The 144,179-nt window shown below is 45.6% G+C and overlaps 1 protein-coding gene across 1 annotated transcript; it reads left to right on the forward strand.

Annotated features, from left to right (window-relative positions):
- Positions 1-76,889: 76,889 nt before the first annotated feature.
- On the forward strand, positions 76,890-78,910 carry LOC309333221 (uncharacterized protein). Its single transcript, XM_081846642.1, has 2 exons — positions 76,890-78,009; positions 78,170-78,910. Exons 1-2 carry the CDS (start codon positions 77,011-77,013, stop codon positions 78,176-78,178), a joined length of 1,008 nt encoding a protein of 335 aa, XP_081702768.1. The 5' UTR covers positions 76,890-77,010; the 3' UTR covers positions 78,179-78,910.
- The last annotated feature ends 65,269 nt before the right edge of the window (positions 78,911-144,179 follow it).

A 144,179-nucleotide genomic window follows, 5' to 3' on the forward strand; every position in this document is an offset into this window, starting at 1 on the left:
CCTGTGTGAGTTCCTGGAGGCGGTTGGAGGATGGATGGCGGCTAATGGATTGAGGTTGAATCCTGACAAGACAGAAGTACTGTTTTTGGGGGACAGGGGGCGGGCTGGTGTGGAGGACTCCCTGGTCCTGAATGGGGTAACTGTGCCCCTGAAGGACCAGGTGCGCAGCCTGGGAGTCATTTTGGACTCACAGCTGTCCATGGAGGCGCAGGTCAATTCTGTATCCAGGGCAGCTGTCTACCAACTCCACCTGGTACGCAGGCTGAGACCCTACCTGCCCACGGACTGTCTCGCCAGAGTGGTGCATGCTCTAGTTATCTCCCGCTTGCACTACTGCAATGCGCTCTACGTGGGGCTACCTTTGAAGGTGACTCAGAAACTACAACTAATCCAGAATGCGGCAGCTAGACTGGTGACTGGGGGCAGCCGCCGAGACCACATAACACCGGTCTTGAAAGACCTACATTGGCTCCCAGTACGTTTCCGAGCACAATTCAAAGTGCTGGTGTTGACCTTTAAAGCCCTAAACGGCCTCGGCCCAGTATACCTGAAGGAGCGTCTCCACCCCCATCGTTCTGCCCGGACGCTGAGGTCCAGCGCCGAGGGCCTTCTGGCGGTTCCCTCATTGCGAGAAGTAAAGCTACAGGGAACCAGGCAGAGGGCCTTCTCGGTAGTGGCACCCGCCCTGTGGAACGCCCTCCCATCAGATGTCAAAGCGATAAATAACTACCTGACATTCAGAAGACATCTTAAGGCAGCCCTGTTCAGGGAAGTTTTTAATCTGTGATATTTTAGTGTATTTCTGGTTTTTATGGAAGCTGCCCAGAGTGGCTGGGGAAACCCAGCCAGATGGGCGGGGTACAAATAATAAATTATTATTATTTTTATATTTAGCAAAACCTCAAGGACCGATATAAAAAGCAATGGAGAAATTGGGCAACCTTGTCGTGTCCCTTTCTCAATCTTAAACTCTTCTGTCACCACATTATTCACAATTAGTTTTGCCTTTTGTTCTGAGTAAATTGCACCTATACCATTTTCAAAATCTTGACCTACCCCCATCCCCTGTAGATTCTTCTTCATGAAACTCCAAGAAATGTTGTCAAAGGCTTTCTCTGCATCCACAAATATCAAAACTGCCTTAGTATTGATATTCACTTGTAATTTTTCTAGAATATTAATTATATTCCTCGTGATGTCAGACAAGTGTCTGCCCGGGAGAAAGCCCGCTTGGTCTTTATGAATTTCTTCTACTAGAACCTTTTTTAATCTTTTAGCCAAAATGTCTGCAAAAATTTTGTAATCCACATTAAGCAGCGATATGGGGCAGTAGTTCTTAAGCTGTGTCTTTTCAGTCTCTGTTTTTGGTATAAGTGTAATATAAGCTTCCTTCCACAACTCTGGTGCCTTTCTCCCTTCCAAAATTTCGTTACAGAGTTCCTTCAATGGTTGTATTAACCATTCTTTCAAAGATCTGTAATATCTTGAAGTCAAACCATCTGGTTCTGGAGATTTACCTAATTGCATATTCTGGATGGCCCCTTCCACCTCCTGATCCGTTATTTTGTAATTCAACATTAGCTGTTTTTCCTGAAAAATTTTGTGTAGTCCATTTATTTTCAGAAATTGATCGATGTCCATTTCTTTCTGCTTCTCCTGTGTATAAAGTTCTTTAAAGTATCTCTGAAAACACTTCCTGATCTCCACTGGGTTCTGTATATTTTTTCCTTCCACTTCCAAATTCGTAATAGTATTTAGCTTTTGTCTTTTTTTCATTTGCCAGGCCAATAATTTTCCACACTTATTTGCCGATTCGAATGTCTTTTGCCTCATCTGTTTAATCTTCCATTCTATTTCCTGATTCATCAGCTTTATATATTGTACTTGGTATAACTTTATCTCTTTCAGAATTTCCTGTGACTTTGGTTTTGTTCTCAGTTTCTTCTCTCCTTCCTCTATTTTTCCCAGGATTTTATCCTTTTTTCCTTCTGAGTTCTCTTCTTAATTGCATTCTGTTGTTGTAATGGTTGTATGGGGGTTGCTTGTGCGTAAGTTGCCACCACTCCTGGCTAGGTAGCCTGGTTAAACCTTTCCTGGCTGCACAGCCCTTCACTTTGTGGCTGTTCAGTCGCTAGCAGAATCCATCAGTGGGCATTTCTTAAACTTCTTCCAGCACAGAAGCTCTTTGACGCCAAGTCTACGCCTACTTTCCCTGCGCGGAAGTCTTCTGCGCAGGGTGGGTGTGGGCAGAGGAGGACCTGTGCTCTCCCCGCTGGTCTCCAGCAAAGAGTCCTGGAGACCCCTCTCCGATTCCCCCATCCGCCCCCCTTTATCCCTGGTGTTACGCTGATTTCCTTCCCCAGCCGATGAGTTCCCTCTCTCCCTGCTTGGCCCTTCTCCGGCATCGTTTGGGAGCCTTGCCTCCACTTCTGGCTCCGATGTCAGTTCCCTGACATCCACCTCCCCCCAGGACCCCCTCCACCCCCGGCCCGCCCTTTTGACCCAACTTCGTCCCTTTCCTCGGCCGAGGATGCTGGGAATCCCCGGAAGGAGCTGTCGTCATCCCCTGAGGACTCAAACTCCGCTTCCCACCTGCTCCGACTTCTTCCCGCGGGGTGGCCCTCCCAGTCCGATTCCTCTTTCTCTGACGCCTCTCCTCCCTCCTCTTCGGAGGCAGGAAAACCCACAAAATCCTCTTCATCATCCGTGGTTCCAAATTGCTCCTCCCAGAATCTCGCTAGTGGTTTAGGTTTATCTGGGAACAGGCTGTGGAACTCCTCCACAAGATACCCATCATTGATGGCCTCCGCTGGAACCCACGTGTTTTCTGACTCGGGTTCTCCCTCCCAGGCTACCAAGTACTCCACCTGGCACCCTCGCCACCTGGAATCGAGTATTTCTGTGGCTTGGTTGTGGTGTTCCCTCTCCTCTACCTGCGGGTGCATGGTGACTTCTCCCCCTTGCCCAGGGAATTCCCGCCCCTCCCTGTACGGTGAGAGTAGGGACCTATGGAACACCGGGTGTATTTTCATGCTGTCAGGCAACTTGAGCTTGAATGCCACGGGGTTCACCTGCTGTGTTACCTCAAAAGGTCCCAGCTGCCTGGGCCGCAACTTCTTGCACCCTCCCTTAAAAGGTAACCCTTGGGTTGACATCCACACCCGGTCTCCCACCCGTATGGTCTCCCCTTCCCGACGGTGCCTGTCCACCTGCCTCTTGTAAATTTCCTTGGCCCTTTCCAAGTTCATCTTAAGTTGCTGGTGCAAGGCCTCCATTTCTTCCACAAACTGCTCTGCCGCAGGTACGCTCCACCCTTCCTCCCCCTTCCCCGGGAAGGCTCTGGGGTGACACCCATAATTGGCCATGAACAGGCTCATTCCCGTGGACACATGTTCAGCATTATTGTACGCAAATTCAGCCAGCGCTAGTTTCTCTACCCAATCGTTCTGTCTCTCGCTGACGTAGCAGCGTAGGTATTGCTGTAAAATACTGTTCACTCTTTCTGCTTGCCCGTTGGTTTCCGGGTGTCTCGCCGTCGAGAAGCCTACCTTGACCTGCAGCAAGCCCATGAGCTTCCTCCAGAACCGGGAAGTAAATTGTTTCCCGCGATCCGAGATGACCCTCAAGGGAGCCCCATGCAGCCTGAAGATGTGAACTACAAAGAACCTGGCTGTTTCCTCCGCCGTTACCGCATGCGAGCAAGCTATGAAATGGCACATTTTTGTTAGCAGATCGACTACTACCATGACTGCTGTCTTCCCCCTTGACTTGGGCAAATCTGTCATAAAATCTATGGATACCACCTCCCAGGGTCTTCCCGGCGTGGGTAAGGGTTCTAGTAACCCTGCGGGTGCAGCCCTCTCCCCCTTTGCCATCTGGCAGCGGTCGCACCCCTGTACATATTCCCGTACATCTTCCCTTACCCTTGGCCACCAGAACTGCCTGGTGACAAGCAACATGGTTTTGTGTTGACCAAAATGCCCCGCTGTTGGGTTGTCGTGGAGTTGTTTGAGCACCCTTCCCCTCAAGGTATCCCCCGGTACGTACAGCGCTCCCTTGTAGTACAGTACCCCTTCCTTTTCCTCAAACCCTCCCTGGTTTTCCCTTCCGTCCCGGAGTTCCCTGTTTTTTGTTTGAGCGAATTCGTCGTTTCTAGTAAGCCCGGCTAGTTCTCATCTCCCAACCAACACTCCCACACACACCCATCGGTCCTCGGGGAACACGTGTCTGACTTCCGGCGGGCCCTCTCCTTCCATGTACTCCGGCTTCCGGGAGAGAGCATTTGCTCTTACGTTCTCCTCTCCCGGCACGTACCGGATCTCGAAGAAAAACGTGGAGAACTCTTGTGCCCATCGAATCTGTCTCTGGTTGAGTACTCGCACAGTCCTCCAGTATTCCAAGTTCTTGTGATCCGTACACACCTGGATCTTGTGCTGCGCCCCTATTAGCAGATGTCTCCATCGTCAAAATGCTGCATAAATTGCAAGCAGTTCGCGGTCATACACCGTGTAGTTTTGCTCCGACTTGCTCAGCTTCCTCGAGAAAAAGGCGCACGGCTGGGGCCCCGGCTGCAACAGTACCGCCCCGATGGCCCGGTCTCATGCGTCGGTCTCCATCCTCATTGGCTTCTGCAGATCCACGTGCAGGAGCTGCTCTTCCGAAGCGAACGCCTTCTTCAGCCTTTCAAAGGATTGCTGGGCACTTTCTGTCCAGACGAACTTCTTTTTGCTACTGAGACAATCTGTGATGGGCGCTGTCAAGTGGGCGAAGTTCCTGATGAACTTCCGGTAGAAGTTACTAAACCCTAGGAACCTCTGCACGTCCTTCCGGGTTTTGGGGGTCTTCCATTCCAGCACCGCTTGCACCTTGCTGGGGTCCATAGCTAGGCCCTTGTCTGACAACTTGTACCCCAGAAACTCGACTTCTCTGGCGTGAAATTGGCATTTTTCCAGCTTGACCCACAACTGGTGCTTCTGCAGTCTCTTTAGCACTTCCCTGACGTCTCTGACATGTTGCTTCTCATTGTCCGAATAGATTAAGACGTCGTCCAAAATGGCTACGCAGTTCTTGTACAGCAGGGACCCCAACACGTGGTGCATGAAAGCTTGAAAACAGGCGGAGCCCGACTGTAATCCAAATGGCATAACTAAGTACTCAAAGGCCCCCAGGGGGGTGAACATGGTGGTTTTCCATTCGTCCCCCTCGCTCATTCTAATCAAATTGTATGCTCCCCTGAGGTCCAACTTGGTAAAAAATTTCCCCTGCCTCACCCGTGCTAAAATGTCATCAATCCTGGGCATTGGGAAGGTCATGGGTTCTGATACAAGGTTCAAGGCCCTGAAATCTACGACCAATCTGGGCTGATTAGTGTCCTTTTTGTCCACAAAGAACACCGGACTGCCCCCTACCGTCTTTGATTCTCTTATGAAACCTCTTTTCAGGTTCTTGTCAATAAATTCCCTCAACTCCTGCATTTCCCGGTCAGACATGGCATACAGTTTACCCACCAGCAGCTGAGCCCCTGGGAGTAAGTTGATTTGGCAGTCAAAGGGCCTATGGGGAGATAGTCTATCCGCCTCCTTCTCACTGAAGACCTCCTGCAGGTCAGCGTATTGTGGTGGCACCTCCCCTTTTGGCTCCACAGCCATCCCAGCCACCCTGGCCACGGTCATCCTTGGGTTCCCCCCCCCAGACAGTGTTCCAAGCAGTGAGCTGACCCAAAGGTGACCGTCCGCTGATGCCATGCCACTACTGGATCATGTAGTGCCAGCCAGCTCATCCCTAATATTATTGGGGGTCCTGCCAGTGAAGCTACGTGAAAGGCAATGGTTTCCGTGTGCCTGGAAACCCTCATTCTCATTGGTGGGGTCTGGTGCGTCACTTCCCCTCCCAGAAGTTCTCTGCCATCGATGGTGGTCACTTGCAAGGGGAAATCTAGGGGCAGCAGGTGGAGTTGGTGCTCCAGAGCGAAGTCCTTGCTGAAGAAATTGCAGGAGCTGCCTGAATCCAGTAGCCCCTTCAGCTTGACTGGGTGCCCATTCGGGAGTTCTAGCACCACTTCTATGGCTATAGCTGCCTTGGGGGGGTCTGGCTGGGGCACTTCTATTGGTTGCTGGCCTGGCTGCTGTGCCTGCTGAATGGCAGCCAAGCGTTGGCGTTTCCCTGCTCCTGCCCCTTCTCCCCCTCCTCCTCACAGCCAGCAGCCCCCACCATCCCTTGCCAGGCCTTTCTTTGAGGCCAGACCCTGGCAAAATGTCCTGGCCGTTGGCAGAGGAAACACTTCTTGGTGGTTTTCCAATCCTTTCCCTCCTTCTTGCGACCTTCACTGGAGTTAGAAACCTCTTTCGCGCGCCATCTATTTCCATTGGCTCAGCCGGCTGGGAAGGCTGCTTCGGCATTTCAGGAATGTCATGGCAACGTTCCCCTCTCCCTTCGCGCTTCTCCTGAGCCCGCGCTTCCTGTCGTACTCCAATCGCAAGCACAGCCTTGATCAGCTGATCCATTGACTGCGGGCGGGGCGCGCAGGAAAGCTCGTCCTTCACCGTTGGGGACAACCCCTCCTCAAACAACATTTGAATGGGCTCAGAGTCCAGATCCCACCCGAGCCGGTGGATCAGCATGGCAAAGCACGACCAGTAGTCTCTAAATGATTGGCTCCCCTGCTTGCACCCCATCAATTGCCGTCGAGTCACATTTTGCTCCACTTCACTGGAATACATTGCGTCCATCGCGCTAAAAAATTTCCTAAGGTCCTTCAAGGCAGCATTTTGCGTCGCCATTAGGGGCCTGACCCATTCCCGGGCCCCATCCTGTAGATGCCCAACAATATAGGCTACCCTTTCCCCATCATCAGCAAAGTCATTATGCTGCAGTTCCAAAGCGTACTCTATTTCCGTTTGGAACGCGTTATAGTCCTGTGGCTTCCCCCCAAACTTGTGTACCAGTCCCGGTACCTTCCTTGCGACGGGGGTTGGTCTGACCTGTGCATCCTGAGTCCGCCTTTCGTCTATCTCTCTGCCACTTCTTGAAACAAACCATCTTGTCCACAATCTGTAAAGTTTGAAACAGAAATAACATTTTTGGCAATACATTCATTTTTATAACTGCAATTCGACCCAACAAGGAAAGCTTCAATTTTGACCATATTTCTAAATCTTTTTTAACTTCTAACCAACTTTTCTCATCGTTGTCCTTAAATAGATTCAAGTTTTTAGCTGTCATGTTAATCCCCAGATATTTCACTTTTTTTTTTTTTTAATAATTTTTATTGGGTTTTTACATTTTATAACAACAAACACACACACAAAGACAAAAACACACAAATACAATTACATACCCTAATTTTCTTTACCCACTTTCATTGACTTCCCCCCACCCCCTCCTCTTACACCCCAGTTCCAATAATTAATTCAGCAAGTTCTTACCTAACCTCTTAAACATAGTCAAAACAAAACAAATTCCTTCCAGTAGCACCTTAAAGACCAACTAAGTCAGTTCTTGGTATGAGCTTTCGTGTGCATGCACACTTCTTCAGATACACTGAAGAAGTGTATCTGAAGAAGTGTGCATGCACACGAAAGCTCATACCAAGAACTGACTTAGTTGGTCTTTAAGGTGCTACTGGAAGGAATTTGTTTTGTTTTGACTATGGCAGACCAACACGGCTACCTATCTGTAACTCTTAAACATATTCATATTGCTTTTAAAAATTTAATTCTTTTTGTTTATCTATATTCAACTTATCCAATTCTCTTATAATCATTAATTTCTTTTTTTTTTAAGGTCGATCTAACTTCCCTTCCACAAATTTTCCCTTTATTATATTAATTATAGGTCACATTGACCAAATAAAACAAATCATAACATTTTATAGTTCTATTCTCTCTCCCCCCCCTGCCCCGGTTTCTGTCCCTTCCCAAACAAATGTCCAAAAAACAAACAAAAAAATAGTTCTTAGCCCGGATTCCTCACGTCCGAGGCGTCTGATTCTCTGTCAGTCCCTCTCTGCCAACTATATTGGTAGTCCTCTTTGTTGGTCCTAAGACCCCGAAGGAGTTCAGTCAGAGTCACATCATATTTTCTTTCATCCAGAATGTTAAAAAGTGTTTGCTGCGAAGGGTCATCTACTTTTCCATACTCAAGAGGAAAGTCCCAATCATGTTGCTTTATTCTTTTTAGTTTTAATGTTCCAAGTACTCCAGGGACTTCCCTCTTCTTCTTTCTCATCTTTCGCAGGTTTGTAATCCAAAGGTCTTCTTGCTCATACTCTAACAATGTAGATTCCTGGTTGATATTTTCCACTTGTAGTGTCTGCACTCCTTCTTTCTTCTCTGTCAATTCCAAAGGCATCTCTTCCTGCTCAGCTGCAGAGTTTTTGTCATACGTCTCCTTTGTGCATTCAGCAGAGTTGTTTGTTTCAGAATTCAAGGTCATAAATACTTTACTCAGAGCCATACTCTGCTCTTGCAGGATTCCCACGAGAAAGAACATTTTTTCTATCTCCGCCAGTAATTTTCCCTCTGCAGCCATTGTAATGTCACTAATTCCCCCTAGGGGGCTTTCAGTTATTTAGTAGTCCTTTTCCAATAATCTGTTACTTTGTTATTATCAGTACTTTGTTTCCAATCGCCTCAGTTCAAATGTATCACCTTTAATTCAGAGAGTTGTTAAATAACAAAATTCTTTACTTTGTCTGCCCGTTTGACAGCTTCTTTGACAGCTGTCAAACTCCTTTCACTTCTTCCTCCGGCACCCAAACAGGACACTCCCGGGTTTTGGGGAGGGTTACACACAAAGTTCCAAAGTTCCTCCCTTTCTCTCCAGCACAAAATCTTCTTCTATCAAATTTGTGAAAAACTTTTAAATCATCAAAACAGTATTCATTCCGCCTTAATTCTCCGTTCCTTGCTTTAAATCGTCTATAAGTAGAGGGGGTGCGGACTTCCCTTTAACACATCCCCCGGTCGTGCCGAATTCAAAGGATAAAAAATTTTTAATGTCCAAATTCCACTACTCACGGGTCCTTTGTTATCCAGTCCAAATTTTGGGAAGAAAGTCAGCGCTCTCCGGCCATGGCTTGCGGCTTCGCTCCACTGAAGTAGCGGTCTACTCTCAGCACCACGCCACTCTCCGTACCCTCTCCGTAGCCTTTAAAAAGGCTCTTCGTGGGTCGGGGAGGGCGCTTAAGGTGCCCACCAAGTCACCAAGTCCGCAGGCTTCCGCGCCTGCGGTTTCTGAGGGTCCCCGTGTCGCCGGCACGGCAAGACCCGTCTTCAGCAGAGCCGATTCCCTCCGGAGCTCGGAGGGAATCCGCCATTAGCCGTTCGCGCTAACCCGGAAGTCGGGTCGATATTTCACTTTCTTAACCAGGGTCAAACCAGTCTCATTCTGAAACCTTTCTTTTTCAATCTGTGTTAAATTTTTCTCTAAAACCTTAGTTTTTGACTTGTTCAATTTAAATCCTGCCACATGACGAAATTCTTGAATCAGTTCTAGTACCCTTTTCGTACTAGATTCTGGCTCCTGTAATGTCAAAACCAAGTCATCTGCAAAAGCCTTCAATTTATATTGTTTGGCTCCGACCTGAATTCCTTTAATCAGACGGTCCCTTCTAATCATACTCAGCAGCACCTCCAGGACCGAAATAAACAGTAATGGAGAGATAGGGCAGCCCTGTCGTGTTCCTTTTTCTATCTTAAATTCTTCAGTCACCACATTATTAACTATCAATTTAGCTTTTTGTTCTGAATAAATTGCACTTATACCATTTTCAAACCCTTGTCCCACCCCCATTCCCTTGAGATTTTTCTTCATAAAATTCCAAGAAATATTATCAAAGGCCTTCTCCGCATCAATGAAAATTAAGACAGCTTTTGTGTTGATATTCACTTGTAGTATCTCCAAAATATCAATTATATTCCTTGTATTGTCAGACAAGTGTCTACCTGGGAGAAAGCCTGCCTGATCCTTATGAATCCCTTCTACTAGTACTTTTTTTAATCTGTTAGCTAGAATGTCAGCAAAAATTTTATAATCCACATTTAAAAGGGATATGGGACGGTAGTTCTTGAGTTGTGTCTTTTCAGACTCTAATTTCGGTATAAGTGTAATAAAAGCTTCTTTCCACGACTCCGACGCCTTCTTCCCCTCCATGATTTCGTTACAAACCTCCTTTAATGGTTGAATTAAGTAGTCTTTCAAAGCTTTATAATACTTGGAGGTTAGCCCGTCCGGCCCTGGAGACTTGCCCAGCTGCATGTTCTGAATGGCACCTTCAATCTCCTGTTCTGTAATTGCATGATTCAACATTATCTTTTTTTCTTGAGATATTTTTTGTAGTCCATTGGATCTTAAAAATTGGTCTATATCAGTCTCTTTCTGTGGCCCTTGTGTATAAAGTTGTTTAAAATATCTCTGGAAACACCTTCTAATCTCCACAGGATTCTGAATGTTTTTCCCTTCTATCTCAAGGTTTGTAATTTTGGTTTCTGCTTTCTTCACTGTGCAGCGAAATGCTAGTCACAAGGCATTGTTTACATTCCACAGTCAGAGTTGCTGTTGGGTTTCCCACGGGAATAGGAGACTGGATGTGACGTACACTGGTTTCCTGTTTTTCACTGTTCTCTCGGTGTTTTCCGAGGAGAGGAGTTGTTGCCTCTCTGCTCTCACAGAGGCACGATGCATGTTTGTATTCTCTCAGCATTGAAGTGTAAATAAAGTAAAGTAAAGTATGTGGCACGTACTGCTCATCATTCCGCTGTGCAGAAGTCTCTGCAAATACAACATTTTTTGGTTCCGGGCCCAGAAAAACGCAGTCAAACTGGTCATGGGCTCCAGAAGTCGAATCGGAGTGCCGGCAAGGGAACAGAGAAACGGACGGACGTTATCTGCTCTGCGTGTCAAGATGATTGGTGAGAGGTATGTGCTCATGCTCCGGGCAGCCTGCTAGCTTCTAGTTAATGGCTTTATGGCTGGACTTTGAACTTTTAAAGCCGTTCACACGCGGCAAGACGCAAAGGCTCTAAGGCACAAGCTTATAGGCTTGGGGGAAGCTGGAAAACCGAAAGTACTTTTAAAATTGCTATTGGAATGAGGTTTGAACCAGCAGAGACGCAGCTTGTATAAAGCAGCTTGATTTAAAGCGGCAGAGATGACGCAGAAGGCTAATGCCAGAGTCATGATGGCTAGCTGCAGAAGGCTGGCTGATGCAAGTGGGGAGTCTGTTGCCACTCAGATTGCTGTTCAGCCAAATGCTCAGCTCACAGTAGCACATGTTACTGCCATGATTCAGAATGAAGCAGACCGCCGGGGTGCTAGCTGCATGGGTAAGGGGGAGTCTTCACAGACGTCATCCCAGAGTGCAGTGGAACCACCAGATGGTGCCAAAGCTTTGAAGGCAGTGAAATGCTACTTGTGTGGACGTCTAGGCCATATGAAGAGGGAATGCAGATATCCCAGAGCCAAGACAGAGCAGCGCAGCGAAAGCTCATCGCCTGGAAGAGGCCAGAGCAAAGGCAAAGGTCCAGTGTCCAGGACAACGCAGCACAAGGCAATGGTCTCACGCTTCACTCCAAAGGTTGCAAAGGTCCAGAAGACGTCTAGATCTTTCTTCGTTGTGGATTCAGCAGCGACCCACCACATGTGCAACGATAAGCGACTGTTCGTGTCTTTTATGCCGCAGGAAGGTGCGATTCACCAGGTGGATGACCACACGATCCCCAGTAAAGGCTACGGAACTGTTGTTCTTCACAGTTTGGACTTATCGATACACAATGTCCTCTACGTACCAGATGCCAAACACAATCTACTCAGTGTTGCGCAGCTGAATGAACGGAACATTGACGTTTCCTTCAAGAACAAGAAATGCACCATCACCAAGAAAAATGATTATGTATTGCATGCTGAATATGTTGATCGTTTGTTTGTTTTATATTTTGATGATGTTGTGCAGGATGACACTTGTTGCATTGCAGGTTCTAACAAAAGTTTGCATGCAGAATGTATTCATGATTTTCACAGGAAATTTGGTCATTTGCATTTTGAGGCAGTATCTAAAATGCCTGCCTTGGTTGAAGGTATGACTATTAAACCCTGCAGGTACCACATGAAGTGCAAGGCATGCGCAGCAAACAAGGTGAAAATGGCTGCGAAAGGTAAGGTGTCTAGTAGGCAAGCTACAGAACCATACCAGGTTGTTCATGCTGATTTGGTTGGACCACTATCGCCCTCTTTGGGTGGAAACAGGTACTTCATGGTTCTCATTGATGCATTTTCCAGGTATATTTATGTGTACAATCTCGAGCAGAAATCAGAGGCTTTTCCAAGGTTCAAGGAATTCTGTGCTTGGTTGGAAAATGTGCATGGTAAGAAGATAAAGACTCTTTTCACTGATCGCGGGGGGGAATTCACTTCTCAGCAGTTTGAAGCTTTTCTGTCTGAGAAAGGAATTCAACACGATTTGTCTAGTCCTCGCTCGCCATGGCAGAATGGACTTTGCGAGAGGGCAAGCCAAACATTGCTTCAAGGGTTAAAAACCTTGTTGCATGATGCAAATCTTCCAGAGAGTTATTGGGCCGAAGCTCTCTCGTGTTTTACTTACAGTTATAATCGCAGGTTATCTTCAGCGATTGGTTGTACCCCCTATGAGAAGATGTTTGGCAAGAAGCCATACATCAAACACATGAAATTTTTTGGTTCTGACATGTGGGTTCACACACCACAAAGCTCCAAGTTAGACAAGCGTGGATTGCATGGTATCTTTCTAGGTTATCAGAAAGGTTCTTACAGAATAATGATGACTGACTCTAAGACAATTAAGCTCACAAGAAGTGTTGAGTACAATGCCAAGTGGGGGGAGAATGTGGGAATTTTCCAATGCTATCCTGATGACAGTGATGAGACTGAGGATAGGCAACAGCAAAAGCAGCCACAACAACCCACACCCACTGATGAAGGTTCTGATTCTGAGTCTGAAACTGAATCGGGTGATTCAGAGGATTTCAAGAGTGCGAAAGCCTCTATGCGACCCTCTGAAAGCTCTGATCAAGAATTGGAAGAACCATTGTTCACAATAGGTCACTTTTCTCCTAAGAAGGAAGAGGAGAGTGTTGAAGACTTAAGGCTAATTCGCAGGTCACAAAAAGCCACAAAAGGCAGACCTCCAAAGAGATTTGCTGATGAGTTTGCTAAGATAGCAATAACAGCTGTTAAAAGCTCCAAGAAGGTATTTGAACCTTCAAGTTTCCAAGAAATCCAGGATTTGAATTCAAAGGATGCTGAACCATGGTTAAATGCCATGAAGGCTGAGCTTGATTCCTTAGAAAGGAACAAAACATGGGAGCTTGTTCCAGTAGTTCCAGGAATGAAACTGCTTGGAAGCAAATGGGTCTTCAAAGCGAAGACTGATAAAAATGGCAAGATAGTCAGACACAAAGCCAGATTGGTAGCCAGAGGTTTTGCACAGGTACCAGGTGAAGACTATCACGAGACCTACTCACCCACAGTGAGGTATGAGAGCATTAGGCTTATGCTCAAGCTAGCTGCAGAGGAGAATCTACACGTTAGTCACCACGATGTGAATACAGCATTTTTGTACGGATCTCTAGGTGAATCACTTTATATGCTTCCACCTGATGGCGTACAGGTAAAACAGGGATTTGTTTGTGCTCTGAAGAAGTCCCTTTATGGTCTCAAACAAAGTGCACGGTGTTGGCACACAAAACTCACTGAAGTATTGTTTTCTCTAGGTTTTAAGCAAGGGAAAGCTCATCCATGTGTATTTGTCAAAGAGGAGGGGCAAAAGAAACTGTATTGCTTGTTTTATGTTGATGATATATTGTTCTTTTGGAAAGATGTCACAATGTACAATAACGCCCTAGCTCAACTGAAAGAGCACTTTGACATGAAAGATCTTGGTGAGGTAAACAACTACCTATCTCTGGAAATAGAGAGAGATCAAGATGGTAACATTCTAGTACACCAGTCACGGAAAATTGCTGATGTGTTAAGCAAACTAAACCTGATGGATGCTAACCCTGTAGACACACCGATGACAACAGGTTATCAGGTAGATGACACTGAAGAAGCATTTTCTGACACTACACTATACAGAAGTGTGCTAGGCAAGCTAAACTTCATTGCCAGATGTTCAAGACCAGACAATGCTGTTAGCTGTAACATGCTAAGCAGACAAGTCAACAATCCTACTGTTAAGGATTGGAAAGCTCTGAAACGCATAGCGCGATATTTGAAAGGCACTATGCATTACAGACTGAGATTTAATAATCAGAAGTCTGGTGGTCTTGAGATATTTGCAGATGCAAGTTTTGGAAGTGACACTACAGACAGGAAAAGTACGTCTGGAGTTTGCTATATGTACAATCAGGGTCTATTTGATTGGTCATGCAAAAAGCAAACAACAGTTAGCTTAAGTACTTGTGAAGCTGAACTGAATGCACTTAAGGATTGTGAATGGTTGTTACAATTGTGCAAAGACTTGAATATTCCTGTCAAATGTCCAATCCAGGTTTACCAGGACAACAAAGCATGTTTGGCTTTGCTGAATTCTGAAGATTGTAAGCAAAGCACGAAGCACTTGCAATTGAAGTTGCAACATGCTAGGGAACGTATTCAGAAGGGACTCGTAACGGTGTCCTATATGCCAGGTAATGAAATTCCTGCTGATGTATTGTCCAAGATTGTATCAAGGGATCAACACTGTACCTATGTGCAGAAGTTGGGTTTGTACTGATTTTGTACGAACACGCTGCCCAGTGATGTTCACAGAAAGGGGGAGGATGTTGGTTTCTGCTTTCTTCACTGTGCAGCGAAATGCTAGTCACAAGGCATTGTTTACATTCCACAGTCAGAGTTGCTGTTGGGTTTCCCACGGGAATAGGAGACTGGATGTGACGTACACTGGTTTCCTGTTTTTCACTGTTCTCTCGGTGTTTTCCGAGGAGAGGAGTTGTTGCCTCTCTGCTCTCACAGAGGCACGATATAAAGGGAAGTTTGTATTCTCTCAGCATTGAAGTGTAAATAAAGTAAAGTATGTGGCACGTACTGCTCATCATTCCGCTGTGCAGAAGTCTCTGCAAATACAACATGTAATAGTATTTAACTTCTGTCTTTTTTTCAACTGCCAAGCTAGCAGTTTGCCACATTTATTAGCCGATTCAAATGTCTTTTGCCTCATCTGTTTTATTTTCCATTCTACTTCTTGATTTATCAATTTCATGTATTGTACTTGGTAAAATTTAATTTCTCTCAGAATCTCCTGTGAATTTGGTTTCGACCTTAATTTCTTCTCTCCTTCTTTTATTTTTTCCAAAAAAATTATCTTTTTTTTCATTTTGAGTCCTCTTTTTTATAGCATTCTGTTGGATTAGAAACCCTCTCATAACCGCTTTACTTGCATCCCAGATTACTCTTTTTTCCACCATAGTTCTCAGGTTTACTTCAAAATAATCTCTCAGTGTCTTTTGGGCCTTCTTGATAATCTCTTGATCCCTTAATAAGGTGTCATTCATCTTCCATCTAAAGGAACCGGTTGGTGTTAGTTTCATTTCCATCTTTACAGCATTATGGTCGGACTTGGTTTTCCTCCCTCCCTTTCCAAGTCTGAAAGCACTTATTATCTTAAAGTCTTTTTCCTCTTCCAGAGACCAAAATTCTTTAAATTCCTTTGTAAGATAGTCACTTAAGTTCTCTTTTTCAAGTTCTGGTACTGCCCTGATCCTCAAGTTATTCTCTTTATTTTTCAAATCTATCATAGACAGAAGTGCCTGATGTTCCCCAATCTGCTTACGCATCGGCTTTATTTCTGCCTCCACAGCCAAAACTTTCTCCTTAGCCTCCTCTGCTGTTTTTCAATTGGACACAGTTTCCTCCAATAATTTTCCAATAGATTGTGCATTAGAATTAACTTGCTGGGTCAAATTATTAATACTAGCAGTGTTTTGGTCAATTTTGCTCGATTGTTCGGTTACTTGCTTGCTTAGACCTTCCAATTTTTCATAAATCTTATTTAAAACCGAAGTAAAGTCCTCTCCTGATGCCATTCCTTTAGACCTAAATTGGTCTAAATCTTCCTCCTGTGTCACAGGGAGACTAGGGACAGATGATCTGCGTTGTTGTTTTAAAGTTATGCTTGGCTGTTGTGTTTTAGTTTTAGATGATCTTGTTGTTCGGCTCATCCCACTTCTGTCTATGAGTCAAGGTCAGTCCCACGGTTAGCTCTTCCCGTGGGAGATTTTCTGAATCAAGAATGGAAAATTCCCCCAGTAGATGCACAATCTCTGTAATCCTCTAGAGGGACACTGTAGCCATCTTTAAAGTTACACTTTAACCAGCCTTTTTCCAAGTTCTTAAAAGTGCCCCTTAAATACTAACAACAGTTGCGAAACAGTTGCGAAACGTAGGAGAAGCCTTCAAAATGCTTCCCTTCTGCAGAGTTACACACAGTTACAATGTCTCTAGATGGTGCGAGTTTCAATGTGACAGTTCCAACAGCCTGACAGTTCTGACAGCCTGACAGCCCGTTCCCAAGAGTTCACTAATTTCCTTTTTTTTACATATAGAGTTCATAAAGGAAAGAGAGACACTCAGAATATCTTCTTCCCCCCTCTCTTAGCTTGGGGGGGATTCTTCTCCTTTGATGTTCAAATTTAGGCTTTTAAAGCACCCTCTCCAGGGCATTAGAATCGAAAGTCTTTGCTTTGATCTCTTAAACAAAGCCAGGAGACGGACTTCCTGGTTGCGCCTTCCCGGTTCAGTGTCAAATTAAAACTTTAGTTTCCTTTTAATCTCAAGTCCAATAAACTTCACCTACTCACGGGTAGTTGTTTAGCAGCCGAATGGTCCCAGGAAAAAGGTCAGCGCTCTCCGGCAACAGCTTTGCGGCTTCACCCCCACGGAAAGAGCGATCGACTCACAGCACCGCGCCAACCCCATTTCGCTCCAGAGCCCCTTACGGGGTCCCTTCACCGATTCGGGGGGCGCTAACGGTGCCCGCTGAGTCCCACGGTTGCAGGCTTCTTCTGTCTGTGATTTTTTCTTGAGGGTCTCCACTTCGCCATAGTGGACGACCTGTTTCCGCGGAGCTTCCCCTTCCAAATCAGAAGGAGACCACCATTGCCGTTGGCGCCACCTCCGGAAGTCCAATTTTCAATTTTCAGTTACTTTTACTCCTTTTTTAAAAGCAACTGGAGACAGTAGAAACAATGTATTTCTCCTGTAGCTGTCAGTAAACGTTCTAAGCGCTGTCAATGTATATTCCAAAAGCCGTCAGTCCTGCTAGCAGCCCGTTTCCAGGGTCAGAGCGGCAGTATTTTAACACTCTTCGCTCTCTCCTGCAGACGTATTTAGTCCCCAACTCCCCCCCCTTCTCCTGCCTTCAAGGGGGGGATTTAATGTTCTTTACAGATGGAGATTCAGTCTTTTACAATAGCCTTTCCAAGACTTCAGCTTGCAGCCTCATTGCTTCAGTCTATTTACAAAAGGGGAAGGCGGACTTCCTGCATTGAACCTCCCCGTTACGATACCAAATTAAACTTTTAAAAATCCAATTCTCCCGCCTCAGCTCTACTCACGGGTAGTTACTTTAAAGTCAAATTGTCCACAGGAAAAAGTCAGCGCTCTCCGGCAACAGCAATGCGGCTTCGCTCTGTGGAAGAAGCAGTCGATTCAAAGCACCGCGCCGCTCACCTCACGTCGCTCCGGACCCCCGAAACTGGGTTTCCCCGCGAGTAAGGGAGGCGCAAAAGGTGCCCGCCGAATCCCACACTCACAGGCTTCTCCCGCCTGTGATTTTTTGCGGGTCTCCGCCTTCGCCGTGGCGGCCAGACCCAATTCCCACGGGGCAAATTCCTCCCGATCAGAGGAATTCTGCCATTACCGGAGGCACCAACCCCGAAGTCCCTCAAAAAAAATAAAATGTTTTTCAAGTTAGCTTTCAAGTCCAAGCACACAGATTTTGCCTTGGTCTTTAAAATTTTGAATGTGTTGAATCCATTTTTTAAATGTCTGCTTTCAGAGTGCAAAATAGAATAAAAAGTCAGCAGAGTCTGTCACTAGTTGACCACGGCATATAATAAAGCAAATTAAAAAGACAATCCACTTGGAGTCAGAATCAGGAAGATTTCAGTCCCCAACTCAAAGCAAGGGGGGGTTAAAGACCCCCCCATAAATCCACTGTATTTAAAATTCTCTTTATTACTGGATCAAATCCAAGATACAGTCCTTCTCCCACATGATTTCTTTAGCATGTAAAAGATCAAGTTATTTTTCCTTAGTTCTTACACTTGCAGAATATTCCCATGCAGAGTCAATCAAACCATGTCAAAGCGGACCTCCTTTTTGTGCCCCGTCATATTGCCAATTATAATTCATAAATTTATGCTGATCAGCTATTTTAATTTTGCTTTTAAAATTTGGAAAGTTTTATCGCTTAATGCGTAGAGCTCGAGGCTTCTCATTGCTGGGTTACAGTTGTTCCTTGTGTAGGAGCTTGATCCCCCACCGCTTTCGAAGCGGTGAGGAGACCCGGAAAGCCTGCAAAAGTGCTCAGCTGGACCTTTTTGGGGCTCAAGACCACCGCTTGAGTTTTTTTGGGGGGTGTCACCTTCGCACTTCCCCCTAATCCACTTTGACAATCGAGTTCTAAGAACTGGGTTCACGCTCTTATGGCCATTTCACGGCAAACCGGAAATCCGCATCACAATTTTTATGTTGGGTTTGCTTAGATTGCTGATGCGACTTCTAGTAGAAACAGAAAGTTGCGTTGGAGGACTCATAAGGCCTTGGATGTGAACTCCAAGGCCCTGCCAGGCCTCCGACACGACTTCCAATAGAAACCAGGAGTTGCGTTGCAAATCTTGTAAGGCCTCCAAGGTCCTGGAAGCGCCGCTGCAGTGTGCGGACATAACGTGACATCATGAAGTAACATTACATTGAGTGCACCACTGGGCACTCATAAGCTTGGGCCCAAGTTGGAGCCCTACTCCTCTCACATTTAATTTTATGTTAGGAGGGGTTTTCTCTCTCTCAAAAAGCATTCAGTCACAGGAGTTCAGTCTGAAGCGGTACAGCTGCAGATACTCTTTTACCACTAGGATTGAATCTTCATGTCTTTAATTTGAATTACTTTTATTTTCATTTTAAGATAACCCAAGGTCAGGTGCTGCTACAAATAACACCTGTGGTGTTGTTTTGTCCACTCAGTACTTGGTTCCAGATACTATACTAAAAGAGCGTCTGGACCCAGAAACTTTAGAATCTTTAGGGCTTATCAAGCAGTCTCAGCAGTTTAATCAGAAATCTGTGAAAATCAAGACAAAAGTTTTGTAAGTACAAAATATGTTCCAGTTGTGTGTTTTTAAGTTCTGTCCAAATGTTTTTTCTATCTTATCAAATTATAAAGCCTGTGTCTGGGATCCAAACAGCCGTTTTTTGTGGTGAGTGGGTGGGGACTTATTATTGATTTTTTAGTGTGTTTTTTTCAAATATAAAGCAGTGAAGTGATACAAAAGAAAAAGAAAAAACAGCCACTTGCACATATCTAAGGCCCTTTAAAATACAGTATTCACTGAGGAGTGGTCAATTTCTTCTTCAAGCTGCATCGTCTTGGACCTATTAAATGCTTATACAGTCGTACCTTGGTTGTCGAACGCCTTGCGACTCAAACGTTTTGGTTGCTGAATGCTGCAAACCCGGAAGTGAGTGTTCCGGTTTGCGAGCATTCTTTGGAACCCGAATGTCCGATGTGGCTTCCGTGGCTTCCAGTTGAGTGCAGGAAGCTCCTGCAGCCAATCAGAAGCCATGCCTTAGTTTTCGAATGTTTTTGGAAGTCGAATGGACTTCCGGAACAGATTCCGTTCAAACACCAAGGTATGGCTGTATAGAGAGATTCACCAGCCTTCAGTAGTGGCTTTGTGTGTGGTGGTTGAGAGAGTGAAAAAGCACTATTGTGTGTACAGAACATACACAAAACTTTGGATCTTAATTTTTGGTCATCTTTGAAATGAAAGTAGCTAATGATTATAACTGTGTTCCTCAAGCTTGGTTCTCCAGCTGTTGTTGGACTACAATTCGCATCATCCCTAGCTAGCAGGACCAGTGGTCAGGGATGATGGGAATTATAGTTCAACAACAGCTGGAGACCCAAGTTTGAGAAACACTGGATTATAGAAATGCCTTGTCGTCTAAATGTATTTTTATATAAAGGAGAAAAATCTAGATTCTGTTAAAAGCTTTGATAAATACATTAGGGTTTTTGGTTTGCTTGTTTAAAAAAATACGCTTACAAATATTTCACTTTTTATTTTGGAATGACAATGTTTGGACATAACACTAATCCAAGAAGTATGGTTTCATTAACCATACTATGCACAAACTATAATAAACCTGTTTCACGCCAGTTATTGTTGTTGTTATTAAAATTCTATCACATCCTTCCTCTCAGAGGAGCCCAAGGAACTTTAGCAGTAAAACAAAACATGGAATGGCTGACTTAGTGTTGTGTCTGAACCAGTGCTTGTTGTTTCTCTCCAAACTACACTCAGGAACAAACCACAGACACTGAGTTGGATAGAATGCTGAGCCAGCCATTCCTTGGTTTGTTTCACTGCTAAAGTAAGGAAGGAGCAATGTAAGAGCACTCAAGCTGTATGCATAAGCATGCAGATTCTGCACAGTACAGTTAAACCAGGAGTGGGAATCTTTGGCCTTCCTGATATTACTGAACTACAACCTACATCAGCCTTAGCAAGCATGGTCAATCACCAGGGATGGTGAGAATTGTAGTTCAGCAACATACGTAGGGCCAAATATTCCCCACACATGGGTTAAGCAGATAAAATAAGCCACTACTTAAATGAATTTAGTTTCACATTTATGGAAGTATAATACGAAAAGTTCAAGTGGAACAGACTCACTTGGAAGGTGGTGCACTCTCCTTCCTTGGAGGTTTTTAAGCAGAGGATGAATGGCCATCTGTCATAGGTGCTTTAGTTGACATTCCTGCATTGCAGGGGGTTGAACTAGATGACCCACAGGGTCCCTTACAATTCTATGATTCTATGACTGCAAAGTTGATCATTTAGTCATTTGAATCTAAAAAGCTAGCTATTACTTTTTATAGATACTTATTATCAACAAATAAATTTTATATGCAGAGTTTAAGAAATGATTGGAATAAAGAATTGGAATGTTTATTAATACCTAGACAGTGGGAAAATGTATTGGCTTCAGTATCAGACATATCAATAGATCTTAAACTAAGACTCATATAACAGAAAATACAATTTAGAATCATTTAGACTCCCCTATGCTTGTATGAGAAAGGACTATCTAATGTAGCTCTTTGTTGAAGATATAATATAGACAATGCTTCTTTAAAATATACAACAAAGCAGTGAAGATGGATTCGACACATCCTAATGGTGGCCAAGAGACTGATAATGATGAATTTGAAGAATAGAGATACAATTTCCCTTAATCAATGGCTTGACAACATTAGCAACATATGAATGGACAGCTTATAGACACAGACTTTCTTTGGATAAATACAATGATATTTGGAATGAGTTTACACTCAGTATATTAGGTTATTGAAAATTATATGTGTATTTGTATAAGAATGTATTTGTATGGTAATTGCTACGGCTATCGGGTGGTTGCTCGAGAGCGATCAGGCAAGATCCCTCACTGGTCTTTTCAAAAGCTTTATTATTGTTGCAAAAACCTTTACAATGCAGAACGCCTCTATTCCATGTCTTGCTCACTCACTAGCAGAATCTGAGAGTGGGCGGTCCTTAAACTTTCCCCAACAGAGTAGTCTCTTGACCCCCAAGCTGACGCCTCCCCTTTCTGCACGAAAGCCTACTGCGCAAGGAAGGCTTGGGTAAAGGGGGACCTCCCTCCTCCCTGCTTTGCTCAGACAAGGTGTCCGAGCCCTGCATCTCCTCCCCACTAGAGGCGTGGCTTCCTTCCTCTGCTGAGGAAGTGCTGCTTCCCACGATTTTTGGAGGCTCTCTGTAATCCATCTGCCCCTCCCCCTCTCACCTCTGAGCCGATGGCAGTTCCCTGACATCCACCCCCTCCTCAAGACCCCCCTCCCCGTTGGTAAGGTCTCTAACCATCTCCTCCTCTTGAGCATTGGCAGGCGATGGAGGAAAACCCCAGAAAGAATAGTCATCATCCTCCGTGGATTCAAAAACTGCTTCCCATCCTCTCGGGTCCCTCCCAGCTGGTTGGACGTCCCAGTCTGATTCCTCTCTCTCAGACAATTCCCTGACCTCGTTCCCGCAGCCTTCCTCCTCCCCTGAGGATGGGAAACCTACGAAGTCCCCCTCGTCGTCCGTGGGTCCGAACACCTCCTTCAAGAACCTCACTTGGGGTTTAGGCTTATGTAGGAACAAAGCATGAAACTCCTCCACCAGATATTCCTCTGTGATGGATTCTGCGGGAACCCATGTGTTTTCTGAGCTGGGTTCTCCCTCCCAGGCCACCAAGTACTCAATCTGGTGCCCTCTCCACCTGGAATGGAGTATTTCCGTTACTTCATTACAGCGTTCCCTCTCCTCTGCATGTGGATTGGTGGACACCCCTCCCTCCCTAGGAAGCCCTACCCCTCCCTGTGATGCGAAAGCAGGGACCTATGAAACACCGGGTGTATCCTCATGCTGTCCGGCAATTTCAGCCTGAAAGTCACTGGGTTGACCTGCTGGATTACCTCAAAGGGCCCCAGCCGTCTAGGCTGCAATTTTTTGCAACCCCCTTTTAAGGGCAATCCCTGGGACAGCAACCACACCCTGTCCCCCACCTGTATGACCTCCCCTGGCCTGCGGTGCCTGTCTGCTTGCCTTTTATAGACTTCTTTCGCCCTCTCCAAATTTAGGTGGAGTTGTTGGCGCAAAGCCTCCATCTCTTCTGCAAATTGCTCTGCAGCTGGCACACTCCATTCCTCCTTTCCGTGCCCTGGGAAGGCCCTGGAGTGGCACCCGTAGTTGGCCATAAAGGGGCTCATCCCCGTGGACACATGTTCAGCGTTGTTATACACAAACTCAGCTAGCGCCAATTTCTCCACCCAATCATTCTGCCTCTCACTGACGTAGCAGAGTAGGTACTGCTGCAATATGCCGTTCACTCTCTCGGCCTGCTGGTTGGTTTCTGGGTGTCTAGCTGTCAAGAAGCTCACCTCTACCTGCAGCAGGCTCATGAGTTTATGCCAGAACCGTGAGGTAAATTGTCTTCCATGATCGGAGACAACTCTCAATGGAGTCCCATGCAGCCTAAAAATGTGATCCACGAACAGCTTGGCTGTCTCCTTGGCTGACACCGCATGGGCACAGGCCACAAAGTGACACATTTTGGTCAATAGATTGACCACCACCATCACCGCTGTCTTTCCCCTTGACTTGGGCAGATCTGTCATAAATTCAATGGACACCACCTCTCAGGGCCTCTCTGGTGTCGGTCAGGGTTCCAGTAACAACACTGGTGCTGCTCTTTCCCTTTTGGCCCTCTGACACCTGTCACACCCTCAGACATATTCTCGCACATCCTCCCTTACCTTGGGCCACCAGAACTGTCTGGTGACTAGTAGCATGGTCTTATGCTGCCCAAAATGCCCCGCTGTGGGGTTGTTATGGAGCTGCCTGAGGATCTTGGCCCTCAATGCCTCTCCCGGCACATACAGTGGCCCTTTGTAGTACAAGAGCCCTCCTTTTCCCTCAAAACCCCCATATTCCCCCTTTCCATCACTAAGTTCCCTGATTTTCGTCTGAGCAAACTGGTGTCTGGTGAACCCAACCAGTTCTTCCTCCCCTGCCAGTGCTCCCCCACATGACCATCTGTCTTCTTGGAACATTTGCCTGGCCACAGGTGGTCCTTCCCCTTCCATGTACTCAGGTTTCCTGGACAGTGCGTCCGCTCTCACATCTCCCACCCCCCAGGAACGTATTGTATCTTAAAGTGATATTGTGAGAATGTCTCCGACCATTGGACTTGTCTCTGGTTGAGCATGCACGCTGTCCGCCAGTATTCCAGGTTCTTGTGGTCCGTTTGGACCTGGATCTGGTGCTGCGCCCCAATCAAAAAGTGTCTCCACTGCCTAAAGGCCGCATAAATGGCCAGCAATTCTTTGTCATAAACAGTATAATTTTGCTCTGACTTGCTCAGTTTCCTGGAGAAAAATGCACAAGGCCTCCAGTCCTCCCCAGGTCCTTGTTGCAACAGCACTGCTCCAATGGCTCGGTCTGAAGTGTCCGTCTCCACCCTCAGAGGCCTCCCAGGATCCACGTGCAGGAGCTGCTCCTCAGATGAGAAGGCCTTTTTTAACCTTTCAAAGGACTGCTGCGCTTCCTTGGTTCACGCAAACGTCTTCTTGCCACTAAGACAATCGGGTTATGGGCGCTGTCAAGTGTGCAAAGTTCTTGATGAGCTTCCTGTAGAAGTTGCTGAAACCCAGGAACCGCTGCACATCCTTCTTTGTCTTGGGGCTCTTCCACTCCAGCACTGCTTTCACCTTCTCCGGGTCCATGGCCAGCCCCTTGTCCGACAGTCGGTACCCCAGGAACTCGACCTCCCAAGCATGGAATTTGCATTTCTCCAGCTTGACCCACAACTGATGCTTCTTCAATCTCTCTAGCACCTGCCTGACGTCTTTCACGTGCTGTGCTTCATTTTCCGAGAAGATTAAAACGTCATCCGAAAAGGCCATGCAATTCTTGTACAGCAGGGGACCCAACACGTGGTGCATAAAGGCTTGAAAGCAGGCGCTGCCCCCTTGTAATCTAAACGGCATGACAAGATATTCAAACGCCCCCAGGGGGTGAACATGGTCGTCTTCCATTCGTCTCCCTCTCTCACTCTAATCAGATTGTACGTCCCCCTGAGATCCAGCTTGGTAAAAAATTTTCCCTGCCTAACATGCGTCAAAACATCGTCAATTCTGGGCATGGGAAAGGCTATGGGTTCCGTCATGGAATTGATGATCCGATAATCCGCGACCAAGAGGGGTTGGTTAGTCCCCTTCTTGTCCACAAAGAATACTGGGCTTCCCCCTATGGCCTTGGATTCACTTATAAAACCCCTCTTTAAGTTATTGTCAATAAACTGCCTCAACTCTTGCATCTCTTGGTCGGACATCGAATACAGCTTACCCACCGGCAGCTTGGCCCCTGGGACCAGGCTGATTTGGCAGTCGTAGGGCCTGTGGGGGGGCAGCTTGTCAGCCTCTCTCTCGCTGAACACCTCCTTCAAATCCGCATATTGTGGTGGAACGCGCCCCTTCTCCTCCAGAGTCACCCCAGCTACCCTGGCCATAGTCATTCTTGGTTCCTTCCCCCCCAGGCAATGTTCCAAGCAGTGAGCCGACCCAAAGGTGAGGGATCATTGATGCCACGACACCACTGGGTCATGGAGTGCCAACCAACTCATTCCCAGTATAATGGGGGGTCCTGCCAGTGTGGCCACGTGAAAGGCAATGGTTTCCACATGCCTGGAAACCTTCATCCTCATCAGGGGTGTCGGGTGTGTCACTCCCCCCCAGTAGCTCTCTACCATCAATGGTGGTCACTTGCAAGGGGAAATCTAGTGGCAACAGGTGATCCAGAGTGAAGTCTCTGCTGAAAAAATTGCAAGAAGCACCCAAATAAATAAGAGTGTGGACTTCTACTGGGTGCCCATTAGGAAGTTCCAGCACCACTTCAACTGCTATGCCTGCCTTGGGAGGCTCTGGCAGGGGCCCTTCTACTGGTCGCCTGCCTGGCTGCTGCCCCTGATGGTCTGCAGCCAGGCTCTTTTGTTTCCCTGCACCTGAGCCTTCTCTCCCTCCTCCTCTTTGCCTGCTGCCCCCATCATGCCTTGCCAGGCTTTTTTTCTGGGGACAAGCCTTTGCAAAATGTCCAGGATGCTGACAGATGAAACGCTTTTTGGCGGTTTTCCAGTCCCTCCCCTCTTTCTTCCTGAGCTCACTGGCGTTTGAAAACTTGTGTGCACGGGCTCCATTGATTTCCATTGGCTCGGCTGGCAGCCGACTGTGGGAAGTCCCTGTTGGCATCAGGAATGCGGCCACCATGGAAACGCTCCCCTCTGGCTTCCCACCTTTCCTGAGCACGGGCCTCCTGCCGTACCCCAATGGCCAACCCCGCTTTAGTTAACTCATCCATGGAACACGGGCGGGGGGCTCTGGCTAATTCATCTTTTACCTCGGGATTCAAATCTGCCTCAAACAGAGCTTGCAGGGGCTCAGAGTCTAGGTCCCAGCCTAGCTTGTGCACTAGCATCGCGAAACACGGCCAGTAGCTCCTGACAGTCAGAGACCCCTGCTTGAAACTCAGCAGCTCCCTTCATGTCACACTCCCCTCCGCCTTGCTGGAGAACATAGCATCCATCGCCTGATAAAATATGTCCAGGTCTTTCAAAGCATTGTTCCCCACTGCTATGAGCGGTCTAATCCATTCGGGAGCACAGCCCTCAAGGTGTCCAATTACGAAAGCAACTTTCTCCCTGTCACTAGCAAACTCCCCTTCTTGCAGTTCCAACGCATATTGTATCTCTGTTCTAAATGCGTTGTAATCTTGGGGCTTCCCTCCAAACTTATTTACTAGCCCTGGGACCTTCCTCCCGATTGGGGTGGCTCTGACCTGACCGTCCTGTGCTTGCCTCTCCTCCAACTGGGCTGACAGCGTTGCCACGTGCGCCTCCAAGTCTCGGTTTCGCTCCATTAACGCTCGCATCACCGTTCCCTGCTCCAGCTCCACGGCTGCTCCGGTCTGGCTCATTGTGCTGCCTTCACACGGCTACCCTCGAGCAACATCAGGGATTCTCAGATTGCTGTTACGGCTATCGGGTGGTTGCTCGAGAGCGATCAGGCAAGATCCCTCACTGGTCTTTTCAAAAGCTTTATTATTGGTGCAAAAACCTTTACAACGCAGAACACCTCTATTCCATGTCTTGCTCACTCACTAGCAGAATCTGAGAGTGGGTGGTCCTTAAACTTTCCCCAACAGAGTAGTCTCTTGACCCCCAGCCGACGCCTCCCCTCTCTGCGCGAAAGCCTACTGCGCAAGGAAGGCTTGGGTAAAGGGGGACCTCCCTCCTCCCTGCTTTGCTCAGACAAGGTGTCCTGGCACTGCCTTGCATCCTCCGAGCCCTGCAGCTCTTCCCCACTAGAGGTGTGGCTTCCTTCCTCTGCTGAGGAAGTGCTGCATCCCATGATTTTTGGAGGCTCTCTGTAATCCATCTGCCCTTCCCCCTCTCACTTCTGAGCCGATGGCAGTTCCCTGACAGTAATGTAACAGTATTGTTTCTTTTTTCATTCTCATTCACTTCATTTTTCTCACTCTCTTATACAGGAAGTTTCCTTAATAAAATATTAATAAAAAGATTATCAGTTTAGTATTCCTGTAAGTAAACATGCTGTCTTTTTTTTTTTTTTTTTTACTGTAGTTATAAACAACAGAAATTCAATTTATTGAGAGAAGAGAATGAAGGTTATGCAAAACTGATTGCTGAACCGGGCCAAGATTTATCTGGTAACATCACTAGCGGACTCATCCTTGAAAATATCAAATCTTTAATAGGTAAGGCATATACACTGACATGTTGGGCATTTTTCCTGGATAGCTAATTCAATGCTAACTTTAAATTATAAAGAATTGTTTAAAAAAATGAACATTGCTCAGTTTTGAACATTTAGCCCAATCAAAATCTTAGACATGTCGCTTGTTTCTAAGAGTTGTATCTGAACTAGGTCACACTAGACTAGGCCCACAACAGTCAGAAGCAATCCTTAAGTCTGATACTTAGTTCTATAAAGACTTACATGTCAAATCACATATTCTTGTAAATGTTCTGATACTGGTGTGTGTAATTATGGAGGACATTTAAAAAATTTCCATTTGGAATTCAGAGTAGAAGATAGCATTTTCTGATATAGTTAAAATAGTTAGGCACTGATAACTTTCCCTTTTTTGACAGGATGTTTTAACCTTGATCGTAACAGAATTTTAGTTGCATTAGGCACTGATAACTTTCCCTTTTTTGACAGGATGTTTTAACCTTGATCCTAACAGAGTGCTGTATACTATCTTAAAAGTCTATGAATGCAGACCAGAATATGATGAATTCTTTATACCTTTAATGGAATCTTACATGTATATGTGTGAACCTCTAACACTGCCATATCCTTGGATTTAGACTCAATTTCTATCAGGTAATATAGATGTTCTGCCAGGCTGCCAGGCAAGGCTTACCTTTCTCTCTCTCCCCCCCCCCCCCCGTAGATAACAGCACGAAGTGAAAGCAGTCTTTTGCAACAACAGAGAGGTTTATTGAACACAGCACAAACATTCAGCGTCCATTTTCAATGTGCAGGTGTTCCCAACTGAGTTCCTCCCACTTCCCTCTAGTTACTCCCATCTCCTCACCACGTGATCCCTCCACCACTGAGCCTTCTGAGAGACTACCCTATCCAGACACCTGGCTCTAAGGCTCATGGGCTGTATACTTTCTAGTGAGGGAGATCCAGCCAGCTCACTCTCTTCCTGTTCCTCTCTCCTTGGTTGCTCTTCTCCCAGCTCAGCCCAACTGTCATTTCCCAAACTGTGTCCTTCCGTGAGCCATTGCTCTAGGTTGATACTATCCTCCTGCTCTAGAGGAGCTTCAGGATCAAGCCCTTGAGCAGAGGGAGAGGGGGGCTCCCACCATACTTCCTTAGAGCAATACCCTTCAGTCTGGTTCCTGACATGTTCGTTAGTAGCTTAAAATTCCTTGGTATTAGTATGGTGTAGTGGTTAGGAGTGGTGGACTCATAATCTGGTGAACTGGGTTCACGTCCCCGCTCTTCCACATGCGGCTGCTGGGTGACCTTGGGCTATGTTGAAGTTTCGCAACTTTCTGACTTGTTGCAGGACCTTAGCCAGACCTTAGCAGAGTATACGCAGAGTTCACGAAGGCAATCAGTTGCAGGAACCAGTAACTTGTTACTTATAGGTGTTTATTATATACAGTGGACTTCAAGTTACTATTTACAGGAACAGAACAGAACACAGATCTTTAACTAGCTCTCTCACCACACGACTCTTTAACAACACACTGACCAACACTAACTCTCTCACATTCAAGTCAGTAGGCCATAAATCATTATGCCTGTGTGGGAGCTTGACCAATGATAGAGCTGTTTCCAGGCCTCTATATCTCCAGGCAGATTTTACTCCTTTACATTGTCTTGGCTGTCGGCCAACTCTTAATTGACTCTGTGTGAAGCTGCACGTATTCAGATTCCCAACAGGCTAGTCACACTTCTTTGAAGTCTCTCAGCCTTACTCACCTCACAGAGTGTTTGTTGTGGGGGGGGGAAGGGAAAGGAGATTGTTAGCTGCTTTGAGACTCCTTAGAGCAGTGATAAAGTGGGATATCAAATCTAAACTCCTCCTCCTCCTCTTGTTGTTGTTGTTGTTGTTGTTGTTTATTATGAAACAGTTGTAATAATTTTCTTTTGGATCCAGACTAAGTTAGTCATGTTTATCCTGATTGATTTTAGTGTGAAAAGGTAACCATGACTAAAATTTCACATTGATTTCAGTTGGATCTAAGGTTTTAATGAGCATCATAGCTTTAAAAATGTTGATACTTTTTAATGGGATGAGCAGATCAGAATGTAACTATTCTTTGGGTTTTGTAGGTCTTCCAATTGTGTGATACAGTTATCGGCTTTAAAAAGTGCAAATATACATTTTGAAATGCTTATTTTAGGATAAAAGTGTTTTGAAAGTTGTACTTCGAGATAAAATATTTATTTTTGCAGTGTTTTTAAGATTGCAGAATAGTCCTAAGCATCAAATCATGTGCAAGTGACACAGAGCAGAAATGGACTGATCCACCTTCGTGGCAGTTTCCAAGGCTGTTACCTCATAATTATCAAAATGATGGTGGGTAATGTTAGGATTTCACCTCTCCCTACATTGCAGATATAGGATTGTTGGATCACGTGTCTGTTTGTAATGCATTTCAGCTGCTGATTGTTAGAGCTATATAAGCAGAAAGGGAGATACGCTGTTTGCTCCCTTCCTCCTACTGCTCTCTCACAGTGATGTTTTGTTTCAGTGTTCTCTCCGAGAGAGAGACACAAAGAGGAGCCATGTTTATTTTGTACTGTTATGTTTGATTTCGTTACAATAAATAAGGATTAGGTGTTACACCTCAAGGCTAATGCTTCTATTTTGGACTGTGCTGGTTGTGTGCTCATGCCCCACGAGGGGTATGCATCGATTCAGCATAATAGGAGACTGGAGTGAAGAATCCTGGGTGACACTACATTGGGGGAAGGCACAAGGCCTCAGCGTTATCTCCCAACAACTGGTTATGGGCCCAGAAGCTTGTGATTTATTGGACTGCTAAATGAGGTATGTAGGAATAACGAGGACAACAGAAGGTTGAATTGAATACAAGTGAGCTGTGCAGGAGCAAGCTGGCAAGCATGCTCCAAGCAGGCTGCCGACTAGCTGTGCAGAGGCTCCTTTTATTAACAGAGGTCACCAATGGAAACAGTAGTGAAACCACTCTGAACATGACGTATTTGCATCTCAGCACATTTCCAGCATTAGCGAATAAACGTGTTAGCAGGTGTTTCCCTAAAATGTTCCCCGATACTTGATTACATCTGCGTCCCTGGTCATGCTCCAGCCAAGCGTTATGTCTAGTAACCAAATCTGTGAGAGGACAAACGGCCAGGGGGAAAACCCTGTCTTCTAGCCAAGGGGCGAGAGTCCAGGGAGTGTGGGCGCAAGGCTCCTTGGCACACTGTTGCATGCCGGGTGCGAGGTGTGCCTCAGCACAAGTGGAGCCTTACCTCCATATCTCCCCTTTTTCCTAAATATTAAAAGACGGGTGTATTCTGAGTCCGAATCGGTAAAGGCCAAAATGTGAGGCCCAGAGCGTGGTTTACAAAGCTGGAGCAGAGAGGGTCATGACGTGGGGGACAAGGCAGACCCTGCAAAGTTGAAAAAATAAGGAAACACATTGTATGAAGCAACATTCTGAGATCAAGCAGATTATGGTCAAAATGGTGTAAGCAAAAACTTGTTTAAACCATGGAAGATCAGGAAGCCAGCTAGTGAGCCAGCTTCACAGTTCGTCAAAGCCTTCATTGGCAAAAGCAGGCATAGCATGAAAAGAAACAGCATGGAGTTGGCAGTAAGTTGGGCAAATATATGGCAGCAAATAATGAGCCTAATGTCTCTGGTTGTTCAGGCTCGAGAGGGCTGATGTTGTCCAGCGGAAACAAGGGCTTTGGTGTCACCCCAAGTGACTAGACATGGTTCTTTCCTGGTCTGCACTTGTCGGCACTATGTCTCCCTTGGGTGGTGCTTTTCTGGCATCTCCTGTAGGGTTAGTTGGAAGTTTGGAGTTGGATTGGTCAGGTCCTGATGCCAGGCCATGCTGGACTGCTGACTGCACACACTGAACTGGAACTCACAATGGACCTGTAGGGGTAAAAAATAATAGCATAGCCCCGCCCCCAGGTGATCAGGGGCCACAAGGCCATGCCACTGCTGATCTGCTGCAGGTCTGGCAGCTGTTGATAAAAAAGTTTTTAGCTCGAGGTCCTTGGATTTGTGGAGATGCCTGTCTGCTGGTGCAAGCTGATCTGAATTAGAAGCAAGATGGTTGCGTGGTGAATCCCCTCCCCCCTTGTGAAATGAAGACACAGGACACATTATTTAAGGTTAATGGGCGTAAAAGGCCACAACTTTATTGATTACAGGAATTGAGAGGTATTGGCCTTAGGCATTGGTTCCTATGGACTACCCGGCATGGAGACCGGGAAGGGTTAACCACCAGCCGGGGGAGTCCTGCTGAAGTACGCCAACTAGGATCCCCCGGATGTCACCACTTGGGGGCGTGCCTTAGGCCCTCACCTCCATAGGCTTCGGACAGGGCAACGCCCCCCGGAGTCCTCTACCGGACTACCCTTCGCTTTGGGGGAAGGTGATGGCGCTTCCTTCCCCCCTCATTTGCATAACAATTACCCCTGCCAATGCCTAACCGCCAATCGAGCGAAGCTCGCCGCCAATACCCTCAAACCTGTAACCAACTCCTAATCCCTGCTAAGATGTCCCCCAACCAAATGTCGTTTCCAGCATCTGAGAGATGCACACCATCAACTCTGTAGAGGGCCTCATTGCTGTACTGGATATCGGGGTGGCCGATGACACCCCCCCCCGAGCCGCCACTCTACGCGCCACAGCCTGCTCTAAGATCTTTCTTGCTCTATTGATTGCAACCAGGCACCGGCAATTTCTCCAAACCCGCCTTTCAAGCAGCGAGGACCAGAAGATGGTAATGTTGGGATATGAAGCCGTCAACTCGGCAAAGTCCTCGAAAATGTTCCATCTTAAGTCTATGGCTTTTCGGTATGCTAGATCATTCTCGCCCAACTGGATAACTATGGCGTCAGGGGGGCCTCTGGCCATCACAGCTGGCTTGAATTCAGCCCAGCACCCCCCCCCCCCGCGCTATCCAAGCTATGTCAACATTTGGCGGTAAATTGAGGTTTTGCCCAAGGCCGGCAAAGATGGCCCGGTTCGTTGCCCAATGCACAATGCTGTGGCCCACCAACCAAATGCGAACCCTCTTGTGTCCTGGAAGGGAAATGAAAGACAAACCGAGGTCAGGTAAGATGTCGCTAGTCATAATTTTTTTCTAACATATGCTTTGTAGGTATCGGACTTCCACCGCCCCATATCCTTTATCCTCTCAGCTGAAAGGCCAAGGTGTACTGCCGCGGTGGCGGCCCCAATTTGGAAGGAGTGAGCCGCAAATTCCGCCGCAGGCAGCCCACAAGCCGCAATCGCCAAGCGCATGACACGCGTAAATTGGTGCCTTGCCAAAAGTGAGCCATCTGCATGTATTATGAAAGGGCTGGGGTTGTTGGGTCTTAAGTAAAGGAAACGCCGAGTATCCCTAACCGGGCAAGGTCCCCTCTTTTGAGTTGCTAGCAAGCGAAGGAGGGCCCCCCTACCCCACTGGTCCGTTTTTGAACTTCGCACCTGCACAATTAAATCAGTGCTAGATAACGTCAAGTCGCTTAAGAGGATACCCCTCTGTCTGGAGCCCGGGCCACCTTCGCATACCACCTCGCCTATGCGCAGCGCGCCGAAGAAGGCAAGGGAATAGGCGGCAGAGAATAGGCGGGCTTTGTACTTGGACCTTAACTGAATCTGTGTCAGTATGTCATAAGTTATGGGTCTCCTTTTGTCATCACTGGGGGGCTGGAGTCTGCGCCAGCCCTCTAAGGCCTTACGCACTACAAAATCAGCGCACGGGTCGGTAGAAAACAGGGCTTTACAAAAGAAAGATATTGCAGAGGACTGAATATTAAGTGTCTTTGTTGTCCTGCCCAGCTCCTTCAGGTGAACTAAGTAGCAGAGGACCTCCCTCTTTGAAGGAGGGGAATCCTGCCTCGAGTTGGGTATACTGTTGCGAAACTTTAAGAAGTCGGCCCAAGCTTTCTTATAGGATCTCAGCGTGGAAGGGGCAACTGAACCCAATACTCCCTTCATCACTTCTCGTTCCCAAGGCTCCAGAGGTGCTCCGGGAAAGGCTGTGGCAACTGCTGAGCATCCGGCACTAACAAGCGGAAGTGATCCATCTGAAAACGAGACAGAGCATCTGTGATGTCATTATTAAGGCCAGGAACAAACTTTGTGGAAAAGTAGATATTCTGTTCAAGGCATAAGAGGACAAAGGATCGTAATAGGTTTCCTACTCTGGTGGATCGTGCAGACTGTTTTGATAAGACCGATACTACTGCCTGATTATCTGTATTGAAACAAACCCTATGATTACGGAAATACCCCATCCACAAATGTACTGCCACTACAATAGGAAAAAAATTCCAAAAATGTAAGGTCCCAAGTAATGGGTTTACCCCGCCATTCAGCAGGCCAGCTCTGAGTGCACCACTGTCCCCTGAAATAAACCCCAAACCCCAGGGAACCTGCCGCATCGAATTGGACTTGGAAATCTGCATTGAGCGCCATGGTGTCCTGCCACAAGGATACACCGTTATACCTGTCCAGAAATTCCAGCCAGACTCCCAGGTCAGATTTTACCTCCTTGGAGAGGCGTACCCTGTGCTGTGGGGCACGAAGGCCCGCTGATAGTCTTGCAAGGCGGCCACAGAAGGGGCGGCCGGGCAAAACCACCTTACATGCAAAATTTAGGTGACCCAACAACGATTGAATTTGCCTAACGGTCACCTTTTCCAGTGGCAGGAGCTGTTGTATCTACTTTACTTTATCAAACCTTTATTAGGCATTATGGAAATAAAACCTTAAAAGAGAAAATAACATATAAAAGCCTTGAAATATATATAAAAAGGCAGCAGTTTGCTAAATGCATATATATATATACATATAGAGTCAGTGGTTTTCCTTGTTAACCTGCTCCTTGGAGGACTGCTACCAAAAACTCGGCTACCCCCGCCGTTACCCTTTGGTCAACGTCGGATAGGTAGAATCCCACACATTCACCTTGCTGCGGTTCCAGACCACCCAAAAGAGGGGACAGCACGCGTTGACGGAGCGTACTGTACAATGGGCAATGAAGGAGAATATGCTCTACAGTGTCCGGGACATTCATAGAGCATCTGCAGAGTCTCTTGTTTCTAGGAATGTTTTGATATCTTCCCCTGACAAATGCTGAGGGAAAAACATTCAAACGGGCCAGCATAAAAGCCCTACGTTGGGCTGGGATTATTAGTTTAGTGACGTAATTGGCTCTGCTATCTAAGATATTTAATTCATAGAATATGGGGGAGCAAATTTTGTTTACGGCTGCCATAATATTTTGTCTCTCGACATCCTTTAGTCTAGTTAGGATATTATGGGAAATATATTGCTCATTAGAATTGTACAGGGGCTCCAGCTCGATGCCTAAAGATTCAATCTTTTTTTTCGAGGTGCTGATACCATCTTGATTTATAGGAGTCTTTGAGCAAATCAGCGAGCAGACTTGATGGAGGGCAGCGAAAGTGGCAGCGTAACCAATACTTTATTGAGGTGGACCATGCCCAATATTCCATTGTGTGTATGCCTATTTCTGCACACATTGTTTCATATTTGATCGTAGCTGGGAGTCCAAGAATACGTCTCAGAAAGCTAGAGTGAATCTTTTTTAAATCATTGTTATATGCTTGGACCCATAGCGGGATTCCATAAAATATCTGGGATTGCACTTTTGTTTGAAATATCTGATTTGCCGCAGGAATAAATTGATTACCTTTCTGATAATGAAAACGGGCAACTGCTGATGAGATGCACTTTGCCTGTTTTATGGCATTTGTGCGATGGGTTGCCCACCCTAAATTGCTCTGGAATAAGATTCCCAGATACCTATAGATTTTCACTTGTTGGATTTCTTGCCCTCTTATTTTCCATTTCTCTAATTTCCAACCATTCGAGAAGACCAAAATTTTTGTCTTCTCATAGTTTATAGAGAGTTTGTTACATTCGCAATAGAGGATCAGTGAAGATATAAGACGTTTCAGACCCAAGCTCGTTAAGGATAGTAGGACAGCATCGTCTGCATATAGTAAGAGAGGAACTGGTTTCTGATTAAGTTTAGGGGCATGTGATTCTATTTTTTGAAGGTAATCTGGCAAGTCTGATAAAAATAAATTAAATAGAAAGGGGGCAAGAATACACCCTTGTTTTACCCCTTTCGAGATTGGGATGTCTGATGAAAGGTGACCTTTGATGTTAAGTTTGACTTGACAGGTATTGGAAGAGTGTAGATTTTGCATTAGAATCAATAGGCGCTGATCAATTTTTAATTCTGCGAGTTTCCTCCACAACTTTGGGCGGTCAATTGAGTCGAATGCACCACGAAAATCTACAAAAGCAGCGTATATCTTAGATTGCCTTTGGGATCTGTATTTTTCAACCAGATGCATAAGTATAAGACAGTGGTCTAGTGTGGAGCAACCTTTGGAGAAACCTATTTGTTCTTTCCCTGGTAAATTTAGATTTTTCATCCAGGTAAGGAGTTTAGATAAGAGGTGCTTAGCGTAGATTTTCCCTATCACTGATAGAAGGCTTATCGGTCTATAATTCCTTGGTTCTTTTGGGTCGCCATTTTTAAAGATTGGAATAATTATTGATCTTAGCCATGTCTCAGGTATGATCCCATATTTATCTATAAGCGTAAACAGTTGGGCTAAGGGTTCTGCCCACCAATCTATATAGGTCTTAAATAATTCTATTGGTAGACCGTCTGGCCCAGGAGATTTCCCCGATTTGAAATTTTTAACTATCTCTCTAATTTCCTCTTCCTCTACCCTTGGCCACTCCTGGAGTTTAATAATTTTATTTTTAGTGGTTTCATTTCCTTTAAGTTCACTGTGTAGATTGTTAAATACAGATGTAAAGTATTGGGACCATTTGGATTCTGCAATTGGTGGTAGAGTTAGTTGATTTTCGGCTTTCAATCCTCCATACACTAGGTTCCAGAACGCTTTGTTGTTTTTACTCTGAATTGAGTCAAATAATTGTAGCCATTTTTGGGTTGCGTATTTCTGTTTCTTTTCAGCCAGAATGTAATGATATTTTCTTTTTTCATCAAGATAAGAGGGCTCTAGTTTGGTGCGATTATTTTTAAATGTTTGGCGCAGTTTTCTTTTTAGCTGGAAACATTCATCATCAAACCAAGGGCTAGCGGTATGTTTAAGTACCCAAACTTTAGGTGGAGTACTAAGCTCTACAAACATTTGGAAGATTTCATTATAAATTTTCGGAATATCACTGTAGAAATTAGTGATCTTTAAGTTGGATAATACTTGTTTTCTCAGGTTGGCTGTAAGTTTTTGCCCCACTGCTACACTCATTTCCTGGGACCATTTTAATTGGGTCATTTGTTTGTATTGAGAAGGTTCTATGGTATTGTACTTAGTTATTTTGGTTTCGTCCTTTAAGTTAATAGACAACGATAATGGCTGATGGTCGCTTTCAGTGCGCGTTCCAATTTTGAAGTCCATGATCGAATTTATAATATTATAAGGGACAAGAATATAGTCGATGACACTACATCCTCGGGGGGAGAAGTATGTAAACTCCCCGCTTCTATCGCCTTTTGTTGAACCATTCACAATCTGCAAATTAAAGTTGTTACATAATTCAAGTAGGCGTAAGCCTTCGTTGTTAACAACCCTGTCTCTGGAGAATCGTCCTATTTTCAGGGCATGTGCGATATCATTATCAGTATTCCAATTTAGTTTGCTACATAGTTGTTCATTGTTGGTTCCTACTCTGGCATTAAAATCACCTGCTATTATCAGTGAGGCATTTGGGTATTTATCGGTCAAATTTTCTATATAAGAGGTTAGTTGTGACCAGTTTTCACTGCTGCTGTTGTTTTTAGTTGGGGGGATATAGACATTTACAAGTAGCAAGGGATCTTTGTTTTGGGTTAAAAGTAGAGCTTGTGCAAGTGGTAAGCATTCTTCTAGTTGCTTGATTTCAAACCCTAAGTTGTCTTTGATCATACAACAGAACTGCTTTCGGCCGGCCTTTCGTGTTTGTTTTCAATGCGGGTTTCGTATAGGAGGTGAATCCATTGATTTTGATATCTCTAGTTGACCATGTTTCTTGTAGAAGTATTAATTCAAAATCTTTAAAGAAGTTCATTAGGTCTGGGTCTCCGCCTTTGTTTCCCCACCCTGCGATATTCCAGGACAGCAAGCGTAGGGTCCGTTTTTGAGTTGGTGGCTGGTTGACAGCATTTAGTCATTCTAGTTCTGTTATTAAGTCTAGCGAGGGATTTTGTCTTGTGCAGATACAGCCATTTGTCGCTGCTTTCGGTGGGGAACATAGTGGTGGATCTTTTAGATTCTTTTTTAAAGTGCGGAAAATTGAAATTTCCTCCCTTTCTTGATTTTCTTCCTTAACTGTTCCTTGTTCCTGAGAAATTTCTGTGGCTGGTGGGCTGTTATGGACAGTTGGACTGTTTTTAGTCTCTACTTCCATTTCTTTGGCCTCATTTGGTGTTGAGCTCAGTGTGTCAGGTCTGTTGGAGGTCATCTTTTGTTCGGCAATGTTAAGGTCCTTTGTAGTACTTAAAGTAGGGGTACCTATTTCGTCTGAAGCTAATATTTGATATCTCAGCCAGGAATTTGTGGTTTCATTACTGGAGTTTTCCCTTGCCATTTCATATTCTAAAGGCGGCTGGATTTGAAGCTCTGCATCTATACATTTGAAAGTTCCATTAGTAGCTCTCTTTTTGACTATGCATTTTGGGGAAAAAGCTGGTAAGTGTAAAGTTTGATTGTGTGTTGTTTCTGCTGCATTTTGTTGACCCTGTTGGTGAATTTCGGTCAATCTGGCCTGTAGTTTCGTCAATTTACTGAGTATGTTTATTTGTTCTTTATCTGGTAGCTTGGTAAAGTTACTCAGCAGATCTTCTTCTTCTGGGACTGTCCAGTCTATTGTGTCAAGGGCGAGGTTGTTATTTGATGCTACAGTCGCATGGTTTGGGAGCTTGGATTTTTCTTGCGTGATTTTCCGGGTAGCTGGCTGCGGTTTCTCCCATCTACTGGGTTCTTCCACGGGAGTAGGGCAGATGTCGGCTTCTGGTGGAATGGCCTTGTTCATCTTGTTCTGTCTTTTAGATGCAATCAATGGTCTGGGTGATATATCTTCAAAGTGTCGGCGCGGGATAATTCCTTTCTGGGCTAAATGAGCCTTTTCCCTTAAGAGTTTGGTTGGAATTCTATGGCTACCAAATCTTAGTAGTACTTTTTTGGAATATCCATCGTTAGTAAGCCTCTTGACTGCTTTTAAGTCAATACTTCCACCCTCAAGGCTAAGGAGCAAATTTAGATGATGTCTGGCCCAGAAAGGTGACTCCCAATAAGGTAGGGGCCCTCTATATGGAAAAATGTGGAGAACAATCTCACATGGCCTCAGTATCAGGTTGATTGAGTGAGGGGGGCTTCCTCTAGTTTTTGGCTGGTTTAGAGACAGAAATTTGTATTTGTTCTGTTTATCTCCAGGGCTTGTTAAGGATGGCAAAAAGGGAGTGAGTTGCCTCCTTTCATCTGGGTTGTCCAGCTTCTTGGAGATGTTTTGTAATTGTTCAAAGATTTTTTGAACTGTTTGAGCAGTCAGTAGGCAGCATTCCTCTAGCAGCTCCACCTTTCTATCAATTAGTGCTTGTGCCTCTGTTATGGGAGTAGTAGCCTTGTCCTCATTTATTCCTAGGGATATCTCTTCAATTGTCTTTTCATGCGAAGAGTTGAGGAAGGTTTTGGGAGGAGATACGTGCTGTTTTTGAGGTAGCAGGTAATTATCTAGATTACTCTGTTTGAAACCAGAGGACTCTGTGTCAGTTTCTGTATCAAGACACCTGAGTCTTTTGGCTCTTCTCATTGCTAGATTCTTCTTAAGTCGATGAGATCAGACTTCTAAATAGAGTGATAAAGTGCTAAGGTTCTCAGGTCGCAATCTCGTTCAATTTTCATTCAGTCCTGGCTGGGCTGCTGCGAGGAGTTTAAAACTGGGGCCAATTTTAGCACTCCTTTGAAGTACCCCCCTCTTCTTCCCAGTTTGTTAAAACAACTGAGATGTTTGGGGGTCCACGAAATTAGAAGTGGTGGGAGAAATTTGTGGTTTTATAAATTTGTAGTTTTTTAGGGTTAAAAGCCGATTAAAAGTCCTTAAGAATCCTTGGAATAAGTTTATCACAAGGAGTCGACGAGAAACTGGGAGGGAGTGCCTTAATGCCCGGAGGGGAATGTCTGAGAGCCTTCGTTAAAGCTTCATTAGCTTCTTTAAGTCCCGGCACCGAGGAGGATAAGATAAGATGTTCAAAAGCACAGCGAAATGGTGAAAGGAAATAAAATCCAAAAGGGGAAGGAGAGCCAGCAACATTTAGCTAAAAGATCTCTTTGAGCTCCGATAAGAGCGTCTTACCTCGGCGCCATCTTGAAGTCCGAGCTGTTGTATCAGTGCCTTAAGGGCGGCCAACTTCTCCTTAGGAAGCCTGGATGTTTGCGCTACTGTGTCTAACTCAATACCCAGATAGACCAGAGATGTGGCAGGGCCCTCCGTTTTGTCAGAAGCCAATGGTACTCCGAGCTCCTCTGCTAGGGATGTGAATGCCTCCAGAAGGGCAGAGCATCGCTGTCCATTATCTGCAACCAGGATAAAGTCATCCAGATAATGTGAACCTCCGGCTGACCCTGTCCTGAAGCGTAGGGCCCACTCCAGAAACGTGGCAAAAGCCTCAAATGCTGAGCATGTGGTGGAGCGGCCCATCGGCATCGCTTTATCAATGAAATACGCCCCTTCAAATCTAAATCCCAACCAACGGAAGTCTTTTGGATGCACGGGCAGGAGGCGGAATGCCGACTCAATGTCGCATTTCGCGAGGAGTGCCCCTTTCCCGAATCTGCAGATCATTTTTACTGCCTGGTCAAAGGAGGCGTATTTCACAGTACAAAGTTCCTGTGGTATCGCATCATTGACAGAGCCACCTCTTGGGTAAGAGAGGTTGTGAATCATGCGAAACTCACCCGGTGCCTTTTTTGGGACAATGCCAAGAGGGGATATGTGCAGCCCCTCGATAGGGGGATCGTGAAAGGGACCTGCAACCCTCCCTGCCTCGATTTCTTTCTTTATCTTTTTTCTGACTATTTCAGGCATCTCCCTAACGGACTTCTGGTTTTGGGGGTCTCCGGTGTTAGGCAGGAATGCTACCGGAATTCTGAAACCAATGGAGAACCCATCCCATAGGTATTTCGCAGCTTTTTTATTGGGGTACAGGTCTAGTAGGGCTTTGAGAGGATGGAGCCGAATAGGGGAGAAGGCCAGCCCAAGAGAGATGTTACTGGCGGTTACTGAGTCCCGCATGAGAGGATCCGGGGGCACCTCTTGGACTGTTATTGAAGTACCCCCTGCCATCCTGAAAGGGCTGCTGCTTACCCTTAAAGCACGCCGAGGCAGGGTGTTTCCCAAGGCACCGTTCACACTCATTGATATACTTACAGGAAGGCTGTGAACATACCCCCCCTGTTGTATTCCCAGCACTGGCGCCACCGTTTTGCTTCTGTGTTACCCGAATTGACTGGTTCCTGATGTTTCTTTTCTATGTAAGGGCCAACGTTAGGAGAGAAGCGTTTCTACGAAAATTCTTGTCATAAGTTAGAGCCGCATTCTCCCCAGCCAGCGCGTAAGCCCTCCTCACATGGGCCATATAAGCAACCAGATGCATAGAGCGTTTTGGATAGGCCGCGCAAACCACGTCCCATAAAAACCTGGAACCTGTCCAACCAGTTGTCAAAGGTACGTTCAGCCCTAGGAGTCCTATACCTACGCTTACCAAATGACCGCTTCTTTTCCCCTTTACCAGTCAATTTATTTGGCAGGAGGAGTGTGAATATATCCACGTAATCGCCATTGAGGATTTTAGTCCTCTTCCTCTGGGATAGATGGTTGCCCAATATAAAATCCATGGATAAGTTGGTGGAAATTTCGACATCTTCCACCAACGCCCCCTCCTTCCATTCTAGAGTTCCATTGAACATCTTACGATGTGAATTGGCTCTTCTTTCGTGCACCCATAAAGGCAGCCCGGAACTGTCCTCACCAAAACCCCAGTACCCCTCCATGGGCGCATCACTATCGGAATCAGAGGAGGACATACCTGAATCTTCCTCTGTATCTGACTGCTTACTCCTTTTGTTCTTCGACGACGTGTGCTTCTTCTTCGCTTTCCTCTTACCCCCCTACACCTTGCTGCTGGCAGGGTTCATGTTGGCAGCAGGGGTGGAGACCTGGGGTTCTTGTTGTTCTGCCTCTGAGCCGGACCCCGAGCCGCCCTCTGTTGAACTGGGCTGAGGCGGCCGCTCCTGAAAAATACTAGGCATATCTACGACCTGTGAAATGGAATTGCTATTGGCACTCTTCACAGGTGCCTTACCCTTACTGGTGCCCGAAGTGGGCTTCCTAGCACTAGATGACTGGGAGCGCGTCTGGGGGAGTCTGGCTGCGGTGTTTCTTGGCTGAGCCCTGCCTGACGTAGAAGCCGAAGTGCCTGGTTGGTCCTGGCTGCAAGGAAGGGTATTGGGGATAACATCCTGCGATGCTTCTGGCTCAGGAAGCACCGGAACCCTCAGCCTACATTGCCTATAAAAGGTTTCAAAAGCAGTGAAAAATTGAGCAAACGCTTAAGGGTCACAAGACATAGCAGGCAGCTGGGCGCCGCCAGTGCTCGAGGAAGAAGACTGCTGATTTCCTCCAGAAGCCATCCTGCTATTGAGAGACGGGTTAAAATAAAATTCAGATTCTGGGCAGAAATTAGTCTTAAAAATGAGAGAAAGTGATTTGCCTAGCACTTCTCAGTCATGGCCAAGCCCACCTCCTTTGCCTCTTCTTCGTAAGGGAGGTTATTACCTTCGGAATAACAAAGGGGCCCCTGCCTAAATGCTTCCCTTGAGGGCAATCCTAGGGCCCCAAGACCCCCGACCAGTGGATGGTGAAGGCCAATCAATAGGACCCTGGCCTGCAAGAACAATTACCATGCAATACGTTCCTTTTACGACAACAGATTTATTAAATTGGAAAACGCACACATTACCCTTTTCTGAGAAACCTCAGGCAATGCAAGATTTAATTGCTTCCATCATGGTAACCCATCTGCCTACATGGCAGGATTGTAGACATCTTTTGATGATGTTTTTTACCTCTGAGGAAAGGAGGAGAATAGATGCCACTGCAGATAACAATCTCAAGGCTCAGGTGCCAAAATCTGAAGCAAACCCCGATGCTTGGGTTCGTGCCAGATACCCACTTTCAGATCCAGGTTGGGATCCTGATAGGGACAAGGACGCTTTGGGCAATTATCGGCAGGAAGTTTTAAAGGCTATAAAGGGTGCTGCCAGAAAGCCTACAAATATTTCTAAGGTCTCTGAGATATTTCAACGCAGTGATGAATCTCCCTCCGATTTTTTGGAACATTTAATGGAGGCATATAGGATTTATACCCCCTTTGACCCAGAAGCCCCTGCAAGTAAGCAAATGGTTAATGCAACATTTGTGGCGCAGAGCACTCAGGATATAAGAAAAAAACTCCAGAAGCTAGAAGCTTTTGACGCATTAAATATGGAACAGCTCCTGGCAATCGCCCAGAAAGTTTTCATAAACCGGGAAAATGAGGTTAAGAAAGACAGAGTTTGGGAATTGAAGCAAAAGGCAGTGTTTTTGGCTGCAGCCATTAGCCAAGGCTCAGCATTTGATGCAGGTGCCCAAGGGAGAGGTTCAAATAGGGCACGTGGACGAGGAAGAGGAAGGGGACAGCCATTAGGAAGAAATTAGTGTGCAATTTGCAGAAAGGAAGGTCATTGGAAACAGGAGTGCCCCAACGCAGGGGAAACAGAGGGACAGCAGGATGGATTCAGGGAACTGAGGGGACAAGGATGGGGATCGCAGCGTGGAAGAATGCAAGCAGGAAGATATGTGAGGAACAGAGGAAGTAGCAGAGATTTTGTTGGATTAGCGCAATTGGAAGTATATGAGAATGAGAATGTATAGGACAGACCGGGCTCAACTCTTTCTTTAGGCTCCCAAGAGCCCATGGTCTCGGTCAAACTGGGGAGCCACTTAGTAAATTTTATGATTGACACAGGAGCGCAATTTTCGGTGCTGACCAAGCTGTTAAAAGCAAAAAGCAACCAAGCAGTAACAATTGTGGGGGCCACGGGCAACAGGGTCCTTAAACTGTTTTTGCAACCTCAAGAATGCCAGATTGGAGGGAAAACCCTTACACATCAATTTCTGTATGTGCCTGAATGCCCCATTCCCTTGCTGGGACGTGACTTTCTGTCAAAAATTCAAGCCCAAATTACGTTCACCCCAAAAGGGGCAGAGATGAAATTACCCCAGGCAGCTACAGGGATTGTTACAGTAGAGGTCCCTAAAGAACAGGCCTGGAGAATGATGATGGCTTTATCAGATAAGGACCCCCAAGGGGAAATATCACAGATTCCTTAAAATCTGAGAGTCCCACCTGGAGTATGGGCAGAGGACAATCCACCAGGCATGGCAAAGAATATAGCACCATTCATAATAAACCTAAAGCCAGGGGCAAAGCCAATAGCAACTCGGCAATACCCTATCCCAAGACAAACAGCAGAGGGAATGCAGATGCACATAGACAAGTTTTTGCAATATGGACTTTTGGTAAAGTGCCAGTCCAGCTGGAATTCTCCACTTTTTCCAGTTCTTAAGCCTAATTCTGATCAGTTTCGCCCAGTCCAAGATCTGAAAAGGATTAATAATTTAATACAGACTCTGCATCCCTGTTTGCCCAATCCTTATAATCTCCTAGGATTGATTCCATCAGAGGCAACCGTGTTTACAGTGTTGGATTTAAAAGATGCATTTTTCTGCTGCCGCGTTACATCTCAGAGCCAGCCAATATTTGCATTTCAATGGGAGGACCCTTACAAGGGGACAAAAACCCAGTTAACGTGGACCAGATTACCTCAGGGATTCAAGAATTCGCCAACACTTTTTGGAACAGCCCTAGCCCAGGATTTGTCTAAATTCCCATCAGTACATGGGAAAACGATTCTTCTTCAATTTCTGGATGATTTATTGCTTGGATGTGATAGCTATGAGACTTGTTAAAAGGCCACAGAGGATTTGCTTTATCTCCTTTGGGAGGCAGGATACAAGGTGTCTCGGAAAAGGCTCAGATTTGCCAAGAGACAGTGAAATACTTGGGCTTTCACATTTCCCACCAGCAGAGGGCGTTGGGATCTGAAAGAAAGGAAGCCATTTGTATTATTAAGGAACCCACAAGCCGCCGGCAATTACGAGGGTTTTGGGGGGCAGCCAGCTTTTGCCGCATTTGGATCCCTGATTTTAGCACCCTAGCAAAGCCTCTTTATGAAAGCACAAAGGGAAGAGAGAATGCTCATTTTGAGTGGCATGCAGAGCAAAGGAAAGCCTTCAATGCATTAAAATCTAAACTGATGAAGGGACCAGCCTTAGCCTTGCCAAATCCAGATAGAGCCTTCTATCTTTTTGTTCATGGAAAAAACGGGGTGGCAGCAGGTGTCTTGACTCAGAGATTGAGAAGCTGGAAGAGACCTGTAGCCTATTTGTCAGAACAGCTGGACGCAGTGGCCAAAGGATGGCCACCTTGTTTGAGAGCAGTAGCAGCCATAGCCTTGTTGGTTAAAAAGGCATTTAAATTCACCTTCAGACAGGAAATTTATGTGAAAGTGCCTCATGCTGTTTTAACATTAATGGAATACAAAGGAAGTTATTGGCTTTCCAACGAGCGCATGGCCAGGTACCAAGGGCTTTTGTGTGGTAACCCACAAGTACATTTGCAAGTTGTAAACACCCTGAACCCCGCCTCATTGCTACCCCTTCCCGAGTCAGTGGACCATGAGCCTCATGATTGCATTCAAGTAATGGACGCGATTTATTCTAGCCGTCCAGATTTGCAGGATGAGCCTTTAAAAGATCCAGATGTAGAATATTTCACAGATGGAAGCAGCTTCATAATGGAAGGGCAAAGGAGGGCTGGATATTCTGTGGTTACCCTCAATGATGTCATCGAAACACGGGCTCTGCCGGTTTCAACCTCAGTGCAGAAAGCAGAACTTGTGGCTCTTACCAGAGCTCTTCAGCTGGCAGCAGGCTGCCGCGTAAATATTTATACAGACTCAAAGTTTGCTTTTTTAACCTTACATGCCCATGGAGCCCTGTGGAATGAAAAGGGGCTCATAGGAGCAAAGGGAAAAGCTCTGAAACATGGCTCAGAATTAGAGGCTCTTTTGGAAGCCGTGTGGGGTCCGACAAAAGTTGCGGTCATACATTGCCGAGGCCACAGCAAAGAAACCACAAAAACCGCAAAGGGAAATCAATTTGCAGATTTAGCTACAAAACGGGCTGCTCTATTACCACTGCCCCCTGCCTCTATAACCGCTTCTCTTTTTCCTACAGCAGTTGATGTAGATCAAATAAAACCCATTTACACAGAGGCAGAAGCAAAATGGGCCCTACAAGAAGGGGGCTACAGAATTCCTCCACAGGATGGATGGTTTATCCTACCAGACCAGCGAGTTTTTGTCCCAGAAGCCTTAGGCAGAGACATAGTAAAACAATATAATGAGTCCACTCACTATGGGGCCACAGCATTGCGGGAAAGCCTGAATAGACAATTTTACATAACTAGGCTATCCCAGCTGGCCGAAGCAGTGTCACGTGCATGCCTTCTGTGTGCAAAAAACAACCCCAAGCAAGGCCCAGTGCCTCCACCAGGAATACAACAAACAGGCTTAATGCCAATGAAGAATTTAATAGTGGACTTTACAGAGATGCCTAAGGCGAAAGGTTATAAAGCTCTTCTAGTCTTCACATGTTCAATCACTGGCTGGCCGAAAATCTTCCCAGCTAGAACAGAGAAGGTCCAGGAAGTTGTAAAACGCCTCCTAACAGAAATCATCACAAGGTTTGGCCTACCAAGATGTATAGGCAGTGACAATGGCCCAGCTTTCGTTGCATCAATAGTGGATGGTGTATGCAAAGCCTTACAAATACAATGGAAACTACACATGGCCTATAGACCTCAAAGTTCGGGAAAAACAGAAAGGATGAACCAGACTCTTAAGGCACAGTTAGCAAAATTGTGCCAGGAAACTCATTGCAAATGGGTAGACTTGTTGCCTATAGCTTTGTTCAGGATCAGATGTTCACCCACAAAAAGATTGAAACTTTCCCCTTTTGAACTTTTGTATGGGACACCCCCTCCAATAGCCACAGGAATTACAGCAGACTTAACTCAAGTAGGGGGGCAGATAACCGCAGAGCAAATCCAGCCTTTTTCTTGTATTTTTCTCTCTTTAAACAGGTGGTGTCTCGAGCGTACACCGATCAGCCTGGCCGAACCAGTCCATCCTTTCCGCCCAGGAGACCAAGTTTGGGTGAAAGAGTGGAAAAGCGACCCCTTGACACCCCTACATGGTCCTGCTGGCCACACCAACAGCGGTCAAGGTAGCAGAGGTAACCCTGTGGATTCATCATTCTCGTCTGAAGTGGTCTGAGGGTCATTGGAACTGTGAGCTGAACCCGTCTGACCCTCTGAAGTTGAAGTTCACCAGGAACCCTTGCACCTAGCCCCACCGGAAGCGGGCAGGAGCACGGGCATCAGGACTACAGGTCTGCTCTCACTGCACCTGGAAGCCAGTGAGTCTACGCACACCGGAAGATTTGGGAGCTGCACCAGTGGATGGGAGGACCCCTACCATTTAAAATATCAGTCAATCCCAGATTTCAGCCAGATTTTGCATATAAACCCCTAGTACAAATAACAGTAGCAAGGGCCGATAGGAGGTTGGCATCCCTGGGTGGGGGCATTCTTGATAAGTGGGTGGATTGGTTGACTACATACGGTTATTACATCCCTTTCTTTTTCTGTGAATTCTACATACCAGATTGGGCACAAGCAGGTCCAAGACAATAGTGACACATACTGGGGGAAGAGTACATGCCAGGGGAACCAAGGAGAGCCATACGCAGCTTCTCCTACCCACCTCCCCAAGGGGCATTTCCCCGCGCCATACTGGTCACTGTAGCCTTTTTCCCTCCACCACCCACAGGTCCCTTCCAGGTAGCAGTTGCAGAGTGTATACAGTGTGAGTTGACCTCTCCAGCCCGACCAGAACCCGGGGACCACTGATAAGTCCACTGGGTGCAGCCGAGCGGGAGGCTATATCTCACCTAAGGTATGTTCTGGTACCTGCTACCTTATATAATTCTTGGAACCTCACTCCTTCTGGTCCTGATCATTCTCTTCTGCATATACAAGAAGGATTACAGTAGTGACACCAACCCAGAGCCAGAACTGATACAGTTCAACCCCGAAGGCCCACAAAGGGAAAATGAGAATGAAGCTCCTATTAATCTTGATTTGCTTGTGGGTCCAGAGAGGCCCAATGGTAGTGGGTAATGCCTTTATAAAGCATGCTGAACATATGTTCCAAATATATGGAGAAAATGCTACCTTATATTATGAACACCCAAGGAAGGTAGCTGACATGTCCCTTATACCAGGATTGATCAAGGATCCTGACATTGTTTTGGCAGGCCTACTGTACAATCAAAGTGGCCTCTTTGCAGCCCCACCTTCTGAAATGAATGACACCCCCTACCGATACATCCGATACACCAGAACCACAAAAGGCCTATGTTTTGTTGTCATTCCACTGGAGTATGGAATTCCAAATGGAAGTATTGGCCCCAAGTTAAGTACCACATTGACAAAGGATGGCTGGGAAACTATACCCAATGCACTGATAAATTTTGGCTTTGGGGTTCCTACAATGACTCCTACCAGGGCAATACTACCTCTTCAGATTTGTACCCATACTTCCCTCAGTATTCGGTTAATTTCACTGGACAAGGATCCATATGTTCTGGCTGGATGATTAAGGATCCTAACCTTTGGTTTTTATATGATGGATTGGCAACAAATTTCCACCCAGGAAATTACCAGTGTGTAGGCATAGGTGCTTTCACCTTTCCGGTTACGGTGGAGGACAATCACCAGGTGCCCCACCTCAGAAGCAGATGGAAAAGGGCAGCCCTAGGCGAGCACTGTGAAGATGAAATTTTTCTGTCAAATTCTGTGGGGAGTGTTGGGAGAGGATTTATAGGATTCCTCTCAATGGGCATATACCCAGGAGTAGTTTCTGAGCAAAATCGAGCGGTGCTGTTTGCTCTTACATGCAGGCTGGAGAAAACTATCAATGCCACCACTCGTGTCTTGCGCTCCCTACAGGCAGAGGTGGAGGATTTGAACCAATTGACGAAGACTCATAGATTAGTTCTTGACTAGCTCCTTGCACGCTCGGGCGGTTTTTGAAAAATTGTCCCAAAAGGTCAATGCCAGGTTAAATTCCATGACCTTAACAAGACAATCGAGGATGAATTGCAAAAATTACAGGCCCTTGTAGGTGACAACACTACCACTCAGAATCCCTGGGAGAAGATGTGGTCGTGGATCCCAGGAGAAGGGTGGGTGCATAGCCTACTGACTGCCTTAGCCATAGGAGGATTTATTTTTCTGTTGCTTCTTTCTGTAATCCCTTGCTGTCTGTCCTTGCTTAGAGGAATGATAAGCCACAATATTAAGCATCTTACTGACCCCCAGATTCTGGCAATATATCGAGCTCTGCCCCCGGTGCCAGAGGAGCCAGAGGAGGACCAGGAAGACAATGGTTACAAGCGAATGCGTCGGGAACCAGTTCCCCTGCAGGAACAGGTCCCCTTGCAGGAAACAGTGGTTTATTCTGACATCCAGAGTGGTATTCAAGCTCAGGAGTCAGATGAATCTTCTCTCTGAGCTTGAAAAGGGGGGAATAAAGCAAGAAAAGGGGGGCCACTCTTATGCTACCCTTATGCTATTCATATAATCAGTTATCAGTAATCAATATATTCATATATGTTCACACATAACAGGGCTTACAGTGATTTTTATAATCCATTTTAAATCAAGGGAAGCTTTGCCTTAGCTAACTGCAAACTGCTTGGAACAGCAAGTCCAGAACCGACCTTTCACCTAGAAAACATCCTTGTACCCTGAACAAAGGGGAAGACATGAATCAGAGACACTGGTACAAAATCCCCCTCAAATGCAGGCTAAAATAATCCACAGAACAGGAAGGGCCAAACCACAAAAACCCCACAAAACTCCCTGTTCTGTCAGAACTAGGGAAAAGGTCAGACTGCACATCATTGCAGACAACGGAAAGCAGAAGTTGGGAGTAAAACCCTGCGCTCGGCCAGGAGCCGTGAGCATGGCAAGAAGAAGCGCTAATTGGTCATTTTTCGCTGGCGTGAGTTACTGTCTCATGATTGTCTCATGATCTGTGATTTGCTCAGGTATATAACCTCAGGATTTGTATGCTTCTGGGTCCCAGTCTTTTGGAAAAGATTCCAACTGGGTCCATTATTGCTCAGCAATAAACCCTCACCTTCTTTTTCTCCAAAAAGCTGTGTCTGTCTGATCCTTGTTTCACTCTAAGTGGGTACTACTTTACTTTCACGTGCTACAGTACAAGGAGTTAGGAACAGGAGAAGAAGAAGCAAGAGGTGCGGAGGCAGGAGCAGCAGCAGGAGTTGGAGATCAAGTGGAACCTGAAGAGGAGGAAGGAGATGATCAGGGAAAGAGTGAAGAAGAAGAAGAAAAAGAGGAAGAGGAAGAAAGGTTATAGAATTTTAATATATTAAAATTAAAAAAGGAGGACAAAATGGCGCTGAAATTATGGACATGGAATATTAATAGGATGAACCAGAGGAAAAAACGCAATAAAGTTGAACAATTTTTAAAGAAGAAAAATTTGGACATTATATGTTTACAAGAGACACATGTGGCAAGAAGACATAGAAAAGTTCTAATTAATAAAAGATTAGGAAACAAATTTATCTCAGAAGATATGTAATGGATCTAGGGGGTTGCTCGTGCGTAAGTTGGCGCCACACCTGGCTGAGTTACCTGGGTGAACCCTTTCTGTCCGGACAGCCACCCATCCGTGGCTGTCTCAATTGCTGGCAGAATCCGTCAGTGGGCGTTTCTTGAACTTCTTCCAGCAAAGAAGTTCTTTGACGCCCAGTCTCCTCCTACTCTCCCTGCGCGGAAGTCTTCTGTGCAGGGAGGGTGTGGGCAGCGGAGGACCCGTGCTCTCCCCGCTGGTCTCCGGCGAGGAGTCCTGGAGCCTTCTCTCCGATTCCCCCATCTGCCCCCCTCCTCCACTGGTGCTACGCTGATTTCCTTCCCCAGCGGATGGGCTGCCTCTCTCCCTACTGGGACCCTCTCCGGCATCCCTCTGGAGCCTTCCCTCCGCCTCTGGCTCCGATGGCAGTTCCCTGACAAGATAGAAACAAGAAGAGAGGGGTAGTACTGTATATAAAGAATAAGATTGAAGCTCAGCAAATATTTAAAGATGAAGAAGGGAGAATCATAGCAGTCCAGATCAACTGGCAAGGAGAGAAATTAATAATAGTCGGGATTTATGCACCAAATGGAAACAAGACTGATTTTTACAAAAACTTGGAAGAAAAACTATTTGATTTTATGGATCAAAAGATGATAATAAAGGGAGATGTGAATGGAGTGGTTTCAATGGAGATGGACAGATTGAGGGCAACGGGGAAGACTAGAGATGGGAAACTTCCTAAGACTTTTTTTTTCTATGATTCAGAACTGTAACCTAATAGACATTTGGAGACTAAGACACCCATTAGAAAAACAGTTCACATTTCATTCTGAACCAAATCAGTCACTGTCAAGAATCGATCAAGTATGGGTCTCTAATGAATTAACACCAAGAATTCTAGAAATTGAAATTCAACCAAAGGTAATCTCGGATCATAATGCAATAAAATTGGAAATAAAGGGATTTGAGGAAAAAACGTTTAGATGGAGAATAAATGAGAACCTTCTCGATGATCAAGAAATTTTCATGAAAGCACAAAAAAATTTGACGGACTATTTGGTAAACAATTCTAATAAAGAAACGAAAATGAATATAGTATGGGATGCCAGCAAAGCCGTGATGAGAGGTTTCTTTATTCAGCAGAATTTGATTAAAAATAAATTTAGAGAGAAAGGGAAAAAAGAGATTTTGAAACAAATAATGGAAAATGAGGAAAAATTAATTAAAAAACCAAACAATTTGAAAATAAAACAAAATATAAAGATTCTACAAACACAATTCGCAATGATAATAAATAAAGAAGTGGAATGGAATATCAAAAGAATGAAACAAAGAAATTTCGAATTTGCTAATAAATCAGGAAAATGGTTGGCTTGGCAGATTAAGAAAAGAAAGGAACAGAATACAATTAACAAAATCATCGTTGAGGGAGCTGAAATAGATAATCTGAAAGGGATTAGAAAAGAATTCTTGTATAGAGGAAAGAAGGTCAGAATAAAGACCCCGAGTGATAAAGATAAATTCTTGAGAGACTACGGAGAAGACCTAGTGAAGGAAGCAGAACTTGGAGAAGAGCCAGTAACACCAGGAAAAGGACTACTGGACGTGGCAAACTTATCGTTTGGACTACAGCCACCAACAGATGAAGAGCAAAAATTGGGAGCAGTAGGAGGAGTAAGTAAATAATCTCATCATGGCTTTGCGATTATTGAGTTGGAACTGTAATGGCCTGAACATTCCTCGGAATAGGAAGAACGTTTTTCATATTTTACAGAAACAACAATTGGACTTGATTTGCTTGCAAGAGACACATGTGACAAGAGTACATAGAAAACTACTCATCAATAAAAAACTAGGACATGAATTTATCTCATCAGACAGAGTGAAAAAAAGAGGAGTGGTTATATATGCAAAGGATAGATTGATGCCGAAACAAATATTTAAAGATGAACAAGGAAGATATCTGGCAATCGAAATTCAGTTACAAGGTCAGAAATTTCTGATTGTAGGAATTTATGCACCAAATGAAGGCAAATCTGAATTTTTCAAAAAGCTACATGAGATTTTGTTGGATTACATGGACTTAAATATAATTTTGATGGGAGATATGAATGGAGTTGTATCCACAAACATGGACAAAGCGCAAAGACAGGTAATTTCTAAAGACGGAAGGCTACCAAAAACATTCTTTGAAATGACTGACAATATGGACTTAGTTGATATTTGGAGATTAAAAAATCCCCTTGAAAGAGAAGGAACCTTTTTCTCTGAAGCTAAAATGACCTGGACTAGAATTGACCAAATATGGGTTACTAGAGGACTGGCATCGAAGATAAAAAAAGTAGAAATCTGCCCAAAGACTTGCTCCGACCACAATGCCGTGAAGATGGAAATGAATCAAACAACAGCTGGCACATTTAGATGGAGAATGAATGACTCTTTATTTAGAGATAAAGAATTTTGCAAAAAGGCCCAAAAAACACTAAGAGACTACTTTGAAATCAATATGAGGACAAATGTGGAAAAAAGAATAATCTGGGACGCAAGCAAAGCGGTTATGAGAGGTTTCTTGATACAACAAAATGCAATAAAGAAGAAAAGCCAAAATGAGAAAAAGGACAAGATTTTAGAAAAGATCAAAGAAGGAGAAAAGAAATTGAGATCAAAACCAAAGTCTCAGGAGATCTTGCGAGAAATTAAATTATATCAAATTCAATATATGGAATTGATGAATCAAGAAATAGAATGGAAAATTAAACAAATGAGACAGAAAACGTTTGAATCTGCTGATAAATGTGGGAAATTCTTGGCTTGGCAATTGAAGAAGAGACAAAAATTAAATACGGTGACAAATTTAGAAGTGGACGGAAAGAACATTAACAATCCAAGTGAAATTAGAAGCTGCTTCCAGAGATATTTTAAACAACTATATGCACAAGGGCCAGAAAAAGAGACTGATATAGAACAATTCTTGAAGAAAAATGGGATGAAGGAAATCTCATGTCAAGACAAAATACTTCTGAATCAGAAAATAGCTGAACAAGAGATAGAATAATAATAATAATAATAATTTATTATTTGTACCCCGCCATTCAAAATATGAAACTAGGCAAATCTCCGGGACCTGATGGACTGACTTCCAAATATTATAAGACTTTAAAAGAATGGTTAATACAACCATTGAAGGAAGTCTGCAATGAAATTCTTGAGGGGAAAGAAGCACCTGATACGTGGAAAGAGGCTTATATCACGCTTATACCGAAGATAGAGACTGAAAAGACCCAACTGAAGAACTACCGCCCAATATCTTTATTAAATGTGGATTACAAAATTTTTGCTGACATTCTAGCTAAAAGATTGAAAAAAGTTTTGATGGGGGAGATTCATAGGGATCAATCGGGCTTTCTCCCGAAAAGGCATTTATCAGATAATGTAAGGAACATAATAGACATTTTGGAAATGCTAGAAGTGAATATAAATACAAAAGCTGTTCTGATATTTGTGGACGCGGAGAAAGCCTTTGACAATATTTCTTGGGCATTTATGAAGAAGAATCTCCATGGGATGGGGGTAGGCCAAGGTTTTGAAAACGGTATAGGCGCTATTTATTCTGAACAAAGAGCAAAGCTAATTGTAAATAATGTTATTACAGAAGAACTTAAGATAGAAAAAGGGACACGTCAGGGGTGCCCAATTTCCCCACTGTTGTTTATTTCGGTCCTGGAGGTTTTGCTGAATATGATAAGAAAAGACCAGCTGGTTAAAGGGGTTCAGGTCGGAGCGAGACAATATAAACTGAGAGCTTTTGCAGATGATTTGGTACTTACATTGCAAGAGCCGGAATCTAGTACGAAAAGGGTTCTAGAATTAATTCAAGAGTTTGGTCAAGTGGCAGGATTTAAATTAAATAAATTAAAAACTAAGGTATTAGAGAAAAATCTAACAGTAAGAGAGAAGGAAAAGTTTCAGGAGGAAACAGGTCTAACTGTGGTTAAGAGCGTAAAGTATCTGGGGATTAATATGACAGCTAAAAATGTGAACTTGTTTAAAGATAACTATGAGAAATGTTGGAACCAAGTGAAAAAAGATTTAGAAATTTGGGCTAACTTGAAACTTTCTTTGTCTGGCCGAATAGCAGCAATTAAGATGAATGTACTGCCTAGAATGTTATTTTTGTTTCAAACATTGCAAATTGTTGATAAGATGGAGTGTTTTAAGGGATGGCAGCGAGACATTTCAAAATTTATCTGGCAGGGCAAAAAGCCCAGAATAAAATTTAAGATTTTAACTGACGCAAAGGAAAGGGGGGGATTTGCCCTGCCAGATTTGAAACTTTATTATGAATCAGCAGCTTTCTGCTGGTTGAAGGATTGGCTGCTTCTTAAAAACACAGACATTCTAGATTTGGAAGGTTTTAACAATTTCTTTGGGTGGCATGCATATTTGTGGTATGACAAAGTGAAGATTCATAAAGGTTTTAAAAGTCATATTGTCAGGAAAGCATTGTATAATGTGTGGATTAGATATAAAGACCTACTGGAGAACAAAACTCCAAGGTGGCTTTCACCAATGGAGGCAAAAGCTGTGAAAAGACTTAATATGGAGTCTATATGGCCGAGGTATTGGGAAATTTTAGAACAGGAGGGTAGTAATTTTAAATTGAAGAGTTTTGAGAAACTAAAGGATAAAGTCAGAGATTGGCTTCACTATTATCAAATAATGGAGGTTTACAAGATGGACAAGAAAATTGGTTTCCAGGTGGAGAAATCTAAACTGGAAACAGAATTGTTAGAATCCAATACTAAGAACTTATCAAAAATGTATAACTTGCTGCTGAAATGGAATACGGAGGATGAAACTGTTAAATCAGCTATGATCAAGTGGGCATAAGATATTGGTCATAATATTATGTTCGCTGACTGGGAAAGGTTGTGGACCACCGGCATGAAATTCACGGCATGTAATGCCTTGAGAGAAAATATTATGAAAATGATATATAGGTGGTACATGACCCCAGTCAAGCTTGCAAAAATTAACCACTTGTCAGATAACAAATGTTGGAAATGTAAAGAGAATGAAGGTACATTTTTTCACCTTTGGTGGACATGCCCAAGGATTAAGGCTTTCTGGGAAATGATATATAATGAAATGAAAAAGATGTTTAAATACACTTTCCTGAAGAAACCAGAGGCCTTTCTCCTGGGTATGGTAAGCCATGTGGTGTTAAAAAAGGATAGAACTTTGTTTTTGTATGCCACAACAGCAGCAAGGATCCTTATTGCAAAGTATTGGAAGACATCAGATCTACCCACTCTGGAAGAATGGCAGATGAAGATGACAGACTACATGGGACTCGCAGAGATGACGGGCAGAATCCGAGACCAGGAGAAAGAGACAGTGGAAGAAGATTGGAAGAAATTTAAGGACTATTTTAATAAATATTACAAGATTAAAGAATGTTAGATTGACATGGATCTAAAAATATTGGTTTTCAGAGATATTAAAGTAAGAAAAGAAATGGAATTAGTAAAAATTTTTGGGAAATAAGGGAAGGGATTTGCTGATGGAATAATGAAATTAGAATACAAAATGGTGAGGTATGAGGAAGTCGGGGAAATAAGGTTGAGAAAATAAGTTTTGAAATTATACTTGTTATTTTTTGTTTGTGTTTGTTTTCATTGTAGTTGTTTTGTATTTGTATGTTTTTATTGGAAAATTTAATAAATATTATATTCAAAAAAAATAGAAAGGAATTCTTGGATTTTTATAGACATTTATATAAAAGAAGAGAGAAGAGCAATATGAAAAAAATAGAAAATTTTTTAAAGGAAAAGGAGGTGCAAAAAATCCCGACTGATAAAAGAGACAGACTGAATGACCCAATAGAAACTGAAGAGATAAAAGAGGCTATAAAGGAATTAAAAAAAGGAAAGACACCAGGACCAGATGGATTTACGGCAAGGTATTTATTATAAAGAGATGAAAAACATCCTACTAGTACCATTGAAAGAAGATATGAATAATATCTTGAAGAAAAAAGAAATTTCTGAAACTTGGAAAGAAGCTTTTATCACGTTTATTCCAAAACAAGACTCTGATCTAACACAAGTAAAAAACTATAGGCCTATTTCGTTGCTAAACAATGATTACAAATTATGTGCAAGTATTTTAGCTAAGAGGATGAAAAAGTTATTACACGAAGTGATTCATAAAGATCAAGCTGGTTTTCTACCTGGCAGACAGATGAAAGATAATAATAAGAAATATAATTAATATTTTGGAATATCTGACAGCCAGAAATGAAAAACAAGCTATGTTGATATTTGTGGATGCAGAAAAGGCCTTTGATAATATATATTGGGATTTTATTTTAAAAAATTTAGAAGCTATGAATGTAGGTCAAGAGTTTTTTAATGGTATAAAAGCTATATATACAGAACAAAGAGCAAAATTGATTGTAAATAATGTGACGACAGAAGATATAAAAATAACTAAAGGTACAAGACAGGGATGTCCTCTTTTGCCACTATTATTCATCTTCCTTTCTATAAGGAAAAATAAATCAATAAGAGGGGTCGGTCATAATGAGTACAAGGTTAAAGCCTTTGCCGATGATCTGGTATTGACTGTGGAAGAACCGTTAAGAAGTGTTAAAGAGGTATTAGAGGTATTAGAGGAGATAGAACAGTTTGGTCAAGTAGCAGGATTCATACTAAATAAAAAAAGAAAAAAACTAGACTTCCGGGTTAGCACCATCGGCAATGGCGGCGTTCCTCTGACTGAGAGGAACCCGCTCCATGGAATTCAGGTCGTGCCGCCGCGGCGAAGGCGGAGACCCCTTAGAAATCCCAGGCGGAGGAAGCCTGGGAATGTGGGATTCGGCTGACACCAGGAGCCCACAGGGAAACCCCTTTTTGGGGGTTCCGAAGTGATGTGGGGTGAGAGGCGCGGTGTTTTGAATCGACCACTATTTTTACGGAGTGAAGCCGTGTAGCCGTTGCCGGAGAGCGCTGACTTTTTCTTGTGGACAATTGGATTTCAAACAACAACCCGTGAGTAGAACGGAAGTTGGACTTTTAAAGTATTTCTAAATTGGCACCGATCAGGGAAGGTCTAAACAGGAAGTCCACCTCCCCTTTCTGTAAATATACTGAAGCAAAGAATTTGTTAACTAAGGTCGTGGAGAGTCTTATGTAAAGGATTTAAATTCCACTGATTGAAACTACTATCAATATTTTTTTTGGAAGCAGGGGAGCCTGCAGGAGAAGGTTAAAATCCGGGAATTGAAGCGCCACTTCCCTAAACCCGGGAGTGGTCTGCGAGAGCCCATTGATGGTGAATAGATAAATCTGACAGCTGTCAAGCTAGCTGTCAAGATACAAAAGAAGGACTTTGTTTCTACTGTCCGTTTTTGTGTTTAAAAAGAAGGAAGGAACTGTTACAATTTTACGTATGGGACCTTTGGGACTGTGCTGGAAGGAGTGATAAAAGGAACTTGTGTCCCTCTAGAGGGAGCTTTGGGATATTGTCGTAAGGATGCAGCTGGGAAATTGCTTTTAAAGATAAAAGCTCTGAGAAACTAGTTTTTGACCTTGGACTGTTTAAGGATGGCGGTCGGGAAGGAAGTCGAGTGTGAACTGAACAGGACATTTTATCTGTTGGGAAAGCTGCAAGACCAGATAAATGTTATGGCTACCAATGTTGTAATCTTGGGAACAAAAGTGGGCATTAGTAAAGAAGCTGACAAGAACTCGGCACAGGAACCTCTTCCAACTGAACAAATTGAAGAATTTGAGAAGAAGAAACTTGTTGTGATTAAAGTGATGAAAGGGGGAGCCGTAACCCTACAGAGGCAAATGGTGGATTATAATTCGAGGCCTTACATGATGGCAACCAGGAGGAGCCAGTTTTTGGAGATGGAAGCCTGGCCTGGTTTGGAAAATGAAAGATGGAGAGATCACCTTATGTGGAGATCAAATGACTTTTGGGATATAAATCTGAGCCAGGTGGAGGCTGGAGCTTTTGGGGCCTTTGGATTTGAAAGGAGTGTGAAACAAGATTTGGAATATCTTACAGGCCCTACTTTTAACTACGGAAGTCTGGCATACCTGCTAAGAAGGAATATGACTACCGATGGGTTGGAGCTTCCCCGAGATCTGTTCTTTAACACCAAAGACTACCAAAAAGACCGGCAGAGGGGACATGAAAGAGATTTAAGAGCCTCGGACTTAAGATCTCCGGGTTGATGGTTTTCCGAGATTGATGGAACTATTGCTAGGGGCCGAAACCGGGGAGGGGAGTTGGTGAAAGAAAATTGGGAATTTAAAATGTATATATTATAATTGGTTTTTTTTCTTTTTCTTTTAATGAGAGATGGGAAAATCGTGGAATGGAATTTTTTTTTTACCCTAGGGGAAACGTTTCAAGAATAAGTTCAGATATATAAGTTTTAATGAGAAATAAGATTAAATAAAGTAAAAGTGGATGGTTAATTGGTGAAAGAAAGAATGGAAAATTACAGTATAATAAGAGAAGATATAAGGATAAAAATAAGGTGAAGGATTTGCTGAAATATCTATATGAATTAGAATACAAAGAGGGGAGATGTGAGGAGGTCAAGGAGATAAGTTAAGAAAGGGAGTTATATTAAGGTTTAACTTGTTCTTTTGCTTTTTTTGTTTTTTTGGATTGTATCTTTTTTTCCTTTTTAGCTGTTTTTGCTTTTTTATTTTCCTATTTTTATTTTTCTCTTGGATATGTTTTGTTTTTATATATTGTGTTCTTCTTTGTAACTTTTTAAAACTTGAATAAATATTATTGAAAAATAAATAAATAAATAAGAAAAAAACTAAAATAATTGCTAAAAACATGGAACAAGGTCTGATAGAAACAATGCAACAACAAACAGGAATAGAAGTGGTTAAGAAGGTTAAATATTTGGGAATTTGGTTAACCCCCAAAAATATTGATCTGTTTCAAAACAACTATACACCAATGTGGAATGGAATTAAAAGGGACCTGGAGGTGTGGGGGAGGATGAAGTTATCATTTTGTTTTGTTTTGTTTTGTTTGTTTTTATAATATTTTATTTGGATTTTTCAAACATAAATGCAAAAATAAAAAAAACAGTATAACATATATCATAACATCTTTTCATAACATCTTTGGACTCCCTCACGCCTCCCGCTCCCATTTACATCATTGCCAGTTCTTGCCAGCAATTTATCATCTTGTTTACACTCTTATGTCAAATTCATTTAAATATAATCTATAAGTTCTCCAAAAGGTTTATAGTTTTTTCTCAAATTTACTTATCATCTTAATTCTCACTAATTTAGTGGTGCACAATTATTTATGATCTAGCATCCTTTCTTAGCATTCAACCAAATTACAGTATTTTTTTAGATAAATCTTGAATTTCTTCCAATCTTCTTCAACCCTCTCCTCTCCCAGGTCTCGGATTCTGCCAGTCATCTCGGCTAGTTCCATATAGTCCATCAGTTGCATCTGCCACTCTTCCAGCGTGGGTAGTTCTTGAGTCTTCCAGTTCTTAGCGATGAGTATCCTTGCTGCCGTTGTTGCATACATGAAAAATGTTCGGTCCTTCTTTAACACCTTCTGGCCGACAATGCCCAGAAGGAAGGCCTCTGGTTTCTTAGGGAAGGTATACTTAAATACCTTTTTCAGCTCATTATATATCATTTCCCAGAAAGCCTTCACTCTAGGGCAGGTCCACCAGAGGTGAAAGAATGTTCCTTCATTTTCTTTACATTTCCAACATTTATCAGACAAATGGTATATCTTTGCAAGTTTAACTGGGGTCATGTACCATCTATATATCATTTTCATTACATTTTCCTTCAAAGCATTACATGCAGTGAAGTTCAACCCAGTGGTCCACAACCTTTCCCAGTCCTCGAACATAATATTATACCCAATGTCCTGTGCCCATTTTATCATAGCTGATTTAACCATTTCGTCTTGTGTATTCCATTTTAACAGCAGGTTATACATTCTTGAAAGTACCTTAGTCTTTGGTTCTAACAATTCTGTTTCTAGCTTCGATTTCTCCACCTGGAACCCTAGCTATTTATCATTTTTTAAAACTTCATTAATCTGAGCATAATGTAACCAGTCTCGCACTTTATCCTTGATTTTCTCCAAACTCTGCAATTTCCAGTTGTCTCCATCTTTTTCTAGTATTTCCCAATATTTTGGCCATTTGGCCTCCATACTGGGTCTTTTTCGGGCCTTAGCTTCCAGGGGTGAAAGCCACATTGGATTTTTATTCTCCAATAAGTCTTTGTATTTTGTCCGGACATTAAATACTGCTTTCCTGACAATATGGTTCTTAAAGGCCTTATTGATCTTAACCTTATCATACCATAAGTATGCATGCCAACCAAAAGCATTGTTAAAACCTTCCAGATCCAGTACGTCAGTGTCCTCGAGAAGTAGCCAATCTTTTAGCCAGCAGAAAGCTGCGGCTTCATAGTACAGCTTTAAGTCTGGCAGGGCAAAGCCCCCTCTTTCTTTCGCATCAGTTAATATCTTAAACTTGATTCTGGGCTTTTTGCCCTGCCAGACAAATTTAGAGATATCCCTCTGCCACTTCCGGAAGCACTCCGTCTTGTCCACAATCTGTAATGTTTGAAACAAAAACAACATTTTTGGCAATACATTCATCTTAATAGCAGCAATTCGGCCTAACAAAGAAAGCTTCAATTTTGTCCAACTGTCCAAGTCTCTCTTAATTTCAGACCAACATTTTTCATAGTTATCCTTAAATAGACTCAGATTTTTTGCTGTTATATTTACCCCTAGGTACTTTACTTTTTTAACCACAGTTAGTTCTGTTTCTCTCTGAAACCGTTCTGACTCTGTATCTGTCAAATTTTTTCCCAACACCTTAGTTTTCTGTTTATTTAGTTTAAATCCCGCCACCCGACCAAAGTCTTGTATCAGTTGCAATACTCTTTTTGTACTAGATTCTGGCTTCTGCAAAGTCACAACTAGGTCATCTGCAAAGGCTTTAAGTTTATATTGTTTCACTCCGACCTGAATCCCTTCCACCAACCGGTCCCCTCTGATCATATTCAAGAGCACCTCCAGAACCGAAATAAATAACAGAGGGGAAATCGGGCAGCCTTGTCGTGTTCCTTTTTCAATTTTGAACTCTTCTGTAACCACATTGTTAACTATCAATTTGGCCTTTTGTTCTGAGTATATTGCGTCAATCCCATTCTCAAACCCCCGTCCCACTCCCATTTCTTTTACATTTCCCTTCATAAATTTCCAAGAGATATTATCAAAGGCCTTCTCCGCATCTATAAAGATTAGCACTGCTTTTGTATTTATGTCTGTTTGCAAAAGTTCCAAAATGTCAATGATGTTCCTTGTGTTAGCAAACATATGTCTACCTGGGAGAAAGCCTGCCTGATCTTTATGAATTACTTCATTTAAAACTCTTTTAAGTCTACTTGCCAAAATGTCTGCAAATATTTTGTAATCCACATTTAGAAGGGAGATGGGACGATAGTTCTTGAGTTGTGTCTTTTCAGTTTCAGATTTTGGTATCAATGTGATAAAAGCTTCCTTCCACGATTCTGGCGCCCTCTTTCCCTCCATAATTTCGTTGCTGACCTCCATCAATGGTTGAATCAAATAGTCTTTTAATGTCTTATAATACTTGGAGGTCAGGCCGTCTGGCCCTGGAGATTTGCCCAATTGCATGTTCTGAATGGCTTGTTCAATCTCTTGTCGTGTTATTTTATTGTTCAGGATTAATCTGTTTTCTTGTGACAGTTTTGTTAGTCCATTTTTTTCCAAAAATTGTTTAATCTCAACCTCCTCTTGCGGCCCTTGAGTATATAATTTTTTGAAATATCTCTGGAAACACTTTCTAATCTCCACGGGGTTCTGAATGTTTCTTCCTTCAATTTCTAGGTTTGTGACTGTATTTAATTTTTGTCTCTTCTTCAACTGCCACGCTAGCAGTTTCCCACATTTGTTTGCCGATTCAAAAGTTTTTTGTTTCATTAACAAAATGAAACATGAAGTTATCATTTTGGGGAAGAATTTCAACGATAAAGATGAGCGTGTTACCAAAGATGCTATTTTTATTTCAGACAATCCCGATAATTAAAGGGGCAATAATATATAAAGAATGGCAAATAACAATTTCAAGGTATATCTGGCAGGGTAAGAAGCCAAGAATACAGTTTAAGTTGTTAACAGATGCGAAAGAAAGAGGAGGCTTCGCCCTACCAGACCTGAAATTGTATTATGAAGCATCATGCCTCTGTTGGTTGAAGGAGTGGATGAGATTAGAAAATGGAGAATTGTTAGACTTGGAAGGATTTGATAACAGATTTGGTTGGCACGCATATTTATGGTGTGATAAGAAAAAAATTCACAAAGGCTTTGAAAACCACATCTTCAGAAGATCTCTTATAGAAGTTTGGGATAGGTATAAAAACCTATTAGAACCAAAGATACCACACTGGTTGTCTCCATTAGAGGTGATGAGTGTAAAGAAGATCAATATGAGGGGGAATTGGGTAACATATGGGAACTTGATTGTTAAAGAAGGAGGTAAATGGAAATTGAAACCCTACGAGGAAGTTAAAGAATATGTTAACGATTGGATGCACTATTATCAGGTTAATGAAATGTTTAAAAAAGAACTAAAATAAAAAGGTTATGTTGAAAAAGAATCGAAATTTCAAATAGAGATATTGAATAATGATTTTAAAATTTTATCGAAGATGTATAAATTGCTGCTAGAATGGTATACTAAAGATGAAGAAATTAAATCGGTTATGATTCATTGGGCTAGAGATTTTGGATATAATATACAGTTATGTGAATGGATAAAACTATGGAACGAAAGGTTAAAATTTATGGCCTGTACTGCGTTAAAAGAAAATGTTATGAAAATGGTATATAGATGGTATATAACACCAGTGAAGTTAGCAAGAATGTATAAAGTGTGTAATAAATGTTGGAAATGTAAAGAAAAGGAAGGGACTTTTTATCGTATGTGGTGGGAATGTAAGAAGGTGAAAGGCTTCTGGGAAATGATATATAACGAATTGAAAAAAATGTTGAAATATACATTTGTTAAGAAACCAGAGGCATTTTTGTTAGGAATGGTAGGAAATGAAATAAACAGAAAAAATTATAAGCTTTTTCTATACGCAGTAACAGCGGCAAGAATACTGCTAGCCCAAAAATGGAAACAAGAAGAATTACAGTCGATGGAAGAATGGAGAATGAAGTTAATGGAATACGCAGAACTTGATAAACTAACAGGAAGGATCCGAGGCCTACGAGACCACAGATTCACTGAAGACTGGAGTAAATTTGTAGACTATTTGAAAAGTATTTGCGATGAACAATTAACATTTGTAGGTTTGCAAAAGGCTCTGAGAAAATAATATCAGAAATATTGTAAAAAATGGAATAAGAGGGAGGAGGTTTTTAATAAAAGGCAATATCAGATTAAGAAATGCGGAAGAAGGACTAAAATGGAGGATTTGCAGAAGAGCTGAGGGAACTCAAAAAAAATGTATTTGTGAAAAATTGTGTTATGTGTTTTTATATTTTTGTATTGTAAAATGAATAAAAAATAATTCAAAAAAATAAAAAGAAATGTAAGGCATGCGCAGCATACAAGGTGAAAATGGCTGTGAAAGGTAAGGTGTCTAGTAGACAAGCTACAGAACCATACCAGGTTATGCATGTTGATCTAGTTGGTCCTCTATTGCCCTCTTTGGGTGGAAACAGGTACTTCATGGTTCTCATTGATGCATTTTCCAGGTATATTTATGTGTTCAATCTCAAGCAGAAATCAGAGGCATTTCCTAGGTTCAAGGAATTCTGTGCTTGGTTGGAAAATGTGCATGGTAAGATTGAGGGGGAGAATTCACTTCTCAGCAGTTTGAAGCTTTTCTGAATGAGAAAGGAATTCAACACGATTTGTCAAGTCCTCGTTCACCATGGATGAATGGACTTTGTGAGAGAGCAAGCCAAACATTGCTTCAAGGGTTGAAAACCTTGCTGCATGATGCCAATCTTCCAGAGAGTTATTGGGCAGAATCTTTGAGCTGTTTTGTTTACAGTTACAATCGAAGATTATCATCATTGATTGGTTGTACCCCCTATGAAAAGATGTTTGGCAAGAAACCATACATCAAACACATGAGAATTTTTTGTTCTGACATGTGGGTTCACACACCACAGAGCTCCAAGTTAGGCAAGCGTGGTTTGCATGGTATCTTTCTAGGGTACCAGAAAGGTTCTTACAGAGTAATGATGAGTGACTCTAAGACAATTAGGCTCACTAGAAGTGTTGAGTACAATGCCAAGTGGGGGGAGAATTGTTTGTTGATATGCAGTGTCCCGTGCACAGCGGAAGGATGAGGAGTACGTGCCACATACTCTATATTGTTTTATTTACACTTCAAAGCTGGTATGTTACAGAAAAACATCTTGCCTCTGCCGGAGCAGAGAAAAGCATCCTCTCTCCTCTAAAGCACGGAGAGAAACACTCACACTGAACTGCAAAGAACAGTGAAAAACAGGAAACCAGTGTACGTCACATCCAGTCTCCCTTTCCCGTGGGAAAAACTCCAACAGCAATTGACTGTGGAATGTAAACATTGTCTTGTGACAAGCATTCCGCTGCACAGTGAAGAGAGCAGAAACCAACATCCTCCCCCTTTCTGTGAACATCACTGGGCAGCGTGTTCGTACAATATCAGTACAAACCCAACTTCTGCACATAGGTACAGTGTTGATCCCTTGATACAATCTTGGACAATACATCAGCAGGAATTTCATCACCTGGCATATAGGACACCGTTACGAGTCCCTTCTGAATACGTTCCCTGGCATGTTGCAACTTCATTTGCAAGTGCTTCGTGCTTTGCTTACAACCTTCAGAATTCAGCAAAGCCAAACATGCTTTGTTGTCCTGGTAAACCTGGATTGGACATTTGACAGGAATTTTCATGTCTTTGCACAATTGTAACAACCATTCACAATCTTTAAGTGAATAAGACAGTGCATTCAGTTCAGCTTCACAAGTACTTAAGCTAACTGTTGTTTGCTTCTTGCATGACCAATCAAATAGACCCTGATTGTACATATAGCAAACTCCAGACGTGCTTTTCCTGTCTGTAGTGTCACTTCCAAAACTTGCATCTGCAAATATCTCAAGACCACCAGACTTCTGATTGTTAAATCTCAGTCTGTAATGCATAGTGCCTTTCAAATACCGCGCTATGCGTTTCAGAGCTTTCCAATCCTTAACAGTAGGATTGTTGACTTGTCTGCTTAGCAAATTACAGCTAACAGCAATGTCTGGTCTTGAACATCTGGCAATGAAGTTTAGCTTGCCTAGCACACTTCTGTACAGTGTAGTGTCAGAAAATGCTTCTTCAGTGTCATCTACCTGATAACCTGTTATCATCGGTGTGTCTACAGGGTTAGCATCCATCAGGTTTAGTTTGCTTAACACATCAGTAATTTTCCGTGACTGGTGTACTAGAATGTTACCATCTTGATCTCTCTCTATTTCCAGAGATAGGTAGTTGTTTACCTCACCAAGATCTTTCATGTCAAAGTGCTCTTTCAGTTGAGCTAGGGCGTTATTGTACATTGTGACATCCTTCCAAAAGAATAAAAGATCATCAACATAAAACAAACAATACAGTTTCTTTTGCCCCTCCTCTTTGACAAATACACATGGATCAGCTTTCCCTTGCTTAAAACCTATAGAAAACAATACTTCAGTGAGTTTTGTGTGCCAACACCGTGCACTTTGTTTGAGACCATAAAGGGATTTCTTCAGAGCACAAACAAATCCCTGTTTTACCTGTACGCCATCAGGTGGAAGCATATAAAGTGATTCATCTAGAGATCCGTACAGAAAAGCTGTATTTACATCATGGTGACTAATGTGTAGATTCTCCTCTGCAGCTAGCTTGAGCATAAGCCTAATGCTCTCATACCTCACTGTGGGTGAGTAGGTCTCGTGATAGTCTTCACCTGGTACCTGTGCAAAACCTCTGGCTACCAATCTGGCTTTGTGTCTGACTATCTTGCCATTTTGATCAGTCTTCGCTTTGAAGACCCATTTGCTTCCAAGCAATTTCATTCCTGGAACTACTGGAACAAGGTCCCATGTTTTGTTCCTTTCCAAGGAAACAAGCTCAGCCTTCATGGCATTTAACCATGGCTCAGCTTCCTTTGAATCCAAATCCTGGATTTCTTGGAAACTTGAAGGTTCAAATACCTTCTTGGAGCTTTTAACAGCTGTTACTGCTATCTTAGCAAACTCATCAGCAAATCTCTTTGGAGGTCTGCCTTTTGTGGCTCTTTGTGACCTGCGAATTAGCCATAGGTCTTCAACACTCTCCTCTTCCTTCTTGGAAGAAAAGTGACCTATTGTGAACAATGGTTCCTCCAATTGATCAGAGCTTTCAGAGGGTCGCATAGAGGCTTTCGCACTCTTGAAATCCTCTGAATCACCCGATTCAGTTTCAGACTCAGAATCAGAACCTTCATCAGTGGGTGTGGGTTGTTGCGGTTGCTTTTGACTATCCTCAGTCTCATCACTGTCATCTGGATAACATTGGAAAATTCCCACATTCTCCCCCCACTTGGCATTGTACTCAACACTTCTTGTGAGCTTAATTGCCTTTGAGTCAGTCATCATTATTCTGTAAGACCCTTTCTGATAACCTAGAAAGATACCATGCAATCCACGCTTGTCTAACTTGGAGTTTTTGCCAAACATCTTCTCATACGGGGTACAACCAATCGCTGAAGATAACCTGCGATTATAACTGTAAGTGAAACATGAGAGAGCTTCGGCCCAATAACTCTCTGGAAGATTTGCATCATGCAGCAAGGTTTTTAACCCTTGAAGCAAAGTCTGGTTTGCTCGTTCTGCAAGTCCATTCTGCCATGGCGAGCGAGGACTAGACAAATCGTGTTGAATTCCTTTCTCAGTCAGAAAAGCTTCAAACTGCTGAGAAGTGAATTCTCCCCCGCGATCAGTGAAAAGAGTCTTTACCTTCTTACCATGCACATTTTCCAACCAAGCACAGAATTCCTTGAACCTAGGAAAAGCCTCTGATTTCTGCTTGAGATTGTACACATAAATATACCTGGAAAATGCATCAATGAGAACCATGAAGTACCTGTTTCCTCCCAAAGAGGGCGCTAGTGGTCCAACCAAATCAGCATGAACAATTTGGTATGGTTCTGTAGCTTGCCTACTAGACACCTTACCTTTCGCAGCCATTTTTACCTTGTTTGCTGCGCATGCCTTGCACTTCATGTGGTACCTGCAGGGTTTAATAGTCATACCTTCAACCAAGGCAGGCATTTTAGATACTGCCTCAAAATGCAAATGACCAAATTTTCGATGAAAATCATGAATACATTCTGCATGCAAACTTTTGTTAGAACCTGCAATGCAACAAGTGTCATCCTGCACAACATCATCATAATACAAAACATATAAACGATCAACATATTCAGCATACAATACATAATCATTTTTCTTTGTGATGATGCACCTTTTGTTCTTAAAGGAAACGTCAATATTCCGCTCATTCAGCTGTCCAACGCTGAGCAGATTATGTTTGGCATCTGGCACATAAAGCACATTCTGTATCGATAAGTCCAAACTGTGAAGAACAACAGTTCCGTAGCCTTTACTGGGGATTGTGTGGTCATCCGCCTGGTGAATCGCACCTTCCTGCGGTGTAAAAGACACGAACAGTCGCTTATCGTTGCACATGTGATGGGTCGCCGCTGAATCAACAACGAAGAAAGATCTAGACGTCTTCTGGACCTCTGCAACTTTTGGAGTGAAGCGTGAGACCATTGCCTTGGGCTGCGTTGTCCTGGACACTGGACCTTTGCCTTTGCTCTGGCCTCTTCCATGCGATGAGCTTCCACTGCGCTGCTCTGTCTTGGCCTTGGGATATTTGCATTCCCTCTTCATATGGCCTAGACGTCCACACGAGTAGCATTTCACTGCCTTCAAAGCTTTGGCGCCATCTGGTGGTTCCACTGCACTATGGGATGACGACTGTGAAGTCTCCCCCTTGCCCATGCAGCTAGCACCCCGGCGATCTGCTTGATTCTGAATCATGGCAGTATCACAGGCTACTCTGAGCTGAGCATGTGGCTGATTGGCATCAGATTCCCCACTTGCCTCAGCCAGCCTTCTGCAGCTAGCCATCATGACTCTGGCATTAGCCTTCTGCGTCATTTCTGCTGCTTTATATCAAGCTGCTTTATACAAGCAAACCTCATTCCAAAGGCAAGTTCAAAAGTGCTCTGTCTCTGTTGCCTTAAATCATGCTGCGTCATTATTTTCTGCAGCTGCTTTAGTCCAAAAGCACTTTTTAAAGTTACTTTCGATTTCCCCAGCATAGAAGCTTGTTCCTTTGAGCCCGGCAAAACGGCCTTAAAAGTTCAAAGTCCAGCCATAAAGCCATTAATTAGAAGCTGGCAGGCTGCCCGGAGCAGTAGCACATACCTCATCAATCATCTTGACGCGCAGAGATATCGTCCGATCCGTCCCTCTGCATTCCGATCCTTTGCCGGCACTCCGATTCGACTTCTGGAGCCCATTCTTAAGATGACTGCGTTTTTCTGGGCCCGGAACCAAATGTTTGTTGATATGCAGTGTCCCGTGCACAGCGGAAGGATGAGGAGTACGTGCCACATACTCTATATTGCTTTATTTACACTTCAAAGCTGGTATGTTACAGAAAAACATCTTGCCTCTGCCGGAGCAGAGAAAAGCATCCTCTCTCCTCTAAAGCACGGAGAGAAACACTCACACTGAACTGCAAAGAACAGTGAAAAACAGGAAACCAGTGTACGTCACATCCAGTCTCCCTTTCCCGTGGGAAAAACTCCAACAGCAATTGACTGTGGAATGTAAACATTGTCTTGTGACAAGCATTTCGCTGCACAGTGAAGAGAGCAGAAACCAACAAGAATGTGGGAATTTTCCAATGTTAGCCTGATGACACAGCAACAGCCACACCCTACACCCACTGATGAAAGTTCTGATTCGGAATCTGAGACTGAATCAGATGATTCAGAGGATTTCAAGAGTGCGAAAGCCTCTATGCGACCCTCTGAAGGCTCTGATCGAGAATTGGAGGAACCATTGTTCACTATAGGCCACTTTTCTCCTAAGAAGGAAGAGGAGAGTGTTGGAGACTTACGGCTAATTCGCAGGTCACAAAGAGCCACTAAAGGTAAACCTCCAAAGAGATTTGCTGATGAATTTGCTAAAACAGCAGTTGCAGCTGTTAAAAGCTCCAAGAAGGTATTTGAACCTTCAAGCTTCCAAGAAATCCAGGATTTGGATTCAAAGGATGCTGAGCCATGGTTAAATGCCATGAAGGCTGAGCTTGATTCCTTAGAGAGGAACAAAACATGGGAATTAGCTCCAGTAGTTCCAGGAATGAAACTGCTAGGAAGCAAATGGGTCCTCAAAGCGAAGACTGAACAAAATGGCAAGATAGTCAGACACAAAGCCAGATTGGTAGCCAGAGGTTTTTCACAGGTACCAGGAGAAGACTATCACGAGACCTACTCACCCACCGTGAGGTATGAAAGCATCAGGCTTATGCTCAAGCTTGCTGCAGAAGAGAATCTTCACGTTTCTCACCACAACATGAATACAGCATTTTTGTACGGATCTCTAGGTGAATCACTTTATATGCTTCCACCTGATGGCGTACAGGTAAAACAGGGATTTGTTTGTTCTCTGAAGAAGTCCCTTTATGGTCTCAAACAGAGTGCACGATGCTGGCATTCTAAACTCACTGAAGTATTGTTTTCTCTAGGTTTTCAGCAAGGTAACGCTGATCCATGTGTATTTGTCAAAGAGGAAGGGCAAAAGAAGCTGTATTGTTTATTTTATGTTGATGATATACTTTTCTTTTGGAAGGATGTTAAAATGTACAATAACGCCCTAGCTCAACAGAAAGAGCACTTTGACATGAAAGAGCTTGGTGAGGTAAACAACTACCTATCTCTGGAAATAGAGAGAGATCAAGATGGTAACATTCTAGTACACCAGTCACGGAAAATTGCTGATGTGTTAAGCAAACTAAACCTGATGGATGCTAACCCTGTAGACACACCGATGACAACAGGTTATCAGGTAGATGACACTGAAGGAGCATTTTCTGACACTACACTGTATAGAAGTGTGCTAGGCAAACCAAACTTCATTGCCAGATGTTCAAGACCTGACATTGCTGTTAGCTGTAATTTGCTAAGCAGACAAGTCAACAATCCTACTGTTAAGGATTGGAAAGCTCTGAAAGGCATAGCTCGCTATTTGAAAGGCACTATGCATTACAGACTGAGATTAAACAATCAGAAGTCTGGTGGTCTTGAAATATTTGCTGATGCAAGTTTTGGAAGTGACACTACAGACAGGAAAAGTACGTCTGGAGTTTGCTATATGTACAATCAGGGTCTATTTGATTGGTCATGCAAGAAGCAAACAACAGTTAGCTTAAGTACTTGTGAAGCTGAACTGAACGCACTGTCTTATTCACTTAAGGATTGTGAATGGTTGTTACAATTGTGCAAAGACATGAAAATTCCTGTCAAATGTCCAATCCAGGTTTATCAGGACAACAAAGCATGTTTGGCTTTGCTGAATTCTGAAGGTTGTAAGCAAAGCACGAAGCACTTACAATTGAAGTTGCAACATGCTAGGGAATGTATTCAGAAGGGACTCGTAATGGTGTCCTATATGCCAGGTAAGGAAATTCCTGCTGATGTATTGTCCAAGGTTGTATCAAGGGATCAACACTGTACCTATGTACGGAAGTTGGGTTTGTACTGATATTGTACGAACACGCTGCCCAGTGATGTACACAGAAAGGGGGAGGATGTTGGTTTCTATTTCCCTCACTGAGCAGCAACTGCATGTCACAAGACAATGTTTACATTCCACAGTCCGAGTTACTGTTGGATTCCCACGGGAATGGGAGACTGGATGTGACGTACACTGGTTTCCTGTTTCTTTGTTCTGTCGTTTCTTTGTTGGAGAGAGAGTTGCTCTGTGCTCTCACAGAGGCAAGATGTACGTTCGTGTGTTCTCGGTATAGATGAGAAATAAAATTAGCATGTAGCACGATACCTACTTATCCTTTCGTCTGCGGAACTACACTCTGCTGTATCAGCTCCAGATGGGCCGGAGCTGATCAAACTAACAGGATGGTGGCTAACAGATTGAGGTTGAATCCTGACAAGACAGAAGTACTGTTTTGGGGGCATAGGAGGTGGGCAGGTGTGGAGGACTCCTTGGTCCTGAATGGGGTAACTGAGCTTCTGAAGGACCAGGTGCACAGCCTGGGAGTCATTTTGGACTCACAGCTGTCCATGGAGGCGCAGGTTAATTCTGTGTCCAGGGCAGCTGTTTACCAGCTCCATCTGGTATACAGGCTGAGACCCTATCTGCCTGCAGACTGTCTTGCCAGAGTGGTGCATGCTCTAGTTATCTCCCGCTTGGACTACTGCAATGCGCTCTATGTGGGGCTACCTTTGAAGATGACCTGGAAACTACAACTAATCCAGAATGCGGCAGCTACACTGGTGACTGGGAGCGGCCGCCGGGACCACATAACACCGGTCTTGAAATACCTACATTGGCTCCCAGTACGTTTCTGGGCACAATTCAAAGTGTTGGTGTTGACCTTTAAAGCCCTAAACGGCCTCAGCCCAGTATATCTGAAGGAGTATCTCCATCCCCACCATTCTGCCTGGACCCTGAGGTCCAGCACCGAGGGCCTTCTGGCAGATCCCTCGCTCCGAGAAGCCAAGTTACAGGGAACCAGGCAGAAGGCCTTCTCGGTAGTGGCACCTGCCCTGTGGAACGCCCTCCCACCAGATGTCCAAGAGAACAACAACTACCAGTCTTTTAGAAGACATTTGAAGGCAGCCCTGTTTAGGGAAGCTTTTAATGTTTGACGCACTATTGTATTTTAATATTTTGTTGGAAGCCACCCAGAGTGGCTGGGGTATAAATAATAATAATAATAATTAGTAGTAGTAGTAGTAGTAGTAGTATTTCTCTTATAGCAAACTACCTAGAATTGGAAATAATATTTAGTACACTAACCTTTGTTTAACTCTTGAAAAATGTCAGCTTGCTGAGTTATTTTGTATTATTGTGATTCAATGTTATATTTGTGCTCAGTACTTTGTAGGATTTGATAATCTTTATAGGTCTTTTAAATTTCTAATCTATATCTATCTATCTATCTATCTATCTATCCATCCATCTATCTATCTATCATCTCTCTCTCTCTCTCTCTCTCTCTCTCTCTCTCTCTCTCTCTCTTCCCCCTTTTCCCTTTCTGTACTTCCCTATCCTTATAAAATTGAATAATTTTATTAATTTTTTAAAATTACGGCTCCACAGTTTTCTGGGTCACCCCATATTCATTACACATCTTTTTTTAAAAAAAAGAAAAAAGAAAAAAGAAAAAAACAATACAATAAACAATACAAAACACAACCTTAACACTAAATTAAACAAAACAAAACAACAACAATTTAAAAAACATATAGCATACCATTTCATTAGTCTATCTTTCATTCCCTTATTTCATTGACTTCCTCTCACCTCCCTTTTTGTATTCCACTTCTGTTACTTGTTTCAGCAACCACAACTTTCTCCTTCTTCTCCCCAGTTTGTCCTGTCAAAGTAGTTTCCTGTATCAAATCCTGAGCAATTTCTGTATTAATGGTCACTTTTTGTCCCAAATTTATCACTTTTTGTTCCAAGTTCTCAAGTTTGGAATTCATAACATCCGTCTTTTTATGAAGCTGTTCCAGCGAGTAGCTTATCTTACATAAAACAGTCACTAAAGCTCCTTCTGTCAACATTCTTAAAGTCCAAGGTCAATCTCTGATTCTCACAGCTCTTATCTTGCAGCTGGAAAAAACCCCACTCTTGTAACAGTTTCAAAAGCTCCCTCTAGAGGGAAACAGTCTCCACTTGTATCGATCCTTTCATGCGCATTTTAAAATATAAAGTTAGTTTCAATTTTCAATTACTTTTCCTCCTTTTTGAACGCAGAAGAGGACAATGGAAACAATATATTTCTCTTATTTAGCCATCTGTCAACATGCTATCCGTTCACAGTCAATGAACTCTCCCAAAACGTTAATTCTGCTGGCAGCCCTTTTCCAGGTTCAGAGCAGTGGTAATTTAATTTTTCACTCTCTCCTGCAGGCTCACTAAGTCCAAAATTTTCCCCCTCTTCTCCTGCTTCCAAGGTTTTTTTTTTAACAGTTTTAACCGATGGAGATTTAATCCTTTACAAAATACTTTCCAAGGCTTTAAGTTGCAACGGCTTTGCTTCAATCTATTTACAAAAGAGGAAGGCGGACTTCCTGTTTAAAACCTTCCCGCTTCGATGCCAAATTAATGAATTTAAAGATCCAATTTTCCGTTCTACTCACGGGTAGTTGTTTAAAGTCAAATTGTCCACAGGAAAAAGTCAGCGCTCTCTGGCAACAGCGATGCGGCTTCACTCCGTGAAAGAAGCAGTCGATTCAAAGCACCGCGCCGCTCACCCCACGTCGCTCCAGATCCCCGAAACCGGGTTTTCCCACGAGTAGGGGAGGCGCAAAAGGTGCCAGCCGAATCCCACGTCCACAGGCTTCTCCTGCCTGTGGTTTTTAGTGGGTCTCCGCCTTCGCCGTGGCGGTCAGACCCTAGAATCCACGGAGCAAGTTCCTCCCTATCAGAGGAATTCATCCATTGTGGGTGTGGCGCGCTGCCTGGGGGTGTGGCACCCAGTGCGGGGGGCAGCTGCGATGGAACCCACCGGGATCGTGGTGCCAGGGGCGATGCGCTCCCCCCACCCCTCTCTTCCTCTGCCGGTGGATCTCCTCTTATGACTATGGAAAGTGAAACTAATGGAAAGTGAAACTAAGAAATAGTGAACTGTTTCTTTAAGGGGGTTGAGATTTGGGTGGAGCTCAGTTCAGGTTGCCTGACTTGGAAAATCTAAACTGGAGGTGCAGAATTGGTGAGAGAGATATTCCCTGTATATTTTATGCAACAAGCTTTCACAATTCTGTAGAGGGGAGGAATCTTCACAATGGTCTTATACTGTAGGAGAACCACTCCTTTTACAGTGGAAGAAGCCCTTCATATTCTAAATCATCCTGATTATCAGAAGATTGTAAATGATCCGCCATGCAAGCCTCTTGGTGGTGATGCCTTCCTGTATTCATTCAAAGGTTCTCCTCAGGAAAAAGCCATTTCCGACCTGGGAGGAGAGGGGGTTGCGGGGAGGCGGGGCCTAGCCCATTTAAGGCCAGGCACGCCCGGGGACCGCCCTCTTTTCCCTTTCCCAGCTGAGCGGTTTTGACCCGCTCCTCGCACCGCCGGTTCTTACATTGTCGGTGCCAGCAGTCTTTTCCAGGAAAATCACAGAGAGGCTGCCCAGGAGGACTCCCCTGAGTGAGTGCTTGAGGGTCCTGCTCTTGCCACTTACCATCTGGCCTGGGGCGGGGCCTGACAGGCCTCACTAGGACTGCTTGATGCTTGCTGCCTGCTGCCCAGGAGGACTCCCCTGAGTGAGTGCTTGAGGGCCCTGCTCTTGCCACTTACCATCTGGCCTGGGGCGGGGCCTGAAGCCTCACAAGGACTGCGTGCTGCTTGCTGCCTGCTGCCCAGGAGGACTCCCCTGAGTGAGTGCTTGAGGGCCCTGCTCTTGCCACTTACCATCTGGCCTGGGGCGGGGCCTGAAGCCTCACAAGGACTGCGTGCTGCTTGCTGCCTGCTGCCCAGGAGGACTCCCCTGAGTGAGTGCTTGAGGGCCCTGCTCTTGCCACTTACCATCTGGCCTGGGGCGGGGCCTGACAGGCCTCATAAGGACTGCGTGCTGCTTGCTGCCTGCTGCCCAGGAGGACTCCCCTGAGTGAGTGCTTGAGGGCCCTGCTCTTGCCACTTACCATCTGGCCTGGGGCGGGGCCTGACAGGCCTCACTAGGACTGCTTGATGCTTGCTGCCTGCTGCCCAGGAGGACTCCCCTGAGTGAGTGCTTGAGGGCCCTGCTCTTGCCACTTACCATCTGGCCTGGGGCGGGGCCTGAAGCCTCACAAGGACTGCGTGCTGCTTGCTGCCTGCTGCCCAGGACGACTCCCCTGAGTGAGTGCTTGAGGGCCCTGCTCTTGCCACTTACCATCTGGCCTGGGGCGGGGCCTGAAGCCTCACAAGGACTGCGTGCTGCTTGCTGCCTGCTGCCCAGGAGGACTCCCCTGAGTGAGTGCTTGAGGGCCCTGCTCTTGCCACTTACCATCTGGCCTGGGGCGGGGCCTGACAGGCCTCATAAGGACTGCGTGCTGCTTGCTGCCTGCTGCCCAGGAGGACTCCCCTGAGTGAGTGCTTGAGGGCCCTGCTCTTGCCACTTACCATCTGGCCTGGGGCGGGGCCTGACAGGCCTCACTAGGACTGCTTGATGCTTGCTGCCTGCTGCCCAGGAGGACTCCCCTGAGTGAGTGCTTGAGGGCCCTGCTCTTGCCACTTACCATCTGGCCTGGGGCGGGGCCTGAAGCCTCACAAGGACTGCGTGCTGCTTGCTGCCTGCTGCCCAGGACGACTCCCCTGAGTGAGTGCCTGAGGGCCCTGCTCCTTCCTGCCACTTACCATCTGGCCCAGGGCGGGGCCTGACAGGCCTCACTAGGACAGTGTTACTGCAGGAGGGGCACAGAGTGTTTTTAAAATGTTTTTAAAAAATTTCTTTTGGATTTTTTGTATGTGGGGGGTGGGGGTGGGATGGAAGTTTGGTTGGGTTTGGGGAATTATTTTTTTATTTTGATGTTCTTGTAATTTTTACATTTTTTTGTTTGTATTGTTTTATTGGTTTTGTTTGTTTGTATAAGTTGTTATTTTGTTCTTAGGGGGAGGGGTCAGGGCTGCCGGGGAGTGGGCCCCAGCCCACAAAATGGCTGGGGCATGTTCCACAGGGGGGAATGCACTGGGACAACCGATCTCAGTGATCACGGGTAGGAGGAGGAGTTACGCTAAGACCAGACCATGTCATTACAGAGGAGGCAGGTTTAGTCGTTGTCTGAGGACTATTCCTGCCTCCGGGTCTGGTCCTGACCGGATGGATACTAGAATCAGCAAGGGATACCCACATGACCTGAAAGTGTTGCTGTGCAATGCCAGGTCAATGATTCATAAGACCACTGCCATCCATGACTTGATCATGGATGGAGGATTTGATCTGGCATGTGTAACAGAGACTTGGTTGGATGAAGCAGATGGGCCTGTCCTTGCCGCTGCTTGCCCACCAGGTTTCTCTTACGCACAGCAACCCAGGTCATGTGGGCGGGGAGGGGGGGTTGCAGTGATTTTTAGGAAGTCATTAGTCTGCACCAGGTGTCCTATTGGGAAGACCCAGTTTTCTGAGTGCATGTTCTGGAAGTTGGGCAATAGGGGCAGTACAGGATTCCTATTGGTGTACCGACCTCCCCGCTGCACCAAGGATTCCCTGCCCGAGCTGCTTCAGGTCGTGGCGGATATGCTCCTGGAGACACCTAGCTTGGTTGTCCTGGGGGATTTTAACATCCATGCCGACACGACCTTACAAGGGGCCGCTCGGGACTTCGTGAAAAGCATGGCCTCCATGGGGCTGTCCCTGAATAAGTCTGGCCCAACTCATAGCCACGGACATGCCTTAGACTTGGTGTTTACCTCTACGGATGCTGGTGATCTGACATTAACTAAAAGCGAAACAAAAGAAGTGCCATGGTCAGATCACTTCCTGGTGCAACTGGACTTCTCCGCAACCCTTCCCCTCCGCAGGGAGGTGGGACCGATTCGGATGGTCCGCCCCCGCCACTTAATGGATCCAATTGGCTTCCAGAGAGTGGTAGGGGATGCTTTATCCCAAGTTGATGGCCTTTCAGCTGATTCCCTGGTGGCCCGCTGGAATGCGGAGTTAACCAGGGCTATTGACTGTCTGGCTCCGAAGCGCCCTCTCCGATTGCATGGAGCCCGGACAGCCCCGTGGTTTTCCCCGGAGCTGAGGGTGATGAAACAATCGTTGAGACGGCTAGAGCGCCGGTGGCGGAAAACTCATTCTGAATCAGACCGGACACGGGTTAGAGCTCAACGTCGAGCCTACCAAGTGGCAATGGCGACGGCGAAGAGGGCCTTCTTCACCGCCTCCATTGCATCTGCAGAAAACAGCAGCAGGAGACTTTTTCAGGTGGTTCGCAATCTATCAGAACCACCTGTACCACCGGGGCCTGGTAGGGACCCCAAGATCTCCTGCAATGCTTTTGCAAAGTTTTTTGCAGATAAAATCGCTCAGATTCAGAAGGAGGTAGACTCCACCGTGGGAGCAGGGCCAGGGCGGGAGAGTACTAGAGTTCTGTCTGGTCCTGTTACATGGGATCAATTCCAATCTGTTACCTCCGAGGATGTGGACAGGCTGCTTGGACGAGTGAAACCGACCACCTGTCTCTTTGATCCTTGCCCATCCTGGCTGATAAAAGCGAGCCGGGAAGGGCTGGGCGATGGGATCTGCGGGGTGGTGAATGCTTCCCTCTGTGAGGGAGCCTTCCCAGACCCGCTGAAAGAGGCGGTCATTAAACCGCTTCTTAAAAAAACATCTTTAGACCCGGCCAATTTGGCCAACTATCGCCCAGTCTCAAATCTGCCATTCTTGGGCAAGGTGATTGAGCGGGTGGTTGCTGAACAACTCCAAGCACGCCTGGAGGAAACGGACCATTTGGATCCCTTCCAATCAGGCCTCACCATGGGACTGAAACTGCCTTGGTCGCGCTGGTTGATGATCTCCGGCGGGCTAGGGACAAAGGTGAGAGCTGTTTCCTAGTTCTGCTGGATCTCTCAGCGGCCTTTGACACCATCAACCATAACATCCTTCTGGACCGTCTAGAGGGGCTGGGAGCTGGGGGCACTGTTATACAGTGGTTCCGCTCCTTCCTCCTGGGCCGTGTCCAGAAGGTGGTGGTGGGGGGTGAGTGTTCAGACCCCTGGGCTCTCACTTGTGGGGTGCCTCAGGGTTCTGTCCTCTCCCCCATGCTTTTTAATATCTATATGAAGCCACTGGGAGAGATCATCAGGGGGTTTGGACTGGGTGTTCATCAGTATGCAGATGACACCCAGCTCTACCTCTCCTTTAAATCAGAACCAGTGAAGGTGGTGAAGGTCCTGTGTGAGTGCCTGGAGGCGGTTGGAGGTTGGATGGCGGCTAACAGATTGAGGTTGAATCCTGACAAGACAGAAGTACTGTTTTTGGGGGACAGGAGGCGGGCAGGTGTGGAGGATTCCCTGGTCCTGAATGGGGTAACTGTGCCCCTGAAGGACCAGGTGCGCAGCCTGGGAGTCATTTTGGACTCACAGCTGTCCATGGAGGCGCAGATTAACTCTGTGTCCAGGGCAGCTGTCTACCAGCTCCACCTGGTACGCAGGCTAAGACCCTACCTCCCCGTGGACTGTCTCGCCAGAGTGGTGCATGCTCTAGTTATCTCACGCTTGGACTACTGCAATGCGCTCTACGTGGGGCTACCTTTGAAGGTGACCCGGAAACTGCAATTAATCCAGAATGCGGCAGCTAGACTGGTGACTGGGAGTGGCCGCCGGGACCACATAACACCGGTTCTGAGAGATCTGCATTGGCTCCCAGTACGTTTCCGAGCACGATTCAAAGTGTTGGTGCTGACCTTTAAAGCCCTAAACGGCCTCGGTCCTGTATACCTGAAGGAGCGTCTCCACCCCCATCGTTCAGCCTGGACACTGAGATCCAGCGCCGAGGGCCTTCTGGCGGTTCCCTCATTGCGAGAAGTGAGGCTACAGGGAACCAGACAGAGGGCCTTCTCGGTAGTGGCACCCGCCCTGTGGAATGCCCTCCCATCAGATGTCAAAGAGATAAAGAATTACCTGACGTTCAGAAGACATCTTAAGGCAGCCCTGTTCAGGGATGTTTTTAATATGTAATGCTGTATTGTTTTTAATACTGATTGGGAGCCGCCCAGAGTGGCTGGGGAAACTCAGCCAGATGGGCGGGGTATAAATAATAAATTATTATTATTATTATTATTATTATTATTCGTACCATTGCCAGGATTTGTCACAGTTTCTGCAGCTTCCTCGTGCCATCGCCAGGATTGCACCATCGGGATCGGCAGGGGTAACGTAGCCGCTGCGGGACACTCCTGAACGCAAAAGTTTCCTCCTCCCTGCCGCCAGCGGCCAGGGCTTCTTGCCGATTGGAGGGACTTTGCTTCCCCCCTTTTCCCCTGCGCCCCATCCTCCTTCCTTGCAAGCGGCACCGCGCCGCATTGTAACTGCTTCAAGCCCCAGGGCTTCCTTTAAGAGCCGGGAGGCGGGCACGGGTGCTTACCGCTTACTCCACTTTGGGTGATCTGGGGGTCTTCTATCCTCTTTACACTCTTGACTCCCGTCCCTCCCTGCTGCCTATTCCGTGTTGCCGTCTCCTTCTTTCCCAAGGCAGGCGTGCTCTGAGCCTTCTGTTCCGAATTCCTGGCTGCCCCAGCGTGCCCCCTTTGTCCTCCTTCCCTGCTCAGTAGCCCTTATCTCCTTGCTTGCTGAACCGTTGCGTCGGGTTGCCAAGGATTCTGCTCCGCCCGGCATCTTGGGGCATGCATTTTGAAATCTTTGCGGCCATTCTTTGTAAGGGCCGCTGTGAGGACAGGTTGCCGGCGCCATATTAGTGGTGCACGTGGGTGAAGCGGGGCGGCCATTTTGGAAGAGGCGGGGTGTGTGGGCGGTTCGACGGCGCCATTTTGTTTGTGGTCACGTGCTGAAGCTGGGGTGACCATTTTTGTGTGAGGCACAGGTCAATCGCAGGATATTTTCGAAATATTTAGCCTTGTAAGCTCTAGCCACGTGGCAACATTTTACACAGTTTTATCAATTTATCGTGCTTTTAACAACAGGAACTAATTGCTGAGTTCTGCAGCGCGGGCTGCCAGCTTTAGAAAGGGCAGAGTCTGGGTAGTTTGCCAGCACCATCTTGGCTGCGTGCCGAAGCCAGGGCGGCCATTTTGAGTGAGGCTCGCGTCTCCGGCAGGATACTTCAAGGCATATTTAGCCCCACAAGCATAATCTGCACTGCCGTTTTTCCCCAAGGAAATTTAACAGTACGTCAGGTTAGCCCCCACCCTGGCTGCTTAGGCAAGCGGCATTTGTGTTGTACTTGGCAGAACTTAGAGGGTTGCTGAGCTATTTGCATTCAGCCCTCGTAGCTTAGTGATCCGTGAATAAATTGCTAGCGGCTAAAGCATTAGCAGACAGCTGCTTGATTTATTGCTTTTAATTTACATGGTTTTATTCTGTTGGGACTAAAGTGCTAAGTTCTTAAAATCTTTCCACCTGAGTGATTGGTTTGATTTAATTGCTTTTATTTTACACAAAAGTTTAAAAGTGCTGAGTCCTAAAAAAATCTGTCTGCATTGCTTCTCTAAGTGCTGAGTGCCTGCAATCCTCTGCAGGGCTCTGCAATCCTCTCAGTCTGTTTTAAGATAATATATATAAATAATAAAATAATATGAATAATAAATAATATAATCTAATATATAATAATTGACAAAAAATAAATAAATAATTACAATAATAAATAAATAAATAAAAGTATACGAAGTATAAGAAGTAGTATACGAAGTCAGCTTTAGCACTACAAATTGGTCACACTTCGTTGTAGGCTTTGTCCTTGGAGGCGCGGGATAGTGCGCAGTTCCGCACAGGTTGGTCAGCACTGAACTAGTAGGCAAATAATTTCTGCGCTTACCTTGGGCGTTCTGAATAGAAATGGCTTCCTGTGGGGACCAGCAGGCATCCACTTCCGGCAATCAGCTGCCACCTCCCACAGGTAATGGGGGAACACAAGTACCGGCCATGCCCTGCGACCCTCAAGCCTTTCCCCAATTTTTCATGGGTTTTGAAACATTTTACAGGCAGTGTAGGCCTAGGGGAGCACTGGCGCTTCCTGCTCTGGAGCCATCACAGGAGGTGATACCCGATACCCCCCCTAGCTATCAGGGGCAGGGGCAGCAAGACATTCCAGCCATTGCGGGGAGCAGCACCCAGTCAGAATCAGCAAACGTAGGTCGCCCCAATACCCGTGCCCAGGCAGCAATCGCTAAGAAAGCTAACCAAAGTATTGGTAAAGGTAAAGCACCTGCTAAAGGTCCCGCCAGGGGGAAGACTACAGCAAAAGGTGCCAACAGCAACGCCTTGTCACAGGTTGTAGATATTTCTAGTGCCTTTCAGGAACAGCAACCCCAACACAGCTCTACCAAGGACAGCGCGGGTTCCGGCGAGGAGGAAGAGCAGGTGGACCCCCGGAGTGCTCAGCCAGTGGCCGGGGCGAACCCAGGCAACGTTGAGCCGCAAGGGGGGGAAAGAAAATCTAAGAAGAAGCACATGTCAGCAAAGAAGAAAAGAAGTAGGCAGTCCGAGACAGAGGACGAATCAGGTACGTCATCCTCGGATTCTGATGGTGAGGCTCCCATGGATGGTTACTGGGGTTTTGGTGAAGGGAATCATGGGATTCCACTTTGGGCGCACGAAAGGAGGGCCAATTCCCATCGTAAGACCTTCAATGGAGTGCTAGATTGGAAAGATGGGGCGTTGGTTGAAGATGTAAAGGTTGCCACCAATCAGTCCACTGATTTTATACTGGGTAACCATTTGTCCCAGAAGAAGAGGAATAAGATCCTCAATGGGGACTACGTTGACATGTTTACTCTTCTCCCCCCTACTAAGCTAACGGGGAAAGGCGAAAAGAAGCGCTCCTTTGGTAAGCGGAGGTACAGGGCGCCTAGGGCGGAGCGCACCTTTGAGAATTGGTTGGATGGGTACCAGGTTTTTATGGGAGTTGTTTGTGCTGCTTATCCGCATCGCTCCATGGATTTGGTTGCATATTTGGCTCATGTAAGGAGGGCACACACGCTCGCAGGAGAAAATGCAGCTTTAAAATATGATGAGAATTTCTGTAGAAATGCTTCCCTCCTTCCTTCCACACGATGGGACTTGAGGGATCCTAACTACTGGGGCGAGGACATCAATCCCTACATTGAAAAGAAAAACCTGGAACCAGCGAAAGCGGGTAAAACTGAGACAAAGCGGCACCGCCTGTGCTGGGAGTTCAATAGGGGTGTATGCTCTCATCCCTCTTGTAAGTATCTGCATGAATGCGAGCGGTGCTGGGGGAACCATCCCGCCTCGGCATGCTTCAAGAATAAGCAGCAGCCCTTTCGGGGGGCAGGGGGTTCTTCCACAACAACACCAGGGGTGCCCCCGGATCTGCCCACCAGGGACCCGGTAACCGTCAGTAACTTGCATCTTGGGATGGCCTCCTCTCCCATCCGCCTTCAGCCGTTCAAGGTTTTGCTTGATCAATACCCCGATCGTGCAGCAGCTCAATACCTTTGGGAGGGGTTCTCTATGGGTTTCAGGATTCCCGTGGCTTTCCCGCCTAACACCGGGGATCCGCGAAATCAAAAATTGGTTAGGGAAAGGCCAGAGATAGAAAAAAGATAGAAAAAGAGATCAGGGCGGGTAGAGTAGCAGGCCCCTTTCCCAACCCTCCCTTTGAAGGACTTCATCTATCCCCCCTGGGCATCGTTCCAAAGACGACCCCGGGTGAATTCCGCATGATCCACAACCTCTCTTATCCTAGAGGTGGCTCAGTCAATGACGCGATTCCCCATGAGCTTTGTACGGTGAAATACGCCTCCTTCGACCAGGCGGTTAAGATGATCCGCAGGTTTGGGCAAGGGGCACTTCTTGCCAAATGCGATATTGAGTCGGCGTTCTGCCTTCTACCCGTCCATCCAGATGACTTTCGCTGGTTGGGCTTTAGATTTGAGGGGGCGTATTTCATCGACAAAGCAATGCCTATGGGCTGCTCCGTAGCTTGCTCAGCCTTTGAGTCGTTTAGTACGTTTCTAGATTGGGCCTTACGTTTCAGGACAGGGTCTTCGGGCGTGTCGTATTACCTGGACGATTTTATTTTGGTGGCTGACAACAGACAACGATGTTCCGCCCTCTTGGAGGCTTTCATAGCCCTGGCCGGGGAACTGGGGGTCCCCCTGGCCGATGAGAAAACGGAGGGTCCTGCCACGTCCATTGTCTATCTGGGCATTCAGTTAGACACTGTGGCCCAAACGTCTAGGTTACCCAGGGAAAAACTGGTCGCCCTTAAGGCATTGATCCAACAGCTACTGCTGCTAAGGAAGGTTACCCTAAGGCAAATCCAATCCCTGCTAGGCCACCTAAATTTCGCTTGTAGGGTAGTGGCGCCGGGTCGCCCCTTTTGCGGCCGCCTGGCCAGATTGTCGGCAGGTCTCAGGGCACCTCAGCATAGGGTGCGACTCTCCAAAGAAGTTAAAGCAGATCTGGGAGTTTGGCTACAATTCCTCGACAAGTACAACGGTATATCCTTATGGCAAGATTCCATGGCTCTCAACGCGGACTTCCAAGTCCAGTCTGATGCGGCAGGTTCCTTGGGTTTTGGAGTTTATTTCAGGGGACAGTGGTGCGCCCAAAGGTGGCCCGCGGACTGGCGGGGCCAGCCCATTACTCACGACCTTACATTCTTGGAATTTTTCCCTATTGTAGTGGCAGTACATCTTTGGGCAGAGCAGTTCCGCAGTCATAGGGTTTGTTTCAACACAGATAATCAGGCGGTAGTAGCGGTCCTCTCCAGACAGTCCGCGCGTTCCACCAGGGTGGGAGACTTGTTACGGTCCTTTGTCCTCCTGTGTCTTGAGCAGAATATATATTTTTCAGCCAAATTCGTACCTGGCATTAATAATGACATCGCGGATGCTCTGTCTCACTTTCAGATGGAGCGCTTCCGCTCATTAGCGCCGGATGCAGAACAATCATCGATGCCTTTCCTGGAGCATCTCTGGAGTCTTGGGAGGAAGAAGTGATGAAGGGAGTATTCGGTGCAGTCGCCCCTTCCACAATGAGATCTTACAAGAAAGCGTGAGCTGACTTCCTAAAGTTCCGCAATAGAACACACAGCTCGAGGCAGAACTCTATTCCCTCAATGAGGGAGGTCCTTCACTACTTGGCCCATCTGAAGGAGCTAGGCAGGGCACCAAAGACTCTCAATATTCAGTCCGCTGGGATCTCATATTTTTGTAAAACCTTTTTCGCCACCGACGTGTGCGCCGAATTTATAGTGCGTAAGACATTAGAGGGTTGGCGCCGGATCCAGCCCCCCAGCTCGGACAAGAGGAGGCCCATAACTTATGATATTTTGAGCCAGATACACAAAAAGTTACGTGCAATATGCTGGTCAAAATATGAAGCGCGCCTATTCTCCGCCGCTTATTCCATAGCCTTCTTTGGTGCCCTGCGCATAGGGGAGCTAGTTTGTGAGGGAGGGGTTGCCACTGCCAGAGGGGCATCCTCTTAAGTGATCTGACCCTATCAGGGAACGACCTAATCGTTCAAGTACGGAGCTCCAAGACGGACCAACAGGGAAAGGGGGCCCTCATACGGTTACCAGCCGCGTAAGGTAGTGGTCCCTGCCCAGTGAGGGATACAAGGCGTTTCCTATACTTAAGACCCAGTAGCCCTGGCCCCCTTTTTATTCACGCGGATGGATCGCTGTTGGCTAGACACCAGTTTACACGGGTGATGCGCATGGCTTTGGCAGCATGCGGTCTGCCCGTGGCCGAATTTGCGGCTCACTCCTTTAGGATTGGGACTGCCACCACGGCTGTCCACCTCGGGCTCTCCGCGGAGAGGATAAAGGACCTGGGGCGGTGGAAATCTAATGCTTACAGGGCTTACGTAAGAAAGAATCTATGACTAGCTGTTGTATCCCTGACCTCGTTTTTTTCTGTCTATTTGCTTTTCAGAGTGCAGGAAGGTGCGCATTTGGTTGGTGGGCCACAGCATTGTGCACTGGGCCAAGAATCGCGCCATGACTACCGGGTTGGGGCAAAACTTGAACTTACCGGCTAATGTCGAGCTGGCGTGGATAGCGCGAAGAGGGATGTGCTGGAGTGAATTCAAGCCAGCCGTGTTGGCGAGAGCCACCTTTGAGGGCCCCCCAGATGCCTTGGTTATCCAGTTGGGGGAAAACGACCTTGCATACCGCAAAGCTATTGACTTGAGATGGAACATCTTTGACGATCTGGCTGATCTGATGGCAGTTTACCCAAACATTACTATACTGTGGTCCTCGTTGCTGGAGAGGAGGACATGGAGGGATTGTTTGAGCCCGGTTGGAATCAACAAAGCAAGAAAGGTTTTGCAGCGGGCTGTGGAGCGTAGAGTGGCGGCTCTGGGCGGGTGCATCATTGGCCACCCAGCATCCAGTACAGCAACAAGGCCCTCTACAGATGGGATGGCGTGCATCTGTCAGATGCTGGAAACGATATTTGGCTGGGGGACATCATAGCAGGGATTAGGAATTGGTTACAGGTTTGAAGGTATTGGCGGCGAGCCTTGCTCGAGTGGCAGTTAGGCATTGGCAGGGGTTAATTGTTATGCAAATGAATGGGGGGAAGGAAGCGCCATCACCTTCCCCAATGGAAAGGGTAGTCCGGTAGAGGACTCCGGGGGGCATTGCCTTGTCCAAAACCTAGGGAGGTAAGGGCCCCCGGCACGCCCCCGAGCGGTGACACCCGTGGGGATCCTAGTTGGCGTACTTCAACAGGACTCCCACGGCTTGTGGACAACCCTTCCCGGTCTCCATGCCGGGTAGTCGATAGGAGCCAATGCCTAAGGCCAATACCTTTGAATTCTGTAATCAATAAAGTTGTGGCCTTTTTATGCCCATTAACCTTAAATAATGTGTCCAGTGTCTTCATTTCTCATGGGGGAGGGGACTTGCCACGCAAAAACTATTGGTGCTGTGATCAATATTCTTGGATCAACTGTGGTGTTCGACTATGGCGAAAAAAGGATCCGAAGTTGAGAAAATGTTACCATAAAATCAAAACTGGTTCAAGTACAGGCAACTTCATAAGGTACAGTTATACACTGCTAGAGCCTTCTTGTGAAATGGTTCTGTTACACTATATTGGAGATGAGAAGGAATTCCATGCACTTCCTCATGGTAACAGAAAGAGAAATTTGCTAAGAACACATGTATGGACAATGCCTTCAGTAATAGGAAAGACTTCTGATACAAGCGCTTAGCCTTCAAAAATCTATCAAGACCGGGGGGCCGCTAGGGGCGCATTGGAAGATGGCTGACAATACCATCTCTCCGGCTCACACGAGGTAATTAAGAGGCTAATATGGGAGTAATTAGCCTCCCGGGTTTTCCCAGGGGGAATGGGAAAACACTGCCTTGTCTGCGGTTGCCTATAAATCATCCCCAAGTTCGAAAGAAGGAGGGGGTGAGGGCACTAGACGGAAAGCCCTTGTATGAGTTTTTTTCGCTCTCCCGGACGCTACTTCTGATCCTGACCTGGTTGCAGGAGCTCAAGATAAACAATTAGAGAAGAGCAAATGCACATGTTTTGAGTGAAGAAAGGGGGTATTGATTGCTAACTGAATCGACCTCTGTAAAGCTGAGCAACGGGTTGGACTGAACAGGAAAATATATCAAAGAAGACTACATTAAAGATGTCGGTATGTCGGAACGGGGCGGAAAGGAGGGGGGAAAACTTTTCTTTTTCTCTCTATGTGATTACCTAACAACCCCCCCCCCCGAAGAACCGTTGCAATAACTGATAACAAGTGAGATGGAATAATGAGCTGTGTGGAAATGAATCATTAACTAAAGGCTTTGCTTTGTGGAAGATCTGGAAAGGAAATGGAAGGCTTTTGGGATGACGCAGTTCTAAAAGAGAACCGCCATGACAAGACAGGCTCTGTTGCAGGATTGACGTTCAAGAGGGGGTGGAAGCCACGGTTTTGTTATCATATTTGACTTGCGTTTGATCTGGCAGAACCCCCTCAAAAGATTGATGTCAGAGCAACAGGTCTGGGAAAGCTAATGAGCAGACGCTGAGACTGTATTTTATGGAAATGTTGAAATGGCGTCTGCTGTCTGAATACGACTTTTGGATTAATGTGAAAATCCACACAGGACTATAACAACGTTCGTTTCAACTTGCTTGTGAAGAATTTCAGAGGTTATAAAGAAAGGGGGAAAATACGATAACAACAAGAAAATTGAAAGATGATTTGTAAAGGAAAACAACAAAGAGATGAATGGACAGAACTGTGACCATCAAAGCAGCAGAAATAAGAGATGATTGGACCTTTTCTGAGCTCGAAACATGGGTACCCCCAACAAAAATTTAAAATTCGGTTTTGTAATTTGGAACTAATGACCGCTCCCCGCTTAAAACGGGGGGCGCCCTTTACGTGGACGCGTGCAGCCCTGGATCTGGAGTGGCCCCATCAGCATAGGCTTTGCCTTCCCTCAGGTGGGATACCTGGAGGTCCCCGCCTACCCCAGGGAGTTGTCCAATCCCACCTGGGGGAAGCGTTGCCAGGGAAACCAGGCCAGGTAGGGGGAGGGATTACCTGCCCACACAATAGAGGGTGGATCTTACCTGGTAATCCTCACTTGGCTCCAGAGCTTCTCCAGGAAGGACGTCGCTGGACTTCCTCGCTCCAAAAGGTAAGCCTGGGGCCTTTGGCCTTCCCCCCCCCCCCGCGATAGGGTTCCCAAGGCTAGCGGGGGGGGGGGGGGAATGGATTTCAGGATACCCTTTTTAAAAGGGGATCCTTTTCCCTAGGCGGGCCCTGATGCCCCGGGGTGCTGGGTGGTGGCACAGGGACCCCTCTGGCTGCCCCCCCATGCCTGCGGGGGCGTGTGGGCCGCGGGGGGGAGGCAACGCCACACGGCCCCTTCCCCTTTCCTCGCCAGACCTGGCGCCCCTGGGGTGCGGTGGGTGGTGGCGGAGAGGGTCCCCGGTCACCCCCCAGGGCCTTGGTGGCCTCCAGGCGGCCTTTTTTAGGCCACAGGGAGGCCCGCCGCGTTTTGGGAGGCCTTACTAGGCCTCGGGGGGGGGCTCCGCCGGCCTAATCGGGCCTCCTGCGGCCCTGGAGCCTCCCCTGGGCGGTGGGGGCCTCCCTGCCGCCCCTGCGATCGCCAGGGGGGCCGCGTGCCGCGCCGTGCGGCCTCCCCCGGCTCCGGAGGCCTAGCTAGGCCTCAGGGAGGCCTGGCTGGGCCTTGGGAGGCTCCGCGGCCTAATTGGGCCTTGGGCGGTCCCGGAGCCTCCCCTGGGCGGCGGGGGCCTTCCTGCCGTCGCCGCGACCGCCGGGGGGCCGCAGGCCGAGCCGTGTGGCCTCCCCCCGGGTCCAGAGGCTTAGCTAGGCCTCAGCGAGGCCTGGCTGGGCCTCGGGAGGCTCCGCGGCCTAATCGGGCCTTGGGCGGCCCCGGAGCCTCCCCTGGGCGGCGGGGGCCTTCCTGCCACCACCGCGATCACCAGGGGGGCTGCGGTCCACCGCGGGCGGCCTCCCCCGGCTCCGGAGGCCTAGCTAGGCCTCAGGGAGGCTTGGCTGGGCCTCGTGAGGCTCCACGGCCTAATCAGGCCTTGGGCGGCCCCGGAGTCTCCCCTGGGCAGCGGGGGGGACCTCTGCAGCCGGCGGGCATACCCCCCCTGAGTCACCCACAGGGGACAGTGTGGGCCCCTGCTTACACCCTTTAAACTGTGTAGCGGGGGGGTGGCGCCGCATCACAGGGCCCTGCCAAGCCACTGTAGGACTGGTCCCTGTTGGGGGTGTGCAGGGCCTGCTTGGGGGTGGCCCCATGTCTGCAGCCATTTCAATGGCGACCGCATGGCGGCAGCCATTGCGCTGGTGGCCACATGGCGGCGGCCATCCTGGATCTGGCTGCATGGCGGCGGTCATTCCTCGGTGGTCCTCAGGCACACCTATGGCCTCATTAGGTACGTACTGGTTTTACATCTCACCACCATGGCTTGCCAGCAGGTGCAGCGGACAGCAGGCATCGCGCTCATTATCGACGAGGGGAGACAATGGACCTCAACTGAAATCTGTGCAGTGATTTTCTAAACTATTGCTTGTTTTATTTTGCAGCCTTCAGTAGCGATTCCTGCTGCGACTCAGTTCTTGCCTTATCTCCTCCCCTCCCATTATTTGTACCTTTTACCTTTATCACTAGTGTGTGTTTGCAAATTGATAGCAGGCATTTCCTACCAATCATTGCCCCCCCCTTGTTTTACGGATTCCCTAGCATACCCCATTTTATTAGCCCCACACCATGCCGCCAAAGCGTCAGGCTGCTTCTCCACCCCGCACCAGAAGGGGCACTGTAAGGGGCACGCCCACCAAGCCTGCCCAGAGACAGGCGACTGGACAGCGGAAGGCGCGTGCGACCAGGGAGGAGCAGGCCAAGCCCAAGAAGACCGCGCCCAAGAGGGCTGCAGCACCTAGAGGGTCTTCTGGGTCCATAAGCCCACTAGCCTCGGCAAGCCGCGCTGGCAAGGGGTCGGCTGCCAAGCCGAGGCGTACAGAGAGCTCCTCCTCTACCCGCTCCTCCCTTAGTAGCAGTCTCTCGCACTCGGTGCGTGGTGACAGTAGGGATAGGACCATTGCCCGGCTGAGGCGCCATCTTGAGCGGCGGGATTCGCGCAGAGGACGCTCTGGGTCACCTCACAGCCGCAGGCGAGGGTGCAGTAGCAGCTCCGCGGACCGCCGTGCTCAGGAAGGTGATCACGCTCATCATCCGCATCCACCAGGCGCAGAGGTAGGTCCCCCCGCTCTAGCTCCTCTGACAGGTACAAGAGTGACAAGAGCCCTGAGTCGCACAGATCGCGGCATCGCGGGAGGAAGCACCGCAAATCCAGGAGGAGGGGCCACAAGTCCAAGAGGGACTCTTCTGGATCATCTAGTTCCTCAGGTAGGTCCAGCTCCACTGATAGTGAACGGGGGGGAGTATCAAAGGCTATTGGGTTACAGGCCCTCACGCCCCGGGGCTGCCACACTGGGTCTGGCGGCGCCGCAACCGGAGGCACAGGCGTGAACATGGTGCTATCGCGCCGTGCGGGGAGGAGGGCATTGACTCCAGAGGTAGAATTAGGAAATCCAACCACAAAAGAACCGACCAGCCCCCAGGCATTCGTCTGCGTGAGAAGTTGCGAGAACGCATCCTTAATGGGGAGTTCGTGGACTTGTTTGATCTGCTATCCCCTGCCGCTTCGACAGCCCTAAAATCTAAATCCGCCGAGCAGAGAAAAAAAGATAAAAAAGTGAGTGTTGAGCGTACCTTTCGTAATTGGCTCACTGCATACACCACTTACATGGGTATTATAGTCGCTAGTTACCCTGACAGGGGTTGGCACCTGACCAACTACCTACTCATCATCCTAAAGGCTGAAGCCATGTCTGGGGGGGAGGCGGCTCTCGCCTATGACCAGGCATTCAGGGAACGGGCGGCAGAGGACGACACAGTTAGATGGGATATCAAAGATGATGACGTGTGGTCTGAGCTGGTTTCCCCGCTCTTCAAGAAAGGGCCCAACAATGTGAAGCAGTCCAAATATCAATCCAAGGCCCCCAAGAGATCTTGCTGGGAGTATAACAACGGCTCCTGCTTCAGAGAAAAATGTCGATTTGCTCATGAATGCGAGCGCTGTAGTGGATCTCACCCCACCATCAAATGTTTTCGGGGGAAGAAGCTTTTTCAAGGCTCCCGCGGATCAGGTGCAGGCACATCTCAAGACAAAAGAGAGGCCGGAGCCTCTACAGGCTCCTCTGGCGCTCAGCAAAGCAAAAACAATGCCCGCAAATAGTGCTCTCCTTTCCCTAGCCCCCTCACCCATATCTCTATCAGCAATGCTGCCTTTGTTACACCAGTACCCCAATAAAGAGGCAGCAAAATACATTGAGGAGGGCTTTAAGGAAGGCTTCCGCATCCCAGTGGTAGGCACTGTTGGTTTCTGCTCTCTTCACTGTGCAGCGAAGTGCTTGTCACAAGACAGGTGTTTACATTCCACAGTCAGCGTACTGTTGGGCTTTCCCACGGGAAAGGAGACTGGATGTGACGTACACTGGTTTCCTGTTTTTCACAGTTCTCTCGGTGCTTCCGAGGAGAGAGGTTGGTTCTCTGCTCTCAGAGAGGCAGGATGCATTTCTGTAATCTATCAGCTTTGAAGTATAAATAAAGTAATGTAAAGTATGTGGCATGTACTGCTCATCCTTCCGCTATGCCTAGAAGACTCTGCAAACACAACATTTTGGTTATCGGGCCCAGAAAACGGATGGACTTCAGAATGCCGGCAAAGGAATGCAGAGGGACGGATCGGACGATATCTCTGCGCGTCAAGATGATTGATGAGAGGTATGTTGCTCATGCTCCGGGCAGCCTGCCAGCTTCTAATTAATGGCTTTATGGCTGGACTTTGAACTTTTAGAGCCGTTTGCTGCGACCAGGCAAAGGCTCAAGGCACAAGCTCCTAGGCTTGGGGGAGGCTTGGAAAACTGAAAGTACTTTTGAACTTGCCTTTGGAATGAGGTTTTGAAGCAGCTGCAGCTGTACACAGACGCAGCTTGTATAAAGCAGCTTGATTTAAAGCAGCAGAGATGACGCAGAAGGCTAATGCCAGAGTCATGATGGCTAGCTGCAGAAGGCTGGCTGATGCTTGTGGCACTCAGATTGCTGTTCATGACACTGCTCAGCTCACAGTAGCCCATGATACTGCCATGATTCAGAATGAAGCAGACCGCCAGGGTGATAGCTGCATGGGTAAGGGGGAGTCTTCACAGACGTCATCCCAGAGTGCAGTGGAACCACCAGATGGCGCCAAAGCTTTGAAGGCAGTGAAATGCTACTCGTGTGGACGTCTAGGCCATATGAAGAGGGAATGCAAATATCCCAGGGCCAAGACAGAGCAGCGCAGCGAAAGCTCATCGCGTGGAAAAGGCCAGAGCAAAGGTAAAGGTCCGGTGTCCAGGACAACGCAGCACAAGGCAATGGTCTCACGCTTTGCTCCAAAGGTTGCAAAGGTCCAGAAGACGTCTAGATCTTTCTTCGTTGTTGATTCAGCAGCGACCCACCACATGTGCAACGATAAGCGACTGTTCGTGTCTTTTACACCGCAGGAAGGTGCGATTCACCAGGCGGATGACCACACAATCCCCAGTAAAGGCTACGGAACTGTTGTTCTTCACAGTTTGGACTTATCGATAAAAGATGTTCTTTACGTACCAGATGCCAAGCATAATCTACTCAGCATTGCGCAGCTGAATGAATGGAACATTGACGTCTCCTTCAAGAACAAGAAATGCATCATCACAAAGAAAAATGATTATGTATTGCATGCTGAATATGTTGATCGTTTGTTTGTTTTGTATTTTGATGATGTTGTGCAGGATGAAACTTGTTGCATTGCAGGTTCTAACAAAAGTTTGCATGCAGAATGTATTCATGATTTTCACAGGAAATTTGTTCATTTGCATTTTGAGGCAGTATCTAAAATGCCTGCCTTGGTTGAAGGTATGACTATTAAACCCTGCAGGTACCACATGAAGTGCAAGGCATGCGCAGCAAACAAGGTAAAAATGGCTGCAAAAGGTAAGGTGTCTAGTAGGCAAGCTACAGAACCATACCAGGTTGTTCATGCTGATTTGGTTGGTCCACTAGCGCCCTCTTTGGGTGGAAACAGGTACTTCATGGTTCTCATTGATGCATTTTCCAGGTATATTTATGTGTACAATCTCAAGCAGAAATCAGAGGCTTTTCCAAGGTTCAAGGAATTCTGTGCTTGGTTGGAAAATGTGCATGGTAAGAAGATAAAGACTTTTTTCAGTGATCGCGGGGGAGAATTCACTTCTCCGCAGTTTGAAGCTTTTCTGTCTGAGAAAGGAATTCAACACGATTTGTCTAGTCCTCGCTCGCCATGGCAGAATGGACTTTGCGAGAGGGCAAGCCAAACATTGCTTCAAGGGTTAAAAACCTTGCTACATGATGCCAATCTTCCAGAGAGTTATTGGGCTGAATCTCTCTCGTGTTTTGTTTACAGTTATAATCACAGGTTATCTTCAGTGATTGGTTGTACCCCGTATGAGAAGATGTTTGGCAAAAAGCCATACATCAAACACATGAAAATTTTTGGTTCTGACATGTGGGTTCACACACCACAAAGCTCCAAGTTAGACAAGCGTGGATTGCATGGTATCTTTCTAGGTTATCAGAAAGGTTCTTACAGAATAATGATGACTGACTCAAAGGCAATTAAGCTCACAAGAAGTGTAGAGTACAATGCCAAGTGGGGGGAGAATGTGGGAATTTTCCAAGGTTATCCTGATGGCAGTGATGAGACTGAGGATAGTCAAAAGCAGCCGCAACAACCCACACCCACTGATGAAGGTTCTGATTCTGAGTCTGAAGCTGAATCGGGTGATTCAGAGGATTTCAAGAGTGCGAAAGCCTCTATGCGACCCTCTGAAAGCTCTGATCAAGAATTGGAGGAACCATTGTTCACAATAGGTCATTTTTCTCCTAAGAAGGAAGAGGAGAGTGTTGAAGACTTAAGGCTAATTCGGAGGTCACAAAGAGCCACAAAAGGCAGACCTCCAAAGAGATTTGCTGATGAGTTTGCTAAGATAGCAGTAGTAGATGTTAAAAGCTCCAAGAAGGTATTTGAACCTTCAACTTTCCAAGAAATCCAGGATTTGGATTCAAAGGAAGCTGAGCCATGGTTAAATGCCATGAAGGCTGAGCTTGATTCCTTAGAAAGGAACAAAACATGGGAGCTTGTTCCAGTAGTTCCAGGAATGAAACTGCTTGGAAGCAAATGGGTCTTCAAAGCGAAGACTGATCAAAATGGCAAGATAGTCAGACACAAAGCCAGATTGGTAGCCAGAGGTTTTGCACAGGTACCAGGTGAAGACTATCACGAGACCTACTCACCCACAGTGAGGTATGAGAGCATTAGGCTTATGCTCAAGCTAGCTGCAGAGGAGAATCTACACATTAGTCACCACGATGTGAATACAGCTTTTCTGTACGGATCTCTAGGTGAATCACTTTATATGCTTCCACCTGATGGCGTACAGGTAAAACAGGGATTTGTTTGTTCTCTGAAGAAGTCCCTTTATGGTCTCAAACAAAGTGCACGGTGTTGGCACACAAAACTCACTGAAGTATTGTTTTCTCTAGGTTTTAAGCAAGGGAAAGCTGATCCATGTGTATTTGTCAAAGAGGAGGGGCAAAAGAAACTGTATTGTTTGTTTTATGTTGATGATATTTTATTCTTTTGGGAAGATGTCACAATGTACCATAACGCCCTAGCTCAACTGAAAGAGCACTTTGACATGAAAGATCTTGGTGAGGTAAACAACTACCTATCTCTGGAAATAGAGAGAGATCAAGATGGTAACATTCTAGTACACCAGTCACGGAAAATTGCTGATGTGTTAAGCAAACTAAACCTGATGGATGCTAACCCTGTAGACACACCGATGACAACAGGTTATCAGGTAGATGACACTGAAGAAGCATTTTCTGACACTACACTGTACAGAAGTGTGCTAGGCAAGCTAAACTTCATTGCCAGATGTTCAAGACCTGACAACGCTGTTAGCTGTAATCTGCTAAGCAGACAAGTAAACAATCCTACTGTTAAGGATTGGAAAGCTCTGAAACGCATAGCGCGGTATTTGAAAGGCACTATGCATTACAGACTGAGATTTAACAATCAGAAGTCTGGTGGTCTTGAAATGTTTGCAGATGCAAGTTTTGGAAGTGACACTACAGACAGGAAAAGTACGTCTGGAGTTTGCTATATGTACAATCAGGGTCTATTTGATTGGTCATGCAAGAAGCAAACAACAGTTAGCTTAAGTACTTGTGAAGCTGAACTGAATGCACTGTCTTATTCACTTAAAGATTGTGAATGGTTGTTGCAATTGTGCAAAGACATGAAAATTCCTGTCAAATGTCCAATCCAGGTTTACCAGGACAACAAAGCATGTTTGGCTTTGCTGAATTCTGAAGGTTGTAAGCAAAGCACGAAGCACTTGCAATTGAAGTTGCAACATGCTAGGGAACGTATTCAGAAGGGACTCGTAACGGTGTCCTATATGCCAGGTAATGAAATTCCCGCTGATGTATTGTCCAAGATTGTATCAAGGGATCAACACTGTACCTATGTGCAGAAGTTGGGTTTGTACTGATATTGTACGAACACGCTGCCCAGTGATGTTCACAGAAAGGGGGAGGATGTTGGTTTCTGCTCTCTTCACTGTGCAGCGAAGTGCTTGTCACAAGACAGGTGTTTACATTCCACAGTCAGCGTACTGTTGGGCTTTCCCACGGGAAAGGAGACTGGATGTGACGTACACTGGTTTCCTGTTTTTCACATTTCTCTCGGTGCTTCCGAGGAGAGAGGTTGCTTCTCTGCTCTCAGAGAGGCAGGATGCATTTCTGTAATCTATCAGCTTTGAAGTATAAATAAAGTAATGTAAAGTATGTGGCACGTACTGCTCATCCTTCCGCTATGCCTAGAAGACTCTGGAAACACAACAGGCACCCCCTCATGCACCAATCCCCCCAACCAAAAGTCTGTCCGAGATATGCCACACATTGCCGAGAAGATGATTACCAAAGAACGCTTGCTGGGGCGAGTGGCAGGTCCCTTCACAGAACCTCCATTTCCTAACTTCATAGTGTCTCCACTAGGTATTGTACCTAAGAAGGCCCCAGGCGAGTTTCGATTAATACATAACCTTTCTTACCCAAAGGGTGGGTCAGTAAATGATGCCATTCCCCAAGAACAATGCTCAGTCAAATATGCATCTCTTGATCAGGCAATCAGGCTGGTTAGGGAGTGTGGCCAGGGCGCGCTCATGGCAAAATGTGACATCGAATCAGTCTTCCGTCTGTTACCAGTCCACCCCAGGGACTTCTGGTTGCTAGGTTTCAAATTCCAGGACCAATGGTACTTTGACAAAGCTATGCCCATGGGCTGTTCCATCGCATGCGCTGCATTTGAAACCTTCAGCACATTCGTGGAATGGGCTATGAAATGCAGGTCAGGGTCCCACCGCATTTCCCATTACCTAGATGACTACTTTTTGGTTCAGCGGGCTCAGACGCGTGCGCTAGGGCGCTGGCATGCTTCATTCAGCTGGCAGCTGAATTGGGCATCCCGTTGGCAGCGGACAAGACCGAAGGTCCAACCACTGTCATCTCATATCTGGGTATTGAACTGGATTCTGTCAGCCAAACCTCTCACCTGCCCCTGGCCAAACTCGCCACGTTGAGGGAATTGATAACTAACATGATGGCCCAGAAAAAGACCACGTTGCGTCAGGTCCAGACACTCTTAGGACACCTCAACTTTGCATGCAGGGTTATCTCGCCCGGTCGCGCCTTTTGCGCACGCCTAGCCCGTCTCACGGCTGGCGGTGTTGCCCCCCATCACCACATCAGGGTCACCCACACCATAAGGGAAGACCTCAAAATATGGCTAACCTTCTTGGAAAGTTACAATGGGGTGTCCTTCTGGCAAGATTGGCTGCTGCCTAAGGAACAGCTACAGGTGCACTCTGACGCCTCTGGTCACTTTGGCTTCAGCGTCTACTTCAGGGGTCATTGGTGCGCGCAGCCTTGGCCGACATCTTGGCACGAGGAGGGCATTACACGTGATTTAACTTTCCTTGAGTTCTTCCCAATCCTAGTGGCTCTCCGTGTTTGGGGGCACCTCCTCAAGGACACCAGGGTGTGCTTCTGGTCGGACAACCAGGCGGTGGTAAGAATCATTGTGAAGCAATCCGCAAAATCCAACAGGGTAATTCGCGTGCTCCGTCTCTTCGTGCTGGAATGTCTGAAAGGTAACATCTCCTTTTCTGCACAGTTCATCCCGGGCCTCAATAACGACATTGCAGATGCCCTGTCTCGCTTTCAGATGGAGCGCTTTCGCGACCTAGCACCCGAGGCCGATCAACTCCCAGAAGCCTTTCCGGAGGACCTCTGGGAAATTGGACGGGAGAAGTGACAGCAGGAGTTCTGAGCGCCCTTGCACCATCAACGCTGCGGTCCTACACCAGAGCATGGTCCCAATTTGAGGGGTTCAGAGATAAGTTTGGCTTACGATGCAGGCGTACAGCTAAGGAGTCTGATGTTCTAAAATATTTGGTTCACCTAAAGCGTAGGGGCATGGCCCTTAAAACCATCAGCCTGCACAAGGCCGCTATCTCCTACTTAAGCAACTGTTTTTGGCTCCCAGACCCCTGTAACACTTTCCACGTAAGGAAGCTTATTGCAGGGTGGCGTCGCTCCCACCCGCCCATTCCAGATAAGAGGAGGCCAGTAACCATAGAGATCCTCCGGCTGATCTGGGATGCGCTCCCCAGTATTTGCTGGTCCAACTATGAGGTCAGGCTCTTCAGGGCAGCCTTCTCCCTGGCCTTCTTTGGTGCGCTCCGTATCGGGGAGTGCATAGGGGGCACATTGTCACCTCATCACAGGGGCTTGTCTGTGGCTGATATCAACCTTGACAGGCGCATGATACAAGTCAAAATCCAAGCCTCCAAAACTGATCAACTAGGTAGGGGTTCCACGCTAAGTCTAGCCTCCTCCCCACACACTGGACCATGCCCTGTTGCGGACACACGCAAATTCCTGAAGGTACGTCCTCCGGGACCAGGCCCCCTCCTCATTCATGCATCAGGCCGCACCATGACCCGTTGCCAATTTGTCTCAATATTGCGTAAGGCCATCCATGCTTGTGGAGGCGACCCGGCACAATTTTCCGGGCATTCCTTTCGTATCGGTGCAGCAACCTCGGCAGCTGCGAGCGGCCTCCCGGCAGAACACATAAAAACAATGGGGCGGTGGCGTTCAGCTGCCTTCAAAGGCTATATTCGAAACAACCAGCAGACACTGACAGATACCATATAATCCTTTCTTTCAGGCTCAACCCCCAAACATGTGTGGATCTTCGGCCACAGCATAGTGCATTGGGCGGCCATCCATGCCACTACTGGTCCAGGCGGAGAGCATCTGGGTCTGCAGCCAAAGATCTCCATTTCCTGGTTCGGCCAGCGTGGAATGCGATGGGATGCCCTGCTCCCTCGGTTGCGTCACGAACTTGCGTTCCGCCACCCGCCAAACGCGGTTGTGCTCCACCTTGGCGAAAATGACTTGGTCGTGCAAAAAAGCATAATTCTGATCAAAACAGCGATCGCGGACCTGGAAAGCGTACATGCCGCTCACCCCAACATCACGATTTTCTGGTCCGAACTTCTGCCACGCTTGCATTGGCGTGGCAACATCAAACCCACTAGACTTAATTACACCGTTGAAAAAATCAATAGGGCAGTGCGCTCTGCAATCACTCGCATGGGAGGTCGGGTCGCAAAACACCCCAACATTAAAGTCTACATGAAGGAGCTATTTCGGCCCGATGGTGTGCACCTATCGGACCGTGGTAATGAGCGTTGGCTGAGCGACATCAGGCATGGCCTGATTGACTGGTTGGAGGATGGCAAAGGGGATTTTTAGATGTAGGTAGTCTTGGCGGCGAGACCGCAATCTGTGCGGTCTCGGGTGGCGGTATCAGGCCTTGGGCGGAATCCTTTAGTCCATCTTCCTCTTTGCGGCGGCGATACCAGGGTTCCCCGTTAGAGGGGTTTCCGAAGGGAGGCTTTGACCGTACGCCGAAAGGTCGTCATTGCTCTCCCCTGCGGCGGCGGCGTAACGGGGGCGGCTATCTCTGCTTGAACATATGTTCTCCAGAGCCAGCCCTTCCCCACACACACACACTGGATAACCCTGTAGCTCCCTAGGTCCCTGGCTGGGGACTGGGGAGGGAGAACGCCCAATGCCTGAGCCAAGGTCTACCCACATTTGAAATTTAATAAAGTTGTGGCCAATTTAATCCCATAGCACGTTGTCTAGAGTCGTTATTCCACATGACGGGGAGGGACCACTCGGGATCTGGGGACTCCGCCTGTCCACGCAATGTGATTTGATTGGTTTGTTAATAAAAATTATTTAAAAAACAAAAATCTATCAAGACCTTTGTAATGACCCTGTAACTGACTCAGCTCATATACCTGTAGCTCAGCCACAAAACCTGGAGCAGGTAAGAAACACACTTAAGCTGAAAGACAACGTACACGAATCAGCCATGATGATTTGTACAGTATTTTGGAATTGACAGAACTCCTTGAAGGCTTCAACCATGATATCTCTCTGTGTCCTACAGTGATTGTTGTTATGGGCCTACAGGACAACTCATCTGAAATTGGGAAAGTAATGTCACTGATGACAGGTTTACCTATGCATTTTTCATATGACAAAACATTTCAACTTGGAGACTTCTGCCTATCTACTTTATTATTTCAAAATGTGCTTTTCACTGAGTCACCACTGATTCCTGTAATGTTCATGATACATGACAGCAGGCAAGAGGACAATCACAGGAGATTTTTGGAAACCCTTTCAAAGCAGTGTCCTTTGCTCAATTCAGATAAAGTTGTCATAGTGTCTGATAGAGAAAAAGGAATTGAAAAGGCTTTGGATCATGTTTTGCTCAAGAGTCACAGAGTGGTATGCTGGAATCACATCCACAGAGACATCATGTTTTGGTTGAAAATGTTAGGATATTTCCGTTCCTCCTTAAAAAGGGAGCAGGCTGTTGTGTGTCACAAGCCTGCGTACTTCCTGCTCACAGGGAGTTTCCGTTTTGTATATAGCTTTTGTTTCTTGCTGTTTTCCTCGACACGAAGGCAAGCAGTCATGTTTTTCCTTTGTTCTGACCAACATTGAATAAAGTTGTAAATATGCTCTTCTGGGTGCATCTTCTGTTGCAGAGTCTGCTGAAAAGGGCGTGCACGAGTCCTGGAATGTGTCTGAGGCTCGTGTCGCTAATTGACTGATGCTGTTCTACGAGAGATCGATGGATCGTCTGGAATTGACGATGGAGGCCTGCCCAGTGGCCTTTTGTCTCCCTGGCAGTATCCCAACAACAGGTTTTGGGCCCAGATTCACGGCACTTACAGGAGAGTAAGACTGCTGAAGACTGCAAGAGGTATGTGGGGAAAAGCAAGACTTTTCTGTGCCGCGGCAGAGTCTTTGATGTCCAGCAGGCTAATTAGGCTGGTGGAGAAGAGCCAGCAGGCCTCATGATTAATGACCTGCCAAGATAAGGAGCTTTTGAAGGAAAAAAGGCTCACGGCTGAAGTAAAGAGCTGGAATGGAGCTTTTACAAGTCTCAAATGGTGCTCCGGTTCCAAAGCTTACTGCCCACAATTATGAGACCTGGGCAAGGTACTGTGAGGGCCTGTTAAGGCAGTTTGGAGTGTGGCACACTGTGTATGAGGCCCCTCCAGTTCCTCTGACAGATAGATGGAGGGCCGAGGATTCAAGGGCCATAGACGTGATCGTCTTGTCCGTCTCTCTGGAGGAAATTGTAACACTGGCTGGCAACACGACAGAGGCTCCTTTTATTAGCAGAAGTCAACAATTGGAAACAGTAGTGAAACCACCCTGAACATGATGTATTTCCATCTAAGCACATTTCCAGCATTAGCAAATACACGTGTCAGCAGGTATTTCCCTAAAATGTTTTCCCCGATACTTGATTACGTCATGCTCCAACCAAGCGTTATGTCTAGTAAACAAATCTGTGAAAGGACAAATGGTCAGGGGGAAAACCCTGTTTTCTAGCCAAGAAGGCAAAAGGTCAGGGAGAGCAGGCGTAATGCTCCTTGACACACTGTTGCATGTCTGGTGTGAGGTTTGCCTTCGCAAAGCGGAGCGTTACCTCCACAGAGTTTTCAAGCAGCTCTAAGAAGACTTTCACAATGGAAAGAAAAGACGATGGAAGCAATGGTGTTATCCTTACATACAATGCAAAAATTTTACTGGAGAGAAACTTTGCGTGCACTATGTAACACTGGAAACCTTCATTTGCGGCCTCAGTTTATCAGACATTCAGGGTCACCAGAACATACAGTCTTTCCTCATATAACTTGTGATCCATCACAAATCATGGATCTTGTACAAAGGGGAGAACTTCCGCGTCCTAAGAAAGATGAAAGCTATGGGAAGGCACCATCAGTTTGTCAAATGGTACTAGAGGACTTTATGGTACTGAACAATTTAATAGCTGTTTGTCCACAACTTGGTGTATTTGTCGTAAGGGGTAGTAAGGAACAGCATTATGTTGTCCGCCTTTTCCCCAAAGAGAGCTGCTCTTGCCCATCATCCAGGAATTGTTACCATATTATAGCTGCCCAAAAATCTATTGGCATGCCACCAGAACCAGGGAAGCCTCGCCGGTTGTAGCTCACACAGTTGAAGTGAAATAAAAGACAGAAGAGTAGATCGGGAAGAAAGTTCCCCAGACTGCAGGAAAAGAGAACTGTAGCTCCAACATCTGATTCAGTGCAGGCTGCGGAGGAGTTGGACTCCTTAAAAACAGATCACCAACTTCAGATTGGCCAAAATATTGTGAAATTATAGAGTATGATGGTGAAAAGTTGAAACTACAGAGTTTTGAGAAATTAAAGCCTAAAGTCTGTGACTGGTTACATTATTACCAGATCAACGAAACTTTCAAGCAGGACAAGAAACTAGGTTTCCAGAAGGAGAGGTCAAAATTAGAAACAGAATTGCTAGAGCCCAATACTAAGAACTTGTCTAGAATGTATAATTTGCTGCTAAAATGGAATACACAGGATGAAACGGTTAAATCAGCAATGATTAAGTGGGCACAAGACATTGGACATGATATTATGTTTGCTGATTGGGAGCAGTTATGGACCACAGGCATTAAGTTTACGGCATGTACTGCCCTAAAAGAGAATATAAAGAAAATGATCTATAGGTGGTACATGACCCCAGTCAAGCTTGCAAAGATATATCATTTGCCCAACAACAAGTGCTGGAAATGTAATGAATGTGAAGGAACTTTTTATCATCTTTGGTGGACCTGCCCTAAGATTAAGGCTTACTGGGAAATGATCTATAATGAAATTAAGAAAATCCTTAAATGGACTTTTGTAAAGAAACCGGAGGCCTTTCTCTTGGGCATGGTTGGCCAAACAATTCCAAAGAAAGATAGAACTTTTTTTATGTATGCAACTACAGCAGCAAGAATCCTCTTGGCAAAGTATTGGAAGACGCAAGAACTACCTACTCTGGAAGAATGGCAGACCAAGGTGACTGAATTTATGGGGTTGGCGGAGATGACCGGCAGAATTCGAGACCAGAGGAGAAAGTCGGTGGAAGAGGACTGGGAAAAATTTAAAATTTATCTTAAGGACGTTTGTAATATTATGGAATGCTAAGATGTCAAGGGATTAGACACAAGGAATTACAGTTGTAAAATTTGAGTTTGATAAACTTTAATAAGAATTATATTTAAGAATTGGATGAAAGAATGCTAAAAAAAATGATAAAATAAGGATGCAGCGAAGGGGAGGTTTGGGGAAGTCAGGTTATATTTTTTGTTTGTATTTTTGTTTGTTGAAAATTAATAAAAATTATTTTTTTTAAAAAAAAAACAGATCACCAACTGACTATGAGAAACCTGGAAAGCACTCAACCTCAGACGACCTCCACTCCAAAAAGTGGGAAAGAGCATTTGACAGTGACCAATATTGAGTCTTTTGATAGCAGCCCCATATTCTCAACACAAAGTGAGAAGTGTTTGGGCAAATCACTGATTTGTACATCAGTTCCCCCATGGCACAACTGTACCTTCCCCACAGTCAGTCTACAAACCATGGGACTTGTGGGTTCAGTTGCCAACATCTGTGTGTATGACTATGACATAGACACACTGAAAGGATCAAACTGGATAAATGACTGCATAATAGATGCATTTCTTGCCTCCAAGGTGATCATGGCCAAAAAGCTAGGTCACGAGGGAAAAATTTTCCCACTTCATGCAGATGTGTCAAAGATTGTCAGTGCAAACCCGGAAGTACTGTTTGAGATTTGGAGTGCTAAAGAAAGATGTTTTGATTATTCCAGTAAATGACAGGGAAGTCCACTTGATACTGATAGTAATCATTTTTAAAAAGAAGACCATACTCTACCTAGATTCCAAACATGGATTGAACCACTCTGTGATTGATGCAATAACATCCTTCTTAGCATGTCTGCATGAGATGGATTCAAAATGTCCTTATAGTTTTGCAGACTGGTCATTTTTTGCACCAACTGATATACCCAGGCAAGGTAATTCCAGTGACTATAGTCCTTTCACATGTACCATTGCACATCTGATTGCTTCTGCTGGCCAATTACAGTTCACACAAAAGGATATGGCTGCCATTAGACCCTGGATTGCAAAAGAAATAATACAATACAGTGGGGAAACCTATCTTGAAGGACAAGACAAATATTTTCAAGTGGAAATTGATGCTGTTCCTCCCAAGAAGAGACAAATCTTGAAAGAGAGTCACATTACTGTATCTAGATCATGCCCAGAGGGATGGAAGGATACACTAGCCTGTTGCTCAGATATTTTACCTTCCTTGTTTGAAGGCTGCTGGTCACTATGTTTTTTGAAGGAAAGATGCATGAGGCCCAGTGGTGACCTATCTATGGTTTACTGTGAAGGAAACTGCAAGGACTGGTACCACTGCTTTTGCATAGGCATTGATTCAAAAGATCTTCCACAGGTTTTCGTGTGTCCAGATTGTCAATCCACTGCGGCCAAATAGATTTTGAAACTGCGAACTGTCATATTCCACAGGTTGGTATAATACAGCAAAATCCAAACACATAGTTTTCATCATCATGGCAGGGATGGTCCTTTTCCATAGAATTATTATTCATGGAGTTAGTTTTTATATCCTGCTTTTCTCTACCATACACTCCCCTTTTTTTGTTGTTGTTTAGTCGTGTCCGACTCTTCGTGACCCCTGGACCAAAGCACACCAGGCATTTCTGTCTTCCACTGCCTCCTGCAATTTGGTCAAACTCATGCTGGTAGCTTCGAGAACACTATCCAACCATCTCGTCCTCTGTCGTCCCCTTCTCCTTGTGCCCTCCATCTTTCCCAACATCAGGGTCTTTTCCAGGGAGTCTTCTCTTCTCATGAGGTGGCCAAAGTATTGGAATCATTCAGCTTCACGATCTGTCCTTCCAGTGAGCACTCAGGGCTGATTTCCTTAAGAATGGAGAGGTTTGATCTTCTTGCACTCCATGGGACTCTCAAGAGTCTCCTCCAGCACCATAATTCTAAAGCATCAATTCTTCGGCGATCAGCCTTCTTTATGATCCAGCTTTCACTTCCACACATCACTACTGGGAAAACCATAGCTTTTACTATACAGACCTTTGTTGGCAAGGTGATGTCTCTACTTTTTAAGATGCTGTCTAGGTTTGTCATTGCTTTTCTCCCAAGCAGCAGGCGTCTTTTAATTTCGTGACTGCTGTCACCATCTGCAGTGATCATGGAGCCCAAGAAAGTAAAATCTCTCACTGCCTCAATTTCTTCCCCCTCTATTTGCCAGGAGGTGATGGGACCAGTGGCCATCATCTTCGTTATTTTTATGTTGAGTTTCAGACCATATTTTGCGCTCTCCTCTTTCACCCTCAATAAAAGGTTCTTTAATTCCTCCTTACTTTCTGCCATCAAGGTTGTGTCATCTGCATATCTGAGGTTGTTGATATTTCTTCCGGCGATCTTAATTCTGGCTAGGGATTCATCCAACCCAGCCTTTCGCATGATGAATTCTGCATATAAGTTAAATAAGCAGGGAGACAATATACAGCCTTGTCGTACTCCTTTCCCAATTTTGAACCAATCAGTTGTTCCATATCCAGTTCTAACTGTAGCTTCTTGTCCCACATAGAGATTTCTCAGGAGACAGATGAGGTGATCAGGCACTCCCATTTCTTTAAGAACTTGCCATAGTTCCAGAAGGTGCTAAAGAAGGACCGAACATTTTTTATGTATGCAACAACGGCAGCAAGGATACTCATCGCTAAGAACTGGAAAACTCAAGATCTACCCACACTGGAAGAGTGGCAGATGCAGCTGATGGACTATATGCAACTGGCCGAGATGACTGGCAGAATCCGAGACCTGGGAGAAGAGAGGATTAAGGTAGACTGGAAGAAATTTAAGACGTTGTCAGGTCTGCCTCTAGGTCCCAGCTCACAGAGGACCAACGCCCGGTGGATATAATATACAAAGTCTTTATTGAAGTTTAGTTTCCATTTCAAAGCTCTGGGCGCGCAGACCCACGTCTCGACGCTAGACCGGCTAAGTCCCCTCTGACTCACTGCTCCTCCCACACCAGTTTAAGATCCTAGCCCGGCTCCACCTCCTACGCTGTTCTTTCCTTCGCTGGGTCCTTCTGCCCTCTGGGGTTTCCTCCTTCCTGGACTCCTCTGACGCTGACCCCCCTTGGTCTTCCCCTTCCTTCCGGCGGGCTTTAGGACCTGGCTCCCTACCCGGGCTCCCTGCTGTGCCGCTCGCCTGTACATTTGAACTTGGCGCGCGCGCCCAGCCTGACCGTTTCCCCGCTTCCTGATGTGGGCGTGACCAAACCTGACTCCTCTCCTCCCGCTGGTGGTGAGAGCACTGGTCCCGATTCCTGGGACTCCCCCTCCCCACTGCGCTCTGGTGGGGAAGCTGGTCCTGATTTCCAACTGCTGCTCAGGGACTCCCCGCTGGCCCCTTCCTCCTGGGGCTTCCCCCCTGGAACCCCCCTCGCTCTGGCCATCGGCGCTCCCTTCTGTGAGTCCTCCGATTCGCTGGAGAGGCTTGTGGAATAACTCTTTCCACTGTCACTGCCTGCGCCCCCCTCGGACTCCTCCTCCTCACTCTCCATTTGCTCCCCCTCCTGTGTCTCTCCTTCTGAACCCCTGACATCCATCCCCCCCTCGAAGCCCCCCCTTCCCCTCTTCAGGTGCGGGTTCCGGGTGCTCCAGTGTTGTGGGGGTAATTTCAGGATACAGTTCGTCCCCCGAGGCGTGCAGCCAGCGGGATAAGTCCGGGAAGTCCTCCATGGGCTCGTCGACGGCGATTTCCTCCACTTCCATCTCCTGGGCGGTGTGTTCGAAATCTGAAGCCGCCCCCAAATCACCCAAGACCCCCTCTCCCTCTGTCGCCTGAGGTGACTCCACTTCCCAGGGTCCCTTCGGCATGTCTCTGCGCCAGCCCACTTCGGGTTGGTCCTCCCACCAATAAGATCCCCCCGTGCCAAACCCTGAGAGTGATCCCTCTGGGGAACTGCCTCCCGGAGTCGATTCCTCAGCTGAAGAGAAACCCCGGAAAGTGCTGGCTGAGAGTGTGGGTGTGAACAGACAGTCGTCAAAAAAGCCCGCCGGCATGGGCTTGTGCGGGAAAAGTGTATGGAATTCTTCCTTGAGCCACTGCTCCTCCAATGCGTAATCCTGCACCCACCTGTTGGTGCTGGCCGGGGTGTCCTCTGTGGCGAGAAGATATTCGATCCCGTCCTCCCCCCACCTTGAGTCTAAAATCTCTGTGGCTTCATTGAGTGGCTCCCCTCTCGGCGACCCCCCCTTTTTGGGCGCTTCCCTGAGCGGGTCTGGCGCCGTCCCTGGTGCCTGAAACCTGTGGGGCTCTCTGTAGGGTGTGAGCACTGATCTATGAAAGACTGGGTGCATTCTGGACCCCTCCGGGAGTGTCAACCGGAAGGCCACTGGGTTGATCTGCGCCTCTACTTGGTACGGCCCTAGCTGCTTGTGCCCTAGCTTCTTCTTGGCCAGCGATCTGGCTGGAACTGCCTGGGCTGCTAACCACACCCAGTCTCCTACCCGGATGTCTTCCCCCACTCTCCTGTGTCGGTCTGCCTGCACTTTGTAAGCCTGTTTCGCCACCTCTAACTGCCTCCTGAGCTGCTCGTGGATCTCCTGCAACTGCGCTGCCACGGCCTCTGCTCCCTGCGGCTCCCCTGCCTTCCCTTTCTCCAAACCCGGGAAGGTTCTGGGATGCCGCCCATTGTTGGCGAAAAACGGCGTCACCCCCGTGGACGCGTGCTTCGTGTTGTTGTAGGCAAACTCGGCCAACGGTAGATAGTCCACCCAGGTCGAGGGCTGCTGGTTCGCGTAGCATCTCAGGTACTGCTGCATAATGGCGTTGACTCTCTCCGCCTGCCCGTTGGTCTGCGGGTGTCGCGCCGACGCCAGGCTGACCTTGACGTTCAGGAAACCCATCAGCTTTTGCCAGAAGTTGGATATGAACTGGCGCCCCCTGTCGGACAGGATGGACCGTGGCAGGCCGTGCACCTTGAACACGTGGTCTATAAACAGCTTGGTGGTCTGCTCGGCTGTAGCCACCTTCGCGCAAGGAATGAAGTGGGCCATCTTGGTGAACAAGTCTACTACCACGAGTACCGCCGTCTTGCCCCTCGAGCTGGGCAGATCTGTGACAAAGTCCAGGGCCACCCTCTCCCACGGTTCGAACGGTGTCTGTAGCGGTTCCAACAGGCCTGCCGGCGGCTGGTGTACTGGCTTGGCCCTTTGGCAGGTGTCGCACCTATTGACGTATTCCGCGACATCCCCTCTCATCTTGGGCCACCAAAAGTCTCTGGCTACTAAGTCCACCGTCTTCTCCTTGCCGAAGTGTCCCGCGCTGGGCGCGTCGTGCATCTGTTGTAGGACTTTCGCTCGGAGGTTGTCTCCCGGTACATAGAGGGCTCCTTTGCGGATGAGCAGGCCGTCGCGTATTTGGAAGTCGTCGTCCCTCGCCGTGCCGCTACGGACCTCCTCCATCTTGGCTCGCGCGAAGGAGTCCGTCTGCAGCGCACGCCGCACTGCGTCCAGGTCCACCGTGGCTGCCGCGCATGCCCACGCCTTCGGTGCGAACATGTGCTTGGCCGCCGCCGGTGCCTCTTCCTCGAGATACTGCGGTTTCCTGGACAGCGCGTCCGCCATGATGTTGTTGTTTCCAGGGATGTATTCTATTCTGAAGTCGAAATCTGCAAAGAACTCCACCCAGCGGATGTGTCTCTGGTTCAGGAACCTCGCCGTGCGCCAGTACTCCAAGTTTTTATGGTCTGTACGGACCTGCACCGTGTGTTTGGCTCCGACGAGGAAGTGCCGCCACGCCTTGAAGGCTGCATGTATGGCCAGTAACTCCCTGTCCCAGATGGTGTAGTTCTGCTCCGACTTGCTGAGTTTTCTGGAGTAGAAAGCGCACGGCCTCCAGTCCCCCTGGTGGTCTTGCTGCAACAGGACGGCCCCTACGGCCCTGTCTGAGGCGTCCGTCTCCACTCTCATGGGCCTGCTGGGGTTCACGTGTAGCAGGTGTTCCTCGGACGCGAAGAGATTCTTGAGCTTTTGAAAGGACTGCTCTGCCTGCTCCGTCCAGATGAATTTCTTCTTCTTGGCACTGAGGGTGTCAGTGATGGCCGCTGTCTGCATGGCGAAACCTTTGATGAATTTGCGATAAAAGTTGGCAAAGCCGACAAACCTCTGGACTTCCTTCCGATTGCGTGGGCTCTTCCAGTCCAGCACTGCACGTACCTTGGTACTGTCCATGGCGAGTCCCTTGTCGGACAGTTTGTAGCCCAGGAAGTCCACCTCCGTCTTGTCGAACTGGCACTTCTCCAGCTTGGCATAAAGCCTGTGCTCCCGCAGCCGTTGCAGGACCTCCCTGACATCTCTCTCGTGAGCCTCCGGCGACTCCGAGAAGATGAGGATGTCGTCCAGGAAGCAGACGCACTTCTTGTAGAGAAGACCCGCCAAGACATGATGCATGAATGCTTGAAAGCAGTGGGAGCCATTTTGTAATCCAAAAGGCATAACTCTATACTCATAGGTGCCCAGCGGCGTAAACATGGCCGTTTTCCACTCGTCACCTTCGCGCACGCGAATGAGATTGTACGCTCCCCGCAGATCCAACTTGGTAAAGATGCGACCCTTCCTCACCGTCGCCAGCAGGTCATCGATCTTGGGCATAGGGAAGGCTGAGGGCTTGGTCTTCTGGTTTAAGACGCGAAAGTCCACGACCAGCCTCTTCTGGGGCGTGTCCCGTTTCTTTACAAAAAATACAGGACTGCCCCCCACCGCCTTGGACTCTCGGATGAATCCCCGCTTCAAGTTGTGATCTATGAACTCCCTGAGCTCCTGCAATTCATCCTCCGACATGGAATACAGTTTCCCCGTCGGGAGCGTCGCCCCTGGCAGGAGGTCAATCTTGCAGTCGTAGGGTCTGTGGGGAGGCAGCTTGTCCGCTTCTTTCTCGCAGAAGACCTCCAAAAACTCTTTGTACTTGTTAGGTACTGCTTGCAGGATGCCCAAGTTCAGCTGTGGTCCATCCTCCTGCCCCTCATCTTCCAGGTCAGCCAGGATGCAGTGTTCTGCGCAGTAGGAGGAGCCGAAGGTTAGTTGACGCTGGTACCAAGCTAATGCCGGGCTGTGCCTATCCAGCCAACTCATGCCCAACACTATGGGCGTGTCTGACAGGCGGGTGACGTTGAAGCTGATGACTTCGCGGTGATTACCAATGCGCATCACCATTGGCGGCGTCTGCTGTAGCACTTGCCCTCCCAGTAGCTCCCTGCCGTCCACCGTGACGACGTTCAGAGGTACCGTCGCTGGCAGAAGGGCTATGCCATGTTGCTGGATGAACTCCATGCCTATAAAATCTGCATTGCTCCCAGAATCAATGGAAATGGGGACTTCCACGGTGAGCCCATTTGGAAGCTGGAGGGATGCGGTGAGCTGCACCACTGGTTTGGGCGGGAGGGGGTCTGTGGGCTGTAAGATGCCTGGGGACTGCTTCACTGATACGTCTGGCTGGGCCCCAGTGGCTCCACTTCCAGCCAGACAGTGCCGTTTCCCTGCTGTGGTGCAGTCTGCTGAACTGATTCTGTTACTGTTGCTGAGGCTGCAGTGTGCTTGTGGATCCTCCGGGGACACTCTTTTGCCATGTGTTGAGCACTGTCGCAGATGTAGCACTTCCTGGTTCCTCTAGGAGGCTTCATTTTGACTGCTCCCGGCGTTAGGGCTCCGGCTGGGGACTGAGCCTTAGCACCACCTATCTCCATCGGCTCCTCTCCCTCTCCCAGCGGAGGCATGGATCGAGCGCGCGCCGCTTCCTTGGGAAAGGGGGGCGGTCCTCTCGCTGGCGTGCGTCCCCAATGCCCTTCCTCCTTGTCCCAAGGGCGTCCTTCCAGCCTAACCCCAATCGTGAGTGCCCTCTCCACAACGTCTTTGGTGGTATGGGGTCTCTCTCCCCTTGCAATTTCGTCTTTTACAGCTCCATTCAGCCCTTCCCAGAAAAGGTCTCTGACTGCAGCTGAATCTTTTTCCCATCCCAGCGCATTCACCAATGCAAAAAAGCGGGACTGATACTCCCTCACAGTGGCTCTCCCTTGTTTCAGCCCATGTATCTGTTTTCTGGCGATATCAATGTCTATTGTTGATAAAAAACACGAATCCATGGCTTTAATGAAGGCATCCGCACTTCGGAGCGCCGGATCCTTATCTCTCCACAGATTGCGCAGCCACGCTTTAGCTTCTCCATGCAAATGAGATAATATAAATCCCACCCTCTCCTGCTCATCTCTAAAGTCTTTATCCAGCAATTGCAGCGCAAACAGCACGTCTGCTCGGAAGTTAGGGTACTGCTGCAAATTCCCATCGAAATGAGACACAAGGCTGCCCCCTCTCTTCCCCAGCCCAATCCCCTCTGGCTTTGGGGGGGGGTGCCCCTGCCTTGTAAGCGCTTCCAACCTGGCTTGTAGATCCTTGCAGGCAGCAGCTGCTTCGTCTCCCCTCTTCCTAGATGCGAGTATCTCCTCGTTGAGTCGCGTCACTGCATTTTGCAGGGCTGCCATTTGCTGTTCGGTAGTCATCTTGCCTTGCTTTTGTGAGCTCGTTAAGCACCAATCTTCGCCCCTCGCTGCGAGGTTCTTGGTGAAAGGGGGGGTGAGAGGGGACTTACTGTCAGGTCTGCCTCTAGGTCCCAGCTCACAGAGGACCAACGCCCGGTGGATATAATATACAAAGTCTTTATTGAAGTTTAGTTTCCATTTCAAAGCTCTGGGCGCGCAGACCCACGTCTCGACGCTAGACCGGCTAAGTCCCCTCTGACTCACTGCTCCTCCCACACCAGTTTAAGATCCTAGCCCGGCTCCACCTCCTACGCTGTTCTTTCCTTCGCTGGGTCCTTCTGCCCTCTGGGGTTTCCTCCTTCCTGGACTCCTCTGACGCTGACCCCCCTTGGTCTTCCCCTTCCTTCCGGCGGGCTTTAGGACCTGGCTCCCTACCCGGGCTCCCTGCTGTGCCGCTCGCCTGTACATTTGAACTTGGCGCGCGCGCCCAGCCGGTAACCTTCCTCCTGACCGTTTCCCCGCTTCCTGATGTGGGCGTGACCAAACCTGACTCCTCTCCTCCCGCTGGTGGTGAGAGCACTGGTCCCGATTCCTGGGACTCCCCCTCCCCACTGCGCTCTGGTGGGGAAGCTGGTCCTGATTTCCAACTGCTGCTCAGGGACTCCCCGCTGGCCCCTTCCTCCTGGGGCTTCCACCCTGGAACCCCCCTCGCTCTGGCCATCGGCGCTCCCTTCTGTGAGTCCTCCGATTCGCTGGAGAGGCTTGTGGAATAACTCTTTCCACTGTCACTGCCTGCGCCCCCCTCGGACTCCTCCTCCTCCTCACTCTCCATTTGCTCCCCCTCCTGTGTCTCTCCTTCTGAACCCCTGACAGACGTATTTACAAAAATATTGTAATTTGGTTGCATGTTAAGAAGGATGCTAGATTATAAAAAATTGGCCACCACTAAATTAGATTTGAATTTGATGATAAGTGAGATTAAAGAAAACATAAACCTTTTGGAGAATTGCTAGATTATATTTAAATGAGTGGATATAAGTGTGAGATTTCAGGCTCGGTCAGAGGTGTGTGCCTATCTCTAGGCACCGGCTGAATTCCTTTGACCTCCCTCCGGGGACTCCCGGCAGGAAAAACACACGAGGTCCGTTCCGGCGATTTTCCTCAGGCTGTGAGAAAAACACACCAACTGCTTCTCCTCCTCCCTGCTCTCCAGCATATCCCCAGGGAGGGGAATCAGACTCAGACAGAAATGTATCTACATTGCTTTTATTCCTGTCTTTAGCAGTCATACAGTAAAAGATTTCTGCTCTCTTCAACAAACAGAGAGAGACTCCTAACTCCACCCATGTACATCCTGTACAGGTCATATGACACACACTGAGCTCACATCCTGTGCTCAATAAGGAGAATGGACTGCCCCTTTGTTTCCATGGCAACAGTCACATACATCCTGTCTGGCTTTGCAGCCACAAGCAGCTGACTGAGCTGTTAGAGCCTTTGCTTGCTGCAGCATTGCTGCTTTAGAATAACATACTCCCCCTAAAGTATCAATGCATGCTGCGAGCAAAGCGTCATCCAGAGAAGAAAACAAACAGTTGTTATATGTATAACATTCCCCTGTTGTTTCAGTTCCACCCTTGGAACTACCCGCCATTGGTTTCACCAATGTACCTCTCTGGTTGTGTGACTTCCAAGGAATGAGTGCTTCTGCATTACCTTGGTTAACAACTCGCTGTTGTGCCTTTGTCTCTGACTCAGACACAGCTTCAATTTGACCTTGATCATTTACAACAGCAACACATGCAATAGCTTGGTTGGCAAACTCTTTTGAATACCTCTTGGGTGGTACACCCTTCGTTGCTCTCTCAGACCTACGTAAGAGGTGCTGCTCTTCTCTGCTTTCTGGTTCAGCCTTTGGACTCTCTGGAGAACCAGTACCAATCGTAAACAGTGGTTCATCCTCCTCTTCTGAGGGCCTAGTCATTGTGTGAGATTTCCTCTCAATGACTGTGACAACGGAGCTGTCTGAGCTATCGCTGTCATCATCAGTACTACTGAACTCAATAAAATCAACATCATCATCATCATCATCAGAATCATCATCATCTCCTGTGGGAAATGTGTGAACAATCACTCGCTCCTGTTCAGGAGCACTCTCTAGAAATTTTGTGAGAATCACCTTACCAGATTCAGACAAAATTACTCTGTAGAGACCCTTTTCATAACCCACAAAAATGCCTCTGGCATTCTTTACTCCACCCGGAGCTTCTGTCCTCACATGAGACCCAAAAACCTTGAAATGGGCAACAGAAGGTTTTCTGTGGAACAGTTTCTCAAAAGGAGAACTTCCCAACTCTTTTGAAAACTTTCTCAACCACGTATAACAAAACGACGTTAGCGACTCAGCCCAGTACTCATGTGGCAGATGTGAACTAAGCAATTGCGCTTCCATTCCCTTTTGCAATTCTTTGTTCACCCTAACACAGACACATCTGTTCCAAGCTTCTTCGGAAGCTGCAATTTTGTGTCTTATCCCTTTCTTCTTCAGGAACCTCTGGAAATCCTGTAAAAGAAAAATTGGCTTCTCATCTGTGCAAAGACAATCTATGTCAGCATCATGCATATTTTTAACCTTGTCACAAAACTCTTTAAACCTTTCTAAGGCTTCTTTTGGTCTCTCCAAAAGATAAATCCAGACAAAACCTGTGAAAGAATCAACACATATTAGGTAATACTTTGCATTGCCTCTAGAAGGTGCTAGAGTACCAATCACATCAGCATACACCCGCTGAAATGCCCTGTCGACCCTCGAGGTGACCTGGTTGGCGTTCTTCTTGGCTACACCTGCAAAAGAGATCATGTTAGAATCACAAGAATTACATTCCATGTAATCACTTTGATCAAAAGTCAACAAATACAGTCCATCTTTCTCTTTGGCAGAAAGATACAACTCTCCATCTTTGTAGATCTCGCAGTGTTGATCATCATAGGACAGTTTCAGTCCCTTCCTGGCAATCTGCGAAACGCTGAGCAGATTGTACTTCAACTCTGGAACCAAATAAACATTGTTTATAGTCAAGTTCAGACTTTTAAGATACACAGTCCCAATTCCGGTCACTTCCAGCTCTTGACCGTTGGCTTGTTGTACAACGAAGCTTTGCTTCTTAAACGACGAAAACAAATCCCTACGATGGGTCATGTGAAATGTGCACCCAGTGTCTATGACAAAAGCGTTCTCCACTTCTGGCTTGGTTCCTTTCGACATCAAAGCCTTTGCAGGCTTCGTCTGTGACTTGGTATGACTTCTGCCTGACGCCTCAGACTTCGTGGAGCTTCCCTTGGCTCCTTTGTTCTGACGTGGCTTCTTGCAGTTCCGCTGAAGATGCCCAGTCTGTCCACAATTGTAGCATCGGACAACGTTCAAAGCTACGGCATTTTCTCCAGTAGCTGTAGCAGTGGGGGTGTCAGAACTCTGTTCTTGTCTCCCCCTGTCCTTCACCTCCAGGGCAGCAAGTCTGTCGTGTTCACAAAGAACCACGGCAAAGACCCTCTCCGACGTTAGATCTTGCGCTGGGAGGGACCCCAGCTGACTGGCAACTGTTTTGTAAGTCCGATTCAGACTGTTGATCACCATGAAGCAAAACACTTCCTCCTGCAGACGGAAATTGCGTTCCACCATCTGTTGACGCAGAAATTTCATTTCCGTCAGGTGCGCTTGAACATCTCCATCAGGCGCAAGCCTCAGGTTGGTCAGCTTCTCAAAATACAGCAACGCTGAAGAACCTGCATCTCTTTGATGTGTCCTTCTCAGCGTGTCCCAAACATCTTTCGCGTGCTGTAAATCTTGTATATGGATAAGCTGAGAGTCTGACACGCACAGAATTATAGCAGTTCTGGCCTTCACATCCTGTGACTCCCAAGCACGCGTTGGTGCTGCAGGGATGGGGTTCTCAATCACCCCAAACAGTCTCTGATTCTGCAGCAAGGCCTTCATCTTAATAGACCAAGATGCATAATTGTCACTGGTCAAGAGGGGTGTAGAAGGCAGGCCTCCCCCCTTCTTAGCATCCATTTTGAGTCCTTGCAATAACTCTCAAACACAAGCCTCTAAAATCCAATAGCTGGCTTGTTTACACTCTTGTGCACCTGGCAGCTATAACACTGGCCGCTTGCAAAGTCCCTTCCAACAGTTCCTTTGGGCCTAAGTCATAACACGAGCTGTTTTTGCCTCTCTGAGGCTCAGCCTGACTTCCAGCCCTTATCTTGAAACTGGCCTGCGTTGCTAAGCAACAGCATTCCTTTCCTTGGACAGGAAAAACCACAGGAATGTCTGGAATGCAGAGCTCTTCTCTCTCGGAGCTGTTTTTCCCAAACGTGGCTCCCTTGAAGCAGAGAATGAATCAATCTGCATTCACACTTTTAAGCCCGAAAATCTCATACCTGGGCTCCGTAGCTTGGCTTTCAGCTTCCTCTGGTCAGCTTCTGGCTGCAGGGAATCAGCCTCCATTTCAGGCTTCCATGGAGAGGGATGAAAATAGCAGCTCTGCTACTATTTCTACAGAGGTCGATGGATCGTAGAAACCATCAGCTCTGGTACCACTGTTAGATTTCAGGCTCGGTCAGAGGTGTGTGCCTATCTCTAGGCACCGGCTGAATTCCTTTGACCTCCCTCCGGGGACTCCCGGCAGGAAAAACACACGAGGTCCGTTCCGGCGATTTTCCTCAGGCTGTGAGAAAAACACACCAACTGCTTCTCCTCCTCCCTGCTCTCCAGCATATCCCCAGGGAGGGGAATCAGACTCAGACAGAAATGTATCTACATTGCTTTTATTCCTGTCTTTAGCAGTCATACAGTAAAAGATTTCTGCTCTCTTCAACAAACAGAGAGAGACTCCTAACTCCACCCATGTACATCCTGTACAGGTCATATGACACACACTGAGCTCACATCCTGTGCTCAATAAGGAGAATGGACTGCCCCTTTGTTTCCATGGCAACAGTCACATACATCCTGTCTGGCTTTGCAGCCACAAGCAGCTGACTGAGCTGTTAGAGCCTTTGCTTGCTGCAGCATTGCTGCTTTAGAATAACATACTCCCCCTAAAGTATCAATGCATGCTGCGAGCAAAGCGTCATCCAGAGAAGAAAACAAACAGTTGTTATATGTATAACATTCCCCTGTTGTTTCAGTTCCACCCTTGGAACTACCCGCCATTGGTTTCACCAATGTACCTCTCTGGTTGTGTGACTTCCAAGGAATGAGTGCTTCTGCATTACCTTGGTTAACAACTCGCTGTTGTGCCTTTGTCTCTGACTCAGACACAGCTTCAATTTGACCTTGATCATTTACAACAGCAACACATGCAATAGCTTGGTTGGCAAACTCTTTTGAATACCTCTTGGGTGGTACACCCTTCGTTGCTCTCTCAGACCTACGTAAGAGGTGCTGCTCTTCTCTGCTTTCTGGTTCAGCCTTTGGACTCTCTGGAGAACCAGTACCAATCGTAAACAGTGGTTCATCCTCCTCTTCTGAGGGCCTAGTCATTGTGTGAGATTTCCTCTCAATGACTGTGACAACGGAGCTGTCTGAGCTATCGCTGTCATCATCAGTACTACTGAACTCAATAAAATCAACATCATCATCATCATCATCAGAATCATCATCATCTCCTGTGGGAAATGTGTGAACAATCACTCGCTCCTGTTCAGGAGCACTCTCTAGAAATTTTGTGAGAATCACCTTACCAGATTCAGACAAAATTACTCTGTAGAGACCCTTTTCATAACCCACAAAAATGCCTCTGGCATTCTTTACTCCACCCGGAGCTTCTGTCCTCACATGAGACCCAAAAACCTTGAAATGGGCAACAGAAGGTTTTCTGTGGAACAGTTTCTCAAAAGGAGAACTTCCCAACTCTTTTGAAAACTTTCTCAACCACGTATAACAAAACGACGTTAGCGACTCAGCCCAGTACTCATGTGGCAGATGTGAACTAAGCAATTGCGCTTCCATTCCCTTTTGCAATTCTTTGTTCACCCTAACACAGACACATCTGTTCCAAGCTTCTTCGGAAGCTGCAATTTTGTGTCTTATCCCTTTCTTCTTCAGGAACCTCTGGAAATCCTGTAAAAGAAAAATTGGCTTCTCATCTGTGCAAAGACAATCTATGTCAGCATCATGCATATTTTTAACCTTGTCACAAAACTCTTTAAACCTTTCTAAGGCTTCTTTTGGTCTCTCCAAAAGATAAATCCAGACAAAACCTGTGAAAGAATCAACACATATTAGGTAATACTTTGCATTGCCTCTAGAAGGTGCTAGAGTACCAATCACATCAGCATACACCCGCTGAAATGCCCTGTCGACCCTCGAGGTGACCTGGTTGGCGTTCTTCTTGGCTACACCTGCAAAAGAGATCATGTTAGAATCACAAGAATTACATTCCATGTAATCACTTTGATCAAAAGTCAACAAATACAGTCCATCTTTCTCTTTGGCAGAAAGATACAACTCTCCATCTTTGTAGATCTCGCAGTGTTGATCATCATAGGACAGTTTCAGTCCCTTCCTGGCAATCTGCGAAACGCTGAGCAGATTGTACTTCAACTCTGGAACCAAATAAACATTGTTTATAGTCAAGTTCAGACTTTTAAGATACACAGTCCCAATTCCGGTCACTTCCAGCTCTTGACCGTTGGCTTGTTGTACAACGAAGCTTTGCTTCTTAAACGACGAAAACAAATCCCTACGATGGGTCATGTGAAATGTGCACCCAGTGTCTATGACAAAAGCGTTCTCCACTTCTGGCTTGGTTCCTTTCGACATCAAAGCCTTTGCAGGCTTCGTCTGTGACTTGGTATGACTTCTGCCTGACGCCTCAGACTTCGTGGAGCTTCCCTTGGCTCCTTTGTTCTGACGTGGCTTCTTGCAGTTCCGCTGAAGATGCCCAGTCTGTCCACAATTGTAGCATCGGACAACGTTCAAAGCTACGGCATTTTCTCCAGTAGCTGTAGCAGTGGGGGTGTCAGAACTCTGTTCTTGTCTCCCCCTGTCCTTCACCTCCAGGGCAGCAAGTCTGTCGTGTTCACAAAGAACCACGGCAAAGACCCTCTCCGACGTTAGATCTTGCGCTGGGAGGGACCCCAGCTGACTGGCAACTGTTTTGTAAGTCCGATTCAGACTGTTGATCACCATGAAGCAAAACACTTCCTCCTGCAGACGGAAATTGCGTTCCACCATCTGTTGACGCAGAAATTTCATTTCCGTCAGGTGCGCTTGAACATCTCCATCAGGCGCAAGCCTCAGGTTGGTCAGCTTCTCAAAATACAGCAACGCTGAAGAACCTGCATCTCTTTGATGTGTCCTTCTCAGCGTGTCCCAAACATCTTTCGCGTGCTGTAAATCTTGTATATGGATAAGCTGAGAGTCTGACACGCACAGAATTATAGCAGTTCTGGCCTTCACATCCTGTGACTCCCAAGCACGCGTTGGTGCTGCAGGGATGGGGTTCTCAATCACCCCAAACAGTCTCTGATTCTGCAGCAAGGCCTTCATCTTAATAGACCAAGATGCATAATTGTCACTGGTCAAGAGGGGTGTAGAAGGCAGGCCTCCCCCCTTCTTAGCATCCATTTTGAGTCCTTGCAATAACTCTCAAACACAAGCCTCTAAAATCCAATAGCTGGCTTGTTTACACTCTTGTGCACCTGGCAGCTATAACACTGGCCGCTTGCAAAGTCCCTTCCAACAGTTCCTTTGGGCCTAAGTCATAACACGAGCTGTTTTTGCCTCTCTGAGGCTCAGCCTGACTTCCAGCCCTTATCTTGAAACTGGCCTGCGTTGCTAAGCAACAGCATTCCTTTCCTTGGACAGGAAAAACCACAGGAATGTCTGGAATGCAGAGCTCTTCTCTCTCGGAGCTGTTTTTCCCAAACGTGGCTCCCTTGAAGCAGAGAATGAATCAATCTGCATTCACACTTTTAAGCCCGAAAATCTCATACCTGGGCTCCGTAGCTTGGCTTTCAGCTTCCTCTGGTCAGCTTCTGGCTGCAGGGAATCAGCCTCCATTTCAGGCTTCCATGGAGAGGGATGAAAATAGCAGCTCTGCTACTATTTCTACAGAGGTCGATGGATCGTAGAAACCATCAGCTCTGGTACCACTGTTAGATTTCAGGCTCGGTCAGAGGTGTGTGCCTATCTCTAGGCACCGGCTGAATTCCTTTGACCTCCCTCCGGGGACTCCCGGCAGGAAAAACACACGAGGTCCGTTCCGGCGATTTTCCTCAGGCTGTGAGAAAAACACACCAACTGCTTCTCCTCCTCCCTGCTCTCCAGCATATCCCCAGGGAGGGGAATCAGACTCAGACAGAAATGTATCTACATTGCTTTTATTCCTGTCTTTAGCAGTCATACAGTAAAAGATTTCTGCTCTCTTCAACAAACAGAGAGAGACTCCTAACTCCACCCATGTACATCCTGTACAGGTCATATGACACACACTGAGCTCACATCCTGTGCTCAATAAGGAGAATGGACTGCCCCTTTGTTTCCATGGCAACAGTCACATACATCCTGTCTGGCTTTGCAGCCACAAGCAGCTGACTGAGCTGTTAGAGCCTTTGCTTGCTGCAGCATTGCTGCTTTAGAATAACATACTCCCCCTAAAGTATCAATGCATGCTGCGAGCAAAGCGTCATCCAGAGAAGAAAACAAACAGTTGTTATATGTATAACATTCCCCTGTTGTTTCAGTTCCACCCTTGGAACTACCCGCCATTGGTTTCACCAATGTACCTCTCTGGTTGTGTGACTTCCAAGGAATGAGTGCTTCTGCATTACCTTGGTTAACAACTCGCTGTTGTGCCTTTGTCTCTGACTCAGACACAGCTTCAATTTGACCTTGATCATTTACAACAGCAACACATGCAATAGCTTGGTTGGCAAACTCTTTTGAATACCTCTTGGGTGGTACACCCTTCGTTGCTCTCTCAGACCTACGTAAGAGGTGCTGCTCTTCTCTGCTTTCTGGTTCAGCCTTTGGACTCTCTGGAGAACCAGTACCAATCGTAAACAGTGGTTCATCCTCCTCTTCTGAGGGCCTAGTCATTGTGTGAGATTTCCTCTCAATGACTGTGACAACGGAGCTGTCTGAGCTATCGCTGTCATCATCAGTACTACTGAACTCAATAAAATCAACATCATCATCATCATCATCAGAATCATCATCATCTCCTGTGGGAAATGTGTGAACAATCACTCGCTCCTGTTCAGGAGCACTCTCTAGAAATTTTGTGAGAATCACCTTACCAGATTCAGACAAAATTACTCTGTAGAGACCCTTTTCATAACCCACAAAAATGCCTCTGGCATTCTTTACTCCACCCGGAGCTTCTGTCCTCACATGAGACCCAAAAACCTTGAAATGGGCAACAGAAGGTTTTCTGTGGAACAGTTTCTCAAAAGGAGAACTTCCCAACTCTTTTGAAAACTTTCTCAACCACGTATAACAAAACGACGTTAGCGACTCAGCCCAGTACTCATGTGGCAGATGTGAACTAAGCAATTGCGCTTCCATTCCCTTTTGCAATTCTTTGTTCACCCTAACACAGACACATCTGTTCCAAGCTTCTTCGGAAGCTGCAATTTTGTGTCTTATCCCTTTCTTCTTCAGGAACCTCTGGAAATCCTGTAAAAGAAAAATTGGCTTCTCATCTGTGCAAAGACAATCTATGTCAGCATCATGCATATTTTTAACCTTGTCACAAAACTCTTTAAACCTTTCTAAGGCTTCTTTTGGTCTCTCCAAAAGATAAATCCAGACAAAACCTGTGAAAGAATCAACACATATTAGGTAATACTTTGCATTGCCTCTAGAAGGTGCTAGAGTACCAATCACATCAGCATACACCCGCTGAAATGCCCTGTCGACCCTCGAGGTGACCTGGTTGGCGTTCTTCTTGGCTACACCTGCAAAAGAGATCATGTTAGAATCACAAGAATTACATTCCATGTAATCACTTTGATCAAAAGTCAACAAATACAGTCCATCTTTCTCTTTGGCAGAAAGATACAACTCTCCATCTTTGTAGATCTCGCAGTGTTGATCATCATAGGACAGTTTCAGTCCCTTCCTGGCAATCTGCGAAACGCTGAGCAGATTGTACTTCAACTCTGGAACCAAATAAACATTGTTTATAGTCAAGTTCAGACTTTTAAGATACACAGTCCCAATTCCGGTCACTTCCAGCTCTTGACCGTTGGCTTGTTGTACAACGAAGCTTTGCTTCTTAAACGACGAAAACAAATCCCTACGATGGGTCATGTGAAATGTGCACCCAGTGTCTATGACAAAAGCGTTCTCCACTTCTGGCTTGGTTCCTTTCGACATCAAAGCCTTTGCAGGCTTCGTCTGTGACTTGGTATGACTTCTGCCTGACGCCTCAGACTTCGTGGAGCTTCCCTTGGCTCCTTTGTTCTGACGTGGCTTCTTGCAGTTCCGCTGAAGATGCCCAGTCTGTCCACAATTGTAGCATCGGACAACGTTCAAAGCTACGGCATTTTCTCCAGTAGCTGTAGCAGTGGGGGTGTCAGAACTCTGTTCTTGTCTCCCCCTGTCCTTCACCTCCAGGGCAGCAAGTCTGTCATGTTCACAAAGAACCACGGCAAAGACCCTCTCCGACGTTAGATCTTGCGCTGGGAGGGACCCCAGCTGACTGGCAACTGTTTTGTAAGTCCGATTCAGACTGTTGATCACCATGAAGCAAAACACTTCCTCCTGCAGACGGAAATTGCGTTCCACCATCTGTTGACGCAGAAATTTCATTTCCGTCAGGTGCGCTTGAACATCTCCATCAGGCGCAAGCCTCAGGTTGGTCAGCTTCTCAAAATACAGCAACGCTGAAGAACCTGCATCTCTCTGATGTGTCCTTCTCAGCGTGTCCCAAACATCTTTCGCGTGCTGTAAATCTTGTATATGGATAAGCTGAGAGTCTGACACGCACAGAATTATAGCAGTTCTGGCCTTCACATCCTGTGACTCCCAAGCACGCGTTGGTGCTGCAGGGATGGGGTTCTCAATCACCCCAAACAGTCTCTGATTCTGCAGCAAGGCCTTCATCTTAATAGACCAAGATGCATAATTGTCACTGGTCAAGAGGGGTGTAGAAGGCAGGCCTCCCCCCTTCTTAGCATCCATTTTGAGTCCTTGCAATAACTCTCAAACACAAGCCTCTAAAATCCAATAGCTGGCTTGTTTACACTCTTGTGCACCTGGCAGCTATAACACTGGCCGCTTGCAAAGTCCCTTCCAACAGTTCCTTTGGGCCTAAGTCATAACACGAGCTGTTTTTGCCTCTCTGAGGCTCAGCCTGACTTCCAGCCCTTATCTTGAAACTGGCCTGCGTTGCTAAGCAACAGCATTCCTTTCCTTGGACAGGAAAAACCACAGGAATGTCTGGAATGCAGAGCTCTTCTCTCTCGGAGCTGTTTTTCCCAAACGTGGCTCCCTTGAAGCAGAGAATGAATCAATCTGCATTCACACTTTTAAGCCCGAAAATCTCATACCTGGGCTCCGTAGCTTGGCTTTCAGCTTCCTCTGGTCAGCTTCTGGCTGCAGGGAATCAGCCTCCATTTCAGGCTTCCATGGAGAGGGATGAAAATAGCAGCTCTGCTACTATTTCTACAGAGGTCGATGGATCGTAGAAACCATCAGCTCTGGTACCACTGTTAGATTTCAGGCTCGGTCAGAGGTGTGTGCCTATCTCTAGGCACCGGCTGAATTCCTTTGACCTCCCTCCGGGGACTCCTGGCAGGAAAAACACACGAGGTCTGTTCCGGCGATTTTCCTCAGGCTGTGAGAAAAACACACCAACTGCTTCTCCTCCTCCCTGCTCTCCAGCATATCCCCAGGGAGGGGAATCAGACTCAGACAGAAATGGATCTACATTGCTTTTATTCCTGTCTTTAGCAGTCATACAGTAAAAGATGTCTGCTCTCTTCAACAAACAGAGAGAGACTCCTAACTCCACCCATGTACATCCTGTACAGGTCATATGACACACACTGAGCTCACATCCTGTGCTCAATAAGGAGAATGGACTGCCCCTTTGTTTCCATGGCAACAGTCACATACATCCTTTCTGGCTTTGCAGCCACAAGCAGCTGACTGAGCTGTTAGAGCCTTTGCTTGCTGCAGCATTGCTGCTTTAGAATAACAATAAGATCGTAAACAAGTTGATAATTTGCTTGGAAAAACCTTTTAACGATGTAAATGGGAGCGGGAGACGTGAGGGAGTCCAAAGAAGTGATGAAACCACGTTATGATATAAGTAAGGTTGTTTATTATTTGTGCATCTGTATCCAAAAATTTTTTTAATAAATATTTTTATATATAAAAAAAAGAACTTGCCATAGTTTGCTGTGGTCGACACAGTCAAAGGCTTTTGCATAGTCAATGAAGCAGAAGTAGATGTCTTTCTGGAACTCTCTAGCTTTCTCCATAATCCAGCGCATGTTTGCAATTTGGTCTCTGGTTCTTCTGCCTCTTCTAAATCCAGCTTGCACTTCTGGGAGTTCTCGGTCCACATACTGCTTAAGCCTGCCTTGTAGAATTTTAAGCATAACCTTGCTAGCGTGTGAAATGAGTGCAATTGTGTGGTAGTTAGAACATTCTTTGGCACTGCCCTTCTTTGGTATTGGGATGTAGACTGATCTTCTCCAATCCTCTGGCCATTGCTGAGTTTTCCAAACTTGCTGGCATATTGAGTGTAGCACCTTAACAGCATCATCTTTTAAAATTTTAAATAGTTCAGCTGGGATACCATCACTTCCACTGGCCTTGTTATTTGCAGTGCTTTCTAAGGCCCATTTGACTTCACTCTCCAGGATGTCTGGCTCCAAGTCAACAACCACACCACCTGGGGTGTACGGGCCATCCATATCTTTCTGGTATAATTCCTCTGTGTATTCTTGCCACCTCTTCTTGATGTCTTCTGCTTCTGTTAGGTCCTTACCACTTTTGTCCTTTATTATGGTAATCTTTGTACGAAATGTTCCTTTCATATCTCCAATTTTCTTGAACAGATCTCTGGTTGTTCCCATTCTGTCGTTTTCCTCTATTTCTTTGCATTGCTCATTTAAGAAGGCCTTCTTGTCTCTCCTTGCTATTTTTTTGGAAATCTGCTTTCAATTTCCTGTATCTTTCACTATCTCCCTCGCATTTTGCTTGCCTTCTCTCCCCCGCTATTTGTAAAGCCTCGTTGGACAGCCACTTTGCTTTCTTGCATTTCCTTTTCATTGGGATGGTTTTCGTTGCTGCCTCCTGTATAATGTTGCGAGCCTCCATCCATAGTTCTTCAGGCACTCTGTCCAGCAAATCTAAATCCTTAAACCTGTTCCTCACTTCCACTGTGTATTCATAAGGGATTTGATTTAGATTGTATCTTACTGGCCCAGTGGTTTTTCCTACTTTCTTCAGTTTAAGCTTGAATTTTGCTATAAGAAGCTGATGATCTCAGCCACAGTCAGCTCCAGGTCTTGTTTTTGCTGACTGTATAGAGCTTCTCCATCTTTGGCTACAGAGTATATAATCAATCTGATTTCGATGCTGCCCATCTGGTGATGTCCATGTGTAGAGTCGTCTCTTGTGTTGTTGGAAAAGCGTGTTTGTGATGACCAGCTTGTTCTCTTAACAGAACTCTATTAGCCTTTGCCCTGATTTGTTTTGATCTCCAAGGCCAAACTTGCCAGTTGTTTCTTTTATCTCTTGATTCCCTACTTTAGCATTCCCATCCCCTATAATGAGAAGAACATCCTTCTTTGGTGTCACTTCTATAAGGTGTTGTAAGTCTTCATAGAATTGTTCAATTTCAGTTTCTTCAGCACCAGTAGTTGGTGCATAAACTTGGATCACTGTGATGTTAAAAGGTCTGCCTTGGATTCGTATCAAGATCATTCTATCATTTTTGAGATTGCATCCCAGTACAGCTTTCGCCACTCTTTTGTTTACTATGAGGGCCACTCCATTTCTTTTACGGGATTCTTGCCCACAGTAGTAGATATGATGGTCATCTGAACTGAATTCGCCCATTCCCGTCCATTTTAGTTCACTGATGCCCAGGATGTCTGTGAAAATGTGGCGTAGCTAATTGGATTGGACCCCAATTAGCCGTAGCTAATTGAACTGCAGCCCGGCACACTTCCTCCTAGCTGCCTCCCTGCTGCTTCGATCCTCCGTCCTCCGTCAGCCACAAATGCAGAGTACTAACACAGCGTGCTGTTGCTCCCCGGTGTTTAGCAGATCAAACACACTTAGACATCAGTGTGTATATATTCCAGTCTTTATTCATGCAGTAAAACAATAAAATAGCTTTCCTGGGCTCAAAGCGCTCATGTTGCTTCTGTCTCCTTCGGAAGCAGAGACAAACAGGCAGTGAGATAAAACCACTCCCTCCTTCTAGTCACGCCTCAGGAATGGAGAGACGTCACTCAGAACTCCTTAACCCTGTGAGTTCTGAAACTAGCCACACTGTCAATATTTATTCTTGCCATCTCATCTCATTTTTGACCACATCCAACTTACCAAGGTTCATGGTTCTTACAGGTTCCTATGCAATATTTTTCTTTACAGCATTGGACTTTCCTTTCCCTTCCAGGCATATCTGCAACTGAGCGTCCTTTCGGCTTTGGCCCAGCCGCTTCATCAGCTCTGGATCTACTTGTACTTGTCCTCCGCTCTTCCTCAGTAGCATGTTGGACGCCTTCCGACCTGAGGGGCTCATCTTCCAGCATCATAACTTTTATATGCCTGTTGTCTTTGTCCATGGAGTTTTCTTGGCAGGGATACTGGAGTGGCTTGCCAGTTCCTGCTCCAGGTGGATCACGTTTGGTCAAAACTCTCCATTATGGCCTGTCCATCTTTGGTGGCCCCGCATGGCATAGCTCATAGCTTCTCTGAGTTATTCAAGCCCCTTCACCACGGCAAGGCAGTGATCCATGAAGGGATGACAGTCAATAGCCCTGGTTAACTCCGCATTCCAGCGGACCACCAGAGAATCAGCTGAAAGGCCATCAACATGGGATAAAACATCCCCTACCACTCTCTGGAAACCATTTGGCTCCATTAAGTGGCGGGGGTGGACCATCCGAATCAGTCCCACCTCCCTGCAGAGGGTAAGGGTCGCAGAGAAGTCCAGTTGCACCAGGAAGTGATCTGACCATGGCACTTCTTTTCTTTCGCTTTTACTTAGTGTCAGATCACCAACATCCGTAGCGGTAAACACGAGGTCTAAGGCATGTCCGCGGCTATGAGTTGGGCCAAACTTATTCAGGGACAGCCCCATGGAGGCCATGCTTTTCATGAAGTCCCGAGCAGCCCCTTGTAAGGTCGTGTCGGCATGGATGTTAAAATCCCCCAGGACAACCAAATTAGGTGTCTCCAGGAGCACATCCGCCACGACCTGAAGCAGCTCGGGCAGGGAATCCTTGGTGCAGCAGGGAGGTCAGTACACCAAAAGGAATCCTGTACTGCCTCTATTGCCCAACTTCCAGAACATGCACTCAGAAAACTGGGTCTTCCCAATAGGACGCCTGGTGCAAACTAATGACTTCCTAAAATCACTGCAACACCCCCCCCCCCCGCCCACATGACCTGGGTTGCTGTGCGTAAGAGAAACCTGGTGGACAAGCAGCGGCAAGGACAGGCCCATCTGCTTCATCCAACCAAGTATCTGTCAAACATGCCAGGTCAAGTCCTCCATTGACTTTCATGGTCAGGAAGAATGGCGGCAATCAAGATGAATATACTCCCGAAAATGTTGTTCTTATTCCAAAATATTCCAGTGATTAGGGGAACTTCGATATTCAAGGATTGGCAAAAAACTCTCTCAAAATTTATTTGGCAAGGGAAAAGGCCGAGAATCAAATTTAAATTACTTACGGACCGGAAAGACAGAGGAGGATTCGCTGTACCAAATTTGAGACTATATTTTGAAGCCTCTTGTCTTTGTTGGATTAAGGAGTGGATTAATTTAAAGAATACGGACTTGCTGGACCTAGAAGGTTTTAACATTAGATTTGGATGGCACGCATACCTGTGGCTTAACAAAGAGAAGGTGCATAAAGGCTTTTCCAATCACATTATTAGAGGACCATTATATGAGGTCTGGGGAAAAAACAAAAAACTCCTCGAAAGAAATACCCCCCGGTGGCTGGTGGCTGGTGGCTATCACCGATTGACATCTTAACAATCAAAAAAATAAATATGGAAGGCGAAAGAATGACTTATGAAGATCTATTGGTAAGAACAGAAAAAGGATGGAAAATTAGAGCATATGAAGAACTAAAAGATAAACTAACAGGTTGGTTGCAATTTCACCAAATAAACGCACTATGGAATGAAGATAAAAAGATAGGGATGAATGAAAAAAAATCTAGATATCAGGTAGAAATATTAGAAGGTAAATCTAAACTTTTATCTAAAATGTATAATTTTTTGTTAGAACGGGACACCAAAGACAAAGAGATAAAAGAGGTGATGGTAAAATGGGCAATAGATTTCGGATATAATTTAAAATATGATAATTGGGTGAAGCTTTGGAATAAGGGAATGAAATTTACAGCCTGCGTTACACTTAGGGAAAATATGGAAAAAATGATGTACCGATGGTACATCACACCGGTGAAACTGGGAAAAATGTATAAAACTGGAAATAAAGTATGCTGGAAATGTAAGACTAAGAAAGGAAGCTTTTACCACATGTGGTGGACTTGTGAAGAAATTAAAAGGTTCTGGGAACTTATATATAACGAATTAAAAAAAATATTTAAATACACTTTTTCTTAAAAACCGGAAGCCTTCCTATTGGGAATGATTGGAGATGAAATTAAGAAAGAAGATCAGACACTGTTCCAATATGCGACAGTGGCTGCCAGGATACTGATAGCTCAAAATTGGAAGACTCCAGACATTCCAACTGTTAAAGATTGGCAAACAAAACTATTTGAATACGTGGAATTAGCAAAAATGACGCAAAAAATTAGACACCAAAAAGGTACAGTTTATTCATGATTGGAGTAAATTTATAACATACAGTGAAGGAAATTCTAGAAGTTTAAAAATCACAGCAGGCTTAATATAAATCTTGCGATGTGCAGATCGTTAACAATGAAACTGCAAAAAAAAAAAAAAGATTTTTTTTTTTAAGTAGTCCGAAACCGGGATGGAGGGAGGTCAACATGTGTATATAGGGGTAATAATAATAAGATGATATAACTAAAGAAAGATGGTAATGGATATTTATATTATGCTATGTTGTTAATTTTTGTCTGTTTTGCTGTTGTTTTGTTTAAAGGAAATCAATAAAAAGAATTTTTTTTAAAAAAAGATTAGAGTCCACCGCTCTTAACCACTACACCACAGAAACATATCTCTTAAAACTCTGGAGCAAGCTGTTCAGTTTAGCCTCATAGTGATACTGATTTGCGGAGGGAGGGTTGGTGATGAGCAAGATCTGTTCCCATTTCCCAATACAGAGACCATAGAGCAGTTTCTTTGGGGGGCTGAACCTGCAGAGTTTCTATGTTCAGCATTTCTGTGGCAGAAATTGGCCAAGTGCCTTTATAAACATTCAGCTTCTCAAATCGAACCCCATGATGAAACTTTCAGGTGTAGCTGTTGGAGGTGGAGGGCAGAGAAGGTGCTAGTCCTTACCTCCCTCCTCCCAGACCCATTATCAATTGCCCAATGGGCTGAATTTCAGGGCTTTTGTATGTAAAGGGAAAGCTTGTTCTTTACTTGTTTAGACTCTTTAAACTTGGGAACAGATGGTATGGGAAAGGGAAAGTCCACAAAGGATTTTACAATCATATAATCAGGAGATCACTAATGAGGGTGTGGGAGAGATATAAAGACTTAATAGAACAAAAAACACCCTGGTGGTTATCACCAATTGAAGCTTTGTTACTCAAACCGCTTGGTAAAAAAGGGAAGTGGCCTACATATATAGATTTGTTGAAGGATCAAGAAGGGAAATGGAAATTAAAAGACTATGAGGGAATTAAAGATCATTTTCAGAGTTGGTTACACTACAGGCAATTACATGAGATGTACAAGGAAGATAATAAGAAAGATCTCAAAGTAGCTGTTTTACTACAAAGGAATTTCAGAAATAGACTGGAAAGAGAAGCTGCTGAATTACAACTTATCACCAAACTTAAAACCATGGAGAAACCTGGTCTGAACAAAGACCTTGGATTCTTATCTCATTATACATGACAAAGCCATTTTTCACCTTTTCACCCCTTGCTTTTTCCTGTAAGACCTATTGCAGTCGTTAAGAGTCGTCAACAGGCTCATCACAGCTATCTGCCAATCACCCATTCCCACCACCCTTCTGAGTAATACCCCTCCCCACCTTCTCACTATATAGAAGGGTCTGGAAACTTCTGTTTCAGTGTATCTGAAGAAGTGTGCATGCACACGAAAGCTCATACCAAGAACTGACTTAGTTGGTCTTTAAGGTGCTACTGGAAGGAATTTGTTTTGTTTTGACTATGGCAGACCAACACGGCTACCTATCTGTAATAAGAAAGGGTTTAGCTATACAACTTCTAGATTTCAAAAGGAAGTTATAGAAGAAGAAGTGAAGCTGCTGAAGAAAGCATATAGTATTTTGCTAGAATGGGAAACAAAAGATGAGGAGGTCAAATCAGTCATGATCAAATGGGCACAAGATATAGGACATAATATACAATTTGAAGACTGGGAAAAATTGTGGAAAGTAAATTTGACGTTTACAGACTGTTCTCTTTTGAATGAAAATTATATGAAAATGATGTATATTACACCAGTACAGATAGCAAAAATGTATAAAACTGGGTCAAATATATGTTGGAAATGTAAAGAAAAAGAAGGAACTTTTTATCATATGTGGTGGGAACGTAGAGAAGTTAAAATTTTGTGGGAAATGATATATAATGAACTGGAAAAAAATGTTTAAAATGATATTTGTAAAGAAACCAGAAGCATTTTTGTTAGGGACTGTAGGACAAGACTGTAGGACAAGGCCCTCTAGGTGCCGCTGCCCTCTTGGGCGCGGTCTTTCTGGGCTTGGCCTGCTCCTCCCTGGTCGCACGCGCCTTCCGCTGTCCAGTCACCTGTCTCTGGGCAGGCTTGGTGGGCGCGCCCCTTACAGTGCCCCTTCTGGTGCGGGGAGGAGAAGCAGCCTGACGCTTTGGCGGCATGGTGTGGGGCTGATAGAGTGGGGTATGCTAGGGAATCCGGAAAACAAGGGGGGGCAATGATTGGTAGGAAATGCCCGCTATCAATTTGCAAAAACACACTAGTGATAAAGGTAATGGTACAGATAATGGGAGGGGAGGAGATAAGGCAAGAACTGAGTCACAGCAGGAATCGCTACTGAAGGCTGCAAAATAAAACAAGCAATAGTTTAGAAATTACTGCACAGATTTCAGTTGAGGTCCATTGGCGGTCTCCCCTCGACGATAATGAGCGCGATGCCTGCTGTCCGCTGCACCTGCTGGCAAGTCATGGTGGCGATATGTAAAACCAATACGTACCTAATGAGGCTATAGGTGTGCCTGAGGACCACCGAGGCATGACCGCTGCCACGCGGCCAGATCCAGGATGGCCGCCGCCATGTGGCCACCCCCAAGCAGGCCCTGCACGCCCCCAGCAGAGACCAGTCCTACAGTGGGTTGGCAGGGCCCCGTGATGTGGTTCCACCCCCCCCCGCCACACAGTTTGAGGGGGGGTGGGGCAAGCAGGGGCCCACACTGTCCCCCGGGGCCGACTCAGGGGGGGTAAACCCGCCGGCTGCAGAGATCCCCCCTGCTGCCCAGGGGAGGTTCAGAGTTGCCAGCGGCCTCTGCAGCCGGGGGAGGCAGGATCGGGGGGCGGCAGGAAGGCCCCCGACGCCCGGGGGAGGCTCCGGGGCCGCCCAAGGCCCGATTAGGCCGCGGAGCCTCCCGAGGCCCAGCCAGGCCTCTCTGAGGCCCAGCTAGGCCTCTGGAGCCGGGGGGAGGCCACACGGCGCGGCCTGCCCCCCCCCCGGCAATCGCGGGGGCGGCAGGAAGGCCCCCACCGCCCAGGGGAGGCTCTGGGGCCGCCCAAGGCCCGATTAGGCCGCGGAGCCTCCCGAGGCCCAGCCGGGCCTCTCTGAGGCCCAGCTAGGCCTCTGGAGCCGGGGGGAGGCCACACGGCGCGGCCTGCGCCCCCCCGGCCCACACGCCCCCCGCAGGCATGGGGGGGCAGCCAGAGGGGCCCCCATGCCATCGCCCAGCACCCCAGGGCATCAGGGCCCGCCTAGGGAAAAGGATCCCCTTTTAAAAAGGGGGATCCTGGAATCCATTACCCCCCCCCGCTAGCCCTTGGAACCCAATCGTGGGGGGGGGGGGGCAAAGGCCCCAGGCTTACCTTTTGGAGCAAGGAAGTCCAGCGATGTCCTTCCAGGAGAAGCTCTGGAGCCAAGTGAGGATTAACAATTAAGATCCACCCTCTATTGTGTGGGCAGGTAATCCCTCCCCTTACCTGGCCTGGTTTCCCTGGCAACACTTCCCCCAGGTGGGATTGGACAACTCCCTGGGGTAGGCGGGGACCTCCAGGTATCCCACCTGAGGGAAGGCAAAGCCTATGCTGATGGGGCCACTCCAGATCCAGGGCTGCACGCGTCCACGCAAAAGGCGCCCCCCGTTTTAAGTGGGGAGCGGTCATTGTAAAGAAACCAGAAGCATTTTTGTTAGGGACTGTAGGACAAGATCTGCCAAGAAAAACAAATAATTTATTTATGTATGCTACAACAGCGGCAAGAGTCTTGATAGCACAAGGGTGGAAGAATGAGGAAATCACAACGAAAGAACAGTGGCAAGAAAAATTGATGAGCTATGAAGAACTGGCTAAATTGACATACAAACTGCGGGACAAGGACAACTGTGACATTAAGGAAGAATTGGAACTTTTTACAAATTATCTAAAAAGACAACAAAATGAACTGGACTCCTTGGCAGGTTTTGAATAAACATACACAAATTTATTGGTTGATAACATGATAGATAGACAACGTAAGGATATGTATAATTTTATAACATGCAGAGAATAATATGTGCAAAGAAATCAGAGAGAGGAGCTGAGGGAAGTCCCTGGTTGGGGGGGGGGAGATATGGAAAAGGGGGAGGGAAATAATGTATGTGATTATATGATTTGATAATTTGTTATGTTGAAATTGCTTAATAAAAATATTTTTTAAAAAAATAAACTTGGGAACAGATATTTGGCTCCATGACCAAAATGACCAAAAGGGTCAGCTTCTAGAGGACTGGAAAGATGATGGTTGTACTTCCCCTACCCTCAGCCCTAACTCTGTTGAGTATTTTTTGTTATGAGGCTGAGCATTTGGGGCTGATGCTGTAGCATTCTTGTCTGGGGGCTTGGTGGAAAAATAGAAAAGTGACCCTCACCTAACTCTCCAATGCCCTTCAACAAGAATGCTGTAGGAAATATTGCTAAGCCCAAAGGGAGGCAAGCATTTGCTTCAGTTCACCTTGTCAATGGAAGAGCAAAAGCTATGCGTGTGTTATTCTCAACCAGTCTGCCTTCAGGACTGATTTTAGAACCCTCTTACATCAGGCCACATGGTCACTGGAGGTGGCCCCATCATGCAGACTTGACTATCCACAAAGGGACCATCTTTTTTCTTTTATTCTGATACTGGATTTTAAGTTACATTAACATCTTTTAAAACAGCTGTCAGTATTGGAACACTGTATTCTACCTGCCTTCCAAAGGAATGCATGGCTCTCTCCATGTAGCGGATTAGGTTGAGACTGCTGATCCAAAGTGATCAGTAATTTTTACGGTAATTACAATCCTGCTTTTCCTTGTACCAGCTTACCTTGACTTCAATAAGGCCTTTGAAAAGGTCCCCCATGATATTCTTGCAAAAAAGCTAGTAAAATGTGGGCTAGATGAAGCTACTGTTAGGTGGATTTGTAATTGGTTGACGGACTGAACCCAAAGAGTGCTCATCAGTGGGTGTAATGCACAACAAAGATATTTACAAAATTGTATTATTTGCGGATGATATCCTTTTATTTATTACAAAACCAGAAGATACAATTCCAAAAATTATGGAGAAAATAAAAACCTTTGGCAGAATATCGAGATATTCCATAAATTGGACAAAATCAGAGATTTTACCAATAGTGCCAAGGGCTACATTGTATAGAAAACATCAATTTTGCATGTGCAAAGACTTTATACTTGGGTATAATGATTTCATCAGATATAGACCAAATTGTAAAATTAAATTTGAATCAAATTGATATTGAAAGGTGGGGAATTCAGGCCCAAAAGACACTTAAAGACTACTTCGAGATAAACCTAAGATCAGATGTCGAAAAAAGAGTAATTTGGGACGCAAGCAAAGCCGTGATGCGTGGCTTCCTAATACAACAGAATTCAATAAAGAGGAAAAAACAGAATGAGAGGAAAGAGAAAATTTGGAACCTAATAAAAGAAGGGGAGAAGAAACTGAGATCTAAGCCTAACTCACATGAGATTTTAAGAGAAATAAAGTTTTATCAAACACAATATATGGAACTGATGAATCAGGAAATAGAATGGAAAATAAAACAAATGAAGCAAAAGACCTTTGAGTCAGCAGATAAATGTGGGAAGCTACTGTCATGGCAATTGAAAAAGAGACAAAAGCTAAATACGGTGACATCACTCGAAGTAGATGGGAAGTTTATTAATAAACCAAATGAGATAAGTAACTGTTTTCAAAGTTTTTTTAAGAAATTGTACAAACAAGGGCCAAAAAATGAACAAGAGATAGAAGAATTTATTGAAAAATACGGCCTACCAAAAATTTCGGAAAAAAACAGAAGGAGTTTGAATGAGAAAATTACAGACCAAGAAATAGAGAGTGCCATTCAGGATATGCAACTAGGGAAATCACCAGGACCAGATGGACTAACTGCGAAATACTATAAAACACTGAAGGAATGGCTAGTACAACCATTGAAAGAAGTTTGTAACCAAATCTTGGAGGGGAAAAAGGCTCCCGAATCGTGGAAGGAAGCATTTATCTCACTTATACCGAAGACAGAAACTGAGAAACATCAAGTTAAGAACTACCGCCCTATATCACTTCTGAATGTGGATTATAAAATTTTTGCAGACATTTTAGCAAAAAGATTTAAAAAAGTTTTGCTAGAGGAGATTCACGGGGACCAAACAGGCTTTCTACCAGGTAGACAATTGTCAGACAATGTGAGGAACATTATAGACATTTTAGAACTCCTGGAAACTGACATAAATAGAAAGGCTGTGTTGATTTTTGTGGACGCAGAGAAAGCCTTTGACAACATTTGTTGGAGTTTTATGAAGAGGAATCTCCAAGGGATGGGGGTAGGCAAAAATTTTGAAAATGGTATAGGTGCAATATATTCTGAGCAAAAGGCTAAACTAATTGTAAATGGTATGGTTATGGACGAGATTCCAATAGAGAAAGGGACACGACAGGGATGCCCAATATCCCCCCTATTGTTTATATCGGTACTGGAGGTTTTCCTGAACATGATTAGAAGGGACCAGCTGGTTAAAGGAATACAGGTCGGAACTAAACAATATAAGTTAAGAGCATTTGCAGATGATCTAGTTTTGACATTACAACGGCCAGAAGCCAGTACAAAAAGAGTTTTGGAACTAATTGAAATATTTGGTCAAGTAGCAGGTTTTAAATTAAACAAACATAAGACAAAGGTGTTGGAAAAAAATCTAACGATGGGGGAAAAAGATAGCTTCCAAAGAGAAACCGGTTTGGAAATTGCAAAAAGAGTAAAATATCTGGGGGTGAACTTAACATCTAAGAATGTGAACTTATTTAAAGATAATTATGAGAAATGTTGGTTGGAAGTGAAGAAAGATTTCGATATATGGTCTAGGCTGAGACTTTCCTTGTTAGGCCGAATTGCTGTCATCAAGATGAATGTATTGCCGAGATTGTTATTTTTGTTCCAGACACTGCAAATTTTAGACAAGATGGATTGTTTCAAGAAGTGGCAGAAAGATATATCTAAATTTGTCTGGCAGGGCAAAAAGCCCAGAATAAAATTTAAGATTCTGACCGATGCAAAGGATAGAGGGGGCTTTGCCCTGCCGGACTTAAAACTTTACTATGAAGCAGCAGCCTTCTGCTGGCTGAAACCATGGCTACTTCTTGAGAATACAGATATTCTGGATCTGGAAGGTTATGATAATAACTTTGGTTGGCATGCATATTTATGGTATGACAAGGTAAAGGTACATAGAAACTTTAAAAACCATATTGTCAGGAAAGCACTGTATAATGTATGGAATCGATATAAAGATTTGTTAGAGAGTAAAACCCCCAGGTGGTTGTCACCAATGGAAGCCAAGGCGGTAAAAAGACTGAACATGGACTCAGATTGGCCAAAATATTGTGAAATTATAGAATATGATGGTGAAAACCTGAAACTACAGAGCTTTGAGAAATTGAAACCTAAAGTCCGAGACTGGTTACATTATTACCAGATTAATGAAACCTTTAAGCAGGACAGGAAACTAGGATTTCAGAAGGAGAGGTCAAAGTTAGAAACAGAATTGCTAGAACCCAATACTAAGAATTTGTCTAGAATGTATAATTTGCTGCTAAAATGGAACACACAGGATGAAACGGTTAAATCAGCTATGATTAAGTGGGCACAAGATGTTGGTCATGATATTATGTTTGCTGACTGGGAGCAGTTATGGACCACAGGTATTAAATTTACGGCATGTAGTGCCTTGAAAGAGAATATAATGAAAATGATCTATAGGTGGTACATGACCCCAGTCAAGCTTGCAAAGATATATCATCTGCCCAATAACAATTGCTGGAAGTGTAATGAATGCGAAGGAACTTTTTATCATCTTTGGTGGACCTGCCCGAAGATTAAGGCCTACTGGGAAATGATCTATAATGAAATTAAGAAAATCCTTAAGTGGACATTTATAAAGAAACCAGAGGCTTTTCTCTTGGGCATGGTGGGCCAAATGGTTCCAAAGAAAGATAGAACATTCTTTATGTACGCAACAACAGCAGCAAGAATTCTTTTGGCGAAGTATTGGAAGACTAAAGAAGTACCTACTCTGGAAGAATGGCAGACCAAGGTGACTGAATTTATGGGATTGGCAGAGATGACCGGCAGAATCCGTGACCAGAAGAGAGAGACAGTGGAAGAAGACTGGAAAAAATTTAAAATCTATCTTAAAAATTGTTGTAAAATTTCGGAATGTTAAGATGTCAAGGGATTGGATATAAAGAATTACAGCTGTAAAAATTGAAATTTAAAAAAAAGCCTTAAAGAGAATTAAATATAAAAAGGGATGAAGGATTGCTAAAAAATTTTAAAATAAGGATGCAGTGAAGGGGAGGTTTGGGGAAGTCGTGTTATGTTTGTCTGTTTTTTTGTTTATGTTGTAAAATTAATAAAAATTATTTAAAAAAAAAAAAAAGAAAGGTGGGGAATTCAGCTTAAGTTACTAACAGATACTAAGGAAAGAGGAGGCTTCGCCCTGCCAGATTTGAAATTATATTATGAAGCATCTTGCCTCTGTTGGTTGAAGGAATGGATGAAATTAGAAAATACTGAATTGCTGGTTTTAGAAGGTTATGACAATAGATTTGGGTGGCACACATATTTATGGTATAATAAGACCAAAGTCCATAAAGGATTTGGAAGCCATATATTTTGAAGATCCCTAATAGAAATCTGGGATAGGTATAAAAACCTTTTGGAACGAAAAACACCACATTGGTTATCTCCATTAGAAGCGATGAGTGTAAAAAAGGTCAATATGAGTGTGAAATGGAGAACATATGGGAAATTAATATATATGGAAGGAAGTAAATGGAAACTGAAACCATATGAAGAAATTAAAGAATATGTTAATGATTGGTTACATTATCACCAGGTCAATGAAATGTTTAAACAAGACTCTAAAGAAAAAGGATTTGATGAAAGTGGAACAAAGTTTGAATTAGAGATATTAAGTAATGATGCAAAAATTCTGTCTAAAATGTATAAACTGCTGCTTGAATGGCATTTGAAGGACAAAGAGGTTAAGTCGGTTATGATTCACTGGGCCAAAGATTTTGGGTATAATATACAGCTGAGTGATTGGGTGAAATTATGGAAGGAAGGTTTAAAATTTACTGCATGCAATGCCCTAAAAGAAAATGTGATGAAAATGATGTATAGATGGTATATTACACCTGTTAAGTTAGCGAAAATGTATAAAGTTAGTAATAAATGTGGGAAATGTAAAGAAAAAGAGGGAACATTTTATCACATGTGGTGGGAATGTAAAAAGGTGAAATGCTTCTGGGAGATGATATATAATGAGTTGAAAAAAATGTTGAACTATACATTTATAAAGAAACCAGAAGCATTTCTATTGGGTATTGTGGGGCGTGATATAAATAGAAAGGAATGTAAGCTCTTTCTATATGCAATAACAGCAGCAAGAATATTATTGGCCCAAAAATGGAAGCAAGAAGAGTTACCGTCGATTGAAGAATGGAGGATGAAGTTAATGGACTATGCAGAATTAGATAAACTAACAGGAAGGATTCAAAACCAGCGAGACCAGAAATTCACGGAAGACTGGAGTAAATTTACGGACTATTTGAAAAGTAATTGTGAAGAACAGATGACGTTTGTAGGCTTGCAAGAAGTTTTGTGAGGAGTATTATTAGAAGTATTGTAAAAATGGATAAGGGGGAGAATGATTTGTTAAGAGATGTAAAGGCAATATAAAGTTAAGAAATGCATAAGAAGTGGTTAAAATGGTGGATCATCAGAGGTGCTGATGGAAGTCCAAAAAGATTGTATAAGTGATAAGTTTTGTGGTGCATTTTATAATTTATATGTTAAAATTAATAAAAAATATTATAAAAAGAGAAAGGTGGGGACCTCTAAACCTCTATCTTTGGGGAAAGGTTAATATACTCAAAATGAATGTTGTTCCAAAGCTTTATACATTCTTAGAGGATTACCAATACATATTCCCAAATTATACTTCCAAAAAACAAATCAACTATTTAGATCGTGTCTGTGGGGTACAAAGCCACCAAAAATATCACTACATAAAATGCAACTTCTGACTAAGGAAGGCGGCTTTGGGCTCCCAAATCTGGAACTGTATCACCAGGCTTACTTGCTGAGTAAGACTAAATATTGGAGAGCTAGCAGGAATCACAATTGGGCTACTCTTGAATATAGTTTCTTTGAACCTCTTGTAGGGTGGACTAAACTCGGCTCCAATTTTATGAAATATCCTATCATCCTGGAGACTATTAAAGCACCTATAAAAATTTGGATGAATATAAATAAAAATAATAAGGATGACCCCTATCAGTATGAGAATTAACAATATGGGCCAACCCAAAATTAAAAATTCGAAATCAAGTAATAATTTGGCAAAATTGGATGAAAATAGGTATTTTGATATTGAATCAATTAATTGACGAAAATTATAAATTTGTGGAATATAAGACTTTGCAAGTAAAGTACGGATTAACCAGTGAAACACAATGGCAATACATCAAATTGAAACATATGTTGCAAAGGCAGTTTGGCCCTGACGCTATAGCAGCATCGGAAACACCCATGCTGCTACAAGATTTAATCTCTGCAACAAAAACAAAAAACTCAACACTTGCACTATATAAAACCCTACTCAACAGGAAGAAATATGATTTAGAATATGATAGACAAAAATGGAGTGAAGAGTTAGGGGTACAGATAACAAATGATATATGGGAGTCATGTATAGGATCAACAGAAATAGCCTCTATGGATCTAAGACTAAGAATTATTCAACAGAAAATAATATTCAGAGTTCACTGGACTCCAGCAAAACTATACCAGAAGAAAAATAAAAAGTGCAAACAACTGCTGGAGATGTGGGAGTAAAAATGCGAACTTAGTACATATGTTGATTAACTGCCTGATGATAAGATCATTTTGGTACGAGGTGAGAATATTTATAGCAAGAGTAATAAAAAGAAACTGTTATTTAGGGGAACTGAATTTAATTCTAAATTATATTCCGGAAACGTGGGAAATTTCAAGGGGTAAAAAAAAATGGATGTACTGTGAAGCGAAGGCCCAAGACAGGTGTTGATCATCATGTGAGCTGCACACAGGTGGGCTGAAGCGAGCTACCACCATTCCTGTGGAGCCTCCTTTTATTGAGACAAATATGCAAGACAGGCAAATACATTTTGGGCTGTGACCTTTACACATCTTCCGTCCCGAGATCGTGGGGTGGTACAAAGCTATTTTGGCACCGGTTCCACAGCGTCATTTTCCCCTTGCACGGTGTATGACGTAGGAAACAAAAGGTCTCAGGGAAAAACTTACAGACAGGACACCGCTGACTTCTGAGACCGCAAAAGGTCAGACGTAGGTGGAACGATGTACCAGACAGCTGTGGCTTGTCGGGGGGGGGGGGGTTCCCTGCACCCCAAGGTCACGTGTGCAGGCAGACTGTGGCTGCCTGCTGGCGGGGAAGTGTGCTCCCTCCGGACCCCACTCCCCGCTCCGCGATATCCCTACAGTACTGTGCAATATTAAAAGCAAAAAACCTGTTTTGATGAATTGGAAGAGCCGCAAAAAGATTCCATTGAGCACATGGATTGATAATATGGACAGATTAGCTACATACGAATGAACTGTATGTCGACGCAAAATAAGAATTGATAAATATGAAGAAATCTGGAATGAATATTTAAGCGATAAGGCGGATAGTGGGGGAAGGAGAGAGAGGAGAGAGAGGTGGGAAAATATTGTTTAAAAAGGTGTAGCCATAGGTATATCAGTGTATTCAAATCTGAATTGTCAAATTGTGTGATAATTGTTATTATGGGTTTTGTTGTATGTGTCTTTTGCAGTTGATGTTTGTATCAAAAAAATGATTAAATAAATAAAAATAAAATAAAAAAGAGTGCTCATCAGTGGCCCATAATCATCCTGAAAAGAAATGACTAGTGGTGTTCCACAAGGATCTGTCCTGGGCCCGGTGCTATTCAATATTTTTATAAATGATATTGGATGATGGAATAGAGGGCATGTTAATCAAATTTGCAGATGACATCAAACTGGGAGAGGTTGCTAATACCCCAGAGGACAGGGTCAGAATTCAAAATGACCTGAATAGCCTAGAGAGCTGGGCCAAAACCAACAAAATGGAGTTCAATAGGGATAATTGTAAGGTGCTACACCTGGGTAGAAAAAATGAAATGCACAGATTGGGGACACTTGGTTTGACAGCAGTACCTGTGAAAGGGATCTGGGAGTCTTAGTTGTACAAGAGTCAACAGTGTGATGTGGCAGCTAAGAAAGCAAATGTGATTCTGGGCTGCATCAATGGGAGTAGAGTGTCTAGATCAAGCGAAGGAATGCTACCACTCTATTCTGGTTGGTCAGATCTCACCTGAAATATTGTGTCCAGTTCTGGGCACCACAGTTGAAGAAGGATATTGTCAAGCTGGAGCATGTCCAGAGGAGGGTGACCAAGATGTAAAAGGTCTGGAATCCAAGCCCTATGAGGAGAGACTTAGGGAGATGGATTTGTTTAGTCTAGAAAAGAGAAGATTAAAGGGTGACATGATAGCCATGTTTAAATATTTGAAGGGATGTCCTGTTGAAGAGGGAGCAAGCTTGTTTTCTGCTGTTCTAGAGACTAGGAAGCAGAATAATGGATTCAAACTATGGGAAACGAGATTCCACCTAAACATTAAGAAGAACTTTCTGACAGTAAGGGCTGTTGGACAGTGGAATACGCCACCTCGGAGAGTGGTAGAGTCTCCTTCTTTGGAGATTTTTAAGTGGAGGCTGGCTGGCCATCTGTCAGGAGTGCTTTGCTTGTGTGTTCCAGCATTGCAGGGGGTTGGACTAGATGGCCCTTGTGGTCTCTTCCAGCTCTGTGATTCTATGATTTTATGATTCTATGGCACGAGCTAATACACTGCACTGTTCCATTAGATAGATATTGTTGCTGTTTTTTTAAGCTAAAGGTTATGTATAGCTGGCATCTGTTAATCTTTGAGCCAGCGTGGTGTAGTGGTTAAGAGCCGTGAACTTGTAATGTGGCGAACCAGGCTCGCTTCCCTGCTCCTCCACATGCAGCTGCTGGGTGACCTTGGGCTAGTCACACTTATCTGAAGGCTCTCAGCCTCACTCACCACACAGAGTGTTTGTTGTGGGGGAGGAAGGGCAAGGAGATTGTTAGCCGCTTTGAGATTCCTGAAGAAGCAATAAAGGGGGCGGTTCCAAGATGGTGACGGCGTAGCAAGCAGGCTTTGGAGCTCCGCAGATAACAGGACTGTAATTAGCGTTGATTGCTATCCAGGGAAGTGATTTTTCCTTTTTCTTACTTCTCTACTTTTAAACTTACCAACCTCCTGAGATTCTATCAGCACCTTCTTGTCTATGTTATGAGAAATATCTTGGGCAAATTCTGTGAAGCATCCTGGGCAGGCCGCCAGCGGCTAGCTATTAACCGCCAGCTTCCTTCTGTACTTTATTCCTGGAACTCCTGGCAGTCACCACACAGAGAAGCTCTTAAATTGAACAAACTGAGCACTTTCTATTTTTTCTCTCTTCTTCAGTTAAGGAAACCTCTCCTTGTTTGCTCTCCACCGTTATACTATGCCTGCTAGTAAACGTTACAGGGACCCAGAGGATGCAGCTCCCTCACCAGTTTCCAAACAATCTAAAATAGAGGCCTTTTTAAAACATATCTGCTATTATAGTTCCAACAAAAAACGCTTTTCTCCCCTTGAAGATGATTGTGAGTGTGGGGAGAATATTCAAGGTGAGAGCGTAGAACTGGATCCAGCAATGGGGCAAGTTGATCCTGTGCCGCTAAGAGAGGAAGGAATAACAAGTAGGGAGAGCATCCAATTAACTCTATTTATTTTTTTAAATTATTTTATTTTCATTGCAAAATCATAACAAAAATTACAAACATTGAATCCAAAATAATACTATACAAACAAGAAAGAAAAACAGAACACAAAAAAGAAAACAAAAGAAACAAAAAGTAAAAGAAAAAACACACATCTACAAATAAAACCATATCATCATTTTAATCTAGTCATTACATACATATACACATATTGACTTCTTTCCTTTGTTCTAAGACCTCAGAATTTTTACTCTTACTAAATTGTTGTGTCTAATATAGATTACTTCCATATTTGTACTTTTTTACACCATTTTTCTTTTTCTTTAACCCTGTAAAGCATCATTCATTACATACCGATATGCTTACTCCAGAACAATGTTTTTTCATATACGCTTTAGCACATCCCCATTCTTTTAACAATTTTTGGTCCGATTGTCCCCTTATGAATGCTGTTAGTCTTGCCAGATTTATATATTCACAAAATTTAATTTGCCATTCTTTCATTGATGGTATTTTTCTCCCTTTCCAATTTTTTGCTATAAGCATCCTGGCAGCTGTCGTTGCATAAAGGAATACTTTCCTTTGATTGTTGGGAATATTGTTTGTGATTATACCTAAAAGGAATGCCTCCGGTTTTTTACTGAAAGATATTTTAAACATCTTTTTGATTTCTTCATATATTTCATTCCAAAATTGTTTAATAGGTCGGGATTCCCACCACATGTGAAACATTGTTCCTATTTCTTTCTTGCATATCCAAAAGGTATTTGATTTTAATTTGTAAATTTTAGTCAATTTTACCATTGGTACACCATTTCATCAAATTTTCTCTGATTGTGTAACATGCTTTAAATTTAATATCACATTTCCATAATTTATCCCATTGGTCCAGCTGAATTACGTAACCTTTATCAAATGCCCATTTAGTCATAACTTCTTTTACTTCTTCATCCTTTAAGTCCCATTCTAATAATAAAAGACTCTCCTCCTGGAAGAGAGGGGAGTGGTTGTGGGCGGGAACCCGAGCTCCACCTCTAGCAGGGGGCGTTAGCCCCCTGCCTTCCACTCACATGGCTGGCGCCCACGCCCATCGGCAGGCACCCAACCAGGTGTCTCCGAGGGGGCGTGTACAGCAGCCTATATGCTGCGGCGCCAGCCCCTCCTCGGCCTCATTCTCCTCTCCGTCGTCTCGTCGCGAGTCACCCACCCTCCACTCCCTTTTAGCTCAGGGTCTTAGTTTTCCTTGGCCTTGCTATGGACCTTAGGTTGGTCGCCCTGGTTGTCCGGGGGGCCTGGTAGGAATTTTTCCATTTGGCATTAGGCTTTTTGGTTTTTTCGCCTACCTCGTAGCAATCGTCACAACTTTCGTGGTATTGGTGGGTAGGTTAGGCATTGGAATAATGTGTTGCAGTGTCGAAGAGCTAGGTGTGGCCATCGCCTATGCCTTCAATTTTTGGGTATTCCGTTAAAGGAATCTGGCGGTCGTGTATTCAGTCCGATGCCTGCTTGGCGGGAGGCCATGGCACGACCCTCGGTGACATCAGGGGAGAGCCTATAGTTGGATTAGCTTCAACAGGCTCCACTTACTGGTGAATAAACCCCCCTTGTTTCTGACTCACCCCTCTCTGAGGGGGTGGAGTCATTCAGCTGATGTAATCCAATGCATAAGCCAATACCTTTTCACTTGCTGTAATCAACAAAGTTGTGGCCTTTTCTTGCCCATTAACCTTATATCACGTGTCCTTGTGTATGTGAGATTTTGACCAGCTTCGGCCCATGTGAAGCTGAAGCTGATACAGGCTCGTCATATCTTGAGCCCAAGCAGAGCGTCGTCACACAGCAGAAGGATAAGCAGTATGTGCCACATT

Source organism: Podarcis erhardii (genome assembly GCF_964252035.2).
Source record: "Podarcis erhardii genome assembly, chromosome: W".
Lineage (NCBI taxonomy): Eukaryota > Metazoa > Chordata > Lepidosauria > Squamata > Lacertidae > Podarcis > Podarcis erhardii.

What these genes read in the sequence shown, in the direction of transcription:
- LOC309333221 (XM_081846642.1), top strand. Translation starts at nt 77,011, where the DNA reads ATGTTCTGGAAGTTGGGCAATAGGGGCAGTACAGGATTCCTATTGGTG.